General features: G+C 53.1%; 3 protein-coding genes across 4 annotated transcripts in view; 2 read left to right on the top strand and 1 right to left on the bottom strand.

The window, feature by feature from the left end:
- The window catches only part of LOC116957096 (aquaporin-4-like), a 24551-nt gene extending 5376 nt beyond the window's left edge, over positions 1 to 19175 (top strand). The window contains exons 2-6 of the mRNA XM_076055118.1: positions 654 to 1088; positions 6034 to 6264; positions 13037 to 13228; positions 16337 to 16417; positions 17325 to 19175. Of these exons, the coding sequence (XP_075911233.1) occupies positions 948 to 1088; positions 6034 to 6264; positions 13037 to 13228; positions 16337 to 16417; positions 17325 to 17570 (891 nt within the window). The 5' untranslated portion in view covers positions 654 to 947 and the 3' untranslated portion in view covers positions 17571 to 19175. The remainder of the gene's footprint in view (positions 1 to 653; positions 1089 to 6033; positions 6265 to 13036; positions 13229 to 16336; positions 16418 to 17324) is intronic.
- Positions 19176 to 28793: 9618 nt separating this feature from the next.
- LOC116957097 (aquaporin AQPAe.a-like) lies at positions 28794 to 51657 on the bottom strand. The gene is made up of 5 exons (XM_032979056.2): positions 50658 to 51657; positions 40296 to 40526; positions 37138 to 37302; positions 35383 to 35463; positions 28794 to 33063 (listed from the first exon to the last, which is right to left on the bottom strand). The coding sequence occupies exons 1-5, from the start codon at positions 50796 to 50798 to the stop codon at positions 32503 to 32505; spliced, it is 1179 nt and encodes a 392-aa protein (XP_032834947.1). The 5' UTR covers positions 50799 to 51657; the 3' UTR covers positions 28794 to 32502.
- An 18330-nt stretch (positions 51658 to 69987) lies between these two features.
- Positions 69988 to 128127, top strand: PEPD (peptidase D). 2 transcript variants are annotated; one of them, XM_032979009.2, is made up of 15 exons: positions 69990 to 70094; positions 84612 to 84855; positions 85470 to 85597; positions 86990 to 87053; positions 88673 to 88720; positions 89532 to 89593; positions 90104 to 90148; positions 90549 to 90624; positions 91336 to 91382; positions 102603 to 102671; positions 113086 to 113163; positions 117717 to 117865; positions 123022 to 123206; positions 124627 to 124818; positions 126299 to 128127. In XM_032979009.2, the coding sequence occupies exons 1-15, from the start codon at positions 70078 to 70080 to the stop codon at positions 126464 to 126466; spliced, it is 1572 nt and encodes a 523-aa protein (XP_032834900.1). In that variant the 5' UTR covers positions 69990 to 70077; the 3' UTR covers positions 126467 to 128127. The 2 variants fall into 2 exon arrangements, with proteins under 2 accessions (XP_075911132.1, XP_032834900.1); XM_076055017.1 differs by lacking the exons at positions 123022 to 123206; positions 124627 to 124818; positions 126299 to 128127 and adding an exon at positions 120891 to 122421 and having other exon boundaries at positions 69988 to 70094.
- The last annotated feature ends 14598 nt before the right edge of the window (positions 128128 to 142725 follow it).

The raw sequence follows: 142725 nt of genomic DNA, 5'->3' as shown, positions 1-142725 counted from the left end.
AAAATGAAGAACCCAATGAGAAAAAAATGAGAAAAAATGAGAAAAAATGGAGAAAAATGAGAAATATGAGAAAAATGAGAAAAATGAGACAAAAAACATGAGAAAAAAAAAGAAAAAAATGATCTCCTCCCCCCACCCCATCTCCCCACATCTCCCCCACATCTCCCCCCCATCTCCCCCATCCTCCCCCCATCTCCCCCCCATCTCCCCCCCATCTCCCCCACATCCCCCTCCCCCCCATCTCCCCCCCCATCTCCCCCACATCTACCCCACATCTACCCCCCATCTCCCCCACATCTCCCCCCATCTCCCCCCCGATCTCCCCCCATCTCCCCCACATCTCCCCCCATCTCCCCCACATCTCCCCCACATCTCCCCACATCTCCCCCACATCTCCCCCATCTCCCCCACATCTCCCCCATCTCCCCACATCTCCCCCACATCTCCCCCACATCTCCCCCATCTCCCCCACATCTCCCCCACATCTCCCCCATCTCCCCCACATCTCCCCACATCTCCCCCATCTCCCCACATCTCCCCCCCCATCTTCCCCCCATCTCCCCCACATCTCCCCCATCTCCCCCACATCTCCCCCACATCTCCCACATCTCCCCCCATCTCCCCCACATCTCCCCCCCATCTCTCCCCAGCAGCAGCATCGGCTGCTTGCGTCGTCTCAACTACCTCTGCTGCAACAACAACAACAACATCAACAACAACAACATCAACAACAACAACAACATCAACAACAACATCAACAACAACAACAGCTGCTGCTACCGCTGCCTCGCGACTGCTGCGGCTGCCGCTGCTTCTCTGTGCGGATCAGCAGCAGAGCCACCACCACCACCACCATCATCACCACCACCATCATCAGCATCACCACCACCACCACTATCAGCAGCAGCATCATCATCAGCAGGAGGGGTCACGGGGTCAGGGTGGCGATGGTCGCCTGCAGGGGACTCTGGACGCAGCGATTCTGGAGGTCGCTGCTCGCCGAGCTCCTGGGCAGCGCCGTCCTCGTGATGCTGGGAGCCGGAGCCACGCTCACGTGGAGCGCACAGCAGCCTCCATCGCCCGTGCAGGTGTGGCACGTGTAGTGGTGGTGGTGCTGGTGGTGGTAGGTGTAGTAGTGGTGGTAGGTGTAGTAGTGGTGGTGGTAGGTGTAGTGGTGGTAGGTGTAGTAGTGGTGGTGGTAGGTGTAGTAGTGGTGGTGGTAGGTGTAGTGGTGGTGGTAGGTGTAGTAGTGGTGGTGGTAGGTGTAGTAGTGGTGGTAGGTGTAGTGGTAGGTGTAGTGGTAGGTGTAGTGGTGGTGCTGGTGGTGGTGGTAGGTGTAGTGGTGGTGGTGGTAGGTGTAGTGGTGGTAGGTGTAGTAGTGGTGGTAGGTGTAGTAGTGGTGGTGGTAGGTGTAGTAGTGGTGGTGGTAGGTGTAGTAGTGGTGGTGGTAGGTGTAGTAGTGGTGGTGGTGGTGGGTGTAGTAGTGGTGGTGGTAGGTGTAGTAGTGGTGGTGGTTGTGCTGGTGGTAGGTGTAGGTGTAGTGGTGGTAGGTGTAGTAGTGGTGGTGGTAGGTGTAGTGGTGGTGGTGGTGGTAGGTGTCGTGGTGGTGGTAGGTGTCGTGGTGGTGGTGGTAGGTGTCGTGGTGGTGGTGGTAGGTGTAGTAGTAGTGGTAGGTGTAGTGGTGGTGGTAGGTGTCGTGGTGGTGGTGGTAGGTGTCGTGGTGGTAGGTGTAGTGGTGGTGGTTGTAGGTGGCGTGGTGGTAGGTGTAGTAGTGGTAGGTGTCGTGGTTCTGGTAGATGTCGTGGTGGTGGTGGTAGGTGTAGTAGTGGTGGTGGTGGTGCTGGTGGTAGGTGTAGTGGTGATAGGTGTAGTAGTGGTGGTAGGTGTAGTAGTGGTGGTGGTGGTAGGTGTCGTGGTGGTGGTAGGTGTAGTGGTGGTAGGTGTAGTGGTGGTGTAGGTGTAGTGGTGGTGGTGCTGGTGGTAGGTGTAGTGGTGGTGGTGGTAGGTGTAGTGGTGGTAGGTGTAGTGGGGGTGGTGCTGGTTGTATGTGTAGTGGTGGTGGTGGTAGGTGTAGTGGTGGTAGGTGTAGTGGTGGTGGTGCTGGTGGTAGGTGTAGTGGTGGTGGTGGTAGGTGTAGTGGTGGTAGGTGTAGTGGGGGTGGTAGGTGTAGTGGTGGTGGTGGTGGTAGGTGTCGTGGTGGTAAGTGTCGTGGTGGTGGTGGTGCTGGTGGTGGGTGTCGTGGTGGTAGGTGTCGTGGTGGTGGTGGTAGGTGTCGTGCTGGTGGTGGCAGGTGTAGTTGTGGTGGTGGTAGGTGTAGTGGTGGTGGTAGGTGTCGTTGTGGTGGTGGTAGGTGTAGTAGTAGGTGTAGTGGTGGTAGGTGTCGTGGTGGTGGGTGTAGTGGTGGTAGGTGTCGTGGTGGTAGATGTAGTGGTGGTGGTTATAGGTGGCGTGGTGGTAGGTGTAGTGGTGGTCGGTGTCGTGATCCTGCAAAACAACCCCCTACCTCCTTGTGGTGCCGGACGGGCAACTCTGTCGTGGACAGTGCTGTGGGGGGAAGGCCAATTCCGAGTGGCCTTTCCCCTCATGGCGTTTGTGACCACCACAGTAGCTAAACAGGGGCTCTGGATGGGTGCGAGGGGCTGATAACCCCTCCACCTTCAATTAATTACCACTAAACCACGTCTAAAATATCTAATTAATAAGCTTGTGCCAGAGGACCCGGGGGGACAGGCGTCTATGACGTCTCCTGGCCAAACCCCAATTGGCGGAGCCAGGAGATTTAATCTCTACCCTCGGGGCTCCTCCAGAAATAACGAAAAGCCACTTCGCATGGCCACGTGGAATGTTCGGATGCTCACTGCGGAGGAGAGGCTGCCACTGCTCTGTCGGGAGCTGGACCGGTAACGCCTGGATCTCTGTGGCATTCAGGAGGTCCGGTGGACCGGCTCTGACCCGTGCCACTATGAGGAGTGGACAGTCCTCTACTCTGAACAAAAGAATGAAGGGGGCGTGGGAGCGTGGCTACTTTGTGGCTACTTTGGGCTCGCCTTCCCATCAACCGGAGGCACGGAGTGGTGGTCGTGTTTACTTATGCCCCTACCGAAGACGAACATCCGTGGTGGGATGCAGGCAAAGCCGATGAGTCAGATGCCTTCTATGACCTCCTGCCACAGGTGCTGGCTAAAGTGGCCCCTCGGGATAGTCATCTTGTTGGGTGACTTTATGCCCGAGTTGATCATCATTATAGCACCTGGTCTGGAGTGAATGGAAGGCATGGGTCAGATCAGCTCAATAACAAGGCCAGGAGGCTGCTAGATTTTTGTGCAGCCCATGGGCTTGTAATTACCAACACGCTGTTCCGGCATCAGCGCATCCACACAACATCATGGATGCATGCCGGGTCCAAGCAAGAACATCTGCTGGACTACATAGTGACGGATGTACCGTGGAGCTGATCTGCCCTCTAACCATCGACTTGTCATCTGTAAAATGCGCCTGCCATTCTTCCACTCCGGTGGTGGGTGTACACCCAGGACCCCATTCAAACCTAAGGTGGCCTGGTCTCAGCTAGCTGATGAAAGTTGCAGGCGATAATTTCATCATCGCTTGCGGCTGGGGTTGGCATCGTCCCCCACTCCTCCTGATGTCGAGGGTAAGTGGGCGAGGTTTAGGACTGTGACTCATGCAGCTGCAATGGCAGCTTTGGGTACGCGGTCCAGACCTCCCAAGAGACCCTGGCTGACAGAGGAGGTGTTCAGGATGGTTGAGAAAAAGTGACAGGCCCACTGTCATCGGCTACAGAATCCCACGTCAGAGAATGAGGAGGCTTACCGCAGCCTTCGCTCGGAGGTTCGGAGAGCCGTGAGGCGCTGCAAGGATGGGTGGTGGTCGCGGGTTGCTGAGGAGATGGAGTCTGCCTCAGTGGCCCGCGATCCCAAATCCCTATTTAACTCCATCAAAAAAGTAACCTGCAGCGCTACACCTCTTACCATCTTTAGGGGACAAAACGGTGATCCAATCTCCGCCCCCCAGGAACAGGTTTGCAGATTTGCTGAGCATTTCTGTGAAGTACTGGGGGAAGGGAAATCCCCCGACATGGAAAACATTGTGGGACAAAGTGAGGATGACCCTGCTGAGGCTGCGGTGCTTCAAATATTGGAGGAGGAAGTCACCCCCTGTGAGTGGCTGGCTGAGGTGCCATCTGTTGAGGAAGTACTGAAGGCGATCCAGAGTCTGAGACCAAGAAAGGCACCGGTCAGAGATGATCTCCAAAGCGAAATGCTGAGGGAGGGAGGCGTTTGTGCACAGACTGCCCTACATGACATCATAACAGCAGTCTGGACCACTGGACGGGTTCTGTACCATCGGACATTCCACCCCCACAACTACTAATTGGTGAAAGGGCAGTTGTGGAGAGAGTGGACAGTTTCCCATACCTGGGCAGTGTGCTCATGACCGGCTCCGCTAGAGCAGAGGTGTAGGGAATTCCAACAAGACCTACATCTCAGCTTTAAAAACCTGGTCAAGGCCTATCAGTAAGCTCTGGGTTGTTCTTTGTGCTTTCGGAGTACCTGACCTTCTGCTCACGATCATTAAGGACCTTCATGATGGTGAGCGGGCCCAGGTAAATCTACGTGGCCAGGAGTCAGAGCCATTCCCTGTTCACCTTGGGGTGCGACAGGGATGTCCTCTGGCTCCCACATTATTTAACATCTATTTTGACCACATAGTTCGTGAAGCCTTCAATAGTTGTACCAGATGAATTTCCATCTGGTACAGATATAATGGGAGACTGATCGATGCCCGGGTGCGGTCAAGGGATGGCTCCTTATTGCTCAACCATGTTATGTATGCCGATGATCTGGTAATAGCTGCTCATTCAGAGGAGGAGTTGGAGGCACTGCTGCTGAACCTGGAGCGTGCCACCAAGAGGTGGGGACTTACCATCAGCCCCACTAATACTAAGCACCTGCCTGAGTATTTTGTACTATAAGACACTCCACTCCCACAACTCCCAATTGGTGATGGGGTAGTTGTGGAGAGAGTGGAGAGTTTCCCATACCTGGGCAGTGTGCTCATAACCAGCTCCGGTTTAACAGCAAAGGTCTCACTCCGAATCAGTCGAGCGGCAATATCTTTTCATCGGTTGCGTAACGCTGTGTGAAAGCTACCTGGTCTTCTCGGCCACGGTCATTCCCTTCTTTCTTTACGCTTGCGAAACGTGGACCCCCCTAATGGACATCTTCGCCGGTTAGAAACATCTAGGCTGGCCTGTCTACGATCCATCCTGGGTTTAACCAGACTGGATTTTGTGAGGAGCTCACAAATCCTTGAAAGATCTGGGCAAGGTCCCATCGGTGAGCTCCTCCGGCAGGCAAGGCTGCATTGGCTGGGTCATGTAGCCCGCATGCCCAGCCACCGCATGCCGAAACAGCTTCTGTTCGGCCTGATCGAGGGGGCTAAACGGGCGCGGCACGGGCTAGAGAAGAGATGGAGCGACGTGGTACAGGAGGACGTGGAGCTGAGTGGACTTGCCGATGACTGGTACCAGCGGTGTCAAGGTCGGCCTCTGTGGAGGAGGCTCGTGAAGGACGCTACTGGGCAGTTGGAGGTAGTCGCCCTCCAACAACAACGGAGGGCGGAGGAGCGATGCTCACAACAACGAGCGGAGCGCCGGGTGGCTAAAGCACAGCAGGTTGGCACAGTAGGGGGCACAGGTGGTGCATCAGCCAGTCATCTCAGTCAGTCGACCCGTGGCACCTGCTGGGTCTGCCCCGTGACCTCCTGCCGGCGGGCGTTCGACGCTTCACGTGGCGTCAGGGTGCACATAGCCTGGCACAAGCGTCGTGGTGACGTCGCCGCCATTCACGGGCTAATGGCGGTTGCTGCTGCTGCTGTTGTTGTTGTTGTGTACGTACCCTGATGTGTGTGTGTGTGTACCCGTGTGTGACTCAGTGATGGGTGCAGTGACTCAGTGCAGGACCCACCACTCTGTCCCCGACGTGTCCCTCACCCCCCCTCACCCCCTCCCAGGTGTCGCTGTGCTTCGGCCTGGCCGTGGCCGCCATGGCCCAGTGCCTGGGAGGCGTCAGCGGTGCCAACCTCAACCCGGCGGTGACGGCCGCCCTGCTGGTGACTCGCCGCATGCCGCTCAGCCGCGGCGTCGCCTTCGTGGCCGCCCAGAGCCTCGGGGCCACGCTGGGGGCCGCGCTGCTGCTGCTGGTCACGCCGGGGGACGTCGCGGGGGCCCTGGGGGCCACACTCGTGAGTGGGGGGTGGGGGTCGGGGGGGTAGAGCCAGATAGTGAACCAGATAGTCAACCAGATAGTGAACCAGATAGTCAGCCAGATAGTGAACCAGATAGTCAGCCAGATAGTGAACCAGATAGTGAACCAGATAGTCCATCAGATAGTCAGCCAGATAGTCAGCCAGATACTCCACCAGATAGTCCACCAGATACCCCACCAGATAGCAAAACAGATAATCCATCAAATAGTGAACCAGATAGTGAACCAGATAGTGAGCCAGATAGTGAACCAGATAGTCCACCAGATAGTCAGCCAGATATTCAGCCAGATATTCAGCCAGATAGTGAACCAGATAGTCAGCCAGATAGTCCACCAGATAGTCAACCAGATGGTCAGCCAGATAGTCAGCCAGATAGTTTGCCAGATAGTCCACCAGATAGTCTGCCAGATAGTGAACCAGATAGTCAACCAGATAGTCAGCCAGATAGTCAGCCAGATAGTCAACCAGATAGTCCGCCAGATAGTGAACCAGATAGTCCACCAGATAGTCCACCAGATAGTCCACCAGATAGTCCACCAGATAGTCAGCCAGATAGTCAACCAGATAGTCAGCCAGACAGTCAGCCAGATAGTGAACCAGATAGTGAACCAGAAAGTGAACCAGATAGTCATCCAGATAGTCAGCCAGATAGTCAGCCAGATAGTCGGCCAGATAGTCAACCAGATAGTCAGCCAGATAGTCAGCCAGATAGTCGGCCAGATAGTCAACCAGATAGTGAACCAGATAGTGAACCAGATAGTGAACCAGATACTCCACCACATACTCAACCAGATAGTCAACCAGATACTCCACCAGATGACCATGGGAGGACCGGACACTCCACCAGACACTTGACCAGGTGGACACTTGACCAGATACTCAGCCAGGTGATGGTGGACCACCAGGTGAGTGGCAGGCTTCAGCTGGTGCCTGGCAGTCAGTCAGTAGTCACCCTGTCAGTCAGTAGTCACCCTGTCAGTCAGTAGTCACCCTGTGAGTCAGTAGTCACCCTGTCAGTCAGTCAGTAGTCACCCTGTGAGTGAGTCAGTAGTCACCCTGTGAGTCAGTAGTCACCCTGTCAGTCAGTAGTCACCCCGTGAGTCAGTCAGTAGTCACCCTGTGAGTCAGTAGTCACCCTGTCAGTCAGTAGTCACCCCGTGAGTCAGTCAGTAGTTACCCTGTGAGTCAGTAGTCACACTGTGAGTCAGTCAGTAGTCACCCTGTGAGTCAGTAGTCACCCTGTCAGTCAGTAGTCACCCCGTGAGTCAGTCAGTAGTCACCCTGTGAGTAGTCACCCTGTGAGTCAGTAGTCACAGTGTCAGTCAGTCAGTAGTCACCCTGTGAGTCAGTAGTCACCCTGTCAGTCAGTCAGCAGTCACCCTGTCAGTCAGTAGTCACCCTGTCAGTCAGTAGTCACCCTGTCAGTCAGTAGTCACAGTGTCAGTCAGTCAGTAGTCACCCTGTGAGTCAGTCAGTGAGTCACCCTGTCAGTCAGTAGTCACCCTGTGAGTCAGTCAGTCAGTAGTTACCCTGTGAGTCAGTCAGTAGTCACAGTGTCAGTCAGTCAGTAGTCACCCTGTGAGTCAGTCAGTGAGTCACCCTGTCAGTCAGTAGTCACCCTGTGAGTCAGTCAGTAGTCACAGTGTCAGTCAGTCAGTAGTCACCCTGTGAGTCAGTCAGTAGTCACCCTGTGAGTCAGTCAGTAGTCACCCTGTGAGTCAGTAGTCACCCTGTGAGTCAGTCAGTAGTCACCCTGTCAGTCAGTAGTTACCCTGTGAGTCAGTAGTCACCCTGTGAGTCAGTCAGTAGTCACCCTGTCAGTCAGTAGTCACCCTGTGAGTCAGTCAGTAGTCACCCTGTGAGTCAGTCAGTAGTCACCCTGTGAGTCAGTAGTCACCCTGTCAGTCAGTCAGTAGTCACCCTGTGAGTCAGTAGTCACCCTGTGAGTCAGTAGTCACCCTGTCAGTCAGTAGTCACCCTGTCAGTCAGTCAGTAGTCACCCTGTCAGTCAGTAGTCACCCTGTCAGTCAGTCAGTAGTCACCCTGTCAGTCAGTAGTCACCCTGTGAGTCAGTAGTCACCCTGTCAGTCAGTAGTCACCCTGTCAGTCAGTCAGTAGTCACCCTGTCAGTCAGTAGTCACCCTGTCAGTCAGTCAGTAGTCACCCTGTCAGTCAGTAGTCACCCTGTCAGTCAGTAGTCACCCTGTCAGTCAGTTAGTAGTCACCCTGTGAGTCAGTCAGTAGTCACAGTGTCAGTCAGTAGTCACCCTGTCAGTCAGTAGTCACCCTGTCAGTCAGTCAGTAGTCACCCTGTGAGTGAGTCAGTAGTCACCCTGTGAGTCAGTAGTCACCCTGTGAGTCAGTCAGTCAGTAGTCACCCTGTGAGTGAGTCAGTAGTCACCCTGTGAGTCAGTAGTCACCCTGTGAGTCAGTCAGTAGTCACCCTGTGAGTCAGTCAGTAGTCACCCTGTGAGTCAGTCAGTAGTCACCCTGTCAGTCAGTAGTCACCCTGTGAGTCAGTCAGTAGTCACCCTGTCAGTCAGTCAGTAGTCACCCTGTCAGTCAGTCAGTAGTCACCCTGTCAGTCAGTCAGTAGTCACCCTGTGAGTCAGTAGTCACCCTGTCAGTCAGTAGTCACCCTGTCAGTCAGTCAGTAGTCACCCTGTCAGTCAGTAGTCACCCTCTGAGTCAGTCAGTAGTCACCCTGGCAGTCAGTAGTCACCCTGTCAGTCAGTCAGTAGTCACCCTGTCAGTCAGTAGTCATCCTGTCAGTCAGTCAGTAGTCACCCTGTCAGTCAGTAGTCACCCTGTGAGTCAGTAGTCACCCTGTCAGTCAGTAGTCACCCTGTGAGTCAGTAGTCACCCTGTGAGTCAGTCAGTAGTCACCCTGTCAGTCAGTCAGTAGTCACCCTGTCAGTCAGTAGTCACCCTGTGAGTCAGTAGTCACCCTGTAAGTGAGTCAGTCAGTAGTCACCCTGTGAGTCAGTCAGTAGTCACCCTGTCAGTCAGTAGTCACCCTGTCAGTCAGTCAGTAGTCACCCTGTCAGTCAGTAGTCACCCTGTCAGTCAGTAGTCACCCTGTCAGTCAGTAGTCACCCTGTGAGTCAGTAGTCACCCTGTCAGTCAGTCAGTAGTCACCCTGTCAGTCAGTAGTCACCCTGTCAGTCAGTCAGTAGTCACCCTGTGAGTCAGTAGTCACCCTGTCAGTCAGTAGTCACCCTGTCAGTCAGTAGTCACCCTGTCAGTCAGTCAGTAGTCACCCTGTCAGTCAGTAGTCACCCTGTCAGTCAGTCAGTAGTCACCCTGTCAGTCAGTAGTCACCCTGTGAGTCAGTAGTCACCCTGTGAGTCAGTCAGTAGTCACCCTGGCAGTCAGTAGTCACCCTGTCAGTCAGTCAGTAGTCACCCTGTCAGTCAGTAGTCACCCTGTCAGTCAGTCAGTAGTCACCCTGTCAGTCAGTAGTCACCCTGTGAGTCAGTAGTCACCCTGTCAGTCAGTAGTCACCCTGTCAGTCAGTCAGTAGTCACCCTGTGAGTCAGTAGTCACCCTGTGAGTGAGTCAGTAGTCACCCTGTCAGTCAGTCAGTAGTCACCCTGTGAGTCAGTAGTCACCCTGTCAGTCAGTCAGTAGTCACCCTGTCAGTCAGTAGTCACCCTGTCAGTCAGTAGTCACCCTGGCAGTCAGTAGTCACCCTGTCAGTCAGTAGTCACCCTGTCAGTCAGTAGTCACCCTGTCAGTCAGTAGTCACCCTGTGAGTCAGTAGTCACCCTGTCAGTCAGTAGTCACCCTGTGAGTCAGTAGTCACCCTGTCAGTCAGTCAGTAGTCACCCTGTGAGTCAGTAGTCACCCTGTCAGTCAGTAGTCACCCTGTGAGTCAGTAGTCGCCCTGTCAGTCAGTAGTCACCCTGTGAGTCAGTAGTCACCCTGTCAGTCAGTAGTCACCCTGTGAGTCAGTAGTCACCCTGTCAGTCAGTAGTCACCCTGTGAGTCAGTCAGTAGTCACCCTGTCAGTCAGTCAGTAGTCACCCTGTGAGTCAGTAGTCACCGTATCAGTCAGTAGTCACCCTGTCAGTCAGTCAGTAGTCACCCTGTCAGTCAGTAGTCACCCTGTGAGTCAGTTAGTAGTCACCCTGTGAGTCAGTCAGTAGTCACCCTGTGAGTCAGTCAGTAGTCACCCTGTGAGTGAGTCAGTGAGTGAGTCACGTGGCGTTCTGGCTCCAGGTGAGTACCAGGCTCCAGGTGAGCCACGCTGTGGTGGTGGAGGCGGTAGTCACCCTCCAGCTCGTCCTCACCGTAGTCACCCTGTGAGTCAGTAGTCACCCTGTGAGTCAGTAGTCACCCTGTGAGTGAGTCAGTGAGTCACCCTGTGAGTCAGTGAGTCACCCTGTGAGTGAGTCACGTGGCGTTCTGGCTCTAGGTGAGTACCAGGCTCCAGGTCAGCCACGCTGTGGTGGTGGAGGCGGTAGTCACCCTCCAGCTCGTCCTCACCGTAGTCACCCTGTGAGTGAGTCAGTGAGTCACCCTGTGAGTGAGTCACGTGGCGTTCTGGCTCCAGGTGAGCACCAGGCTCCAGGTCAGCCACGCTGTGGTGGTGGAGGCGGTAGTCACCCTCCAGCTCGTCCTCACCGTAGTCACCCTGTGAGTCAGTAGTCACCCTGTGAGTCAGTAGTCACCCTGTGAGTCAGTAGTCACCCTGTGAGTCAGTAGTCACCCTGTGAGTGAGTGAGTGAGTCACGTGGCGTGCCTGCTGGCTCCAGGTGAGTACCAGGCTCCAGGTGAGCCACGCTGTGGTGGTGGAGGCGGTAGTCACCCTCCAGCTCGTCCTCACCGTAGTCACCCTGTGAGTGAGTCAGTGAGTCACCCTGTGAGTCAGTCAGTGAGTCACCCTGTGAGTGAGTCACGTGGCGTTCTGGCTCTAGGTGAGTACCAGGCTCCAGGTCAGCCACGCTGTGGTGGTGGAGGCGGTAGTCACCCTCCAGCTCGTCCTCACCGTAGTCACCCTGTGAGTCAGTAGTCACCCTGTGAGTGAGTCAGTGAGTGAGTCACGTGGCGTGCTGGCTCTAGGTGAGTACCAGGCTGCAGGTGAGCCACGCTGTGGTGGTGGAGGCGGTAGTCACCCTCCAGCTCGTCCTCACCGTAGTCACCCTGTGAGTCACCCTGTGAGTGAGTCAGTGAGTCACCCTGTGAGTGAGTGAGTCACGTGGCGTGCCTGCTGGCTCTAGGTGAGTACCAGGCTCCAGGTGAGCCACGCTGTGGTGGTGGAGGCGGTAGTCACCCTCCAGCTCGTCCTCACCGTAGTCACCCTGTGAGTCAGTAGTCACCCTGTGAGTCAGTCAGTGAGTGAGTCACGTGGCGTTCTGGCTCTAGGTGAGTACCAGGCTCCAGGTGAGCCACGCTGTGGTGGTGGAGGCGGTAGTCACCCTCCAGCTCGTCCTCACCGTAGTCACCCTGTGAGTCAGTCAGTGAGTCACCCTGTGAGTCAGTGAGTCACCCTGTGAGTGAGTCAGTGAGTCACCCTGTGAGTGAGTCACGTGGCGTTCTGGCTCCAGGTGAGCACCAGGCTCCAGGTGAGCCACGCTGTGGTGGTGGAGGTGGTAGTCACCCTCCAGCTCGTCCTCACCGTAGTCACCCTGTGAGTGAGTCAGTAGTCACCCTGTGAGTGAGTGAGTCACCCTGTGAGTGAGTCATGTGGCGTGCTGGCTCTAGGTGAGCACCAGGCTCCAGGTGAGCCACGCTGTGGTGGTGGAGGCGGTAGTCACCCTCCAGCTCGTCCTCACCGTAGTCACCCTGTGAGTCAGTAGTCACCCTGTGGGTGAGTGAGTGAGTCACGTGGCGTTCTGGCTCTAGGTGAGCACCAGGCTCCAGGTGAGCCACGCTGTGGTGGTGGAGGCGGTAGTCACCCTCCAGCTCGTCCTTACCGTAGTCACCCTGTGAGTCAGTAGTCACCCTGTGAGTCAGTCAGTGAGTCACGTGGCGTTCTGGCTCCAGGTGAGCACCAGGCTCCAGGTGAGCCACGCTGTGGTGGTGGAGGCGGTAGTCACCCTCCAGCTCGTCCTCACCGTAGTCACCCTGTGAGTCAGTAGTCACCCTGTGAGTGAGTCACGTGGCGTGCCTGCTGGCTCCAGGTGAGCACCAGGCTCCAGGTGAGCCACGCTGTGGTGGTGGAGGCGGTAGTCACCCTCCAGCTCGTCCTCACCGTAGTCACCCTGTGAGTCAGTAGTCACCCTGTGAGTCAGTAGTCACCCTGTGGGTGAGTGAGTGAGTCACGTGGCGTTCTGGCTCTAGGTGAGCACCAGGCTCCAGGTGAGCCACGCTGTGGTGGTGGAGGCGGTAGTCACCCTCCAGCTCGTCCTCACCGTAGTCACCCTGTGAGTCAGTAGTCACCCTGTGAGTCAGTCAGTGAGTCACCCTGTGAGTGAGTCACGTGGCGTTCTGGCTCCAGGTGAGCACCAGGCTCCAGGTGAGCCACGCTGTGGTGGTGGAGGCGGTAGTCACCCTCCAGCTCGTCCTCACCGTAGTCACCCTGTGAGTCAGTAGTCACCCTGTGAGTCAGTAGTCACCCTGTGAGTGAGTCAGTGAGTCACCCTGTGAGTGAGTCACGTGGCGTTCTGGCTCTAGGTGAGCACCAGGCTCCAGGTGAGCCACGCTGTGGTGGTGGAGGCGGTAGTCACCCTCCAGCTCGTCCTCACCGTAGTCACCCTGTGAGTCAGTAGTCACCCTGTGAGTGAGTCAGTGAGTCACCCTGTGAGTGAGTCACGTGGCGTTCTGGCTCCAGGTGAGCACCAGGCTCCAGGTCAGCCACGCTGTGGTGGTGGAGGCGGTAGTCACCCTCCAGCTCGTCCTCACCGTGTGCGCCACCATCGACGATCGTCGCTCCGACCTCGCTGGCTCCGGCTCCCTCGCCATCGGCCTGTCGGTGGCGCTGGGTCACCTCTTTGCGGTGAGGGTGCCTCGGGGTCACCTCGTCAGCCTCGTCATCGACACCACCACCCACCGTCACCATCAACACCATCGTCACCACCACTGTCACCATAACCACCATCGTCACCATCAGGATCTTCATCATCACCATCAGTATCTTCATCATCACCATCACCACCATCAACACCATCGTCACCATCAGGATCTTCATCATCACCACCATCGTCATCGTCATCATCACCACCATCGTCACCATCGCCACCACCATCACCATCACCACCATCGTCATCATCATCACCATCATCACCATCGTCCGTCACCATCGCCACTACCATCACCACCACCATCGTCACCATCGTCACCACCATCACCACCACCACCATCATCACCATCATCACCACCATCATCAACAGCGTCGTCACCATCACCACCATCATCACCATCGTCACCATCATCATCATTACCATCACCATCGTCACCATCGTCACCACCATCATCACCATCATCACCACCATCACCACCATCACCACCACCACCATCATCACCATCATCACCATCGTCACCACCATCATCAACAGCGTCGTCACCATCACCACCATCATCACCATCGTCACCATCATCATCATCATTACCATCACCATCGTCACCATCGTCACCACCATCATCACCACCATCGTCACCATCACCACCATCACCACCATCACCATCATCATCACCATCACCACCATCGTCACCATCACCACCATCACCACCATCGTCACCATCACCACCATCGTGGTACGTGATGATGATGATGTTGGCAATGTTGATGGTGTTTGGTACGTGATGATGATGATGTTGGCAATGTTGATGGTGTTGATGATGATGATGCTGCTGCTGATGATGATGTTGGTGTTGATGATGATGTTGATGATGATGGTGATGTTGATGATCATTATGATGATGTTGGTGTTGATGATGTTGATGATGATGTTGATGATGATGTTGATGTTGTTGTTGATGTTGTTGATAGTGATGTTGCTGATGATGTTGTTGTTGATGTTGTTGATGTTAAATTTCGATTTAAAGCTTTCGTGACTGCAATGATTCATCTTCTTTGGTTCTTTTGGTAAAGTCACGTAGAATGAGAATAAAATAATAAATTGATAAAATAAAATAACACAATAATATTCTCACGACGTTTCGGCCACAACACAAGCGGCCTTCATCAGGTGAAGGGACGAGACTGTCTGGTAGGACAGCGCTGGAGTGAAAGCGCTGTCCTACCAGACAGTCTCGTCCCTTCACCTGATGAAGGCCGCTTGTGTTGTGGCCGAAACGTCGTGAGAATATTATTGTGTTATTTTATTTTATAAATTTATTATTGTATTCTCATTCTACGTGACTTTACCGAAAGAACCAAAGAAGTTGTTGATGTTGTTGTTGATGTTGTTGTTGATGTTGTTGCTGATGATGTTGTTGATGATGTTGTTGATGTTGTTGATGATCTTGTTGATGACGTTGTTGATGTTACTGATGTTGATGTTGTTGATGGTGATGTTGATTATGTTGTTGTTGATGTTGTTGATGATGTCGTTGATGTTGTTGATGATCTTGTTGATGACGTTGTTGATGTTGCTGATGTTGATGTTGTTGATGGTGATGTTGCTGATGTTATTGATTTAGTTGATGATGTTGTTGATGTAGCTGACGATGTTGTTGGTGTTGTTGTTGATGTTGTTGCTGATGATGTTGTTGATGATGTTGTTGATGTCGTTGATGATCTTGTTGATGATCTTGTTGATGTTTCAGATGTTGTTGTTGATGTTGGTGTTGATGATGTTGTTGATGTTGCTGATGTTGATGTTGTTGATGTTGTTGATGACGTTGTTGATGTTGATGTTGTAGATGTTGTTGATGTTGTTTTTGCTGATGTTGTTGATGATGTTGTTGATGTTGTTGATGTTGATGTAGCTGATGATGTTGATGTTGTTGTTGATGTTGTTGATATTGTTGTTGATGTTGTTGATGTTGTTGTAGATGTTGTTGATATAGCTGATGATGATGTTGATGTTGTTGATGTAGTTGAAGATGTTGATGTTGTTGTTGATGATGTTGTTGTTGTTGTTGATGTTGTTGATGTTTATTATGAGACCTCCTTTGCCAGTAACAAGATATAGGAATAGGTTTTACCCTTTTAACTGGCACAAAAACTGACACCTTTATTCAAGGCATCATGTTTGCAATAACCACAACACAAGCAGTCAAAATGCAAAAAAAAAAGACAACTCTGATAATAATATGCACTGTCCTTGAATTTGATTGGTCCACACACGAGACAGCTTTTCTTAGAGCCCTTTAGTCTCCATTGGTGATGGACCAGAAGACGCCAAAAGGCGTACAACTCAAAAACAGCGCACTATCAGAGTATTGAGGGCTCGGGGTGAGCATGCACTATCATCATCACCACCAGCATGTACATGCTCACCCCGAGCCCTCAATACTCTGACAGTGCGCTGTTTTTGAGTTGTACGCCTTTTGGCGTCTTCTGGTCCATCACCAATGGAGACTAGGCTCTAAGAAAAGCTGTCTCGGGTGTGGACCAATCAAATTCAAGGACAGTGCATATTATTATCAGAGTTGTCTCTTTTGTTTGCATTTTGACTGCTTGTGTTGTGGTTATTGCAAACACGATGCCTTGAATAAAGGTGTCAGTTTCTGTGCCAGTTAAAAGGGTAAAACCTATTCCTAGATGTTGATGTTGTTGTTGATATTGTTGTTGATGTTGTTGATGTAGCTGATGTTGTTGTTGAAGTTGTTGTTGATGTTGTTGTTGATGTTGTTGATGTTGTTGTTGATATTGTTGTTGATGTTGTTCATGTTGTTGTTGATTTTGTTGTTGATGTAGGTGATGATGATGTTGATGTTGTTGATGTAGTTGAAGATGTTGATGTTGTTGTTGATGATGTTGTTGTTGATGTTGTTGTTGATGTTGTTGTTGATGATGTTGTTGATGATGTTGTTGATGATGACGTTGTTGATGTTGTTGATGTAGCTGATGTTGTTGATGTTGTTGTTGATGTTGTTGATGTTGTTGATGTTGATGATGTTGTTGTTGATGTTGTTGTTGATGTTGTTGTTGATGTAGCTGCCCTACACCGGCTCCAGCATGAACCCAGCACGCTCCCTCGGCTCTGCTGTGGTGTCTGGGCTGTGGGCTAACCACTGGGTAGAGTGAAACACCACCATTACCACCTCCACCATCACCTCCACCATCACCTCCACCATCACCACCAACATCACCACTATCATCATCACAATCATCATTACTACCATCAACATCACCACCATCACCACCATCACCACCAACATCATCATTATCAACATCACCTCCACCATCAAAATCACCACCATCACCACTATCATCATCACCACCATCACCAAAATTACTACCATCAACATCACCACCATCATCACCATCATCACCAACATCACCACTATCACGATCATCATCACCATCACCACCAACATCATCATTATCAACATCACCACCACCATCACCAACATCACCACCATCACCATCATCACCACCATCACCACCATCACCAGCATCACCATCAACATCACCTCCACCATCAAAATCACCACCATCACCACTATCATCATCTCCACTATCATTACTACCATCAACATCACCACCATCATCACCAACATCACCACCATCACCACCATCATCATCTCCAACATCACCACCATCACCAGCATCACCATCAACCTCACCACCACCATCACTATCACCACCACCACCATCACCACCATCAGCATCATCACCACCATCAACATCACCACCATCACCATCATCACGACTATCACCACCATCAACATCACCACCATCACCACCATCAACATCACTTTCCCTCCAACGATGTCTGATGTAATAAGGAGGCTACCCGGGTTTGTTTTGGATGCTCTCCCTTTAGCTTGTAACCTGTGTGATGGGCGTGTTTGTGGTGTGTGCACAAACCACACACACACACCACACACACACACACCACACACATACACCACACACACCACACACACTACACACACACCAAACACACACACCACACATACACACCAAACACACCACACAGGTCTACTGGCTGGGTCCCATGCTCGGTGGAGTTATCGGAGCTGCGACTTACGAATATCTCCTGTACCCAACTCGTAAAGTCAAACATCAACATCATCATCAGCAGCAGCAGCAGCAGCTTCATCAGCAGCATCCTCATCAGCAGGATGAGGAGCAGACCAACGCTGCTGATGTAGCGTTGGCCGATGTAGTCTACGATTCATCAGCGGCAGAAGCAACGGTGAAGATGCCCAGCCCCGATCAGTAGAGAAGACTCACTCACTCATTCATACACTCACTCACTCATTCACTCACTCACTCATTCATCCACTCATTCATGCATACACTCACTCACTCACTCATCCACTCAATCACTCACTCATCCACTCACTCACTCATCCACTCAATCACTCACTCATCCACTCACTCACTCATCCACTCACTCACTCATTCATCCACTCACTCACTCATCCACTCACTCACTCATTCATCCACTCTCTCACCCACTCACTCATCCACTCACCCACTCACTCACCCGCTCATTCATTCACTCGTTCATCCACTCACTCACTCATCCACTCACTCACTCACTCATCCACTCACAAACTCACCCATCCACTCACTCACTCATCCACTCACATTCTCACTCATCCACTCACTCACTCATCCACTCACTCACGCATCCACTCACTCATTCATCCACTCTCTCACTCACTCATCCACTCACTCACTCATCCACTCACTCACTCGTTCACTCACTCGCTCGCTCACTCACCCTCCTACTCACTCATTCACTCACTCACTCATCCACTCACTCACTCATTCATCCACTCTCTCACCCACTCACTCATCCACTTACTCACCCACTCACTCACCCACTCATTCATTCACTCGTTCATCCACTCACTCGTTCATCCACTCACTCGCTCATCCACTCACTCGCTCACTCATTTACTCGCTCACTCACTCATCCACTCACTCACTCATCCACTCACTCATCCACTCACTCACTCATCCACTCACTCATCCACTCACTCACTCACTCATCCACTCACTCGCTCAATCACTCATTCATCCACTCACCAATTCACCCATCCACTCACTCACTCATCTACTCACATTCTCACTCACTCGTTCACTCACTCGCTCGCTCACTCACCCTCCTACTCACTCATTCACTCCCCGTGTAATCCACCAGTAATCCAAAGTGTAATCCCCGTGTAATCCCGGAGTAATCCACGTGTAATCCACCAGTACTGCAATATGTAAGCTCCGTGTAATCTGCGTGTAATCCCCGAGTAATCCCCCAGTCATCGACTTGTAATCCCCGACTAATCTCCAAGTAATCCACGTGTATTTCCAAGTAACCACCGAGTAATCCCCGACTAATCTGCAAGTAATCCTCGACTAAGCACGAAGTAATCCACGTGTAATCCCCGAGTAATCCTCGAGTAATCCCCGACTAATCACCAAGTAATCCACGTGTAATTCCCAAGTAATCCCCGAGTAATCCACGTGTAATTCGCGTGTAATCCCTGACTAATCACCAAGTAATCCACGTGTAATCCCCGAGTAATCCCCGAGTAATCCCCAGTCATCTACGTGTAATCCCCGAATAATCACCAAGTAATCCACGTGTAATCCCCGAGTAATCCCCCCAGTCATCTGTCTGTAATCCCCGACTGCAGGGATTCATATTCTTGGTTCTTTCGGTAAAGTCACCACGTAGAAGGGAAACAATACATTAATAAAAATATAAAACAATAAAATTATTGTAAAACAATAAAATTATTATTCTTGGTTCTTTCGGTAAAGTCACCACCACGTGCAAGGGAAACAATAAAATAATAAAAATATAAAACAATAAAATTATTATTCTTGGTTCTTTCGGTAATGTCACCACGTGGAAGGGAAACAATAAAATAATAAAAATATAAAGCAATAAAATTATTATTCTTGGTTCTTTCGGTAAAGTCACCACGTAGAAGGGAAACAGTAAAATAATAAAAATATAAAACAATAAAAATTATTGTAAAACAATAAAATTATTATTCTTGGTTCTTTCGGTAAAGTCACCACCACGTGCAAGGGAAACAATAAAATAATAAAAATATAAAACAATAAAATTATTATTCTTGGTTCTTTCGGTAAAGTCACCACGTAGGAGGGAAACAATAAAATAATAAAAATATAAAACAATGAAAATTATTGTAAAACAATAAAATTATTATTCTTGGTTCTTTCGGTAAAGTCACCACGTAGGAGGGAAACAATAAAATAATAAAAATATAAAACAATGAAAATTATTGTAAAACAATAAAAATATTATTCTTGGTTCTTTCGGTAAAGTCACCACGTGCAAGGGAAACGATAAAATAATAAAAAAATATATATAAAACAATAAAATTCTCACGACGTTTTCGACTGCAGCAACACCAATCAGCAATCATCATCAGCTGTGAAAACCACAGCAAGATAAAAACATTTTTTTTAAAAAAAAGTGGCGTTTTTATTTTTAACGTCAGCACCGCGGAGAGCGATTTGACAGTTCGTTCAGATGGACGAGTCCATCTACGTTCGGAAACGAGGAGGAGGGGGGTGGGAGAGACCATTACCGCTCGCCAAAAGCTCCTGTGGCACGGCCCGTGGCCTCTATTTCAAATTAGAATCACTGAGGGTCTTCGTCTACGTGAATAAAGCGCTCTTGTCCAGCGTGTACCTGTTTACAAACCTCGTTCACGTGCGTGCAGCGCCCCCAGTAATTACCCGGGCGATTTGTATGGGGTACAGGGTTGAAAGTTCGGGTCAAGGTAGGCGCGTTGTTGCTTTTTTGAACTTTGATCGTTCCTTGCCCGAGGATCTGGAGCCCGCGCGATGTTCACTGAGGGGGCCTTAGTGGCGGAGTCTCGCGACGTGCCCCCCCCCCACCCACGTGCCCCCCACGTGCCCCCCCCCCCACGTGCCGTTCGCCACCCGTGAGGACACCCACGGAGGGCTCGACTCAGGCTGACGCAGGTGGAGTTGGTGGGCTCGCTGACTGAGGGCCGCTCGCTCAGTCGCCCGCTCGCTCAGTCGCCCACCCGCTCACTTAATCAATCAATAAATGACTCACCCATTCACTCGCCAACCCATTCACCCACACACCCGCATACTCACCCACCCATTCACCCACTCACACACTTACTCACCCACCTACTCACTCACCCACTCACCCGCATACCCACATACTCACCCATTCAACCACTCACTCACCCACTCACTCACACACTCACTCACACACTCACTCACCCACACACTCACTCACCCACTCACTCACTCACTCACCCACCCACTTACCCACCCATTACACCCACTCACCCACACACCCACTCACTCACACACTCACTCACTCACTCACCCACACACTCACCCACACACTCACCCACACACTCACTCACACACTCACTCACCCACACACTCACTCACTCACCCACACACTCACTCACTCACTCACCAACCTACCCACTCACTCATTCACTCACTCACTCACACACCCAGACACTCACTCACCCCCACACTCACTCACTCACCCACTCACTCACTCACACACTCACTCACCCACCCACCCACTCAATCACCCACCCACTCACCCACACACTCACTCACTCACTCACCCACACACCCACACACTCATCCACACACTCACTCACTCACCCACACACTCACTCACCCACACACCCACACACTCACCCACACACTCACTCACTCACCCATACACTCACTCACCCACACACCCACACACTCACTTACCCACACACCCACTCACTCACCCACCCACACACCCACTCACCCACACACACACCCACTCACTCACCTACACACTCACTCACCCACACACCCACACACTCACACACTCACTCACACACCCACACACTCACTCGCCCACTCACTCACCCACTCACTCACCCACCCACCCACACACTCACTCACCCACTCATTCACCCACCCACACACTCACTCATTCACCCACCCACTCACTCACCCACCCACTAATCCACCCATTCACCTACTCACCCATGCACTCACCCACACACTCACTCACTCACCCACTCACTCACCCACCCACCAATCCACCCATTCACCTACTCACTCACCCACATACCCACCCACTCACTCACCCACCCACTCACTCACCCACCCACCAATCCACCCATTCACCTACTCACCCACGCACTCACCCACACACTCACCCACATACCCACCCACTCACTCACCCACCCACTCACTCACCCACCCACCAATCCACCCATTCACCTATTCACTCACCCACATACCCACCCACTCACTCACCCACCCACTCACTCACCCACCCACTAATCCACCCATTCACCTACTCACCCACGCACTCACCCACACACTCACTCACCCACATACCCACCCACTCACTCACCCACCCACTCACTCACCCACCCACCAATCCACCCATTCACCTACTCACTCACCCACATACCCACCCACTCACTCACCCACCCACTAATCCATCCATTCACCTACTCACTCACCCACATACCCACTCACTCACTCACTCACCCACCCACTCACTCACCCACCCACCAATCCACCCATTCACCTACTCACCCACGCACTCACCCACACACTCACTCACTCACCCACATACCCACCCACTCACTCACCCACCCACTCACTCACCCACCCACCAATCCACCCATTCACCTACTCACTCACCCACATACCCACCCACTCACTCACCCACCCACCAATCCACCCATTCACCTACTCACTCACCCACATACCCACCCACTCACTCACCCACCCACTAATCCACCCATTCACCTACTCACCCACGCACTCACCCACACACTCACTCACTCACCCACTCACTCACTCACCCACCCACTAATCCACCCATTCTCCTACTCACTCACCCACATACCCACTCACTCACTCACCCACCCACTCACTCACCCACCCACCAATCCACCCATTCACCTACTCACCCACGCACTCACCCACACACTCACTCACTCACCCACATACCCACCCACTCACTCCCCCACCCACTCACTCACCCACCCACCAATCCACCCATTCACCTACTCACCCACGCACTCACCCACACACTCACTCACCCACCCACTAATCCACCCATTCACCTACTCACCCACGCACTCACCCACACACTCACTCACTCACCCACATACCCACCCACTCACTCACCCACCCACTCACTCACCCACCCACTAATCCACCCATTCACCTACTCACTCACCCACATACCCACCCACTCACTCACCCACCCACTAATCCACCCATTCACCTACTCACCCACGCACTCACCCACTCACTCACTCACTCACCCACTCACTCACTCACCCACCCACTAATCCATCCATTCACCTACTCACTCACCCACATACCCACTCACTCACTCACCCACCCACTCACTCACCCACCCACCAATCCACCCATTCACCTACTCACCCACGCACTCACCCACACACTCACTCACTCACCCACATACCCACCCACTCACTCACCCACCCACTCACTCACCCACCCACCAATCCACCCATTCACCTACTCACTCACCCACATACCCACCCACTCACTCACCCACCCACTCACTCACCCACCCACCAATCCACCCATTCACCTACTCACCCACGCACTCACCCACACACTCACTCACTCACCCACATACCCACCCACTCACTCACCCACCCACTCACTCACCCACCCACCAATCCACCCATTCACCTATTCACTCACCCACATACCCACCCACTCACTCACCCACCCACTCACTCACCCACCCACTAATCCACCCATTCACCTACTCACCCACGCACTCACCCACACACTCACTCACTCACCCACATACCCACCCACTCACTCACCCACCCACTCACTCACCCACCCACCAATCCACCCATTCACCTACTCACTCACCCACATACCCACCCACTCACTCACCCACCCACTAATCCATCCATTCACCTACTCACTCACCCACATACCCACTCACTCACTCACCCACCCACTCACTCACCCACCCACCAATCCACCCATTCACCTACTCACCCACGCACTCACCCACACACTCACTCACTCACCCACATACCCACCCACTCACTCACCCACCCACTCACTCACCCACCCACCAATCCACCCATTCACCTACTCACTCACCCACATACCCACCCACTCACTCACCCACCCACCAATCCACTCATTCACCTACTCACTCACCCACATACCCACCCACTCACTCACCCACCCACTAATCCACCCATTCACCTACTCACCCACGCACTCACCCACACACTCACTCACTCACTCACCCACTCACTCACCCACCCACTAATCCACCCATTCTCCTACTCACTCACCCACATACCCACTCACTCACTCACCCACCCACTCACTCACCCACCCACCAATCCACCCATTCACCTACTCACCCACGCACTCACCCACACACTCACTCACTCACCCACATACCCACCCACTCACTCACCCACCCACTCACTCACCCACCCACTAATCCACCCATTCACCTACTCACCCACGCACTCACCCACACACTCACTCACTCACCCACATACCCACCCACTCACTCACCCACCCACTCACTCACCCACCCACCAATCCACCCATTCACCTATTCACTCACCCACATACCCACCCACTCACTCACCCACCCACTCACTCACCCACCCACCAATCCACCCATTCACCTACTCACCCACGCACTCACCCACACACTCACTCACTCACCCACATACTCACCCACTCACTCACCCACCCACTCACTCACCCACCCACCAATCCACCCATTCACCTACTCACTCACCCACATACCCACCCACTCACTCACCCACCCACTAATCCACCCATTCACCTACTCACCCACGCACTCACCCACACACTCACTCACTCACCCACTCACTCACTCACCCACCCACTAATCCATCCATTCACCTACTCACTCACCCACATACCCACTCACTCACTCACCCACCCACTCACTCACCCACCCACCAATCCACCCATTCACCTACTCACCCACGCACTCACCCACACACTCACTCACTCACCCACATACCCACCCACTCACTCACCCACCCACTCACTCACCCACCCACCAATCCACCCATTCACCTACTCACTCACCCACATACCCACCCACTCACTCACCCACCCACTCACTCACCCACCCACCATTCCACCCATTCACCTACTCACTCACCCACATACCCACCCACTCACTCACCCACCCACTAATCCACCCATTCACCTACTCACCCACGCACTCACCCACACACTCACTCACTCACCCACTCACTCACTCACCCACCCACTAATCCACCCATTCTCCTACTCACTCACCCACATACCCAGTCACTCACTCACCCACCCACTCACTCACCCACCCACCAATCCACCCATTCACCTACTCACCCACGCCCTCACCCACACACTCACTCACTCACCCACATACCCACCCACTCACTCACCCACCCACTCACTCACCCACCCACTAATCCACCCATTCACCTACTCACTCACCCACATACCCACCCACTCACTCACCCACCCACTCACTCACCCACCCACCAATCCACCCATTCACCTACTCACCCACGCACTCACCCACACACTCACTCACTCACTCACCCACTCACTCACTCACCCACCCACCAATCCACCCATTCACCTACTCACTCACCCACATACCCACCCACTCACTCACCCACTCACTCACCCACCCACCAATCCACCCATTCACCTACTGACCCACGCACTCACAAACGTCTTGTAAGCAGGTGGCGGGTGTGGGAGTCACCCACACTTTACCCCACCACGACTACCACACACCCACTCACCCACTCACTCACCCACCCACTCACTCACCCACCCACTCACTCACCCACCCACCAATCCACCCATTCACCTACTCACTCACCCACATACCCACCCACTCACTCACCCACCCACTCACTCACCCACCCACTAATCCACCCATTCACCTACTCACCCACGCACTCACCCACACACTCACTCACTCACCCACTCACTCACTCACCCACCCACCAATCCACCCATTCACCTACTCACTCACCCACATACCCACCCACTCACCCACTCACTCACCCACCCACCCACCAATCCACCCATTCACCTACTCACCCACGCACTCACAAACGTCTTGTAAGCAGGTGGCGGGTGTGGGAGTCACCCACACTTTACCCCACCACGACTACCACACACCCACTCACCCACTCACTCACCCACCCACTCACTCACCCACCCACTCACTCACCACCCCACTAATCCACCCATTCACCTACTCACTCACCCACTCACTCACCCACTCACACTTTACCCCACCACGACTACCACACACCTCACTAAAACCAAGTGATAAGAGTTCATATACAACGTGTACTCTTCAGACTCGTGTTTCATCATGTTTATTAAACACTCGATTTTGTATTTTTAACAATGACATTTTATATTTCATACATATATAAAAAGGAGTCTTTAAAAGTCTTTCAAAGTCTCCGTCTCGTGCACCGTTCTTTGATTTAAGTTGGCCAAGAAAAAGGAGAATGTGGCCCAAAAGTCAGGACACATAGGGTTAGTATATTAATAATAACTAATCACTTAAGGTTAGTATATTAACATTCACTAAGAATATAGGGTTAGTATATTAATAATAACTAATCACTTAAGGTTAGTATATTAACATTCACTAAGAATATAGGGTTAGTATATTAATAATAACTAATCACTTAAGGTTAGTATATTAACATTCACTAAGAATATAGGGTTAGTATATGAATAATAACAAATCACTTAAGGTTAGTATAATAACATTCACTAAGAATATATAGGGTTAGTATATTAATAATAACTAATCACTTAAGGTTAGTATATTAATAATAACAAATCACTTAAGGTTAGTATATTAATAATAACTAATCACTTAAGGTTAGTATATTAATAATAACTAATCACTTAGGGTTAGTATATTAATAATAACTAATCACTTAAGGTTAGTATATTAATAATAACTAATCACTTAAGGTTAGTATATGAACAATAACTAATCACTTAGGGTTAGTACATTAATAATAACTAATCACTTAGGGTTAGTATATGAATAATAACTAATCACTTAGGGTTAGTATATTAATAATAACTAATCACTTATGGTTAGTATAATAACATTCACTAATAATTTAGGGTTAGTATATTAATAATAACTAATCATTTAGGGTTAGTATATTAATAATAACTAATCATTTAGGGTTAGTATATTAATAATAACTAATCACTTAAGGTTAGTATATTAATAATAACTAATCACTTAGGGTTAGTATATTAATAATAACTAATCACTTAGGGTTAGTATATTAATAATAACTAATCACTTAGGGTTAGTATATTAATAACTAATCACTTAGGGTTAGTATATTAATAATAACTAATCACTTAGGGTTAGTATATTAATAATAACTAATCACTTAGGGTTAGTATATTAATAATAACTAATCACTTAGGGTTAGTATAATAACATTCACTAAGAATATAGGGTTAGTATATTAATAATAACTAATCATTTAGGGTTAGTATATTAATAATAACTAATCACTTAGGGTTAGTATATGAATAATAACTAATCACATAGGGTTAGTATATTAATAAAAACGAATCATTTAGGGTTAGTATATTAATAATAACTAATCATTTAGGGTTAGTATATTAATAATAACGAATCATTTAGGGTTAGTATAATAACATTCACTAAGAATGTAGGGTTAGTATATTAATAATAACTAATCACTTAGGGTTAGTATAATAACATTCACTAAGAATATAGGGTTAGTATATGAATAACTAATCACTTAGGGTTAGTATAATAACATTCACTAAGAATATAGGGTTAGTATATGAATAATAACTAATCACTTAGGGTTAGTATAATAACATTCACTAAGAATATAGGGTTAGTATATTAATAATAACTAATCACTTAGGGTTAGTATAATAACATTCACTAAGAATATAGGGTTAGTATATTAATAATAACTAATCACTTAGGGTTAGTATATTAATAATAACTAATCACTTAGGGTTAGTATAATAACATTCACTAAGAATGTAGGGTTAGTATAGTCATAATAACTAATCACTTAGGGTTAGTATAATAACATTCACTAATAATTTTAGGGTTAGTATATTAATAATAACTAATCACTTAGGGTTAGTATATGAATAATAACTAATCACTTAGGGTTAGTATAATAACATTCACTAAGAATATAGGGTTAGTATATTAATAACTAATCACTTAGGGTTAGTATAATAACATTCACTAAGAATATAGGGTTAGTATATTAATAATAACTAATCACTTAGGGTTAGTATATTAATAATAACTAATCACTTAGGATTAGTATAATAACATTCACTAAGAATATAGGGTTAGTATATTAATAATAACTAATCACTTAGGGTTAGTATATTAATAATAACTAATCACTTAGGATTAGTATAATAACATTCACTAAGAATATAGGGTTAGTATATTAATAATAACTAATCACTTATGGTGAGTATATTAATAATAACTAATCACTTAGGATTAGTATAATAACATTCACTAAGAATATAGGGTTAGTATATTAATAATAACTAATCACTTAGGGTTAGTATATTAATAATAACTAATCACTTAGGGTTAGTACAATAACATTCACTAAGATTATAGGGTTAGTATATTAATAACTAATCACTTACGGTTAGTATAATAACATTCACTAAGAATATAGGGTTAGTATATTAATAATAACTAATCACTTAGGGTTAGTATATTAATAATAACTAATCACTTAGGGTTAATATATTAATAATAACTAATCATTTAGGGTTAGTATATGAATAATAACTAATCACTTAGGGTTAGTATAATAACATTCACTAAGCATGTAGGGTTAGTATGTTAATAATAACTAATCACTTAGGGTTAGTATATTAATAATAACTAATCACTTAGGGTTAGTATATGAATAATAACTAATCACTTAGGGTTAGTATATTAATAATAACTAATCACTTAGGGTTAGTATATTAATAATAACTAATAATTTAGGGTTAGTATAATAACATTCACTAAGAATGTAGGGTTAGTATATTAATAATAACTAATCACTTAGGGTTAGTATAATAACATTCACTAAGAATGTAGGGTTAGTATATTAATAATAACGAATCACTTAGGGTTAGTATAATAACATTCACTAAAAATGTAGGGTTAGTATATTAATAATAACTAATCATTTAGGGTTAGTATATGAATAATAACTAATCATTTAGGGTTAGTATAATAACATTCACTAAGAATTTAGGGTTAGTATATTAATAACTAATCACTTACGGTTAGTATATGAATAATAACTAATCACTTAGGGTTAGTATATTAATAATAACTAATCACTTAGGGTTAGTATATTAATAACTAATCACTTACGGTTAGTATAATAACATTCACTAAGAATATAGGGTTAGTATGTTAATAACTAATCACTTAGGGTTAGTATAATAACATTCACTAAGAATGTAGGGTTAGTATATTAATAATAACTAATCACTTAGGGTTAGTATAATAACATTCACTAATAATTTTAGGGTTAGTATATTAATAATAACTAATCATTTAGGGTCAGTATATTAATAATAACAAATCACTTAGGGTTAGTATAATAACATTCACTTATAATGTAGGGTTAGAATATTAATCATAACTAATCACGTATTGTTAGTATAATAACATTAAATAATCAAGTAGGGTTACTATATTGATATTTGCAAATCACATATAGTTAGTATATTGATGTTTGCAAATCACAGAGTTAGTATATTGATATTTGCAAATCACATAGGGTTAGTATATTGATATTTGCAAATCACATAGGGTTAGTATATTGATATTAGCTAATCACATAGAGTTATTATATTCATATTTTCAAATCACATAGAGTTAGGATATTGATATTAGCAAATCACAGAGTTAGTATATTGATATTTGCAAATCACATAGGGTTAGTATATTGATATTTGCAAATCACATAGAGTTAGTATATTGATATTTGCAAATCACATAGAATTAGTATATTGATATTAGCTACTCACATAGAGTTAGTATATTGATATGTGCAAATCACATAGGGTTAGGATATTGATATTAGCAAATCACAGAGTTAGCATATTGATATTTGCAAATCACATAGAGTTAGTATATTGATATTTGCAAATCACATAGAATTAGTATATTGATATTAGCTAATCACATAGAGTTAGTATATTGATATGTGCAAATCACATAGGGTTAGGATATTGATATTAGCAAATCACAGAGTTAGCATATTGATATTTGCAAATCACATAGGGTTAGTATATTGATATTTGCAAATCACATAGGGTTAGTATATTAATATTTGCAAATCACATAGGGTTAGTATATTGATATTTGCAAATCACAGAGTTAGTATATTGATATGTGCAAATCACATAGGGTTAGGATATTGATATTAGCAAATCACAGAGTTAGCATATTGATATTTGCAAATCACATAGCGTTAGTATATTGATATTTACAAATCACATAGGGTTAGTATATTGATATTTGCAAATCACATAGGGTTAGTATATTGATATTAGCAAATCACATAGGATTATTATATTGATATTTGCAAATCACATAGGATTATTATATTGATATTAACTAATAACGTCGGGTTATTATATTTAACAACTCACACAGAGGGTTATTATATTTAAGAACTCACACAGAGGGTTATGAGATTTACGCTAACAAATCGCATAAGCTTATTGTATCGAAGTGTAACACGAAGTTTAGCAAATGTTCAAACGGACGATGAAAACTTCTGCACAAAGCCACCAACACCACCACCATACCAGGTCCCTCATTTGAGGCTGAGTCGACCTAGAGGAGGTGGCCCAGGTAATCGATATAAAGCGGTCTTGGCCGTGAGCGGGGATCGAACTCGGGTTTGTGTGGTGAGTCTATGGGTCTCTGTGTGGTGAGTCTGTGGGTCTCTGTGTGGTGAGTCTGTGGGTCTCTGTGTGGTGAGTCTGTGGGTCTCTGTGTGGTGAGTCTGTGGGTCTCTGTGTGGTGAGTCTATGGGTCTCTGTGTGGTGAGTCTGTGGGTCTCTGTGTGGTGAGTCTGTGGGTCTCTGTGTGGTGAGTCTGTGGGTCTCTGTGTGGTGAGTCTATGGGTCTCTGTGTGGTGAGTCTGTGGGTCTCTGTGTGGTGAGTCTGTGTGTCTCTATGTGGTGAGTCTATGGGTCTCTGTTTGGTGAGTCTATGGGTCTCTACGTGATGAGTCTATGGGTCTCTGTGTGATGAGTCTACGGGTCTCTGTGTGTGATGAGTCTATGGCTCTCTGCCGTGTGATGAGTCTATGGGTCTCTGCTGTGTGATGAGTCTATGGCTCTTTGCTGTGTGATGAGTCTATGGCTCTTTGCTGTGTGATGAGTCTATGGCGCTATGCTGTGTGATGAGTATATGGCTTTTTGCTGTGTGATGAGTCTACGGCTCTCTGTGGGATGAGTCTATGGCTCTCTGCTGTATGATGAGTCTATGGGTCTCTGCTGTGTGATGAGTCTATGGATCTCTGCTGTGTGATGAGTCTATGGGTCTCTGCTGTGTGATGAGTCTATGGGTCTCTGTTGTGATGAGTCTATGGGTCTCTGCTATGTGATGAGTCTATGGGTCTCTGCTCTGTGATGAGTCTATGGGTCTCTGCTGTGTGATGAGTCTATGGGTCTCTGCTGTATGATGAGTCTATGGGTCTCTGCTGTATGATGAGTCTATGGGTCTCTGCTGTGTGATGAGTCTATGGGTCTCTGCTATGTGATGAGTCTATGGGTCTCTGCTCTGTGATGAGTCTATGGGTCTCTGCTGTGTGATGAGTCTATGGGTCTCTGCTCTGTGATGAGTCTATGGGTCTCTGCTGTGTGATGAGTCTATGGGTCTCTGCTGTGTGATGAGTCTATGGGTCTCTGTTGTGATGAGTCTATGGGTCTCTGCTGTGTGATGAGTCTATGGGTCTCTGCTGTGTGATGAGTCTATGGGTCTCTGCTGTGTGATGAGTCTATGGCTCTCTGCTGTGTGATGAGTCTATGGGTCTCTGCTGTGTGATGAGTCCATGGGCCTCTGCTGTGTGATGAGTCTATGGCTCTCTGCTGTGTGATGAGTCTACGGCTCTCTGTGGGATGTCTATGGCTCTCTGCTGTGTGATGAGTCTATGGGTCTCTGCTGTGTGATGAGTCTATGGGTCTCTGCTGTGTGATGAGTCTATGGGTCTCTGCTGTGTGATGAGTCTATGGCTCTCTGCTGTGTGATGAGTCTATGGCTCACTGCTGTATGATGAGTCTATGGGTCTCTGCTGTGTGATGAGTCTATGGGTCTCTGCTGTGATGAGTCTATGGGTCTCTGCTGTGTGATAAGTCTATGGGTCTCTGCTGTGTGATGAGTCTATGGGTCTCTGCTGTGTGATAAGTCTATGGGTCTCTGCTGTGTGATAAGTCTATGGGTCTCTGCTGTGTGATGAGTCTATGGGTCTCTGCTGTGTGATGAATCTATGGGTATCTGCTGTGTGATGAGTCTATGGGTCTCTGCTGTGTGATAAGTCTATGGGTCTCTGCTGTGTGATGAGTCTATGGGTCTCTGCTGTGTGATGAGTCTATGGGTCTCTGCTGTGTGATGAGTCTATGGGTCTCTGCTGTGTGATGAGTCTATGGGTCTCTGCTGTGTGATGAATCTATGGGTATCTGCTGTGTGATGAGTCTATGGGTCTCTGCTGTGTGATAAGTCTATGGGTCTCTGCTGTGTGATGAGTCTATGGGTCTCTGCTGTGTGATGAGTCTATGGGTCTCTGCTGTGTGATGAGTCTATGGGTCTCTATGAGTCTATGGCTCTCTGTGGGATGAGTTAAACGTTGCCCATCGAAGGCCAATTAACAAGCTCAGACAGGCGAAACAAACAAACAAACAACAACAACAACTTTCCATAGCCCTCAGAGCAAATCCGTTTCTCTCACGGGCGCAGCATCCTGAGGCCTAGTAGGCCGAGGCTCGGAAGGCTTCGGCCCACTCCTCTCCGGGCCTAGTCACGCCGACATCAGCAGACCCCCCTCGTCTTTGGCCGACTCTTCCGTCGTCATCGTCGTCAATGGCAGCTGCTGACGATGTTGTTGATGGTGGTGCTGAGGAGGCTTCTCCGGATCGTAGCCTGGGCCCACGCCTAGGCCGCCTCCTGGGCCTAGGCCGCCTCCTGGGCCTAATCCGTCTCCTGGGCCTAGTCCGCTTCCTGGGCCTAGGCCACGTCCTGGGCCTAGTCCGCCTCCTGGGCCTAGGCCTCCGTCGTCGTCGTAGTCTCCGCCGCCGCCGCCCACCAACACGACGCAGTCCGAGTCCTCGGCCGCCGCTTTGCCGCCCGTGGACGCCGCCCGCGGGCGCTTGGCGAGGGGCCAATGGACGTTGGCCGCGGGGCTGCGGGTGGCGGCGTTGTCGTGGCCGTCACGGCTGGTGGCGGCGGCGGCGGCGGGGGGGTGGAAGGCCGCCTCGAGGCCTCCCTTGAGGCGGCGCTTCGCCTCTCGGTCCGGGTAGAGGAGGCAGTGGTAGAGGGGCCCACCCAGGCAGCCTCCCAGCAGTGGGCCCAGCCAGTAGACCTGCGGCATACGGTGAGACGCACTGATGGCGGTGGTCGTGGTGATGGTGATGGCGGTGGTGGTCGTGGTGATGATGATGGTGGTGATAGTGGTGGTGATGGTGATAGTGGTGGTGGTGATGATCATGGTGGTGATATTGGTGGTGGTGATTATGGTGGTTGTGATGATGATGATGGTGGTGATAGTGGTGGTGATGATGGTGGTGGTGATAGTGGTGGTGATGATGATGCTGGTGGTGATGATGATGATGGTGGTGATAGTGGTGGTGATGATGGTGGTGATAGTGGTGGTGGTGGTGATGATGGTGGTGATGGTGGTGATCGTGGTGGTGATGATGGTGGTGGTGATAGTGGTGGTGATGATGGTGGTGGTGATAGTGGTGGTGGTGGTGATGATGATGGTAATCGTGGTGGTGGTGATGATGATGGTGGCGGTGGTGATGATGGTGGTGATGATGGTGGTAGTGATAGTGGTGGTGGTGATGATGGTGGTGGTGATAGTGGTGGTGGTGGTGGTGATGATGGTGGTGGTGGCAAGGCCGATGAGTCAGACGCCTTCGATGACCTGTCCACAGGTGCTCACTAAAGTGGCCCCTCGGGATAGAGTCATCTTGTTGAGTAACTTCAATGCCTGAGTTGGTCATGATGCTGGCACCTGGTCTGGAGTGATTGGAAGGCATGGGCCAGATCAGCTCAATAACAACGGTAGGAGGCTGCTGAGATTTCTGTGCAGCCCATGGGCTTGTAATTACCAACCACGCTGTTCCGGCATCGGCGCATCCACACAACACCGTGGATGCATGCCGGGTCCAAGCAAGAACATCTGCTGGACTACATAGTGATGGACCGGCGGATGCAAGCCCATGTCCTTGACACCAGGACGTACCGTGGAGCTGATCTGCCCACTGACCATCGACTTGTCATCTGTAAGATGCGCCTGCCATTCTTCCACTCCGGTGGTGGGTGTCCATCTAGGACCTCGTTCAAACCCACGGTGGCCTGGTCTCAGCTAGCTAAGGATAGTTTCAAGTGCGAGGCAGCAACAACGGAGGACAGAGGAGTGAAGCTCACAACAACGAGCGGAGCGGCGGGCGGGTAAAGTGCAGCTGGTGGTGAATCTACCGGTCATCTCAGCCGACCCATGGCACCTGCTGGGTCTGTCCCGAGACCTCCTGCACCTAGCCTGGCACAGTAGGGGGGTTACAGCTGGTGGTGCATCTACCGGTCATCTCAGTCGGCCAACCCATGGCACCTGCTGGGTCTGTTCCGAGACCTCCTGCACCTAGCCTGGCACAGTAGGGGGGGTACAGCTGGTGGTGCATCTACCGGTCATCTCAGTCAACCCATGGCACTTGCTGGGTCTGCCCCGTACCTCCTGCACCTAGCCTGGCACAGAGGGGTTACAGCTGGTGGTGCATCTACCGGTCATCTCAGTCAGCCGACCCATGGCACCTGCTGGGTCTGTCCCGAGACCTCCTGCACCTAGCCTGGCACAGTAGGGGGGGTTACAGCTGGTGGTGCATCTACCGGTCATCTCAGTCAACCCATGGCACCTGCTGGGTCTGTCCCGAGACCTCCTGCACCTAGCCTGGCACAGTAGGGGGGTACAGCTGGTGGTGCATCTACCACTCATCTCAGTCAGCCGACCCATGGCACCCGCTGGGTCTGTCCCGTGGCTTCCTGTCAGCAAGGAGTCTTCGACACGTGCACCTAGCCTGGCACCGGCGCCGTGGTGATGTCACCATCGCTTAGTGGCGAATGGCGGCGTGTTGGTGTTGGTGGTGATGATGGTGGTGGTGATGGTGATGATGGTAATGTTGGTGATGGTGGTGATGATGATAGTGGTGATGGTGGTGATTTTGATGGTGGAGGTGATGTTGATAATGATGATGTTGGTGGTGATGGTGGTGATGGGGGTGGTGGTGGTGGTGGTGATGGTGGTGATGGTGATGGTGGTGATGGTGATGGTGATAATGGTGATGTTGGTGGTGATGGTGATGGTGGTGATGGTGATGGTAGTGATGGTGATGTTGATGTTGGTGGTGGTGATGTTGGTGGTGATGGTGGTGATGATGATGTTGGTGATGTTGATATTGGTGGTGGTGATGTTGGTGGTGATGGTCGTGATGGTGATGTTGGTGGTGATGGTGGTGATGGTGATGTTGGTGGTGATGGTGGTGATGGTGGTGATGGTGATAGTGGTGATGGTGGTGATAGTGGTGATGGTGGGCATGGTGGTGATGATGGTGATGGTGGTGATGATGGAGATGGTGATGTTGATGTTGGTGGTGATGGTGGTGATGGTGGTGTTTCACTCTACCCAGTGGTTAGCCCACAGCCCAGACACCACAGCAGAGCCGAGGGAGCGTGCTGGGTTCATGCTGGAGCCGGTGTAGGGCAGCTACATCATCAACAACATCAACAACAACATCAACAACATCAACAACAACATCAACAACATCATCAACATCAACAACATCAACAACATCATCAACAACAACATCAACAACAACATCAACAACATCAGCTACATCAACATCAACAACAATATCAACAACAACATCATCAACAACAACATCAACAACATCAACAACATTAGCTACATCAACAACAACATCAACAACAACATCATCAACAACATCAACAACAGCATCAACTACATCAACAACATCAACATCATCAGCAACATCAGCAACATCATCAACATCAACAACATCATCAACTACATCAACAACATCAACAACATCATCAGCAACATCATCAACATCATCAACAACATCATCATCAGCTACATCAACAACATCAACAACAACATCAACAACATCAACAACATCTACATCATCATCAGCTACATCAACAACATCAACAACAACATCAACAACATCAACAACATCAGCTACATCAACATCAACAACATCAACAACGTCATCAACAACATCATCAACATCATCAACAACAACGATATCAACAACATGAACAACATCAACAGCATCAACAACATCAACAACATCAACATCATCAGCTACATCAACAACATCAACAACAACATCAACAACATCAACAACAACATCATCATCAGCTACATCAACAACGTCATCGACAAGATCATCAACAACATCAGCAACAGCAACATCAACATCACCATCAACATCAACAACAACATCAACAAGATCAACATCATCATCAGCTACATCAACAACATCAACAACAACATCATCAACAACATCATCAACACCACCATCAACAAAAACATCAACAACAACATCGTCAGCAACATCAACAACGTCATCAACAAGGTCAACAACTTCAACAACATCATCAGCAACATCATCACCAACATCAACAGCAACATCATCAACATCATAGTGACGACGATGGCTATGATGGTGATGATGATGATGATGACGATGGTGGTGATGATGATGATAATGATGACGATGGTGGTGATGATGAAGATCCTGATGGTGACGATGGTGGTGATGGTGACAATGGTGGTGATAATGGTGGTGGTGATGATGATGATGGTGGTGGCGATGATGACGCTGACGATGGTGGTGATGATGAAGATCCTGATGGTGACGATGGTGTTGATGGTGACGATGCTGGTGATGGTGACGATGGTGATGGTGGTGATGATGGTGGTGATGGTGATGGTGGTGATAGTGATGATGGTGACGATGGTGACGATGGTGATGATGATGATGACGATGGTGGTGATGATGAAGATCCTGATGGTGACGATGGTGATGGTGACGGTGGTGGTTATGGTGCCAATGGTGGTGATAATGGTGATGATGATGACGATGGTGGTGATGATGAAGATCCTGATGGTGACGATGGTGTTGATGGTGACGATGGTGGTGATGATGGTGGTGGTGATGATGATGGTGGCGATGGTGATGGTGACGATGGTGGTGATGATGGTGGTGATGATGGTGACGGTAATGACGGTGATGATGATGATGATGACGATGGTGGCGATGAGGAAGATCCTGATGGTGACGATGGTGATGATGATGATGACGACGACGACGGCGATGACGACGCTGACGAGGTGACCCCGAGGCACCCTCACCGCAAAGAGGTGACCCAGCGCCACCGACAGGCCGATGGCGAGGGAGCCGGAGCCAGCGAGGTCGGAGCGACGATCGTCGATGGTGGCGCACACGGTGAGGACGAGCTGGAGGGTGACTACCGCCTCCACCACCACAGCGTGGCTCACCTGGAGCCTGGTACTCACCTAGAGCCAGAACGCCACGTGACTCACTGACTCACTCACAGGGTGACTACTGACTCACAGGGTGACTACGGTGAGGACGAGCTGGAGGGTGACTACCGCCTCCACCACCACAGCGTGGCTGACCTGGAGCCTGGTGCTCACCTAGAGCCAGAACGCCACGTGACTCACTCACTGACTGACTCACAGGGTGACTACTGACTCACAGGGTGACTACTGACTCACAGGGTGACTACGGTGAGGACGAGCTGGAGGGTGACTACCGCCTCCACCACCACAGCGTGGCTCACCTGGAGCCTGGTGCTCATCTGGAGCCAGCACGCCACGTGACTGACTCACTGACTCACTCACAGGGTGACTACTGACTCACAGGGTGACTACTGACTGACTCACAGGGTGACTACTGACTGACACACAGGGTGACTACTGACTCACAGGGTGACTACTGACTCACTCACAGGGTGACTACTGACTGACTGACTCACAGGGTGACTACTGACTCACAGGGTGACTACTGACTGACTCACAGGGTGACTACTGACTCACAGGGTGACTACTGACTGACTGACAGGGTGACTACTGACTGACTCACAGGGTGACTACTGACTCACAGGGTGACTACTGACTGACAGGGTGACTACTGACTGACTGACAGGGTGACTACTGACTGACAGAGTGACTACTGACTGACAGGGTGACTACTGACTGACTCACAGGGTGACTACTGACTGACTGACAGGGTGACTACTGACTGACAGAGTGACTACTGACTGACAGGGTGACTACTGACTGACTCACAGGGTGACTACTGACTGACTGACAGGGTGAATACTGACTGACAGAGTGACTACTGACTGACTCACAGGGTGACTACTGACTGACTCACGGGGTGACTACTGTCTGACTCACAGTGTGACTACTGACTCACAGGGTGACTACTGACTGACAGAGTGACTACTGACTGACTCACAGGGTGACTACTGACTGACTCACAGTGTGACTACTGACTCACAGGGTAACTACTGACTGACTGACTCACAGGGTGACTACTGACTGACAGGGTGACTCACTGACTGACTCACAGGGTGACTACTGACTGACTGACACTGTGACTACTGACTGACAGGGTGACTACTGACTGACAGGGTGACTACTGACTGACAGGGTGACTGCTGACTGACTGACAGGGTGACTACTGACTCACAGGGTGACTACTGACTGACTGACACTGTGACTACTGACTCACAGGGTGACTACTCACAGGGTGACTACTGACTGACTCACGGGGTGACTACTGACTGACAGGGTGACTACTGACTCACAGGGTGACTACTGACTCACTCACAGGGTGACTACTGACTGACTGACAGGGTGACTACTGACTCACAGGGTGACTACTGACTCACAGGGTGACTACTGACTGACTGACAGGGTGACTACTGACTCACAGGGTGACTACTGACTGACAGGGTGACTACTGACTGACAGGGTGACTACTGACTGACTGACAGGGTGATTACTGACTGACAGGGTGACTACTGACTGACAGGGTGACTACTGACTGACTGACAGGGTGATTACTGACTGACAGGGTGACTACTGACTGACAGGGTGATTACTGACTGACAGGGTGACTACTGACTGACAGGGTGACTACTGACTCACAGGGTGACTACTGACTGACAGGGTGACTACTGACTGACAGGGTGACTACTGACTGACTGACAGGGTGATTACTGACTGACAGGGTGACTACTGACTGACTGACACTGTGACTACTGACTCACAGGGTGACTACTCACAGGGTGACTACTGACTGACAGGGTGACTACTGACTCACAGGGTGACTACTGACTCACAGGGTGACTACTGACTCACAGGGTGACTACTGACTGACAGGGTGACTACTGACTGACTGACAGGGTGACTACTGACTCACAGGGTGACTACTGACTGACTGACAGGCACCAGCTGGAGGCTGCCACTCACCTGGTGGTCCACCATCACCTGGCTGAGTATCTGGTCGAGTGTCCACCTGGTCAAGTGTCTGGTGGAGTGTCCGGTCCTCCCATGGTCATCTGGTGGAGTATCTGGTTGACTATCTGGTTGAGTATGTGGTGGAGTATCTGGTTCACTATCTGGTTCACTATCTGGTTCACTATCTGGTTGACTATCTGGCCGACTATCTGGCTGACTATCTGGCTGACTATCTGGATGACTATCTGGTTCACTTTCTGGTTCACTATCTGGTTCACTATCTGGCTGACTGTCTGGCTGACTATCTGGTTGACTATCTGGCTGACTATCTGGTGGACTATCTGGTGGACTATCTGGTGGACTATCTGGTTCACTATCTGGCGGACTATCTGGTTGACTATCTGGCTGACTATCTGGCTGACTATCTGGTTGACTATCTGGTTCACTATCTGGCAGACTATCTGGTGGACTATCTGGCAAACTATCTGGCTGACTATCTGGCTGACCATCTGGTTGACTATGTGGTGGACTATCTGGCTGACTATCTGGTTCACTATCTGGCTGAATATCTGGCTGAATATCTGGCTGACTATCTGGTGGACTATCTGGTGGACTCTCTGGCTGAATATCTGGTTCACTATCTGGTTCACTATCTGGTTCACTATCTGGCTGACTATTTGGTGGACTATCTGGTTCACTATCTGGCGGACTATCTGGTGGACTATCTGGCAAACTATCTGGCTGACTATCTGGCTGACCATCTGGTTGACTATCTGGTGGACTATCTGGCTGACTATCTGGTTCACTATCTGGCTGAATATCTGGCTGAATATCTGGCTGACTATCTGGTGGACTATCTGGTGGACTCTCTGGCTGAATATCTGGTTCACTATCTGGTTCACTATCTGGTTCACTATCTGGCTGACTATCTGGTTGACTATCTGGTTCATTATCTGGCTGACTATCTGGTTCACTATCTGGTTCACTATCTGGCTCTACCCCCCCCCCGCCCCACTCACGAGTGTGGCCCCCAGGGCCCCCGCGACGTCCCCCGGCGTGACCAGCAGCAGCAGCGCGGCCCCCAGCGTGGCCCCGAGGCTCTGGGCGGCCACGAAGGCGACGCCGCGGCTGAGCGGCATGCGGCGAGTCACCAGCAGGGCGGCCGTCACCGCCGGGTTGAGGTTGGCACCGCTGACGCCTCCCAGGCACTGGGCCATGGCGGCCACGGCCAGGCCGAAGCACAGCGACACCTGGGGGGGGGTGAGGGGGGGTGAGGGGGGGTGAGGGGGGGTGAGGGACACGTCGGGGACAGAGTGGTGGGTCCTGCACTGAGTCACTGCACCCATCACTGAGTCACACACGGGTACACGCACACACACACATCAGGGTACGTACACAACAACAACAACAGCAGCAGCAGCAACCGCCATTAGCCCGTGAATGGCGGCGACGTCACCACGACGCTTGTGCCAGGCTATGTGCACCTTGAGGCCATCACGTGAAGCGTCGAACGCCCGCCGGCAGGAGGTCACGGGGCAGACCCAGGTGCCACGGGTCGACTGACTGAGATGACTGGCTGATGCACCACCTGTGCCCCCTACTGTGCCCAACCTGCTGTGCTTTAGCCACCCGGCGCTCCGCTCGTTGTTGTGAGCGTCGCTCCTCCGCCCTCTGTTGTTGTTGGAGGGCGACTGCCTCCAACTGCCCAGTAGCAGCGTCCTTCACGAGCCTCCTCCACAGAGGCCGATCTTGACACCGCTGGTACCAGTCATCGGCAAGTCCACTCAGCTCCACGTCCTCCTGTACCACGTCACTCCATCTCTTCTCTAGCCCGTGCCGCGCCCGTTTAGCCCCCTCGATCCGGCCGAACAAAAGCTGTTTCGGCATGCGGTGGCTGGGCATGCGGGCTACATGACCCAGCCAACGCAGCCTTGCCTGCTGGAGGGGCTCACCGATGGGACTTTCTCTACATCTTTCAAGGATTTGTGAGCTCCCCACACAATCCAGCCTGGTTAAATGCAGGATAGATCGTAGGCAGGCCAGCCTAAATGTTTCTAACCGGAGAAGATGCTCCATTAGGGGGGTCCACGTTTCCAAGCGTAGAGAAGGGAGGAAATGACCGTGGCCGAGAAGACCTGAAGCTTAGTGCGGAGCGACAGACCAGGTAGCTTCCACACAGCGTTACGCAACTGATGAAAAGATATTGCCGCTCGACTGATTCGGAGTGAGACCTCTGCTGTAGCGGAGCCGGTCATGAGCACACTGCCCAGGTATGGGAAACTCTCCACTCTCTCCACAACTGCCCCATCACCAATTGGGAGTTGTGGGAGTGGAGTGTCCGATGGTACAAAATACCCAGGCAGGTCCTTAGTATTAGTGGGGCTGATGCTAAGGCCCCATCTCTTGGTGGCACGCTCCAGGTTCAGCAGCAGCGCCTCCAACTCCTCCTCTGAATGAGCAGCAATTACCAGACCATCGGCATACATAACGTGGTTGAGCAATAGGGAGCCATCCCTTGACCGCACCCGGGCATCGACCATTGTATCTGTACCAGATGGAAATCCACCTGGTACAACTATTGAAGTCTTCACGAACTACGTGGTCAAAATAGATGTTAAATAATGTGGGAGCCAGAGGACATCCCTGTCGCACCTCAAGGTGAACAGGGAATGGCTCTGACTCTCGGCCACGTAGTTTTACCCAGGCCCGCTCACCATCATGAAGGTCCTTAATGATCGTGAGCAGAGGGTCAGGGACTCCGAAAGCACAAAGAACAACGCAGAGCCCAGGCCTACTGATAGGCCTTGACCAGGTCAATAAAGCAGAGATGTAGGTCTTGTTGGAATTCCTTACACCTCTGCTGTAGCGGAGCCGGTCAGGAGCACACTGCCCAGGTATGGGAAACTCTCCACTCTCTCCACAACTGCCCTATCACCAATTAGTAGTTGTGGGGGTGGAGTGTCTGATGGTACAGTACCCGTCCAGTGGTCCAACTGTTATTATGATGTCATGTAGGGCAGTCTGTGCACAAACGCCTCCATCCCTCAGCATTTCGCTTTGGAGATCATCTCTGACCGGTGCCTTTCCTGGTCTCAGACTCCAGATCGCCTTCAGTACTTCCTCAACAGATGGCACCTCAGCCAGCCACTCACAGGGGGTGACTTCCTCCTCCAATATTTGAGGCACCGCAGCCTCAGCAGGGTCATCCCCACTTTGTCCCACGATGTTTTCCATGTCGAGGGATTTCCCTTCCCCCAGAACTTCACAGAAATGCTCAGCAAATCTGCAAACCTGTTCCTGGTGATCGGAGATTGGATCACCATTTTTTACCCTAATGATGGTAAGAGGTATAGCGCTGCAGGTTACTTTTTTGATGGAGTTAAATAGGGATTTGTGATCGCGGGCCACTGAGGCAGACTCCATCTCCTCAGCAACCCGCGACCACCACCCATCCTTGCAGCGCCTCACGGCTCTCCGAACCTCCGAGCGAAGGCTGCGGTAAGCCTCCTCATTCTCTGAATGGGATGCTGTAGATGATTAGAGTGGGCCTGTCGCTTTTTCTCAACCATCCTGAACACCTCCTCTGTCAGCCAGGGTCTCTGGGGAGGTCTGGACCGCATACCCAAAGCTGCCATTGCAGCTGCATGAGTCACAGTCCTAAACCTCGCCCATTTACCCTCGACATCAGGATGAGTGGGGGACGATGCTAACCCCAGCCGCAGGTGATGATGAAATTCTCGCTTGCAACTTTCACCAGATAACTGAGACCAGGCCACCTTAGGTTTGAAAGGGGTCCTGGGTGTACACCCACCACCGGAGTGGAAGAATGGCAAGTGCATCTTACAGATGACAAGTCGATGGTCAGAGGGTACGTCCTGGTGTCAAGGACATGGGCTCGCATCCGCTGGTCCGTCACTATGTAGTCCAGCAGATGTTCTTGCTTGGACCCAGCATGCATCCATGATGTTGTGTGGATGCGCCAATGCCGGAACAGCGTGTTGGTAATTACAAGCTCATGGGCTGCACAAAAATCTAGCATCCTCCTACCGTTGTTATTGAGCTGATCTGGCCCATGCCTTCCAATCACTCCAGACCACGTGCCAACATCATGACCAACTCGGGCATTGAAGTCACCCAACAAGATGACTATCCCGAGGGGCCACTTTAGCCAGCACCTGTGACAGGAGGTCATAGAAGGCATCTGACTCATCGGCTTTGCCTGCATCCCTCCACGGATGTTCGTCTTCGGTAGGGGCATAAGTAACCACGACCACCACTCCTCGCCTCCGGATGATGGGAAGGCGAGCCCAAAGTAGCCTCGTGCTTACAGCTTCCCACACCTCACCGCCACGCTCCCACGCCCCCTTCATTATTTTATTAGTAGAGGACTGTCCACCCCTCATGGTGGCAGGAGTCAGAGCCAGTCCACCGGACCTCCTGAATGCCACAGAGATCCAGGCGGTACCGGTCCAGCTCCCGACAGAAGAGTGGCAGCCTCTCCTCCGCAGTGAGCCTCTGAACATTCCACGTGGCCATCCGTAGTGGCTTTTCGTTGTTTCTGGAGGAACCCCGAGGGTAGAGATTCAATCTCTTGGCTCCGTCAATTGGGGTTTAGCCAGGAGACGTCATAGACGCCTGTCCCCCCGGGGCCTCCGGCACAAGCTTATTAATTAGATATTTTAGACGGGGTTTAGTGGTAATTTATTGAAGGTGGAGGGGTTACCAGCCCCTCGCACCCATCCAGAGCCCCTGTTTAGCCACTGTGGTGGTCACAGACGCCATGAGGGGAAAGGCCACTCGGAATTGGCCTTCCCCCCACAGCACTGTCCACGACAGAGTTGCCCGTCCGTAACCAGAAAGAGGTAGGGGGTTGTTTTGCAGGATCACGACACCGACCACCACTACACCTACCACCATGACACCTACCACCACGACACCTACCAACACCACTACACCTACCACCACGGCACCTACCACCACCACTACACCTACCACCACGACACCTACCACCACCACCACGACACCTACCACCACCACCACGACACCTACCACCACCACTACCCCTACCACCACCACTACACCCACCACCACGACACCTACCACCACCACCACTACACCTACCACCACTACACCACCAGCACCACCACCACCACTACACCTACCACCACCACGACACCTACCACCACTACACCTACCACCACTACTACACCTACCACCACTACTACACCTACCACTACTACACCTACCACCACTACTACACCTCCCACCACCACTACTACACCTACCACCACCACTACTACACCTACCACCACTACTACACCTACCACCACTATTACACCTACCACCACTACTACACCTACCACCACTACTACACCTACCACCACCACTACTACACCTGCCACCACCACCACCACTACTACACCTACCACCACTACCACCAGCACGCCACCTGCCACCACCACCACCACTACACCTACCACCACCACCACTACACCTACCACCACCACGACACCTACCACCACCACTACACCTGCCACCACCACGACACCTACCACCACTACACCTACCACCAGCACCACCACCTCCACCACTACTACACCTACCACCACCACTACTACACCTACCACCACTACACCTACCACCACTACACCTACCACCACCACTACTACACCTACCACCACCACTACACCTACCACCACCACTACTACACCTACCACCACCACCACCACTACACCTACCACCACCACCAGCACCACTACAACACCTACCACCACCACTACACCTACCACCACCACCACTACACCTACCACCACTACACCTACCACCAGCACCAGCACCACCACCACTACACCTACCACCACCACCACCACTACTACACCTACCACCACCACCACTACTACACCTACCACCACCACCACCACCACTACACCTACCACCACTACACCTACCACCACCAACACTACTACACCTACCACCACTACACCTACCACCAGCACCACCACTACAAGACCTACCAGCACCAGCACCACCACCACCACTACTACACCTACCACCACCACCACCACTACACCTACCACCACCACCACCACTACACCTACCACCACCACCACTACACCTACCACCACCACTACACCTACCACCACCACTACACCTACCACCACCACCACTACACCTACCACCACTACTACACCTACCACTACCACCACCACTACACCTACAACCACCACCACTACACCTACAACCACCACCACTACACCTACCACCACCACCAGCACCACTACAACACCTACCACCACCACTACACCTACCACCACCACCACCACTACACCTACCACCACTACACCTACCACCAGCACCAGCACCACCACCACTACACCTACCACCACCACCACCACTACTACACCTACCACCACCACTACTACACCTACCACCACCACCACCACCACTACACCTACCACCACTACACCTACCACCACCAACACTACTACACCTACCACCACTACACCTACCACCAGCACCACCACTACAAGACCTACCAGCACCAGCACCACCACCACCACTACTACACCTACCACCACCACCACCACTACACCTACCACCACCACCACCACTACACCTACCACCACCACCACTACACCTACCACCACCACTACACCTACCACCACCACTACACCTACCACCACCACCACTACACCTACCACCACTACTACACCTACCACTACCACCACCACTACACCTACAACCACCACCACTACACCTACAACCACCACCACTACACCTACCACCACGACACCTACCACCACTACACCCACCACCACGACACCTACCACCACCACCACTACACCTACCACTACTACTACACCTACCACCACCACAACGACACCTACCACCACCACTACATTTACCACCACCACAACTACACCTGCCACCACTACACCTACCACCACCAACACTACTACACCTACCACCACTACACCTACCACCAGCACCACTACTACAAGACCTACCAGCACCACCACCACCACTACTACACCTACCACCACCACCACTACACCTACCACCACCACCACCACTACACCTACCACCACCACTACACCTACCACCACCACCACTACACCTACCACCACCACTACACCTACCACCACTACACCTACCACCACTACTACACCTACCACTACCACCACCACTACACCTACAACCACCACCACTACACCTACAACCACCACCACTACACCTACCACCACGACACCTACCACCACTACACCCACCACCACGACACCTACCACCACCACCACTACACCTACCACTACTACTACACCTACCACCACCACAACGACACCTACCACCACCACTACATTTACCACCACCACAACTACACCTGCCACCACCACCACGACACCTACCACCACCACCACCACCACGACACCTACCACCACGACACCTACCACCACCACCACTACACCTAACACCACCACTACACCTACCACCACCACTACACCTACCACCACTACACCTACCACCACCACCACTACACCTACCACCAGCACCACCACCACTACACCTACCACCACCACTACACCTACCACCACTACACCTACCACCACCACTACACCTACCACCAGAACCACCACCACTACACCTACCACCACCACGACACCTACCACCACCACCACTACTACACCTACCACCACTACTACACCTACCACCACTACACCTACCACCACCACTACTACATCTACCACCACTACTACACCTACCACCACCACCACTACACCTACCACCACTACACCTACCACCACCAACACTACTACACCTACCACCACTACACCTACCACCAGCACCACCACTACTACACCTACCACCACCACTACACCTACCACCACCACTACACCTACCATCAGCACCACCACTACAAGACCTACCAGCACCAGCACCACCACCACCACTACTACACCTACCACCACCACTACACCTACCACCACCACCACCACTACACCTACCACCACCACCACTACTACACCTACCACCACCACCACCACTACACCTACCACCAGCACCACCACTACTACACCTACCACCACCACCACCACTACACCTACCACCACCACCACCAGCACCACTACTACACCTACCACCACCACCACCACTACTACACCTACCACAACCACCACCACTACTACACCTACCACCACCACCACCACTACTACACCTACCACCACCACTACTACACCCACCACCACCACCACTACTACACCTACCACCACTACTACACCTACCACCACTACTACACCTACCACCACTACTACACCTACCACCACTACACCTACCACCACCACTACTACGCCTACCACCACCACCACTACACCTACCACCACCACCAGCACCACTACAACACCTACCACCACCACTACACCTACCACCACCACCACCACTACACCTACCACCACTACACCTACCACCAGCACCAGCACCACCACCACTACACCTACCACCACCACCACCACTACTACACCTACCACCACCACCACTACTACACCTACCACCACCACCACCACCACCACTACACCTACCACCACTACACCTACCACCACCAACACTACTACACCTACCACCACTACACCTACCACCAGCACCACCACTACAAGACCTACCAGCACCAGCACCACCACTACTACACCTACCACCACCACCACCACTACACCTACCACCACCACCACCACTACACCTACCACCACCACCACCACTACACCTACCACCACCACCACTACACCTACCACCACCACTACACCTACCACCACCACTACACCTACCACCACCACCACTACACCTACCACCACTACTACACCTACCACTACCACCACCACTACACCTACAACCACCACCACTACACCTACAACCACCACCACTACACCTACCACCACGACACCTACCACCACTACACCCACCACCACGACACCTACCACCACCACCACTACACCTACCACTACTACTACTACACCTACCACCACCACAACGACACCTACCACCACCACTACATTTACCACCACCACAACTACACCTGCCACCACCACCACGACACCTACCACCACCACCACCACGACACCTACCACCACGACACCTACTACCACCACCACCACCACTACACCTACCACCACCACTACACCTACCACCAACACTACACCTACCACCACTACACCTACCACCACCACCACTACACCTACCACCAGCACCACCACCACTACACCTACCACCACCACTACACCTACCACCACTACACCTACCACCACCACTACACCTACCACCAGAACCACCACCACTACACCTACCACCACCACGACACCTACCACCACCACCACTACTACACCTACCACCACTACTACACCTACCACCACTACACCTACCACCACCACTACTACACCTACCACCACTACTACACCTACCACCACCACCACCACTACACCTACCACCACTACACCTACCACCAACACTACTACACCTACCACCACTACACCTACCACCAGCACCACCACTACTACACCTACCACCACCACTACACCTACCACCACCACTACACCTACCATCAGCACCACCACTACAAGACCTACCAGCACCAGCACCACCACCACCACTACTACACCTACCACCACCACTACACCTACCACCACCACCACCACTACACCTACCACCACCACCACTACTACACCTACCACCACCACCACCACTACACCTACCACCAGCACCACCACTACTACACCTACCACCACCACCACCACTACACCTACCACCACCACCAGCACCACTACTACACCTACCACCACCACTACTACACCTACCACAACCACCACCACTACTACACCTACCACCACCACCACCACTACTACACCTACCACCACCACTACTACACCCACCACCACCACCACTACTACACCTACCACCACTACTACACCTACCACCACTACTACACCTACCACCACTACTACACCTACCACCACTACACCTACCACCACCACTACTACGCCTACCACCACCACTACTACACCTACCACCACTACTACACCTACCACCACTACTACACCTACCACCACTACACCTACCACCACTACTACACCTACCACCACCACTACTACACCTGCCAACACCACCACCACTACTACATCTACCACCACCACCACTACAACTACATCACCACCACCACTACTACACCTACCACCACCACTACACCTACCACCACTACACCTACCACCACCACTACTACACCTACCACCAGCACCACCACTACTAGACCTACCAGCACCAGCACCACCACCACTACACCTACCACCACCACCACTACACCTACCACCACTACTACACCTACCACCACCACCACTACTACCACCACCACTACTACACCTACCACCACCACCACCACTACACCTACCACCACCACCATCACTACACCTACCACCAGCACCACCACTACTACACCTACCACCACCACCACTACACCTACCACCACCACCAGCACCACTACTACACCTACCACCACCACCACCACTACTACACCTACCACAACCACCACCACTACTACACCTACCACCACCACCACCACTACTACACCTACCACCACCACCACCACTACACCTACCACCACCACCAGCACCACTACTACACCTACCACCACCACCACCACTACACCTACCACCAGCACCACTACTACACCTACCAGCACCACCACCACTACACCTACCACCACTACTACACCCACCAGCACCACCACTACTACACCTACCACCAGCACCACCACCACTACACCTACCACCACCACCACTACTACACCCACCATCACCACCACCGCTACACCTACCACCACCACCACTACTACACCCACCACCACCACCACTACTACACCTACCACCACCACCACTACTACACCCACCACCACCACCACCACTACACCTACCACCACCACTACTACACCCACCACTACTACACCCACCACTACTACACCTACCACCACTACCACTACTACCACCACTACTACACCTACCACCACCACTACAACTACACCACCACCACCACTACTACACCTACCACCACCACCACCACCACTACTACTCCTACCACCACCACTAATACACCTACCACCACCACTACTACACCTACCACCACCACTACTACACCTACCACCACTACACGTGCCACCACCACCACTACACCTACCACCACCACTACACCTACCACCACTACTACCACTACCACCACCACTACTACTACACCTACCACTACCACCACCACCACTACTACACCTACCACTACACCTACCACCACCACTACTACACCTACCACCACCACCACCACTACTACACCTACCACCACCACCACCACTACACGTGCCACACCTGCACGGGCGATGGAGGCTGCTGTGCGCTCCACGTGAGCGTGGCTCCGGCTCCCAGCATCACGAGGACGGCGCTGCCCAGGAGCTCGGCGAGCAGCGACCTCCAGAATCGCTGCGTCCAGAGTCCCCTGCAGGCGACCATCGCCACCCTGACCCCCGTGACCCCTCCTGCTGATGATGATGCTGATAGTGGTGGTAGTGGTGATGATGATGGTGGTGGTGGTGGTGATGATGGTGGTGGTGGTGATGCTGATAGTGGTGGTGGTGATGATGATGGTGATGATGGTGGTGGTGGTGATGCTGATAGTGGTGGTGGTGATGATGATGGTGATGATGATGGTGATGCTGATGATGGTGATGATGGTGGTGGTGGTGGCTCTGCTGCTGATCCGCACAGAGAAGCAGCGGCAGCCGCAGCAGTCGCGAGGCAGCGGTAGAAGCAGCTGTTGATGTTGTTGTTGATGTTGTTGTTGATATTGTTGTTGTTGATGTTGTTGATGTTGATGTTGTTGTTGATGTTGTTGGAGGGCGAGGGGAGGGGTTTGGGGGGGGGGTGAGCAGAGGTGGAGTCACTCAGTCACTGACTCAGTCACTCAGTCAGTCAGTCACTCACTCACTCAGTCACTCACTCAGTCACTCATTCACTCACTCAGTCACTCACTCAGTCACTCATTCACTCACTCAGTCACTCACTCATTCAGTCACTCAGTCACTCAGTCACTCACTGAGTCACACACTCAGTCACTCACTGACTCAGTCACTCACTGACTCAGTCACTCACTCAGTCACTCACTGACCCACTCACTCACCCAGTCACCCACTCACTTACCCACTCACTCACTCAATCGCTCAACCACTCGTTCACCCACACACTCACACACTCACCGACACACCCACAAACTCACCCACTCACTCACCCACTCACTCACTTACTCACTCACCCACACACTCAGTCACCCACCCACACACTCACTCACCCACCCACACACACACTCACCCACCCACACAGTCACCCACCCACTCAATCACTCACTCACCGACCCACTCCGTCACTCACTCACTCAGTCACTCACTCACTCACCCACTCACACACCCACTCACACAGCCACTCACTCACTCACCCACTCACTCACCCACTCAATCAGTCACTCACTCACTCAGCCACTCACTCAGTCATTCACTCACTCAGCCACTCACTCACCCACTCACACACCCACTCACTCACCCACTCACTCAGTCACTCACTCAGCGACTCACTCAGTCATTCACTCACTCAGCCACTCACTCACCCACTCACTCACACACTCACTCACTCACCCACTCAGTCACTCACTCAGTCATTCACTCACTCATCCACTCACTCACTCACCCACTCACACACCCACTCACTCACCCACTCACTCACCCACTCAGTCACTCACTCACTCAGTCATTCACTCACTCAGCCACTCACTCACCCACTCACCCACTCACTCACCCACTCAGTCACTCACTCAATCATTCACTCACTCAGCCACTCACTCACTCACCCACTCACCTAGCCAGGCAGCTCGAGTGTGGCTGGTGAGTGGCTGATGCTGATGATGCTGATGATGTGGAGAGAGACGAAGTCTCAGGAATAGCTCTGCCTGCCACGCCACTCATAACCACTCCACGTCGCCCTCACTCGGCTACCCGAGCTGCAAGCCAATCCCGCTCGTGTGTTTATACACGGAGATATATATACACACACCTACACACAGACATATATACACACCTATACACACACATACACACACCTACACACACACACACACCTACACACACCTACACACACACCTACACACACCTACACACACACACCTACACACAGACATATATACACACACCTACACACACATATACACACACACACCTACACACACATATACACACACACACCTACACACACCTACACACAGACACACACCTACACACACCTACACACACCTACACACACACCTACACACATACACACACACATACACCTACACACAGACATATACACACACACCTACACACATATACACAACAACAACAAACGCCATTCGCCACTAAGTGGCGGTGATGTCACCACGACGCTTGTGCCAGGCTATGTGCACCCTGAGGCCACGTCACTATGTAGTCCAGCAGATGTTCTTGCTTGGACCCGGCATGCATCCATGATGTGTGGATGCGCCGATGCCGGAACAGCGTGTTGGTAATTACAAGCCCATGGGCTGCACAAAAATCTAGCAGCCTCCTACCGTTGTTATTGAGCTGATCTGGCCCATGCCCTCCAATCACTCCAGACCAGGTGCCAGCATCATGACCAACTTGGGCATTGAAGTCACCCAACATGATGTCTCTATCCCAAGGTGCCACTTTAGACAGCACCTGTGACAGGAGGTCATAGAAGGCATCTTACTCATCGGCTTTGCCTGCATCCCTCCACGGATGTTCGTCTTCGGTGGGAGCATAAGTAACCACGACCACCACTCCTCGCCTCCGGTTGATGGGAAGGCGAGCCCAAAGTAGCCTGGGGCTTACAACTTCCCACACCTCACCGCCACGCTCCCACGCCCCCTTCATTCTAATGTTCAAAAGAAGAGCCACACCCTGTTGTTTGGCAGTCTGCTGCCTCAAGTAGAGGACTGTCCACCCCTCATGGTGGCAGGAGCCAGAACCGGTCCACCGGACCTCCTGAATGCCACAGAGATCCAGGTGGTACCGGTCCAGCTCCCGACAGGAGTGGCAGCCTCTCCTCCGCAGTGAGCATTCGAACATTCCACGTGGCCATCCGTAGTGGCTTTTCGTTGTTTCTGGAGGAGCCCCGAGGGTAGATATTCAATCTCCTGGCTCGGCCAATTGGGGTTTGGCCAGGAGACGTCATAGACGCCTGGCCCCCCGGGGCCTCCGGCACAAGCTTATTAGTTACACATTTCAGTTTAACTCGTGGTTTAGTGGTAATGAATTGAAGGTGGAGGGGTTACCAGCCCCTCGCACTCGTCCAATCAAAATTGGACCTCCCCCCACAGCACTGTCCACGACAGAGTTGCCACACATACACCTACACAACAACAACAACCGCTATTCGCCACTAAGTGGCGGTGACGTCACCACGACGCTTGTGCCAGGCCATGTGCACCTTGGGGCCACGTGAAGTGTCGAACGCCTGCTGGCAGGAGGTCACGGGGCAGACCCAGGTGCCACGGGTCGACTGACTGAGATGACTGGCTGATGCACCACCTGTGCCCCCTACTGTGCCAACCTGCTGTGCTTTAGCCACCCGGCACTCCGCTCGTTGTGAGCGTCGCTCCTCCGCCCTCCGTTGTTGTTAGAGGGCGACTGCCTCCAACTGCCCAGTAGCGTCCTTCACGAGCCTCCTCCACAGAGGCCGATCTTGACACCGCTGGTACCAGTCATCGGCAAGTCCACTCAGCTCCACGTCCTCCTGTACCACATCACTCCATTTCTTCTCTAGCCCGTGCCGCGCCCGTTTAGCCCCCTCGATCCGGCCGAACAAAAGTTGTTTTGGCATGCGGTGGCTGGGCATGCGGGCTACATGACCCAGCCAACGCAGCCTTGCCTGCCGGAGGAGCTCACCGATGGGACCTTGCCCAGATCTTTCAAGGATTTGTGAGCTCACACAATCCAGCCTGGTTAAACCCAGGATGGATCGTAGGCAGGCCAGCCTGAATGTTTCCAACCGGCGAAGATGCTCCATTAAGGGGGTCCACGTTTCGCAAGCGTACAGAAGGGAGGGAATGACCGTGGCCGAGAAGACCTGAAGCTTAGTGCGGAGCGACAGACCAGATTGCTTCCATACAGCGTTATGCAACCGATGAAAAGATATTGCCGCTCGACTGATTCGGAGTGAGACCTCTGCTGTTAAACTGGAGCCAGTCATAAGCACACTGCCCAGTTATGGGAAACTCTCCACTCTATCCACAACTGCCCCATCACCGATTGGGAGTTGTGGGGGTGGAGTGTCCGATGGTACAAAATACCCAGGCAGATGCTTAGTTTTGGTGGGGCTGATGGTAAGGCCCCATCTCTTAGTGGCACGCTCCAGTCTCAGCAGCAACGTCTCCAACTCCTCCTCTGAATGAGCAGCTATTACCAAATCATCGGCATACATAACGTGGTTGAGCAATAGGGAGCCATCCCTTGACCACACCCGGGCATCGATCAGCCTCCCATTATATCTGTACCATATGGAGATTCCCCCGGTACAGCTATTGAAGGCTTCCCGAACTACGTGGTCAAAATAGATGTTAAATAATGTGGGAGCCAGAGGACATTTTTGTCGCACACCAAGGTGTACAGGGAATGGCTCTGACTCCCGACAACATAGTTTTACCCGGGCCCGCTCACCATCATGAAGGTCCTTAATGATCGTGAGCAGGGGGTCAGGGACTCCAAAAGCACGAAGAACAACCCAGAGCCCAGGCCTACTGAAGGTATCATAGGCCTTGACCAGGTCATTAAAGCAGAGATGTAGATCTTGCTGGAATTCCCTACACCTCTGCTGTAGCAGACGGACAGAAAATACGCCTACACACAGATACACACACATACACACAACAACAACCGCCATTCGCCACTAAGTGGCGGTGACGTCACCACGACGCCAGTGCCAGGACATGTGCACCTTGAGGCCACGTGGAGTGTCGAACGCCCGCTGGCAGGAGGTCACGGGGCAGACCCAGGTGCCATGGGTCGACTGACTGAGATGACTGGCTGATGCACCACCTGTGCCCCCTACTGTGCCAACCTGCTGTGCTTTAGCCACCCGGCGCTCCGCTCGTTGTTGTGAGCGTCGCTCCTCCGCCCTCCGTTGTTGTTGGAGGGCGGCTACCTCCAACTGCCCAGTAGCGTCCTTCACGATCCTCCACGTATACACACACACACACCCACACACACCTACACACAGATACACACACCTACACACAGATGCACACACACACCTACACACAGATACACACCTACACACACACCTACACACACACACCTGCACACACACACACACCTACACACACACACCTACACACACAGACACACAGACACCTACACACACACCTACACAATACACACACACCTACACACACAGATACACACACCTACACACAGACACACACACACACCTACACACAAACACACACACACACCTACACACACACCTACACACACCTACACACAGACACACACACCTAAACACACACATCTACACACACAGACACACACCTACACACACCTACACACACCTACACACACAGACACACACCTACACACACCTACACACAGACACACACCTACACACACCTACACACACAGACACACACACACACCTACACACAAACACACACACACCTACACACACCTACACACACACCTACACACAGACACACACCTAAACACACACATCTACACACACAGACACACCTACACACACACCTACACACACCTACACACACTACACACACACACCTACACACACAGACACACACCTACACACACCTACACACACAGACACACACCTACACACACAGACACACACCTACACACACCTACAAAGATTCCGCGTGTAGCCTTAACAGGCTGTTGGGCAGAAAGTGCTGTTAGCGAGCGCCTGTGAATGCCACAACAGAGTGTGGGTGGAGTGTGGGTGGTGGAGTGTGGGTGGAGTGTGGGTGGAGTGTGGGTGGTGGAGTGTGGGTGGAGTGTGGGTGGAGTGTGGGTGGAGTGGGTGGTGGAGTGTGGGTGGAGTGTGGGTGGAGTGGGGGTGGAGTGGGTGGTGGAGTGTGGGTGGAGTGGGTGGTGGAGTGTGGGTGGAGTGGGTGGTGGAGTGTGGGTGGAGTGGGGGTGGAGTGGGGGTGGAGTGTGGGTGGAGTGGGGGTGGAGTGTGGGTGGAGTGGGGGTGGAGTGGGGGTGGAGTGTGCGTGGAGTGTGGGTGGAGTGTGGGTGGAGTGGGTGGTGGAGTTTGGGTGGAGTGGGTGGTGGAGTTTGGGTGGAGTGGGTGGTGGAGTGTGGGTGGAGTGGGGGGTGGAGTGGGGGTGGAGTGTGGTGGAGTGGGTGGTGGAGTGTGGGTGGAGTGTGGGTGGAGTGGGGGTGGAGTGGGTGGTGGAGTGTGGGTGGAGTGGGTGGTGGAGTGGGGGGTGGAGTGTGGGTGGAGTGGGGGTGGAGTGGGGTGGAGTGGGGGTGGAGTGGGTGGTGGAGTGTGGGTGGAGTGGGGGGTGGAGTGTGGGTGAGTGTGGGTGGAGTGGGGGTGGAGTGGGGGTGGAGTGTGGGTGTAGTGGTTGGTGGAATGTGGGTGGAGTGGGTGGTGGAGTGTGGGTGAAGTGTGGGTGGAGTGGGTGGTGGAGTGTGGGTGGAGTGAGGGTGGAGTGGGGGTGGAGTGGGGTGGAGTGGGAGTGGGGAGTGGGGGTGGGAGTGGTGGGGGTGGTGGGGGGGTGGAGTGTGGGTGGAGTGTGGGTGGAGTGGGTGGTGGAGTGTGGGTGGAGTGGGTGGTGGAGTGTGGGTGGAGTGTGGGTGGAGTGGGTGGTGGAGTGTGGGTGGAGTGTGGGTGGAGTGTGGTTGGAGTGGGGGTGAGTGTGGGTGGAGTGTGGGTGGAGTGGGAGTGGAGTGTGGGTGGAGTGTGGGTGGAGTGTCCAACCCCACGCGCGCCCGGCCGCCTTTGTCTCCCCCGGTTGTCAATGTTCGCACACTGTACCACTGTACCACTGTTCTAAATTTAAGGCTGAGTCGCCCTAACGGAGGGCCAGGCACAGGGCCAACTCGCCAGCGATGTTGGCTGCGACTGGGAATGTGGACCAGGCTAACCGCTGCACCACCGCTCCCCCGATCACACAATCTACGCTACCCGCTACACTATACACTACACTATACTACACTATACTACACTATACTACACTATACACTACACTATACTACACTATACACTACACTATACACTACACTAAACTACACTATACTACACTATGCTACACTATACTACACTATACAATACACTATACTACACTATACACCACAGTATACACTATACTACACTATACTACACTATACACTGCACTATACTACACTATACTACACAATACTACACTATACACTACACTATACACTGCACGCTACAGACTACACTATACACTGCACTATACACTACACTACAAACTACACTACACACTACACTATACACTACACTATACACTATACTACACTATACTACACAATACTACACTATACACTACACTATACACTGCACGCTACACACTACACTATACACTACACTACACACTACACTACACACTACACGCTACACAACAAACGATGACGAAGATCCCCCATGTAGCCTTATCGTGGTGGTGGTGGTGATGGTGGTGATGGTGGTGGTGATGGTGGTGATGGTGGTGGTGGTGATGGTGGTGATGGTGGTGGTGATGGTGGTGATGGTGGTGATGGTGGTGGTGATGGTGGTGGTGATGATGGTGGTGGTGATGGTGGTGGTGATGATGGTGGTGGTGATGGTGGTGGTCATGGTGGTGGTGGTGATGATGGTGGTGGAGGTGATGGTGGTGGAGGTGATGGTGGTGGAGCTGGTGATGGTGGAGATGGTGGTGGTGGTGGTGATGGTGGTGGAGCTGATGGTGGTGGTGGAGATGGAGGTGATGGTGGTGGTGATGATGGAGGTGGTGGTGATGGTGGTGGAGCTGATGGTGGTGATGGAGATGGAGGTGGTGGTGATGGTGGTGGAGATGGAGGTGGTGATGGTGGTGGAGATGAAGGTGGTGGAGATGGAGGTGATGGTGGAGATGGTGGTGATGGTGGAGGTGATGGTGGTGGTGATGATGGAGGTGGTGATGGTGGTGATGGTGGTGATGGAGGTGATAGTGGTGGTGATGATGGAGGTGGTGGAGGTGGTGGTGGTAGTGGGAGTGATGGTGATGGTGATGATGGAGGTGATGTTGGTGGTGGAGGAGGTGGTGGTCGTGATGGAGGAGGTGGTGATGGTGATGGAGGTAAAGATGGAGGTGATGGTGGTAGCGGGAGTGATGGTGGTGGTGATGGTGGTGATGGTGGTAGTGGGAGTGATGGTGATGGTGGTGGTGGTAGTGGGAGTGATAGTGGTGGTGATGGAAGAGGTGGTGATGGTGGTGATGGTGGTGGTGATGGTGGTGGTGATGGAAGAGGTGGTGATGGTGGTGATGGTAGAGGTGGTGATGGTGGTAGTGGGAGTGATGGTGGTGGTGGTGGTGATGGAAGAGGTGGTGATGGTGGTGATGGTGGTGGTGGTGGTAGTGGGAGTGATGGTGGAGGTGATGGAAGAGGTGGTGATGGTGGTGATGGTAGAGGTGGTGATGGTGGTAGTGGGAGTGATGGTGATGGTGGTGGTGATGGTGGTAGTGGGAGTGATGGTGATGGTGGTGATGGTGGTGGTAGAGGTGGTGATGGTGGTGGTAGTGGGAGTGATGGTAGAGGTGGTGATGGTGGTGATGGTGGTGGTAGTGGGAGTGATGGTGGTGGTAGAGGTGGTGATGGTGGTGGTAGAGGTGGTGATGGTGGTGATAGAGGTGGTGGTGGTAGAGGTGGTGATGGTGGTGGTAGTGGGAGTGATGGTGGTGGTAGAGGTGGTGATGGTGGTGGTAGTGGGAGTGATGGTGGTGGTAGAGGTGGTGATGGTGGTGGTGATGGTGAAGGTGATGGTGGTGATGGTGGTGGTAGAGGTGGTGATGGTGGTGATGGTGGTGGTGGTAGTGATGGTGGAGGTGATGGTAGAGGTGGTGATGGTGGTGATTGCATCAAGAGTGACTTGCAGCACCCCACCTATCACCAGACCCAGGGCTCGAACCCAGGCCCTCAGTGTGTCTGACATGGCCATTATGAACCCCTCTGTGTGTGTGTCTGTGTGTGTCTGTGTGTGTGTCTGTGCCTGTCTGTGTGTCTGTCTGTGTCTCCGTGTGTGTCTGTGTGTGTGTCTGTGTGTGTGTCTGTGTGCGTGTGTGTCTATGTCTCTGTGTGTGTCTGTGTGCGTGTGTCTGTCTGTGTGTGTATCTGTGTGTGTGTCTGTGTGTGTGTCTCTGTGTGTGTCTCTGTGTGTGTCTGTGTGTGTGTGTCTCTGTGTATGTGTGTGTCTCTGTGTGTGTATGTGTCTCTGTGAGTGAGTGTGTCTCTGTGTGTGTGTGTCTCTGTGTGTGTGTGTCTGTGTGTGTGTCTCTGTGTGTGTCTCTGTGCGTGTATGTGTCTCTGTGTGTGTGTGTCTCTGTGTGTGTGTCTCTGTGTGTGTGTCTCTGTGTGTGTCTCTGTGTGTGTCTCTTTGTGTGTCTCTGTGTGTGTCTGTGTGTGTCTGTGTGTGTGTCCCTCTCCGTATGTGTGTTTGGATGCAGGTCAACTTCGCCACCGATTATAATATTTCAAGACAAGAACAAGCTTCAGTTTCCAGATTCCAGCCACCGCATCCCAGGCGACCTTTTGAACTCCGCATTCCCAGGGAGAAATCGCGTCATTCTATACGGGGGAGATGTTAACTACCTCGTCTGGTATGCAGGAGGACGTGGGTTCGATCACGACCCCGTGGGATGTGAACAATCTAGTCTGGGTTCGATCCCGACCACTGAAAACGCATGGCTGCTGTATATTTGGAGTCTGCGTGTCTCTCTCTCTCTCTCTCATCATCACGGTGGCTACGGGCCATTATGAACCCCCTGAGAGAGAGAGAGACACCCAGACCCAGGGCTTGAACACAGGCTCTCAGTGTCTCCGACACGGCCATCGTGAACCCCCTGAGAGAGAGAGACACCCAGACCCAGGGCTTGAACCCAGACTCTCAGTGTCTCTGACACGGCCATCGTGAACCCCCTGAGAGAGAGAGACACCCAGACCCAGGGCTTGAACCCAGGCTCTCAGTGTCTCTGACACGGCCATCGTGAACCCCCTGAGAGAGACACCCCCAGACCCAGGGCTTGAACCCAGGCTCTCAGTGTCTCTGACACGGCCACTGTGAACCCCCTGAGAGAGAGAGACACCCAGACCCAGGGCTTGAACCCAGGCTCTAAGTGTCTCTGACACGGCCATCGTGAACCCCCTGAGAGAGACACCCAGACCCAGGGCTTGAACCCAGGCTCTCAGTGTCTCCGACACGGCCACCGTGAACCCCCTGAGAGAGAGAGAGAGACACCGAGACCCAGGGCTTGAACCCAGGCTCTCAGTGTCTCCGACACGGCCATTATGAACCCACCAACAGACACCTGATCATGCTTCATCTTTGTATAAATATCCCCAATGCCCATACCGATTGTGGCGAAATGTCATCTGCCGATATTCATTTCCCCGTGCCTGTGGGTCACGCACAGGACTCGGTATGTCTCTGTGTATGTATGTGTGTGTATCTGTATGTATGTGTGTGTATGTATGTGTGTGTATCTGTATGTATGTGTGTGTGTATGTATGTGTATGTGTGTCTGTATGTGTGTGTATGTGTGTGTGTCTGTATGTATGTGTATGTATGTGTGTATGTGCGTGTGTATGTGTGTGTGTATGTGTCTGTATGTATGTGTGTGTATGTGTGTATGTGTGTGTGTGTCTGTATGTATGTGCGTGTGTATGTGTCTGTGTGTGTGTATGTGTGTGTCTGTGTGTATGTGTGTGTATGTGTGTGTATCTGTATGTGTGTGTGTGTGCATGTGTCTGTAAGTGTGTGTGTCTGTATGTTGTGGGGAGTGGTGGTGTAGCGGTTACCACGCTGCGCTATGAACCTGGCGACCGGTCCAGGGCCTCCCCTAGGTTGACTCAGCCTGAAATGAGTACCTGGTGCGATGTGTAGTAAACATCGCCACTGGGGAGACAAAGGCGGTCGGGGGTGGTGCTGGCCACCCACCCTCTCGTGTACCGTTCTGGCCTTCATAGGTGCTCGCTAACAGCACTTGCCCCTACAGTCTGTTAAGGCTATATGGGGACTCTTTGTATTGTGTATGTGTGTCTGTATGTGTGTCTGTATGTGTGTGTGAGGCTGTACGTGTGTGTGTCTGTATGTGTGTGTCTGTATGTGTGGCAAAACAACCCCCTACCTACTCGCTGTGCCGGACGGGCAACTCTGTCGTGGACAGTGCTGTGGGGGGAGGTCCAATTCCGATTGGCTCCTCCTCTTATGGAGTCTGTGACCACCACAGGGGCTAAACGGGGGCTCTGGACGGGTGCGAGGGGCTGGTAACCCCTCCACCTTAAATTAATTACCACTAAACCACGCCTAAAATATCTAACTAATAAGCTTGTGCCGGAGGCCCCGGGGGGACAGGCGTCTATGACGTCTCCTGGCCAAACCCCATTTGGCGGACCAGGAGATTGAATCTCTACCCTCGGGGCTCCTCCAGAAATAACGAAAAGCCACTTCGTTTTGCCACGTGGAATGTTCGAACGCTCACTGCGGAGGAGAGGCTGCTACTCCTCTGTCGGGAGCTGGACCGGTGCCGCCTGGATCACTGTGGTATTCAGGAGGTCCGGTGGACCGGCTCTGGCTCCTATTACCATGAGGGGTGAACAGGAGACTGCCAAACAACAGGGAGTGGCTCTTCTGAACAAAATAATTAAGGGGATGTGTGAACGTGGCGGTGAGGTGTGGGAAGCTGTAAGCCCAGACTACTTTGGGCTCGCCTTCCCATCAATCGGAGGCGAGGAGTGGTGGTCGTGGTTACTTATGCCCCCACCGAAGATGAACATCCGTGGAGGTATGCAGGCAAGGTCGGTGAGTCAGATGTCTTCAATGACGTGTCCACAGGTGCTAGCTAAAGTGGCCCCTCGGGATAGAGTCATCTTGTTGGGTGACTTTAATGCCCGAGTTGGTAATGATGCTGGCACCTGGTCTGGAGTGATTGGAAGGCATGGGCCAGATCAGCTCAATAACAACGGTAGGAGGCTGCTAGATTTTTGTGCAGCCCATGGGCTTGTAATTACCAACACGCTGTTCCGGCATAGGCGCATCCACACAACATCATGGATGCATGCCGGTTCCAAGCAAGAACATCTGCTGGACTACATAGTGACAGAACAGTGGATGGTGGCCCATGTCCTTGAGACCAGGACCTACCGTGGAGCTGATCTCCCCACTGACCATCGACTTGTCATCTGTAAGATGCACCTGCCATTCTTCCACTCCGGTGGTGGGTGTACACCCAGGACCCCATTCAAACCCATAATGGCCTAGTCTCAGCGAGCTGATGAAAGGTGGAAGCAAGAATTTCTTCATCGCTTGCGACTGGGGTTGGCATCGTCCCCCACTCCTCCTGATGTCGAGGGGAAATTGGCGAGGTTTAGGACTGTGGCTCATGCAGCTGCAATGGCTTCTTTTGGTATGTGGTCCAGATCTCCCCAGAGACCGTGGCTGACAGAGGAGGTGTTCAGGATGGTTGAGAAAAATTGACAAGCCCACTCTCATCGTCTACAGCATCCCACGTCAGAGAATGAGGAGGCTTACCGCAGCCTTCGCTCGGAAAATCCCTCAGCCTGGAAAACATCGTGTGACATGTGGGGATGACCCTGCTGAGGCGGCGATGCCCCCTGTCAATGGCTGGTTGAGGTGCCATCTGTTGAGGAAGTACTGAAGGCGATCCAGAGCCTGAGACCAGTAAAGGCACTGGACAGAGATGATCTCCCAAGCAAAATGCTGAGCGAGGGTGGCGTTTGTGCACAGACTGCCATACATGACATCATAATAACAGTCTGGACCACTGGACGGGTTCCGCAGGATTGGAAGGATGCCCTGGTGGCCCCTCTCTTTAAGAAGGGGGACCGCACAGACTGTAACAACTACAGGGGGCATCTCACTCCTCAGTGTGCCGGGAAAGGTCCTGCAACGATTATTCAACATCGCCTTGCCAGGCACGCTGAGGAGAGGCTTGCGGAGCCCCAATGTGGTTTCAGGAAAGGGCGGTCCTGAACAGATGCCATATCTTCGCTGGTAAGAAACATTTAGGCTGGCCTGCCTACGATCCATCCTGGGTTTAACCAGGCTGGATTGAGTGAGGAGCTCACAAATTCTCGAAAGATCTGGGCCAACACCACCAACAACACGACCAACACCACTACCTCCACCAACACCACCACCAACACCAATACCACCACGTCCATCATCACCACCAGCAACACCACCAACACCACCACCACCAACACCACCATCATCACCACCACCAACACCACCAACACCACCACCAACACCACCATCAACACCACCACCAACACCAACACCACCAACACCACCACCAACACCACCACCAACACCACCAACACCACAACCTCCATCATCACCACCACCACCAACACCACCAACACCAACATCACCATCAACACCACCAACACCACCACCAACACTACCATCACCAACACCACCACCACCAACACCACCACCAACACCACCAACACCACCACCAACACCACCAACACCACCACCACCATCACCTCCACCACCACCTCCACCACCTCCACCACCACCACCACAACCACCACCACCACCACCACATTCCTGCACAAACACATCCCCATGCCCGTCTCCATCGCGATGTTCTTGGTCAAGAGCGCGGAGATTTCTCTTCCACCCCCCCTACCGACCACCCAAACATCCATCCCCAACCTCTCCGCATTGCCCCTCAAGCAGCATCAATCACTTACCACCACCCCGCCCCCCTAGCCGCCCACCCCCCCCCCCCACACACTTTTACAGCTCTTTAAATAGCTCCCACACCCCCATCATCCCAGACACTCGCTCCTTCCTCAGCGCGGGATGTTTAGAGAGGTCGCTGGGAGGTCAGCAAGGGCGGGCACGGCGAGGTGGTGCCAACAGCACCAACACCACTACTACCATCACCACCACAATCACCACCATCACCATCACCACCACCACCATCAGCACCATCATCACCACCATCACCAGCATTACCACCATCACCATCATTACCACCACCAACACCACCATCATCACCACCATCATCACCACCATCACCAGCATTACCACCATCATCATCACCACCATCACCACCACAATCACTACCATCACCACCACCACCACCATCACCACCATCAACACGACCATCACCAGCATTACCACCATCACCACCAACACCATCATTACCACCACCACCACCAACACCACCATCATCACCACCATCATCACCACCATCACCAGCATTACCACCATCAACATCACCACCATCACCATCATTACCACCACCATCCTCATCACCACCACCATCATCATCATCACCACCATCATCATCACCACCACCAGCATTACCACCACCATCACCACCACTACCACCACCATCACCATCACCACCATCACCTCCATCACTACTACCACCACCATCATCACCACCACCATCATCATCACCACCACCATCACCACCACCACCTCCACCATCAACACCATCACCACCACCAGCATTACCACCATCATCATCACCACCACCTCCACCATCACCACCATCACCACCATCATAATCATCAGCACCATCACCATCAAAACCACCACCACCACTACCATCACCATCACCACCATAACTACTACCACCACCATCATCACCATCACCACCACCAGCATTACCACCATCATCATCACCATCACCACTACCACCACCACTATCACCACCACCATCATCACCACCACTATCACCACCATCACCACCACCATCACCACCACCACCACTACCATCACCACCATCACCATCACTACTACCACCACCATCATCACCACCACCATCATCATCACCACCATCACACCACCACCTCCACCATCACCACCATCACCACCATCATAATCATTACTACCACCACCACCATCGCCATCACCACCACCACTACCATCACCATCACCACCATCACTACTACCACCACCATCATCACCATCACCACCACCAGCATTACCACCATCATCATCACCATCACCACCACCATCACCACCATCATCATCACCACCACCAGCATTACCACCATCATCATCACCGTCACCACCACCATCATCATCACCACCATCACCACCATCATCATCATCACCACCACCAGCATTACCACCACCATCACCACCACTACCACCACCATCACCATCACCACCATCACCTCCATCACTACTACCACCACCATCATCACCACCACCATCATCATCACCACCATCACCTCCATCACTACTACCACCACCATCATCACCACCACCACCATCATCATCACCACCATCACCACCACCTCCACCATCACCACCATCACCACCACCAGCATTACCACCATCATCATCACCATCACCACCACCACCACCTCCACCATCACCACCATCACCACCATCATAATCATCACTACCACCACCATCACCATCACCACCACTACCATCACCATCACCACCATCACTACTACCACCACCATCATCACCATCACCACCACCAGCATTACCACCATCATCATCATCATCACGATCACCACCACCACCACCACTATCACCACCACCATCATCACCACCACTATCACCACCATCACCACCTTCATCACCACCACCACCACTACCATCACCATCACCACCATCACTACTACCACCACCATCATCACCACCACCATCATCATCACCACCATCACCACCACCACCAACTCCACCATCACCACCATCACCACCATCATAATCATCACTACCACCACCACAATCACCATCACCACCACCACTACCATCACCACCATCACCATCACTACTACCACCACCATCATCACCATCATCACCACCAGCATTACCACCATCATCATCATCACCATCACCACCACCACTATCACCACCACCATCATCACCACCACTATCATCACCATCACCACCACCATCACCACCATCACCACCACCATCACCACCAGCACTATCACCACCATCATCACCATCACCACCATCACCACCATCATCATCACCACCATCATCATCACCATCACCACCACCACCACCACCATCACAACCACCACCATCATCATCACCACCACTACTACCACCATTACCACCACCACCATCATCATTACCATCACCACCACCATCATCATCACCATCACCACCACCACCATCATCACCATCACCACTACCATCACCATTTCCACCACCACCATCACCACCACCATCATCATCACCACCACCATCATCACCACCACCACCATCATCATCATCACCACTATCATAATAACCACCACCACCATCACCACCATCATCACCACCACCACCACCACCTCCACCACCATCACCACCACCATCACCATCACCACCACCATCACCACCACCACCTCCACCACCATCACCAGCACCATCACCAGCACCATCATCATCATCATCACCACCATCATAATCACCACCACCATCACCACCATCACCACCACCATCATCATCACCACCACCACCATCATCACCACCATCATAATCACCACCATCATCATCACCATCACCACCACCACTATCACCACCATCATCACCACCACTATCACCACCATCACCATCATCACCATCACCACCACCATCACCACCACCAACAGCACTATCACCACCATCATCACCATCACCACCATCACCCGCATTACCACCACCATCATCACCACCACCATCATCACCACCATCACCACCATCACCACCACCATCACCACCACCATCATCATCACCATCACCACCACCACCATCACCACTACCATCATCATCACCACAACCACCACCACCATTACCACCACCACCATCATCATTACCATCACCACCACCATCATCATCACCATCACCACCACCATCATCACCATCACCACTACCATCACCATTACCACCACCACCATCACCACCACCATCATCATCACCACCACCATCATCACCACCACCACCATCATCATCATCATCACCACTATCATAATAACCACCACCACCATCACCACCATCATCACCACCACCACCACCTCCACCACCATCACCACCACCATCACCATCACCACCACCATCACCACCACCACCTCCACCACCACCATCACCACCACCATCACCAGCACCATCATCATCATCATCATCACCACCATCATAATCACCACCACCATCACCACCACCACCACCACCATCATCATCATCACCACCACCACCACCATCATCGTCACCACCATCATAAGCATCACCACCACCACCATCACCACCACCACCTCCACCACCATCACCACCACCATCATCAACACCACCACCACCATCATCCCCATCATCCCATCATCACCATCATAATCATCACCACCATCATCATCACCACCATCATCATCACCACCACCACCACCATCATCATCACCACCACCATCATCATCATCACCACCATCATAATCATCACCACCACCACCATCACCACCATCATCATCATCACCACCACTATCATAATCATTACCATCACCACCATCATCACCACCATCATCATCATCACCACCACCATCATCATCATCACCACCACCATCATCACCACCATCACCACCATCATAATCATCACCACCACCATCATCATAATCATCACCACCACCACCACCATCACAACCACCACCATCATCATCACCATCATAATCATCACCACCACCACCATCACCACCATCACCACCACCATCATCACCACCATCATAATCATCACCACCATCATCATCACCACCGTCATCATTAACACCACTACCACCAACAACATTATCACCACTACAACCATTATCATCATCACCACCGCCACCACCACCATCACAGCAACAACCCCGATCAGAGCAGTGAAGGAGACACCCAGACCCGGGGCTCGAACCCGGCTTCTTAAAGGTGGCCGGCTCATCAATGCACGAAGGGCAGCTGTCACTGGGGGTGCCCCTAGGACATAGACCCCACACAGCAGTCACCATCACCCCCTACTACAGACTCACACACAGAGACAGCTGCCACTGGGGGTGCCCCTAGGCCATAGACCCCACACAGAAGTCACCATCACCCCCTACTACAGACTCACACACAGAGACAGCTGCCACTGGGGGTGCCCCTAGGCCATAGACCCCACAGCAGTCACCATCACTCCCTACTACAGACTCACACACAGAGACAGCTGCCACTGGGGGTGCCCCCTAGGCCATAGACCTCACAGCAGTCACCATCACCCCCTACTACAGACTCACACACAGAGACAGCTGCCACTGGGGGTGCCCCCTAGGCCATAGACCTCACAGCAGCAGTCACCATCACCCGCTACTACAGACTCACACACAGAGACAGCTGTCACTGGAGGTACCCCCTAGGCCATAGACCTCACAGCAGTCACCATCACCACCTACTACAGACTCACACACAGAGACAGCTGCCACTGGGGGTACCACTAGGCCATAGACCTCACACAGCAGTCACCATCACCCCTACTACAGACTCACACACAGAGACATCTGCCACTGGGAGTGCCCCTAGGCCATAGACCCAACAGCTGTCACCTTCACCCCATACTACAGACACACACACAGGGACAGCTGTCACTGGGGGTGCCCCTAGTCCATAGACCCCACAACAGTCACCATCACCCCCTACTACAGACTCACACACAGAGACAGCTGCTACTGGGGGTACCCCTAGGCCATATACCTCACACAGCAGTCACCATCACCCCCTTCTACAGACTCACGCACAGGGACAGCTGTCACTGGGGGTGCCCCTAGGCCATAGACCTCACACAGCAGTCACCATCCCCCCTACTACAGACTCACACACAGAGACAGCTGCCACTGGGGGTGCCCCTTTGCCATAGACCTCACAGCAGTCACCATCACCCCCTACTACAGACTCACACACAGGGACAGCTGCCACTGGGGGTGCCCCCTAGGTCATAGACCCCCACAGTCGTTCTCGAGACGCCATCGCGGACACAGTTTGTGATATGGATCCTAGCAGTCACGAAAGCTTGAAATCTAGAACAGTTTGTGATCCTAAATGTTTATTGGGTGAAATATGATGATTTTAAAAACAACAACAACCACGTGACCAGCCCCTCCCCTCCCCCCCGCTGTCACGTGGCTTCCCCCCCTCCGCAACCCCCTCCCCTCTCCCCTAGTCACGTGATCAGCCCCTCCCCCCACGTTCCTCCACTTGCACGTGACCCCCCCACAACCTCCTAAACACGTGATCAGCCCCTCCCCTCCCCCGCTGTCACGTGAGATTCCCCCTGCAACCCCCCTCCCCTCAATTCCCCCACTGTCACGTGATCGTCCACCCCCACAACCCCTCCCTCCAGACACGTGATCAGCCCCTCCCCTCCGTTTCCCCGCTGTCACGTGATCACCCACCCCCCCCCCGGCGACTCCCCCTCGCCACCGCAGCAACATGTTCAGGCCCCTCCCCTCTGTTCCCCCGCTGTCACGTGACTACCCCCACACAGCCCCGCCCCCCGCACCAGCACTCACGTGACCTTCAGCCCAAGATGTCGTCTCGCGCCGAGTGAGTCTCTGTCCGTCCACAACGTCACATTTTGTTTGCGAAGATTTACAACAACAAAAAATATTATTTTCAAATAAAATAAAACAAAACGTGAGGGGAAGTTAACCTCGCCTAAGCGCCGCGCATAAGCGTAGCAATGTTTTAATCGTAAATTTCGAAAATAAATGCAACGTCCACCGGGGTCCAGCTTTTAATTAGCAGGCTTGCGATGGCGACGCTGTGTCAAAATAAGGGTAATCGCCTCGAGGGCCGATCTAAGCGTGAAGACGCCGGCGGGCGCTGCCGACAACCCCGCCGGCGTCTCGGCGGGACTACGCACTACGGAATGGGCGCAGGGAGGCCGCGATTCGGCCGCGTGCGAGCGAAGTTACCGGCGCTCGAAGCGGTCACCACCACCACCACCCACCCCTCTCTCTCTCTCTCTCGCCTCATCCGCCCGCACTCTGCCCTGAGTTTACTCTGAGAGCAAAATGTTGTGGTTCTGAGAGCAAATGCACTACACTATACTATACACAATACACTACACTACTATACACTACACTATACACTACACTACTACACACTACCATACACTACACTACCATACACTACACTACTATACACTACACTACTATACACTACACTATACACTACACCACTATACACTAAACTACTATACACTACACTATACACTACACTACTCTACACTACTATACACTACACTATACACTACACTACTATACACTACTATACACTACACTATACACTACTATACACTATACTATACACTACACTATACACTACACTATACACTACACACTACACTGTACACTACACTATACACTACACTACTATACACAATACACTACACAGTACACTACACTGTACACTACACTATACACTACTCTACGCTACACTATACACTACACTATACACTACACAATACACTACACTATACACTACAGTATACACTACACTACTATACACTACACTGTACACTACTATACACTACACTACAGTTCACTATACACGACACTACACTACTATATACAATACGCTACACTATACACTACACTATACACTACACTATACACTACACGAGACACACTTGTGCTGTACTAAGTAACGAATTGGCCACGTTCTGTTTACGGGACAAACCACCTCACTGGTTAGCCCTGTCGGGTGGTGGGGGGATTAATGACTCAGCATCTGCACGCATTCCCGCCACAATGACAAAATAAAACACCTAGGAGAAGATGAGAAGTCGCAATATTCGGGGGCTCTTGACCTTGCTGTTTTTTTAAAGTTTACTTTGTCTTTTTTTACTTCAACATTATCCGGCTGTGACCACCTCTCTCCCGGCGCCACGGTGGCTGGGAGGTGTTGACTACCTCGCCCGGTATGCAGGAGGTCGTGGGTTCGATTCCGTGACCCTCACGATGTCTTCTGCTGCTGCTGCGGCTGCTGTATATTAGGAGTTTGCGTCTCTCCCCGTCATGATCACGGTGGTTAGGAGATGTTGAATGCCTCGCCTCGTGTGCAGGAGGTCGTGGGTTCGATCCTCTGACCCAGATGAAGCCTGCTTCCGCTGTATTATGTGGAGTCTGCGTCTCTCTCATCACCGTCTCGGTGGCTATGAGACGTTAGCTACCTCGCCTGGTACACAGGAGGTCATAAGTTCGATCCCGATCCCTGGCGATGCCCAGCTGTTTATTTCGGGTCTGCGTATTTCTCTCTCCCTGTGGTCGCGTTAACTTTTTTCCCAGTTTCCTCTGGGTTTTCGCTCTGGTATTTGGCTACTGCAAAAGAATTCCACAACAAACTATGGGTCTCCGTGTGAGTCTATGGGTCTCTGCTGTGTGAGTCTATGGGTCTCTGCTGTGTGAGTCTATGGGTCTCTGCTGTGTGATGAGTCTATGGGTCTGTGTGTGTCTATAGATCTCTGCTGTGTGATGAGTCTATGGGTCTCTCTGTGAGTCTATGGGTCTCTGTGCGAGTCTATGGGTCTCTGTGCGAGTCTATGGGTCTCTGTGTGAGTCTATGGGTCTCTGTGTGAGTCTATGGGTCTCTGTGTGAGTCTATGGGTCTCTGCGTGAGTCTATGGGTCTCTGCGTGAGTCTATGGGTCTCTGCGTGATGAGTCTATGGGTCTCTGTGTGAGTCTATGGGTCTCTGTGTGAGTCTATGGGTCTCTGTGTGAGTCTATGGGTCTCTGCGTGAGTCTATGGGTCTCTGCGTGATGAGTCTATGGGTCTCTGCTGTGTGATGAGTCTATGGGTCTCTGCTGTGTGATGAGTCTATGGCTCTCTGTAAGAGTAGTCTATGGGTCTCTGTGTGATGAGTCTATGGGTCTCTTTGTGATTAGTCTATGGGTCTCTGCTGTGTGATGAGTCTATGGCTCTAAGAGTAGTCTATGGGTCTCTGTATGATGAATCTGGGTCTGTGTGATGAGTCTATGGGTATCTGTAAGAATAGTCTATGGTTCTCTGTAAGAGTAGTCTATGGGTATCTGTATGATGAGTCTATGGGTCTCTATAAGAGTAGTCTTATCGGTCTCTGTGATGAGTCTGCGGGTCTTTGTGTGATGAGTCTATGGTTCTCTGTGTGATGAGTCTGTGGGTCTGTGTGGGTCTATGGGTCTCTGTGTGGTGAGTCTATGGGTCTCTGTGTGGTGAGTCTATGGGTCTCTGTGTGGTGAGTCTATGGGTCTCTGTGTGAGTCTATGGGTCTCTGTGTGGTGAGTCTATGGGTCTCTGTGTGGTGAGTCTATGGGTATCTGTAATAATAGCCTATGGGTCTCTGTAAGAGCAGTCTTATCGGTCTCTGCATGAGTAGTCTGTGGGTCTGCGTGAGGACGTGTGTGTGAATTTATTTCGCACCACCGTACATCAATCGGAGGTGCGGGGGAAGGACAACAAGCAAAACGCAAAAGGCAGATTCTGAAATCCCTACAAGATAATATTTGGGTTCAGCTTTAAGATGTAATTTTTTTCCTGCAGACAGCAAAATCAATGATGAACCGTCGACTCAAAGTCCACCGAACGTGGCCGTGTCGGAGATGCTGAGACAGCATTGTGGAGAATCCTGGGTTCAAGGTTCAATCCCTGGGTCTGGGTGTCACAGGGTTTATAAAGCCCCTGAGAGAGAGAGACATACCCAGGGCTTGAAGCCAGGATCTCAGCGTCCCTCCCTGAGAGAGAGAGGACACCCAGACTCAGGGCTTGAACCCAGGATCTCAACCTCCCCCCTGAGAGAGAGAGACACCCAGACTCAGGGCTTGAACCCAGGATCTCAGTATCCCCCCTGAGAGAGAGAGAGACACCCAGACTCAGGGCTTCAACCCAGGATGTCAGCATCCCCCCCGAGAGAGAGAGACACCCAGACTCAGGGCTTGAACCCAGGATCTCAGCGTCCCCCCTGAGAGAGAGAGAGAGACACCCAGACTCAGGGCTTGAACCCAGGATCTCAGCGTCCCCCCCTCAGAGAGAGAGACACCCAGACTCAGGGCTTGAACCCAGCATCTCAACCTCCCCCCTGAGAGAGAGAGACACCCAGACTCAGGGCTTGAACCCAGGATCTCAGTGTCCCCCCTGAGAGAGAGACACCCAGACTCAGGGCTTGAACCCAGGATCTCACCGTCCCCCCTTCGAGAGAGAGAGACACCCAGACTCAGGGCTTGAACCCAGGATCTCAGCGCCACCCCCTGAGAGAGAGAGAGAGACACCCAGACTCAAGGCTTGAACCCAGGATCTCAGCGTCCCCCCTTAGAGAGAGAGAGAGAGACGCCCAGACTCAGGACTTGAACCCAGGATCTCAGTGTCCCCCCTCAGAGAGAGAGACACCCACACTCATGGCTTGAACCCAGGATCTCAACCTCCCCCCTGAGAGAGAGAGAGACCCAGACTCATGGCTTGAACCCAGGATCTCAACCTCCCCCCTGAGAGAGAGAGACACCCAGACTCAGGGCTTGAACCCAGCATCTCAGTGTCCCCCCCTCAGAGAGAGAGAGAGAGACACCCAGACTCAGGGCTTGAACCCAGGATCTCAAAGTCCCCCCCTTAGAGAGAGAGAGACACCCAGACTCAGGGCTTGAACCCAGGATCTCAGTGTCCCCCAGAGAGAGAGACACCCAGACTCAGGGCTTGAACCCAGGATCTCAACCTCCCCCCTGAGAGAGAGAGAGACACCCAGACTCATGGCTTGAACCCAGGATCTCAGCGTACCCCCCTGAGAGAGAGACACCCAGACTCAGGGCTTGAACCCAGGATCTCAGTGTCCCCCCCTCAGAGAGAGAGAGACACCCAGACTCAGGGCTTGAACCCAGGATCTCAAAGTCCCCCTCTTAGAGAGAGAGAGACACCCAGACTCAGGGCTTGAACCCAGCATCTCAGCGTCCCCCCTGAGAGAGAGAGACACCCAGACTCAGGGCTTGAATCCAGGATCTCAGCGTCCCCCCTGAGAGAGAGAGAGAGACACCCAGACTCAGGGTCTCTGTGTGAGTCTATGGGTCTCTGTGTGAGTCTATGGGTCTCTGCGTGAGTCTATGGGTCTCTGCGTGATGAGTCTATGGGTCTCTGCTGTGTGATGAGTCTATGGGTCTCTGCTGTGTGATGAGTCTATGGCTCTCTGTAAGAGTAGTCTATGGGTCTCTGTGTGATGAGTCTATGGGTCTCTTTGTGATTAGTCTATGGGTCTCTGCTGTGTGATGAGTCTATGGCTCTAAGAGTAGTCTATGGGTCTCTGTATGATGAATCTGGGTCTGTGTGATGAGTCTATGGGTATCTGTAAGAATAGTCTATGGTTCTCTGTAAGAGTAGTCTATGGGTATCTGTATGATGAGTCTATGGGTCTCTATAAGAGTAGTCTTATCGGTCTCTGTGATGAGTCTGCGGGTCTTTGTGTGATGAGTCTATGGTTCTCTGTGTGATGAGTCTGTGGGTCTGTGTGGGTCTATGGGTCTCTGTGTGGTGAGTCTATGGGTCTCTGTGTGGTGAGTCTATGGGTCTCTGTGTGGTGAGTCTATGGGTCTCTGTGTGAGTCTATGGGTCTCTGTGTGGTGAGTCTATGGGTCTCTGTGTGGTGAGTCTATGGGTATCTGTAATAATAGCCTATGGGTCTCTGTAAGAGCAGTCTTATCGGTCTCTGCATGAGTAGTCTGTGGGTCTGCGTGAGGACGTGTGTGTGAATTTATTTCGCACCACCGTACATCAATCGGAGGTGCGGGGGAAGGACAACAAGCAAAACGCAAAAGGCAGATTCTGAAATCCCTACAAGATAATATTTGGGTTCAGCTTTAAGATGTAATTTTTTTCCTGCAGACAGCAAAATCAATGATGAACCGTCGACTCAAAGTCCACCGAACGTGGCCGTGTCGGAGATGCTGAGACAGCATTGTGGAGAATCCTGGGTTCAAGGTTCAATCCCTGGGTCTGGGTGTCACAGGGTTTATAAAGCCCCTGAGAGAGAGAGACATACCCAGGGCTTGAAGCCAGGATCTCAGCGTCCCTCCCTGAGAGAGAGAGGACACCCAGACTCAGGGCTTGAACCCAGGATCTCAACCTCCCCCCTGAGAGAGAGAGACACCCAGACTCAGGGCTTGAACCCAGGATCTCAGTATCCCCCCTGAGAGAGAGAGAGACACCCAGACTCAGGGCTTCAACCCAGGATGTCAGCATCCCCCCCGAGAGAGAGAGACACCCAGACTCAGGGCTTGAACCCAGGATCTCAGCGTCCCCCCTGAGAGAGAGAGAGAGACACCCAGACTCAGGGCTTGAACCCAGGATCTCAGCGTCCCCCCCTCAGAGAGAGAGACACCCAGACTCAGGGCTTGAACCCAGCATCTCAACCTCCCCCCTGAGAGAGAGAGACACCCAGACTCAGGGCTTGAACCCAGGATCTCAGTGTCCCCCCTGAGAGAGAGACACCCAGACTCAGGGCTTGAACCCAGGATCTCACCGTCCCCCCTTCGAGAGAGAGAGACACCCAGACTCAGGGCTTGAACCCAGGATCTCAGCGCCACCCCCTGAGAGAGAGAGAGAGACACCCAGACTCAAGGCTTGAACCCAGGATCTCAGCGTCCCCCCTTAGAGAGAGAGAGAGAGACGCCCAGACTCAGGACTTGAACCCAGGATCTCAGTGTCCCCCCTCAGAGAGAGAGACACCCACACTCATGGCTTGAACCCAGGATCTCAACCTCCCCCCTGAGAGAGAGAGAGACCCAGACTCATGGCTTGAACCCAGGATCTCAACCTCCCCCCTGAGAGAGAGAGACACCCAGACTCAGGGCTTGAACCCAGCATCTCAGTGTCCCCCCCTCAGAGAGAGAGAGAGAGACACCCAGACTCAGGGCTTGAACCCAGGATCTCAAAGTCCCCCCCTTAGAGAGAGAGAGACACCCAGACTCAGGGCTTGAACCCAGGATCTCAGTGTCCCCCAGAGAGAGAGACACCCAGACTCAGGGCTTGAACCCAGGATCTCAACCTCCCCCCTGAGAGAGAGAGAGACACCCAGACTCATGGCTTGAACCCAGGATCTCAGCGTACCCCCCTGAGAGAGAGACACCCAGACTCAGGGCTTGAACCCAGGATCTCAGTGTCCCCCCCTCAGAGAGAGAGAGACACCCAGACTCAGGGCTTGAACCCAGGATCTCAAAGTCCCCCTCTTAGAGAGAGAGAGACACCCAGACTCAGGGCTTGAACCCAGCATCTCAGCGTCCCCCCTGAGAGAGAGAGACACCCAGACTCAGGGCTTGAATCCAGGATCTCAGCGTCCCCCCTGAGAGAGAGAGAGAGACACCCAGACTCAGGGCTTGAACCCAGGATCTCAGCATCCCCTCTGAGAGAGAGAGACACCCAGACTCAGGGCTTGAACCCAGGATCTCAGCATCTCCCCTGAGAGAGAGAGAGACACGCACACCCAGGGCTTGAACCCAGCATCTCAGCGTACCCCCTGAGAGAGAGACACCCAGACTCAGGGCTTGAACCCAGGGTCTCAGCGTACCCCCTGAGAGAGAGACACCCAGACTCAGGGCTTGAATCCAGGATCTCAGCGTCTCCCCTGAGAGAGAGAGACACCCAGACTCAGGGCTTGAACCCATGATCTCAACCTCCCCCCTGAGAGAGAGAGACACACAGACTCAGGGCTTGAACCCAGGATCTCAGCGTCCCCCCTGAGAGAGAGACACCCAGACTCAGGGCTTGAACCCAGGATCTCAGCATCTCCCCTGAGAGAGAGAGACACACACAGACTCAGGGCTTGAACCCAGGATCTCCGCGTCCCCCCCCTGAGAGAGAGACACCCAGACTCAGGGCTTGAACCCAGGATCTCAGCGTCCCCCCTGAGAGAGAGAGAGATAGACACCCAGACTCAGGGCTTGAACCCAGCATCTCAGCGTCCCCCCTGAGAGAGAGAGAGAGACACCCAGACTCAGGGCTTGAATCCAGGATCTCAGCGTCCCCCCTGAGAGAGAGACACCCAGACTCAGGGCTTGAACCCAGGATCTCAGCGTCCCCTCTAAGAGAGAGAGAGCGAGACACCCAGACTCAGGGCTTGAACCCAGGATCTCAGCATCTCCCCTGAGAGAGAGACACGCACACCCAGGGCTTGAACCCAGCATCTCAGCTTACCCCCTGAGAGAGAGACACCCAGACTCAGGGCTTGAACCCAGGGTCTCAGCGTACCCCCTGAGAGAGAGAGAGACACCCAGACTCAGGGCTTGAATCCAGGATCTCAGCATCTCCCCTGAGAGAGAGAGACACCCAGACTCAGGGCTTGAACCCAGGATCTCAACCTCCCCCCTGAGAGAGAGAGAGAGACACCCAGACTCAGGGCTTGAACCCAGGATCTCAGCATCTCCCCTGAGAGAGAGAGAGACACACACACAGACTCAGGGCTTGAACCCAGGATCTCAGCGTCCCCCCCCCTGAGAGAGAGAGAGACACCCAGACTCAGGGCTTGAATCCAGGATCTCAGCGTCCCCCCTGAGAGAGAGAGAGAGACACCCAGACTCAGGGCTTGAACCCAGGATCTCAGCATCCCCTCTGAGAGAGAGAGACACCCAGACTCAGGGCTTGAACCCAGGATCTCAGCATCTCCCCTGAGAGAGAGAGAGACACGCACACCCAGGGCTTGAACCCAGCATCTCAGCGTACCCCCTGAGAGAGAGACACCCAGACTCAGGGCTTGAACCCAGGGTCTCAGCGTACCCCCTGAGAGAGAGACACCCAGACTCAGGGCTTGAATCCAGGATCTCAGCGTCTCCCCTGAGAGAGAGAGACACCCAGACTCAGGGCTTGAACCCATGATCTCAACCTCCCCCCTGAGAGAGAGAGACACACAGACTCAGGGCTTGAACCCAGGATCTCAGCATCCCCCCTGAGAGAGAGAGAGAGACACCCAGACTCAGGGCTTGAACCCAGGATCTCAGCATCTCCCCTGAGAGAGAGAGACACACACAGACTCAGGGCTTGAACCCAGGATCTCCGCGTCCCCCCCCTGAGAGAGAGACACCCAGACTCAGGGCTTGAACCCAGGATCTCAGCGTCCCCCCTGAGAGAGAGAGAGATAGACACCCAGACTCAGGGCTTGAACCCAGCATCTCAGCGTCCCCCCTGAGAGAGAGAGAGAGACACCCAGACTCAGGGCTTGAATCCAGGATCTCAGCGTCCCCCCTGAGAGAGAGAGAGCGAGACACCCAGACTCAGGGCTTGAACCCAGGATCTCAGCATCTCCCCTGAGAGAGAGACACGCACACCCAGGGCTTGAACCCAGCATCTCAGCTTACCCCCTGAGAGAGAGACACCCAGACTCAGGGCTTGAACCCAGGGTCTCAGCGTACCCCCTGAGAGAGAGAGAGACACCCAGACTCAGGGCTTGAATCCAGAATCTCAGCATCTCCCCTGAGAGAGAGAGACACCCAGACTCAGGGCTTGAACCCAGGATCTCAACCTCCCCCCTGAGAGAGAGAGAGAGACACCCAGACTCAGGGCTTGAACCCAGGATCTCAGCATCTCCCCTGAGAGAGAGAGAGACACACACACAGACTCAGGGCTTGAACCCAGGATCTCAGCGTCCCCCCCCCTGAGAGAGAGAGACACCCAGACTCAGGGCTTGAACCCAGGATCTCAGCGTCCCCCCTGAGAGAGAGAGAGAGACACCCAGACTCAGGGCTTGAACCCAGCATCTCGGCGTCCCCCCTGAGAGAGAGAGACACCCAGACTCAGGGCTTGAACCCAGGATATCAGCGTCCTCCCTGAGAGATACCCAGACTCAGGGCTTTAACCCAGGATCTCAGCGTCCCCCCCCTGAGAGAGAAACACCCAGACTCAGGGCTTGAACCCAGGATCTCAGCGTTCCCCCCTGAGAGAGAGACACCCAGACTCAGGGCTTGAACCCAGGATCTCAGCGTCCCCCCTGAGAGAGAGAGAGATAGACACCCAGACTCAGGGCTTGAACCCAGCATCTCAGCGTCCCCCCTGAGAGAGAGAGAGAGACACCCAGACTCAGGGCTTGAATCCAGGATCTCAGCGTCCCCCCTGAGAGAGAGACACCCAGACTCAGGGCTTGAACCCAGGATCTCAGCGTCCCCTCTAAGAGAGAGAGAGCGAGACACCCAGACTCAGGGCTTGAACCCAGGATCTCAGCATCTCCCCTGAGAGAGAGACACGCACACCCAGGGCTTGAACCCAGCATCTCAGCTTACCCCCTGAGAGAGAGACACCCAGACTCAGGGCTTGAACCCAGGGTCTCAGCGTACCCCCTGAGAGAGAGAGAGACACCCAGACTCAGGGCTTGAATCCAGGATCTCAGCATCTCCCCTGAGAGAGAGAGACACCCAGACTCAGGGCTTGAACCCAGGATCTCAACCTCCCCCCTGAGAGAGAGAGAGAGACACCCAGACTCAGGGCTTGAACCCAGGATCTCAGCATCTCCCCTGAGAGAGAGAGAGACACACACACAGACTCAGGGCTTGAACCCAGGATCTCAGCGTCCCCCCCCCTGAGAGAGAGAGAGACACCCAGACTCAGGGCTTGAATCCAGGATCTCAGCGTCCCCCCTGAGAGAGAGAGAGAGACACCCAGACTCAGGGCTTGAACCCAGGATCTCAGCATCCCCTCTGAGAGAGAGAGACACCCAGACTCAGGGCTTGAACCCAGGATCTCAGCATCTCCCCTGAGAGAGAGAGAGACACGCACACCCAGGGCTTGAACCCAGCATCTCAGCGTACCCCCTGAGAGAGAGACACCCAGACTCAGGGCTTGAACCCAGGGTCTCAGCGTACCCCCTGAGAGAGAGACACCCAGACTCAGGGCTTGAATCCAGGATCTCAGCGTCTCCCCTGAGAGAGAGAGACACCCAGACTCAGGGCTTGAACCCATGATCTCAACCTCCCCCCTGAGAGAGAGAGACACACAGACTCAGGGCTTGAACCCAGGATCTCAGCATCCCCCCTGAGAGAGAGAGAGAGACACCCAGACTCAGGGCTTGAACCCAGGATCTCAGCATCTCCCCTGAGAGAGAGAGACACACACAGACTCAGGGCTTGAACCCAGGATCTCCGCGTCCCCCCCCTGAGAGAGAGACACCCAGACTCAGGGCTTGAACCCAGGATCTCAGCATCCCCCCTGAGAGAGAGAGAGATAGACACCCAGACTCAGGGCTTGAACCCAGCATCTCAGCGTCCCCCCTGAGAGAGAGAGAGAGACACCCAGACTCAGGGCTTGAATCCAGGATCTCAGCGTCCCCCCTGAGAGAGAGACACCCAGACTCAGGGCTTGAACCCAGGATCTCAGCGTCCCCTCTAAGAGAGAGAGAGCGAGACACCCAGACTCAGGGCTTGAACCCAGGATCTCAGCATCTCCCCTGAGAGAGAGACACGCACACCCAGGGCTTGAACCCAGCATCTCAGCTTACCCCCTGAGAGAGAGACACTCAGACTCAGGGCTTGAACCCAGGGTCTCAGCGTACCCCCTGAGAGAGAGAGAGACACCCAGACTCAGGGCTTGAATCCAGGATCTCAGCATCTCCCCTGAGAGAGAGAGACACCCAGACTCAGGGCTTGAACCCAGGATCTCAACCTCCCCCCTGAGAGAGAGAGAGAGACACCCAGACTCAGGGCTTGAACCCAGGATCTCAGCATCTCCCCTGAGAGAGAGAGAGACACACACACAGACTCAGGGCTTGAACCCAGGATCTCAGCGTCCCCCCCCCTGAGAGAGAGAGACACCCAGACTCAGGGCTTGAACCCAGGATCTCAGCGTCCCCCCTGAGAGAGAGAGAGAGACACCCAGACTCAGGGCTTGAACCCAGCATCTCGGCGTCCCCCCTGAGAGAGAGAGACACCCAGACTCAGGGCTTGAACCCAGGATATCAGCGTCCTCCCTGAGAGATACCCAGACTCAGGGCTTTAACCCAGGATCTCAGCGTCCCCCCCCTGAGAGAGAAACACCCAGACTCAGGGCTTGAACCCAGGATCTCAGCGTTCCCCCCTGAGAGAGAAACACCCAGACTCAGGGCTTGAACCCAGGATCTCAGTGTCCCCCCTGAGAGAGAGAGACACCCAGACTCAGGGCTTGAACCCAGAATAACGACCCCTTCACTCGTTAGTGCCGAACGGTAACGCTGTAGTGAGCAGTGCCATGGGGGGAGGGCCAATTTCGATTGGCTATTCCCCCTCATGGCGTTTGTAGCCACCAGCGGCCAAAGGGGGTGCTCTGGATGGGTGCGAGTGGCTGGTAACCCATCCACCTTCAATTAATTACCACGAAACCACGAAAAAAGATCCAGCTAAGCTTGTGCACGTGTCTGCTGCTGTCCCCCCAGGAACCAGACGCCTGTCCCCGGGGGGACAGACATTATTGATGTCTGCAGGCCAAACCTCTCTTGGCGGAGCCAGGAGATTTGATCTTTACCCTTGGGAGTTCCTCCAGAAACAGCAAAAGGCCACTGAGGGTGCCCACGTGGAATGTTTGAACGCTCACTGCGGAGGAGAGGCTGCCACTCCTCTGTCGGCAGCTGGACCGGTACTGCCTGGATCACTGTGGTATTCAGGAGGTCCGGTGGTCCGGCTCTGGTTCTTATCACTGCCAAACAACAGGGAGTGGCTATTCTGAACAAAAAAATGAAGGGGGTGTGGGAGCGTGGCGGTGAGGTGTGGGAAGCTGTAAGCCCCAAACTACTTTGGGCTCGCCTTCCTATCAACCGGAGGCAAGGAGTGGTGGTCGTGGTTACTTATGGCCCCACCGAAGATGAACGTCCGTGGAGGGATGCAGGCAAAGCCGATGAGTCAGATGCCTTCTATGAACTCCTGTCACAGGTGCTGGCTAAAGTGGCCCCTTGGGATAGAGTCATTTTGTTGGATGACTTCCATGCCCGAGTTGGTCATGATGCTGGCACCTGGTCTGGAGTGATTGGAAGGCATGGGCCAGATCAGCTCAATAACAACGGTAGGAGGCTGCTAGATTTTTGTGCAGCCCATGGGCTTGTAATTACCAACACGGTGTTCCGGCATCGGCGCATCCACACAACATCATGGATGCATGCCGTGTCCAAGCAAGAACATCTGATGGACTATATAGTGACGGAACAGCGGATGCGAGCCCACGTCCTTGACACCAGGACCTACCGTGGAGCTGATCTGCCCACTGACCATCGACTTGTCATCTGTAAGATGCGCCTGCCATTCTTCTACTCCGGTGGTGGGTGTACACCTGCTCAACCATGTTATGTATGCCGATGATCTGGTAATTGCTGCTCATTCAGAGGAGGAGTTGGAGGTGCTGCTGCTGAACCTGGAGCTTGCCACTAAGAGGTTGGTCCTTGCCATCAGCCCCACCAAAACTAAGCACCTGCCTGGGTATTTTGTACCATCGGACACTCCACCCCCACAACTCCCAATTGGTGATGAGGCAGTTGTGGAGAGAGTGGAGAGTTTATCATACCTGGGCAGTGTACTCATGACCGGCTCCAGTTTAACAGCATAGTCTCACTCCAAAACAGTCGAGCGGCATTATCTTTTCATCAGTTGCGTAATGTGTGTAAGCTACCTGGTCTCTCGCTCCGCACGAAGCTTCAGGTCTTCTCGGCCACAGTCATTCCCTCCCTTCTCTACGCTTGCGATATGTGGACCGCTCTAATAGAACATCTTTGCCAGTTAGAAACCAGCGAAGATGTTGAAAGATCTGGGCAAGGTCCCATCGGTGAGCTCCTCCGGCAGGCAAGGCTGCATTGGCTGGGTCATGTAGCCCGCATGCCCAGCCACCGTATGCCTAAACAGCTTTTGTTCGGCCGGACGAGGGGGCTAAACGGGCGCGGCACGGGCTAGAGAAGAGATGGAGTGATGTGGTACAGGAGGACGTGGAGCTGAGTGGACTTGCCGATGACTGGTACCAGCGGTGTCAAGATCGGCCTCTGTGGAGGAGGCTCGTGAAGGATGCTACTGGGCAGTTGGAGGCAGTCGCCCTCCAACAACAACGGAGGGCGGAGGAGCGACGCTCACAACAACGAGCGGAGCGCCGGGTGGCTAAAGCACAGCAAGTTGGCACAGTAGGGGGCACAGGTGGTGCATCAGCCACTCATCTCAGTCAGTCGACCCGTGGCACCTGCTGGGTCTGCCCCATGATCTCAGGCCCGCGGGCGTTCAACACTTCACCTGGCCTCAAGGTGCACGTGGTCTGGCACAAGCGTCGTGGTGACGTCACCGCCACTTAGTGGCGAATGGCGGTTGTTGTTGTGTGTCTGTACCTGTGTGTGTGCGTGTGCCCGTGTGTACCCGTGTGTGCCCGCGTGTGTGTGTATGCGTGTACCCGTGTGTGTGTGTACCCGTGTGCGTGTGTACCTGTGTGTGTGTGCGTGTACCCGTGTGTGTGTGTGCGCGTGTGTGTGTGTGTGCGTGCGTGTGTGTGTGTGTGCGTGTGTACCCGTGTGTGTGTATGCGTGTGTACCCGTGTGTGTGTATGCGTGTACCCGTGTGTGTGTGTGCCCGTGTGTGTGTGTGTGTTTGTGTACCCGTGTGTGTGTATGCGTGTACCCGTGTGTGTGTGTGCGTGTGTACCCGTGTGTGTGTATGTGTGTACCCGTGTGTGTGTGTGTACCCGTGTGCGTGTACCCGTGTGTGTGTGTGTGTATGTGTGTACCCGTGTGTGCGCGTGTACCCATGTGTGTGTGTGCGTGTGTGTATGTGTGTACCCATGTGTGTGTGTGTGTGTACCCGTGTGTGTGTGTGTTTGTGTGTGTGCGTGTGTACCCGTGTGCGTGTGTACCCGTGTGTACCCATGTGTGTGTGTGTGTATGTGTGTACCCGTGTGTGTGTGTGTACCCGTGTGCGTGTACCCGTGTGTGTGTGTATGTGTGTACCCGTGTGTGTATGTGTGTACCCATGTGTGTGTGTGTGTGTACCCGCGTGTGTGTGTGTGCGTGTGTACCCGTGTGCGTGTACCCATGTGTGTGTATGTGTGTGTCCGTGTGTGTGTGTGTGTATGTGTGTGTCCGTGTGTGTGTGTGTGTATGTGTGTGTCCGTGTGTGTGTGTGTTTGTGCGCCAGGCCAACTTTCCGTGTGGGTGATCACACCCACCCCGTGCCCATGGCGCTGTTTTCCGACAACCGGCGCCGCCTGTGCGAGCGCCTCCGTGCCCGCGCCGCCGCCACGGCCGGCGATGCCGGTGGTGCCGGTGGTGCCGGTGGTGCCGGTGGTGCCGGTGGTGCCGGTGGCGGCGCCTGGGTGGTGCTGCAGGGTGGCGAGCAGACTCAGCGCTACTGCACCGACACCGACGTGCTGTTCAGGCAGGTGAGTCACCCGCCTGGTCACCCAGCTAGTCACCCAGCTAGTCACCCAGCTAGTCACCCAGCTAGTCACCCAACTAGTCACCCAGCTAGTCACCCAGCTAGTCACCCAGCTAGTCACTCACCTGGTCACCCACCTGGTCACCCACCTGGTCACTCACCTGGTCACCCACCTGGTCACTCACCTGGTCACCCACCTGGTCACCCACCTGGTCACCCACCTGGTCACCCACCTGGTCACTCACCTGGTCACCCAGCTGGTCACCCACCTGGTCACCCACCTGGTCACCCACCTGGTCACTCACCTGGTCACCTGCCTGGTCACCCACCTGGTCACTCACCTGGTCACCCACCTGGTCACCCACCTGGTCACCCACCTGGTCACTCACCTGGTCACCCACCTGATCACTCACCTGGTCACCCACCTGGTCACTCAGCTAGTCACCCAGCTAGTCACCCACCTGGTCACCCACTACCACCACCATCATCACCACTACCACCATCATAATCATCGCCACCACCACCACGATCATCAGCATCACCACCACCATCATCACCACCTCCACCACCACCATCATCACCCTCCTACTGCCCTTCTCACCCCCCCCCTCCCCCCAGGAGTCGTTCTTCCACTGGCTCTTCGGGGTGCAGGAGGCCGACTGCTTCGGCGCGCTGAGCGTGGACTCGGGACGCTCGCTGCTCTTCGTGCCCAAGCTGCCCGAGGTGTACGCCACCTGGATGGGCGCGTGAGTCGCTCACCAGCTCGCTCACCCGCTCGCTCACCAGCTCACTCGCTCACCCACTCGCTCACCAGCTCGCTTTCCAGCTCGCTCACTAGCTCACTCACCAGCTCGCCCCCTCGTTCACCCGCTCACCCGCTCGCTCACCAGCTCACTCGCTCGCTCACCCACTCGCTCACCCACTCGCTTGCCAGCTCGCCCCCTCGCTCACCCGCTCACCAGCTCGCTCACTCGCTCACCCGCTCACTCACCCGCTCGCTCACCAGCTCGCTCACCAGCTCACTCGCTCACCCACTCATTCGCTCACCCACTCACCCACTCACTCGCTCACCCACCCACTCACCCACCCACCCACCCACTCACCCACCCACCCACCCACCCACTCACCCACCCACCCACCCACCCACCCACCCACTCACCCACCCACCCACCCACCCACCCACTCACCCACCCACCCACTCACTCACCCACCCACTCACCCACCCACCCACCCACTACCCACCCACTAATCCACCCACCCACTCACCCACTCACTCACCCACCCACCCACTCACCCACCCACCCACGCACTCACCCACCCACTCACCCACCCACCCACCCACTCACCCATTCACTCATTCACTCACTCACTCACCCACCCACTCACTCACTCACTCACCCACCCACCCACTCACCACTCACCCACCCACCTACCCACCCACCCACCCACTCACTCACCCACCCACTCACCCACCCACTCACCCACCCACCCACTAACCCACCCACCCACCCACTCACCCACCCACCCACTAACCCACCCACCCACTAATTCACTCACCCACCCACTCACCCACCCACTCACTCACTCACCCACTCACCCACCCACCCACTCACTCACTCACTCACCCACCCACCCACTCACCCACCCACTCACCCACCCACCCACTCACCCACTCACCCACCCACCCACCCACTCACCCACCCACCCACTCACCCACTCACCCACCCACCCACTCACCCACCCACCCACCCACTCACCCACCCACACACCCACCCAACCACTCACCCACCCAACCACCCACCCACTCACTCACCCACCCACCCACCCACTCACCCACCCACACACTCACCCACCCACACACTCACCCACCCACACACCCACCGACCCACCCACTCACCCACCCACCCACTCACCCACCCACCCACCCACTCACTCACCCACCCACCGACCCACCCACCCACTCACCCACCCACCCACCCACCCACTCACCCACCCACCCACCCACACACCCACCCACCCACCCACACACCCACCCACCCACCTACTCACTCACTCACTCACCCACCCACCCACTCACCCACCCACCCACCCACTCACCCACCCACTAACCCACCCACACACCCCACGTGTCTCCCCAGGATCCACCCCCCACAGCACTTTGTGACGAAGTACGGCGTGGACGAGGTTCACTTCACCTGCGACGTGAGCGCCATGGCCCTCCCCTAGGTCCACTCAGCCTACACCGCCCTGCTGGTGGTGGGGTTGGTGGTGGTGGTGGCGGTGATGGTGGGGGTGGTGGAGGTGGTGGTGGTGGTGGTGGAGGTGGTGGTGGTGGAGGTGGTGGTGGTGGTGGTGGTAGAGGTGAAGGTGGTTGTGGGGGTGGTGGAGGTGGTGGTGGTGGTGGTGGAGGTGGTGGTGGAGGTGGTGATAGAGGTGATGGTGGTGGTGGAGGTGGTGGTGGTGGAGGAGGTGGTGGAGGAGGTGGTGGTGGTGGTCGAGGTGGTGGTGGTGGTGGAGGAGGTGGTGGAGGAGGTGGTGGTGGTGGGGGTGGTGGTGGTGGTGGTGGCGGTGATGGTGGTGGCGGTGATGGTGGTGGCGGTGATGGTTGCGGTGATGGTGGCGGTGATGGTGGTGGTGGCGGTGATGGTGGCGGTGGTGATGGTGGCGGTGGTGGTGGCGGTGGTGGTGGTGGCGGTGATGGTGGCGGTGATGGTAGTGGCGGTGATGGTGGCGGTGATGGTGGTGGCGGTGATGGTTGCGGTGATGGTGGCGGTGGTGGTGGTGGCGGTGATGGTGGCGCTGATGGTGGTGGCGGTGATGGTAGTGGCGGTGATGGTGGTGGTTGTAGCGGTGGTGGTGATGGTGGCGGTATATGTCTTTATTTGTATGTATCTTTGTGCATGTATCTCTGTGTATCTCTGTGTGTGTATCTCTGTGTGTGTATCTCTGTGTGTGTATCTCTGTGTGTCTCTCTCTGTGTCTCTCTCTGTGTGTCTCTCACTGTGTGTCTCTCTCTGTGTGTCTCTCTCTGTGTGTCTCTCTGTGTGTGTATCTCTGTATGTGTCTCTCTCTGTGTGTCTCTCTGTGTGTGTATCTCTGTATGTGTCTCTCTCTGTGTGTCTGTGTGTGTGTGTATCTGTCTCTCTGTGTGTATCTCTCTCTGCGCGTATCTCTGTGTGTGTATTTGTCTCTGTGTCTCTCTGTGTGTGTATCTGTCTGTGTCTCTGTGTGTATCTCTGTGTGTATCTCTGTGTGTATCTGTCTCTTTGTGTGTCTCTCTCTCTGTGTGTGTCTCTGTGTGTTTCTCTCTGTATGCGTCTCTCTCTGTGTGTCTCTCTGTGTGTGTATCTCTGTATGTGTCTCTCTCTGTGTGTCTCTCTGTGTGTGTATCTTTGTATGTGTCTCTCTCTGTGTGTCTCTGTGTGTGTATCTGTCTCTCTGTGTGTATCTCTCTCTGCGCGTATCTCTGTGTGTGTATTTGTCTCTGTGTCTCTCTGTGTGTGTATCTGTCTGTGTCTCTGTGTGTATCTCTGTGTGTATCTCTGTGTGTATCTGTCTCTTTGTGTGTGTATCTCTCTGTGTGTCTCACTCTCTGTGTGTATCTCTCTGTGTGTGTATCTCTGTGTGTCTCTGTGTGTGTGTATCTGTCTCTCTGTGTGTGTCTCTCTGTGTGTGTATCTCTCTCTGTGTATCTCTCTCTGTGTCTCTCTGTGTGTATCTCTCTCTGTGTGTCTCTCTGTGTCTCTCTCTGTGTGTATCTCTCTGTGTGTGTATCTCTGTGTGTCTCTCTCTCTCTGTGTATCTCCGTGTGTGCTGTGTAGATTGCTCAAGTGTTGGAGGGGAAGTCTCCGAGCGTGCTGCTCACGTTGGTGAGTACCAACACGGGGACCCTCGTGGGTGGGTGGGTAGGTGGTTGAGTGGGTGGGTAGGTGGTTGAGTGGGTGGGTGGGTATGTGGGTGGGTAGGTGGTTTTGGTGGGTCGATGGGTAGGTGGGTAGGTGGGTAGATAGATAGGTGGGTGGGTGCGTAGGTGGGTGGGTGGCTAGGTAGATGGGTGGGTAAGTGGGTGGGTGGTTGAGTGGGTGGGTGGTTTAGTGGGTGGTTGGGTGGTTGAGTGGGTGGGTGGTTGGGTGGGTGGCTGGGTGAGTGAGTGGGTGGCTGGGTGAGTGAGTGGGTGGGTGGCTGGGTGGGTGGGTGGTTGGGTGAGTGGGTGAGTAGGTGGGTGGATGGGTGGGTGAGTGGGTGGATGGATGGGTGAGTGAGAAGGTGGGTGGATGGGTGGGTGAGTAGGTGGGTGGATGGGTGGGTGAGTGGGTGGGTGGATGGGTGGGTGAGTGGGTGGGTGGATGGGTGGGTGAGTATGTGGGTGGATGGGTGGTTGAGTAGGTGGGTGGATGGGTGGGTGAGTAGGTGGGTGGATGGGTGGGTGAGTAGGTGGGTGGATGGGTGGGTGAGTAGGTGGGTGGATGGGTGGGTGAGTAGGTGGGTGGATGGGTGGTTGAGTAAGTGGGTGGGTGAGTGGGTGGGTGAGTAGGTGGGTGAGTAGGTGGGTGAGTAAGTGGGTGAGTGGGTCAGTGCTGGGGACTGCTTGCTGCTAAAGATGTTGATGCTGCTGATGATGAGGATGCTGATGATGGTGATGCAAATGCTGATGATGCTGATGGTGGTGATCTATTTCAGAGGGGCGTCAACACGGACAGCGGCCACACCTCCCGTGAAGCGGCCTTCGAAGGGATCAGCCGGTGAGATGATCCCCCACGGTCTAGAGTACCTGGGTTCAACTCTAGACACTGACCCTGAGACCCGGTCTCTACTCTACACACTGAGACCCTGAGACCTGGTCTCTACTCTAGACACTGAGACCCTGAGACCCGGTCTCTACTCTAGACACTGAGACCCGGTCTCTACTCTAGACACTGAGACCCTGAGACCTGGTCTCTACTCTAGAACCTGAAACCCGGTCTCTACTCTAGACACCGAGACACTGAGACCCGGTCTCTACTCTAGACACTGAGACCCAGTCTCTACTCTAGACACTGAGACCTGGTCTCTACTCTAGACACTGACCCTGAGACCCGGTCTCTACTCTAGACCCTGAACCTGAGACCCGGTCTCTACTCTAGACCCTGACCCTGAGACCCGGTCTCTACTCTAGACCCTGACACTGAGACCCGGTCTCTACTCTAGACACTGACCCTGAGACCTGGGTCTCAACTGTTGACTTTCTGTGTTCTCTGTGCGGTGTTTTTCAGGTTCACGGTGAACAACACGATACTTCACCCTGAGATCAGTGAATGGTGAGTTCACCTGGACCAGCATAATGGCCGTGTCAGAGACACCGAGAGCCGGGGTTCAATCCCTGGGTCTATAGGCACTGCTGCTACTACTCACAGCACTTGCCCCTCAGCCCTGCTAGAGGCTACACGGGGACCATTGTCTGTGTTTCTATAGGGCACTGCTGCTGCTACTAACAGTACTTGCCCCTACAGCCCTGCTAGAGGCTACACGGGGGACCTTTGTCTGTGTGTCTATAGGGCACTGCTGCCTCTACTAACAGCACTTGCCCCTACAGCTCTGCTAGAGGCTACACGGGGGACCTTTGTCTGTGTGTCTATAGGCACTGCTGCTACTCACAGCACTTGCCCCTACAGCCCTGTTAGAGGCTACACGGGGGACCTTTGTCTGTGTCGTTCCCAGCCGCGTTTTTAAGAGCCACATGGAGCTGGAGCTCCTGCGCTACACCAACCGTGTCTCCAGCGAGGCTCACAAGGAGGTGGGGTGGAGCTCACCCACCCAATCACTCACCCACCCACTCACGCATCCACCCACTCACCCACCCACTTACGCACCCACCCACCCACTCACCCACCCACCCACCCACTCAATCACTTACTCAGTCACTGAACCATTCGCTCAACCACCCACCCACTCTCCCACCCACCCAGTCACCCACCCACCCACTCACCCACCCATTCACGCATCCACCCACTCACCCACCCACTTACGCACCCACCCACTCACCCACCCACCCACCCACTCAATCACTTACTCAGTCACTGAACCATTCGCTCAACCACCCACCCACTCTCCCACTCACCCACTCACCCACGCACTAACTCACTCACCCACTCACCCACTCACTCACCCACTCACTCACCCACTCACTCACTCACCCACTCACCCACGCACTAACTCACTCGCCCACTCACCCACTCTCTCACTCACCCACCCACCCACTAACTCATCCACCCACCCACTCACTCACCCACCCACTCACTCACCCACCCACTCACTCACTCACTCACCCACTCACTCACCCACTCACTCACTCACTCACCCACTCACCCACGCACTAATTCACTCGCCCACTCAGTCACCCACTCACCCACTCACTCACTCTCTCACTCACCCACTCACTCACCCACCCACTCACTAACTCATCCACCCACCGACCCACCCACTCACTCTCTGTCTCTGTGCGCAGGTCATGAAGAAGATCCGACCTGGCATGATGGAGTTTGAGATGGAGAGGTGAGCATTTGGTGGGGGGGAGCGGGGAGTTGGGGGGGGCGGTGGGGGGGGGGGGTGGCTGGGGTGAGCGGATCACACCAAGATGGAAAACCAATGACAACACGGAAGACTCATCACACAGCAGAGACCCACAGACTCATCACACAGCAGAGAGCCATAGACTCATCACACAGCAGAGAGCCATAGACTCATCACACAGCAGAGAGCCATAGACTCATCACACAGCAGAGAGCCATAGACTCATCACACAGCAGAGAGCCATAGACTAATCACACAGCAGAGACCCATAGACTCATCACACACAGAGACCCAGAGACTCATCACACAGCAGAGACCCATAGACCCATCACACAGCAGAGACCCATAGACTCATCACACAGCAGAGACCCATAGACTCATCACACAGCAGAGACCCATAGACTCATCACACAGCAGAGACCCAGAGACTCATCACACAGCAGAGACCCATAGACTCATCACACAGCAGAGAGCCATAGACTCATCACACAGCAGAGACCCATAGACTCATCACACAGCAGAGAGCCATAGACTCATCACACAGCAGAGATCCGTAGACTCATCACACAGCAGAGACCCACAGACTCATCACACGGAGACCCATAGACTCATCACACAGCACAGACCCGTAGACTCATCACACAGACGCTTAGACTCACACCCAAACCCATGGACTCACACAGAGATCCACAGAGACACATAGAGACCCTTAGAGACAAGGTCTCAGAGCCGATGGGTTTGGTGATGGCGTTGCGAGCTTCGTGCGCCACCTACGGATTCCTGCACTTCCTTCCCTTGATTGTGCGTGTGTGTGTGAATGTGTGTGTGTGTGTGAATGTGCGTGCGCGTGCGTGTGTGCGTTAATGTGTGAGAGAGTGTGAGTGTGGAGTGCGTCCGTGAGAGCGAGCGAGTGTGTGTGTGTGATTGTGTGTGTGATTGTGCGTGCGTGAGCGTGCGTGCGTGTGTGTGTGAGAGAGTGTGAGTGTGGAGTGCGTCCGAGAGAGCGAGCGAGTGTGGGTGTGTGTGATTGTGTGTGTGTGTGATTGTGTGTGTGTGTGTGCGTGCGCGTGCGTGCTTGTGTTAATGTGTGAGAGAGTGTGGATTGTGTCCGTGAGAGTGAGCGAGCGAGTGTGTGTGTGTGTGATTTTGCATGCATGCGTGTGTGTGTGATCGTGTGTGTGTGTGTGAATGCGCGTGCGTGTGCATGCGTGAATGCGTGAGAGAGTGTGGAGTGCGTCCGTGAGAGTGAGCGAGCGAGTGTGTGTGTGTAATTGTGCGTGCGTGTGTGTGTGATTGTGTGTGTGTGTGAATGCGCGTGCGTGTGCATGCGTGAATGCGTGAGAGAGTGTGGAGTGCGTCCGTGAGAGTGAGCGAGCGAGTGTGTGTGTGTGTGATTGTGCATGCGTGAGAGCGTAAGTGTGAGTGTGGAGTGGGTCCGTGAGAGCGAGCGAGTGTCTGGTGTGAATGCGCGTGCGTGTGTGTGTCAATGTGCGTGTGTGTGTGATTGTGTGTGTGCCAATGCGGTTTCAGGAAAGGGCGGTTCTGCACAGATGCCATATTTTCTGTCCGTCTGCTACAGCAGAGGTGTAGGGAATTCCAGCAAGACCTACATCTCTGTTTTATTGACCTGGTCAAGGCCTGTGATACCATCAGTAGGCCTGGGCTCTAGATTGTTCTTTGTGCTTTTGGAGTCCCTGACCCTCTGCTCACGATCATTAAGGACCTTCATGATGGTGAGCGGGCCTGGGTAAAACTACGTGGCCGGGAGTCAGAGCCATTCCTTGTACACCTTGGGGTGCGACAGGGATGTCTCTGGCTCCCACATTATTTAACATCTATTTTGACCACGTAGTTCGTGAAGCCTTCAGTAGCTGTACTGGGGGAATTTCCATTTCGTACAGGTATAATGGGAAGCTGATCGATGCCCGGGTGCAGTCAAGGGATCACTCCCTATTGCTCAACCACGTTATTTATGCCGATCTGGTAATTGCTGCTCATTCAGAGGAGGAGTTGGAGACGCTGCTGCTGAACTTAGGATCAGCCCCACCAAAACTAAGCACCTGCCTGGGTATTTTGTACCATCGGACACTCCATTTCCACAACTCTCAATCGGTGATGGGGCAGTTGTGGAGAGAGTGGAGAGTTTCCCATACCTGGGCAGTGTGCTTATGACTGGCTCCAGTTTAACAGCAGAGGTCTCACTCCGAATCAGTCGAGCGGCAATATCTTTTCATCAGTTGCGTAACGCTGTGTGGAAGCTACCTGGTCTATCGCTCCGCACGAAGCTTCAGGTCTTCTCGGCCACGGTCATTCCCTCCCTTCTCTACGCTTGTGAAATGTGGACCCCCCCTAATGGAACATCTTCGCCAGAAACATTTAGGCTCGCCTGCCTACGATCCATCCTGGGTTTAACCAGGCTGGATTGTGTGAGGAGCTCACAAATCCTTGAAAGATCTGGACAGAGTCCCATCGGTGAGTTCCTCCGGCAGGCAAAGCTGCGCTGGCTGGTCCATTTAGCCCGCATGCCCATCCGGATCGAGGGGGTGAAACGGGCGTGGCACGGGCTAGAGAAGAGATGGAGTGATGTGGTACAGGAGGACGTGGAGCTGAGTGGACTTGCCGATGACTGGTACCAGCAGTGTCAAGATCGGCCTCAGTGGAGGAGGCTCGTGAAGGACGCTACTGGGCAGTTGGAGGCAGTCGCCCTCCAACAACAACGGAGGGCGGAGGAGCGACGCTCACAACAACGAGCGGAGCACCGGGTGGCTAAAGCACAGCAGGTTGGCACAGTAGGGGGCACAGGTGGTGCATCAACCAATCATCTCAGTCAGTCGACCCGTGGCACCTGGGTCTGCCCTGTGACCTGCCAGCGGGCGTTCGACACTTCACGTGGCCTCAAGGTGCACATAGCCTGGCACAAGCGTCGTGGTGACGTCACCGCCACTTAGTGGCGAATGGCGGTTATTGTTGTGTGTGTCTGTGCGAGTGTGTGTGGGGAGCGGTAGTGCAGCGGTTAGCGCTACGCTGCGCTACGAACCCGGTGGCCCGGGTTCAATTCCCGCTCATGGCCAACACCACCAGTGACGATTATCTGAACCGGTCCTGGGGCCTCCTCTAGGTCGACTTAGCCTCAAATGGGTAGCTGGTGTAGCGGTGTGTAGTAAACATCGCCACTGGGGAGACAAAGGCGGCCGGGCGTGGTGCTGGCCACCCACCCCCTCGTGTCCCGTGCCGCTCTTCATAGGTGCTGCTGCTCGCTAACTGCACTTGCCCCAACAGTCTGTCACAGGCTACACGGGGGATCTTTGTCTTGTTGTGTGCCACAGCGTCGGCCCTCGGAGGCGTGTCTGCTACTCGCTGCTAACATTACTTGCCCCTACAGCCCTCTTAGAGGCTACACGGGGGACCTTTGTCTTTGTTCGTGCGTCCGTGAGTTTCCGGTAATTAGGAGGTCAAATCACATGAAAGTTTCATTAATTATTTTTGTAAGTAAACAAAAAAGTTAAATAATTATATATTCATACCTGAGTCGTAGCTGGGTCGGCTGAGTTCACAGCGTTACTGTGTGAGTCTATGGGTCTCTGTGTGGTGAGTCTATGGGTCTCATTGTGATGAGTCTGAGTATCTGTGTGATGAGTCTATGGGTCTCTGTGTGGTGAGTCTCTGGGTCTCTGTGTGGTGAGTCTATGGGTCTCTTTGTGGTGAGTCTATGGGTCTCTGTGTGGTGAGTCTATGGGTCTCTGTGTGGTGAGTCTATGGGTCTCTGTGTGGTGAGTCTATGGGTCTCTGTGTGGTGAGTCTATGGGTCTCTGTGTGGTGAGTCTATGGGTCTCTGTGTGGTGAGTCTATGGGTCTCATTGTGATGAGTCTATGAGTATCTGTGTGATGATTCTATGGGTCTCTGTGTGGTGAGTCTCTGGGTCTCTGTGTGGTGAGTCTATGGGCCTCTGTGTGATGAGTCTATGGATCTCTGTGTGATGAGTCTATGGGTCTCTGCTGTGTGGTGAGTCTATGGGTCTCTGTGTGGTGAGTCTATGGGTCTTTGCTGTGTTGAGTGTGTGGGTCTCTCTGTGATGAGTCTATGGGTCTCTGTGTGGTGAGTCTATGGGTCTCTGTGTGGTGAGTCTATGGGTCTCTGTGTGACGAGTCTATGGGTCTCATTGTGATGAGTCTATGAGTATCTGCGTGATGAGTCTATGGGTCTCTGTGTGGTGAGTCAATGGGTCTCTGTGTGGTGAGTCTATGGGTCTCTGTGTGGTGAGTCTATGGGTCTCTGTGTGGTGAGTCTGTGGGTCTCTATATGGTGAGTCTATGGGTCTCGGTGTGATGAATCTACGGCGCTCTCACGCGCGTCTGTTCTTCTCACAACAACAACAACAAACACATTGGTGCGTCTCCATGGCCACCGGCGTTGTTGTTTGTGTGTTTAACCCCGCGAGCTTTTTGCCCCCGGACCATTGTGCAAAATAAGAGCCCGTCCACTTATTGCCTTTCCTTACTCATCGCTCACCCACTCAGTCTCCCATCGCCACAGTGCCACCCATCCACCCCCCTCCCCCCCCGCTCCCTCCCCCCAACGTTGTTCCCCGCGGAAGCGGATATCGCAGAGCTACCTCTGAGAGCCACCGGCGCCATCGCCCCCCCCCCCCCCTCCCCGGGTTCTCTGAGTGGCGCCGCGTTTCACGCGCGACGGAACCCCGCGGAAGCGGATATCGTAGGGCTACTTCTGAGGGAGAGCCGCTGTTGCAGAATCGCTGACACAGCCGCATTGCGAAACCCCCCCCCTCCCATCCCTACAGGCTCTCACGCCCTCCGGCACAGTCACCCAGACGCAGGGCTTGAACCCAGGCTCTCACGGCCTCCGGCACAGTCACCGTGAAGCCCCTGAGAGAGACACCCAGACCCAGGGCTTGAACCCAGGCTCTCAGTGTCTCTGACACGGCCATTATGAACCCCCTGAGAGAGAGAGACACCCAGACCCAGGGCTTGAACCCAGCCAGGCTCTCAGTGTCTCCGACACGGCCATCGTGAACCCCCTGAGAGAGAGAGACACCCAGACCCAGGGCTTGAACCCAGGCTCTCAGCGTCTCTGACACAGCCATCGTGAACCCCCTGAGAGAGAGAGAGACACCCAGACCCAGGGCTTGAACCCAGGCTCTCAGTGTTTCTGACACGGCCATCGTGAACCCCCTGAGAGAGAGACGCCCAGACCCAGGGCTTGAACCCAGGCTCTCACTGTCTCTGACACAGCCATCGTGAACCCCCTGAGAGAGACACCCAGACCCAGGGCTTGAACCCAGGTTCTCAGTGTCTCTGACACCGCCATTATGAACCCCCTGAGAGCGAGACACCCAGACCCAGGGCTTGAACCTAGGCTCTCAGTGTCTCTGACACGGCCATCGTGAACCCCCTGAGAGAGAGACACCCAGACCCAGGGCTTGAACCCAGGATCTCTGTGTCCATGACACGGCCATCGTGAAACCCCTGAGAGAGACACCCAGACCCAGGGCTTGAACCCAGGGTCTCAGTGTCTCTGACACGGCCATCGTGAACTCCCTGAGAGAGAGAGAGAGAGACATCCAGACCCAGGGCTTGAACCCAGGCTCTCAGCGTCTCTTGACACGGCCATTATGACCCCCCTGAGAGAGAGACACTCAAACCGAGGGCTTGAACTCAGGCTCTCTGTTTCCATGACACGGCCATCGTGAACTCCCTGAGAGAGAGACACCCAGACCCAGGGCTTGAACCCAGGCTCTCAGTGTCTCTGACATTGCCATTTTTAACCCTCTGAGAGAGACACCCAGACCCAGGGCTTGAACCCAGGCTCTCAGTGTCTCTAACACAGCCATCGTGAACCCCCTGAGAGAGAGACACCCAGACCCAGGGCTTGAACCCAGGCTCTCAGTGTCTCTAACACAGCCATCGTGAACCCCCTGAGAGAGAGAGAAACACCCAGACCCAGGGCTTGAACCCAGGCTCTCACGGTCTCCGGCACAGTCACCGTGAACCCCCTGAGAGAGAGAGACACCCAGACCCAGGGCTTGAACCCAGGCTCTCAGTGTCTCTGACACGGCCATCGTGAACCCCCTAAGAGAGAGAGAGACACCCAGACCCAGGGCTTAAACCCAGACTCTCAGTGTCTCTGACACGGCCATCGTGAACCCCCTGAGAGAGAGAGAGAGAGACACCCAGACCCAGGGCTTGAACCCAGGCTCCCAGTGTCTCTGAGACGGCCATCGTGAACACCCTGAGAGAGAGAGACACCCAGACCCAGGGCTTGAACCCAGGCTCTCACTGTCTCTGACACAGCCATCGTGAACCCCCTGAGAGAGACACCCAGACCCAGGGCTTGAACCCAGGCTCTCAGTGTCTCTGACACGGCCATTATGAACCCCCGAGACACCCAGACCCAGGGCTTGAACCCAGGCTCTCAGTGTCTCTGACACGGCCATCGTGAACCCCCTGAGAGAGAGAGAGACACCCAGACCCAGGGCTTGAACCCAGGCTCTCAGTAGCTCTGACACGGCCATCGTGAACCCCCTGAGAGAGACACCCAGACCCAGGGCTTGAACCCAGGCTCTCAGCGTCTCTGACATGGCCATCGTGAACCCCCTGAGAGAGAGAGACACCCAGACCCAGGGCTTGAACCCAGGCCCTCAGTGTCTCTGACACGGCCATTATGAACGCCCTGAGACACCCAGACCCAGGGCTTGAACCCAGGCTCTTAGTGTCTCCGACACGGCCATCGTGAACCCCCTGAGAGAGAGAGAGACACCCAGACCCAGGGCTTGAACCCAGGCTCTCAGTGTCTCTGACATGGCCGCTATGAACCCCCTGAGGGAGAGAGACACCCAGACCCAGGGCTTGAACCCAGGCTCTCAGTGTCTCTGACACAGCCATTATGAACCCCCTGAGACACCCAGACCCAGGGCTTGGACCCAGGCTCTCAGTGTCTCTGACACGGCCATTATGAACCCCCTGAGACACCCAGACCCAGGCCTTGAACCCAGGCTCTCAGTGTCTCCGACACGGCCATCGTGAACCCCCTGAGAGAGAGAGACACCCAAACCCAGGGCTTGAACCCAGGCTGTCAGTGCCTCCGACACGGCCGCTATGAACCCCCTGAGAGAGAGAGAGAGACACCCAGACCCAGGGCTTGAACCCAGGCTCTCAGTGTCTCTGACACGGCAATTATGAACCCCCTGAGAGAGAGAGACACCCAGACGCAGGGCTTGAACCCAGGCTCTCAGCGTCTCTGACACGGCCATCGTGAACCCCCTGAGAGAGAGAGACACCCAGACCCAGGGCTTGAACCCAGGCTCTCAGTGTCTCTGACACGGCCATTATGAACCCCCTCAGACACCCAGACCCAGGGCTTTGAACCCAGGCTCTCAGTGTCTCTGACACGGCCGCTATGAACCCCCTGAGAGAGAGAGAGAGACACCTAGACCCAGGGCTTGAACCCAGGCTCTCAGTGTCTCTGACACGGCCATCATGAACCCCCTGAGAGAGAGAGACACCCAGACCCAGGGATTGAACCCAGGTTCTCATTGTCTCTGACACGGCCATCATGAACCCCCTGAGAGAGAGAGAGAGACACCCAGACGCAGGGCTTGAACCCAGGCTCTCAGCGTCTCTGACACGACCATAGTGAACCCCCTGAGAGAGAGAGACACCCAGACCCAGGGCTTGAACCCAGGCTCTCAGTGTCTCTGACACGGCCATTATGAACCCCCTCAGACACCCAGACCTAGGGCTTGAACCCAGGCTCTCAGTGTCTCTGACACGGCCATTATGAACCCCCTCAGACACCCAGACCCAGGGCTTTGAACCCAGGCTCTCAGTGTCTCCGACACGGTCATCGTGAACCCCCTGAGAGAGAGAGAGACACCCAGACCCAGGGCTTGAACCCAGGCTCTCAGTTTCTCCGACACGGCCCTCGTGAACCCCCTGAGAGAGAGAGAGAGAGACCTAGACCCAGGGCTTGAACTCAGGCTCTCAGTGTCTCTGACACGGCCGCGATGAACCCCCTGAGAGAGACACCCAGACCCAGGGCTTGAACCCAGGCTCTCAGCGTCTCTGACACGGCCATCGTGAACCCCCTGAGAGAGAGAGACACCCAGACCCAGGGCTTGAACCCAGGCTCTCAGTGTCTCTGACACGGCCATTATGAACCCCTTGAGACACCCAGACCCAGGATTGGAACCCAGGCTCTCAGTGTCTCTGACACGGCCATTATGAACCCCCTGAGACACCCAGACCCAGGGCTTGAACCCAGGCTCTCAGTGTCTCCGACACGGCCGCTATGAACCCCCTGAGGGAGAGAGACACCCAGACCCAGGGCTTGAACCCAGGCTCTCAGTGTCTCTGACACGGCCATTATGAACCCCCTGAGACACCCAGACCCAGGGCTTGAACCCAGGCTCTCAGTGTCTCCGACACGGCCATCGTGAACCCCCTGAGAGAGAGAGAGAAAGAGACACCTAGACCCAGGGCTTGAACCCAGGCTCTCAGTGTATCTGACACGGCCATCGTGAACCCCCTGAGATGGAGAGGCACCCAGACCCAGGGCTTGAACCCAGGCTCTCAGCATCTCTGACACGGCCATCGTGAACCCCCTGAGAGAGACACCCAGACCCAGGGCTTGAACCCAGACTCTCATTGTCTCTGACACGGCTATCGTGAACCCCCTGAGAGAGAGAGAGACACCTAGACCCAGGGCTTGAACCCAGGCTCTCAGTGTCTCTGACACAACCATCGTGAACCCCCTGAGAGAGAGAGGGAGACACCCAGACCCAGGGCTTGAACCCAGGCTCTCAGTGTCTCTAACACGGCCATCGTGAATCCCCTGAGAGAGAGACACCCAGACCCAGGGCTTGAACCCAGACTTTCAGCATCTCTGACACGGCCATTCTGATTCCCTGAGAGAGACACCCAGACCCAGGGCTTGAACCCAGACTCTCAGTGTCTCTGACACGGCCATCGTGAACCCCCTGAGATGGAGAGACACCCAGACCCAGGGCTTGAACCCAGGCTCTCAGCATCTCTGACACGGCCATCGTGAACCCCCTGAGAGAGACACCCAGACCCAGGGCTTGAACCCAGGCTCTCAGCATCTCTGACACGGCCATTGTGAACCCCTGAGAGAGAGACACCCAGACCCAGGGCTTGAACCCATACTCTCAGTGTCTCTAACACGGCCATTATGAACCCCCTGAGAGAGAGACACCCAGACCCAGAGCTTGAACTCAGACTTTCAGCATCTCTGACACGGCCATTCTGATTCCCTGAGAGATACACCCAGACCCAGGGCTTGAACCCAGACTCTCAGTGTCTCTGACACGGCCATCGTGAACCCCCTGAGATGGAGAGACACCCAGACCCAGGGCTTGAACCCAGGCTCTCAGCATCTCTGACACGGCCATCGTGAACCCCCTGAGAGAGACACCCAGACCCAGGGCTTGAACCCAGGCTCTCAGCATCTCTGACACGGCCATTGTGAACCCCTGAGAGAGACACCCAGACCCAGGGCTTGAACCCAGACTCTCATTGTCTCTGACACGGCTATCGTGAACCCCCTGAGAGAGAGAGAGAGACCCAGACCCAGGGCTTGAACCCAGGCTCTCAGCGTCTCTGACACGGCCATCGTGAACCCCCTGAGAGAGAGACACCCAGACCCAGGGCTTGAACCCATACTCTCAGTGTCTCTAACACGGCCATTATGAACCCCCTGAGAGAGAGACACCCAGACCCAGAGCTTGAACTCAGACTTTCAGCATCTCTGACACGGCCATTCTGATTCCCTGAGAGAGACACCCAGACCCAGGGCTTGAACCCAGACTCTCAGTGTCTCTGACACGGCCATCGTGAACCCCCTGAGAGAGAGAGAGAGACACCCAGACCCAGGGCTTGAACTCAGGTACTCAGTGTCTCCGACACGGCCGCTATGAACCCGGTCAAGGCCACTCTGAGTAACTGAATCTTTCCTGAGCTCTGTGACCTCTGTTCCTAATTTTATCGGCAGGGCAAGGGGGTCCGGAAGTCTCCCCCCTACCCCCTCCACCCCCCTCCCACCCTCCCTCCTTCCCGCCTCACTCAGAGACCCAGAGACTCACACAGAGACCCAGAGACTCACACAGAGACCCAGAGAATCACAGAGAGACCCATAGACTCATCACACAGCAGAGACCCATAGACTCACACAGAGACCCATAGACTCATCACACAGCAGAGACCCATAGACTTACATAGAGACCCATAGACTTACATAGAGACCCAGAGACTGACACAGAGACCCAGAGACTCACACAGACCCAGAGACTTACATAGAGACCCATAGACTCACACAGATACCCAGAGACTCACACAGAGACCCAGAGACTTACATAGAGACCCATAGACTCACACAGATACCCAGAGACTCACACAGACCCAGAGACTCACACAGAGACCCACAGACTCACACAGAGACCCATAGACTCATCACACAGCAGAGACCCATAGACTTACATAGAGACCCATAGACTTACATAGAGACCCAGAGACTGACACAGAGACCCAGAGACTCACACAGAGACCCAGATACTTACATAAAGACCCATAGACTCACACAGATACCCAGAGACTCACACAGAGACCCAGAGACTTACATAAAGACCCATAGACTCACACAGATAACCAGAGACTCACACAGAGACCCAGAGACTCACACAGAGACCCACAGACTCACATAGAGACCCATAGACTCACACAGAGACCCATAGACTCACACAGAGACCCGTAGACTCATCACACAGCAGAGACCCATAGACTCATCCGACAGAGACCCATAGACTCATCAGACAGAGACCCATAGACGCATCATACAGAGATCCATAGACTCATCACACAGAGACCCACAGACTCATCACACAGAGACCCATAGACTCGTCACACAGAGACCCATAGTCTCATCACACAGAGAGCCATAGACTCACCACACAGAGACCCATCGACTCATCACACAGAGACCCACCGACTCATCACACAGAGACCCATCGACTCATCACACAGAGACCCATAGACTCATTGATTGTTGCATTTATGATTGTTGCATCGATGATTGTTGAGGGTTGCTACGTTGTCGCTGTGTTGATGGTTGTTGCTTGGAGTTGATGGTTGTCATGTTGATGTCTTTGGTGGCGATGGTGGCGGTGGTTGCAGCCTCTTCCAGCACTACTGCTACAGCCGTGGAGGGATGCGTCACGTCTCCTACACCTGCATCTGTGGGAGGTATGCACCATCACCACCATTACCACCATCACCACCATCACCACCATCACCACCATTACCACCATTACCACCACCACCATTACCACCATCACCACCATTACCACCATCACCACCATCACCACCATTACCACCATCACCACCACCACCATTACCACCATTACCACCATTACTGCCATCACCACCATCACCACCATTACCACCATCACCACCATCACCACCATTACCACCATCACTACCACCACTACCGCCATCATCATCACCACCATTATAACCACCACCGCCACCACCATCACTGCCATGGTCATCACGTATCTCTATGTATCTCTGTGGGTCTCTGTGTATCTCTGTGGGTCTCTATGTGTCTCTGTGTATATATGTGGGTATCTATGTATCTCTGTGGGTCTCTGTATCTCTGTGTATATCTGTGTATCTCTCTGGGTCTCTATGTATCTCTCTGGGTCTCTATGTATCTCTGTGGGTCTCTGTGTATCTCTGTGGGTCTCTGTGTATCTCTGTGGGTCTCTGTGGGTCTCTATGGGTCTCTGTGTATCTCTATGTATCTCTGTGGGTCTCTGTGTATCTCTGTGGGTCTCTGTGGGTCTCTGTGGATCTCTATGTATCTCTCTGGGTCTTTATGTATCTCTGTGGGTCTCTATCTCTATGGGTCTCTATGTATCTCTGTGGGTCTCTGTGTATCTCTGTGGGTCTCTATGTATCTCTATGGGTCTCTATATATCTCTGTGGGTCTCTATGTATCGTTGAGTCTCTATGTATCTCTATATATCTCTATGGGTCTCTGTGTATCTCTGTGGGTCTCTATCTCTGTGGGTCTCTATGTATCTCTGTGGGTCTCTGTGGATCTCTATGTATCTCTCTGGGTCTTTATGTATCTCTGTAGGTCTCTGTGTATCTCTGTATCTCTATGTATCTATGTGTATCTCTGTGGGTCTCTGTAGGTTTCTGTGTATCTCTGTGGGTCTCTGTGTATCTCTGTGGGTCTCTATGTATCTCTGTGGGTCTCTGTGGGTGTCTGTGTATCTCTGTGGGTCTCTATGTATCTCTGTGGGTCTCTGTGTGTCTCTGTGGGTCTCTGTGTATCTCTGTGGGTCTCTGTGTATCTCTGTGGGTCTCTATCTCTATGGGTCTCTGTGTATCTCTGTGGGTCTCTGTGTATCTCTGTGAGTCTCTGCGATTTGCCCAGGTCGCTGCCGAACACATAGCTACCACACATCCGCCTAGCCGGGCAGCCTTGCCACCACTGCTACCGGGTAAAATAAGAATTAAAGCATTTGACGTCAAAAGAAAAAAATGTATTTTCAAAATAGTTTCAGGACCAGCAGTGCAGCCTCTCCGAGGAGGCCCTCGGGGGATATTTGTGCGTTCGTGCCGTGGAGGTAGCTATTGTTTGTGGCGGTAGTAGTAATAATAATAATAATCACGGACATAATCTACGGGAATCTGCTAATCCGGCTCCAGGGGATGGCTGTTGGTGCACTCCCTGTGCCTGAGAATCCAGCACTGTGTTTGCAGCAGCAGCAGCAGTAGTGTTAGTAGTAGCAGCAGTAGCAGCAGTAGTAGCAGTGGTAGTAGTAGCTAGTTAGCAGTGGTGGTAGCAGTAGCAGTGATAGTAGTAGCAGTAGTAGCAGTGGTAGTAGCAGCAGTAGTAGCAGTGGTAGTAGCAGCAGTAACAGCACTAGTAGCAGTGGTAGTAGTAGCTAGTTGGAAGTAGCAGCAGTGGTGGTAGTAGTAGCAGTGGTAGTAGTAGCAGTAGTAGTAGCAGCAGTAACAGCAGTAATACTAGTGGTAGTAGTAGCTAGTTAGCAGTAGCAGCTAGTTAGCAGTAGCAGCAGTGGTGGTAGTAGTAGCAGTGGTAGTAGTAGTAGCAGTGGTAGTAGTAGCTAGTTAGCAGTAGCAGCAGTGGTGGTAGCAGTAGCAGTGGTAGTAGCAGTGGTAGTAGCAGTAGTAACAGCAGTAGTAGCAGTGGTAGTAGTAGTAGCAGTGGTAGTAGTAGTAGCAGTGGTAGTAGTAGCTAGTTAGCAGTAGCAGCAGTTGTGGTAGCAGTAGCAGTGGTAGTAGTAGTAGCAGTGGTAGTAGCAGTAGCAGTGGTAGTAGCAGTGGTAGTAGTAGTAGCAGTGGTAGTAGCAGCAGTAGTGTTAGTAGTAGCAGTAGTAACAGCAGTAGTAGCAGTGGTAGTAGTTGTAGCAGTGGTAGTAGTAGTAGCAGTGGTAGTAGCAGCAGTAGTAGTAGCAGTGGTAGTAGTAGCTAGTTAGCAGTAGCAGCAGTGGTGGTAGCAGTAGCAGCGGTAGCAGTAGTAGCAGTGGTAGTAGCAGCAGTAGTAACAGCAGTAGTAAGAGCAGTAGTAGCAGCAGTAGTAGCAGCAGTAGTAGTAGCAGCAGTAACAGCAGTAGTAACATCAGTAGTAAGAGCAGTAGTAGCAGCAGTAGTAGTAGCAGCAGTAACAGCAGTAGTAGCAGTGGTAGTAGTAGCTAGTTAGCAGGAGTATCAGCAGCAGTAGTAGTGGTAGTAACAGCAGTAGTAACAGTGGTAGTAGTAGCTAGTTAGTAGTAGCAGTGGTGGTAGCAGTAGGAATGGTAGTAGTAGCAGTGGTAGTAACAGCAGTAGTAGTAGCAGCAGTAACAGCAGTAGTAACAGTGGTCGTAGTAGCTAGTTAGCCGTAGTAGCAGTGGTGGTAGCAATAGGAGTGGTGGTAGTAACAGCAGCAGTAGTAGCTGCAGTAGCAGTAGTAGTAGCAGCAGTAGTAGCAGCAGTAGTAGTAGTAGCAGCAGTAGTAGCAGCAGTAGTAGTAGCAGCAGCAGTAGTAGCAGCAGCAGTAGTAGTAGCAGCAGTAGTAGCAGCAGCAGTAGTAGTAGTAACAGCAGTAGTAGTAGCAGCAGTAGTAGTAGCAGCAGCAGTAGTAGTAATAACAGCAGTAGTAGTAGCAGCAGCAGTAGTAGTAGTAACAGCAGTAGTAGTAGTAGTAACAGCAGTAGTAGTAGTAGTAACAGCAGTAGTAGTAGTAACAGCAGCAGTAGTAGTAGTAACAGCAGTAGTAGTAGTAACAGCAGCAGTAGTAGTAGTAACAGCAGTAGTAGTAGTAACAGCAGCAGTAGTAGTAACAGCAGTAGTAGTAGCAGCAATAGTTGCATCAGTAGTAGCAGCAGTAGTAGTAGTAACAGCAGTAGTAGTAGCAGCAGTAGTAGTAGTTGCAGCAGTAGTAGCAGTAGTAGTAGTCGTGATGGTGTGAGGGGTGATGGGGGTGATGGTGTGAGGGGTGATGGTGTGATGGGTGATGGTGTGAGGGGTGATGGTGTGATGGTGATGATGGTGATGATGATGATGGTGATGATGGTGGTGTGTTGATGGTGATGATGATGGTGTGATGATGGTGTGATGATGGTGATGGTGTGAGGGGTGATGGTGTGACGGTGATGATGATGGTGATGATGGTGATGATGGTGATGATGGTGGTGTGTTGATGGTGATGATGATGGTGTGTTGATGGTGATGGTGTGATGATGGTGATGGTGTGAGGGGTGATGGTGATGATGGTGATGATGGTGATGATGATGGTGATGATGGTGATGATGATGGTGATGATGGTGGTGTGTTGATGGTGATGATGATGGTGTGTTGATGGTGATGGTGTGATGATGGTGATGGTGTGAGGGGTGATGGTGTGATGGTGATGATGGTGATGATGGTGATGATGATGGTGATGATGGTGGTGTGTTGATGGTGATGATGATGGTGTGTTGATGGTGATGGTGTGATGATGGTGATGGTGTGAGGGGTGATGGTGTGATGGTGATGATGGTGATGATGATGTTGATGATGGTGGTGTGTTGATGGTGATGATGATGGTGTGATGATGATGGTGATGATGATGGTGATGATGATGGTGTGATGATGGTGATGGTGTGAGGGGTGATGGGGGTCACCCCGATCTGACGTCACGTGGGAGTTTTGAGCGATGTGCCCCCCCCCCATGCTCTGATTGATCTTCGTTTGGAAGTTCCACGTTGGCTTGGTGACGCCTCACACATCCAGCCTGCTACACGTGGCACACACTCGTGGGGGCGATGGTGATGATGGTGGTGATGGTGGTGATGATGGTGTGATGGTGATGATGGTGGTGATGATGGTGTGATGGTGGTGATGATGATGATGGTGGTGATGATGGTGTGATGGTGATGGTGGTGGTGATGGTGATGATGGTGATGATGATGATGGTGATGATGATGGTGTGATGGTGATGGTGGTGGTGATGGTGGTGGTGATGATGATGATGGTGTGATGATGATGATGGTGTGATGGTGATGGTGTGATGGTGATGATGATGGTGATGATGGTGTAATGGTGATGATGGTGATGATGATGGTGATGATGATGATGGTGATGATGATGATGGTGTGATGGTGATGGTGGTGGTGATGGTGATGGTGGTGGTGATGATGATGATGATGGTGTGATGATGATGATGGTGTGATGGTGATGGTGTGATGGTGATGATGATGGTGATGATGGTGTAATGGTGATGATGATGGTGATGATGATGATGTGATGGTGATAGTGATGATGGTGATGATGGTGATGGTGTGATGGTGTGATGGTGATGGTGGTGGTGATGGTGATGATGGTGGTGATGATGGTGGTGATGGTGGTGATGGTGTGATGGTGATGATGATGGTGGTGATGATGGTGTGATGGTGATGGTGGTGGTGATGGTGATGATGGTGGTGATGATGATGGTGATGGTGTGATGGTGATGATGATGGTGGTGATGATGGTGTGATGGTGATGATGATGGTGGTGATGATGGTGTGATGGTGGTGATGATGATGGTGATGATGATGATGGTGTGATGATGATGATGGTGATGGTGGTGGTGATGGTGATGATGATGATGGTGATGATGATGATGGTGTGATGGTGATGGTGGTGGTGATGATGATGATGATGGTGTGATGATGATGATGGTGATGATGGTGTAATGGTGATGATGGTGATGATGATGGTGTGATGGTGATAGTGATGATGGTGATGGTGTGATGGTGTGATGGTGATGATGGTGGTGGTGATGATGATGGTGATGATGATGGTGATGATGGTGATGATGGTAGTGATGATGATGGTGTGATGGTGATGATGGTGGTGATGATGATGTGATGGTGATGATGTTGATGATGATGGTGATGATGGTGATGATGTTGGTGATGATGATGATATGATGGTGATGATGGTGTCATGATGGTGTGATGATAATGGTGGTGGTGATGGTGATGATGGTGGTGATGATGGTGGTGATGGTGGTGATGGTGTGATGGTGATGATGATGGTGGTGATGATGGTGTGATGGTGATGGTGGTGGTGATGGTGATGATGGTGGTGATGATGATGGTGATGGTGTGATGGTGATGATGATGGTGGTGATGATGGTGTGATGGTGATGATGATGGTGGTGATGATGGTGTGATGGTGGTGATGATGATGGTGATGATGATGATGGTGTGATGATGATGATGGTGATGGTGGTGGTGATGGTGATGATGATGATGGTGATGATGATGATGGTGTGATGGTGATGGTGGTGGTGATGATGATGATGGTGTGATGATGATGATGGTGATGATGGTGTAATGGTGATGATGGTGATGATGATGGTGTGATGGTGATAGTGATGATGGTGATGGTGTGATGGTGTGATGGTGATGATGGTGGTGGTGATGATGATGGTGATGATGATGGTGATGATGGTGATGATGGTAGTGATGATGATGGTGTGATGGTGATGATGGTGGTGATGATGATGTGATGGTGATGATGTTGATGATGATGGTGATGATGGTGATGATGTTGGTGATGATATGATGGTGATGATGGTGTCATGATGGTGTGATGATAATGGTGTGATGGTGTGATGATGTCATGATGGTGTTATGATGGTGATGGTATTATGATAATGGTGTGATGGTGATGATATTGATGATGATGATGATGGTGTGATGGTGATGATGATGGTGATGATGATGGTATGATGATGGTGATGATGATGGTATGATGGTGATGACGATGGTGGTGATGATGATGATGGTGGTGATGATGTGATGGTGATGATGGTGATGATGGTGTGATGATAATGATGTGATGGTGGTGATGATGGTGATGATGGTGATGGTGTGATGGTGGTGGTGATGGTGTGATGGTGATGATGGTGATGATGGTGATGATGGTGGTGATGGTGATGGTGTGATGGTGATGATGATGGTGGTGATGTTGGTGGTGATGGTGGTGATGGTGGTGGTGATGGTGATGATGGTGGTGATGGTGATGATGGTGATGGTGGTGATGGTGATGATGGTGATGATGGTGGTGATGGTGGTGGTGGTGATGGTGATGATGGTGGTGGTGATGTGTTGATGGTGTGATGGTGGTGATGATGGTGTGATGGTGATGGTGGTCTGATGGTGTGATGGTGATGGTGGTCTGATGGTGTGATGGTGATGGTGGTCTGATGGTGTGATGATGGTGATGATGGTGATGATGGTGGTGTGATGATGATGGTGATGATGGTGGTGTGATGGTGATGATGGTGATGATGATGGTGGTGTGATGATGATGGTGGTGATGATGGTGTGATGGTGATGATGGTGTGATGGTGATGATGGTGTGATGATGATGGTGATGATGATGTGTTGATGGTGATGATGGTGTGATGGTGTTGACGTGGTCACGTGTCTCTTGCGACCATCCCACATAGTGGGCCGACACTGCCACCTGCTGGCAGAGAATCACAAACTCACAAACTCACTCAGAGACTCACTCATAGACTCACTCATAGACTCACTCACTTACTCATAGACTCACTCATAGACTCACTCACTCATAGACTCACTCATAGACTCACTCACTCAGAGACTCACTCATAGACTCACTCACTCATAGACTCACTCACAGACTCACTCACTCATAGACTCACTCATAGACTCACTCACTCATAGACTCATTCACTCATAGACTCACTCACTCATAGACTCACTCACTCACAGACTCACTCATAGACTCACTCATAGACTCACTCACTCATAGACTCACTCACTCATAGACTCACTCACTCATAGACTCACTCACTCACAGACTCACTCATAGACTCACTCATAGACTCATTCACTCACTCATAGACTCACTCATAGACTCACTCACTCATAGACTCACTCATAGACTCACTCACTCATAGACTCACTCACTCATAGACTCACTCATAGACTCACTCATAGACTATGTGTCTCTGTGTGTCTCTGTCTCTGTGTGTCTCACTGTGTGTGTCTCTCTCTGTGTGTGTGTCTCTCTGTGTCTCTCTCTCTCTGTGTGTCTCTCTGTGTGTGTCTCTCTGTGTGTGTCTCTCTGTGTGTCTCTCTCTGTGATGATGATGGTGATGATGATGGTGTGATGATGGTGATGGTGTGAGGGGTGATGGGGGTCACCCCGATCTGACGTCACGTGGGAGTTTTGAGCGATGTGCCCCCCCCCCATGCTCTGATTGATCTTCGTTTGGAAGTTCCACGTTGGCTTGGTGACGCCTCACACATCCAGCCTGCTACACGTGGCACACACTCGTGGGGGCGATGGTGATGATGGTGGTGATGGTGGTGATGATGGTGTGATGGTGATGATGGTGGTGATGATGGTGTGATGGTGGTGATGATGATGATGGTGGTGATGATGGTGTGATGGTGATGGTGGTGGTGATGGTGATGATGGTGATGATGATGATGGTGATGATGATGGTGTGATGGTGATGGTGGTGGTGATGGTGGTGGTGATGATGATGATGGTGTGATGATGATGATGGTGTGATGGTGATGGTGTGATGGTGATGATGATGGTGATGATGATGGTGATGATGGTGTAATGGTGATGATGGTGATGATGATGGTGATGATGATGATGGTGATGATGATGATGGTGTGATGGTGATGGTGGTGGTGATGGTGATGGTGGTGGTGATGATGATGATGATGGTGTGATGGTGATGATGATGGTGGTGATGATGGTGTGATGGTGGTGATGATGATGGTGATGATGATGATGGTGTGATGATGATGATGGTGATGGTGGTGGTGATGGTGATGATGATGATGGTGATGATGATGATGGTGTGATGGTGATGGTGGTGGTGATGATGATGATGGTGTGATGATGATGATGGTGATGATGGTGTAATGGTGATGATGGTGATGATGATGGTGTGATGGTGATAGTGATGATGGTGATGGTGTGATGGTGTGATGGTGATGATGGTGGTGGTGATGATGATGGTGATGATGATGGTGATGATGGTGATGATGGTAGTGATGATGATGGTGTGATGGTGATGATGGTGGTGATGATGATGTGATGGTGATGATGTTGATGATGATGGTGATGATGGTGATGATGTTGGTGATGATGATGATATGATGGTGATGATGGTGTCATGATGGTGTGATGATAATGGTGTGATGGTGTGATGATGTCATGATGGTGTTATGATGGTGATGGTATTATGATAATGGTGTGATGGTGATGATATTGATGATGATGATGATGGTGTGATGGTGATGATGATGGTGATGATGATGGTATGATGATGGTGATGATGATGGTATGATGGTGATGACGATGGTGGTGATGATGATGATGGTGGTGATGATGTGATGGTGATGATGGTGATGATGGTGTGATGATAATGATGTGATGGTGGTGATGATGGTGATGATGGTGATGGTGTGATGGTGGTGGTGATGGTGTGATGGTGATGATGGTGATGATGGTGATGATGGTGGTGATGGTGATGGTGTGATGGTGATGATGATGGTGGTGATGTTGGTGGTGATGGTGGTGATGGTGATGGTGATGATGGTGGTGATGGTGATGATGGTGATGGTGGTGATGGTGATGATGGTGATGATGGTGGTGATGGTGGTGGTGGTGATGGTGATGATGGTGGTGGTGATGTGTTGATGGTGTGATGGTGGTGATGATGGTGTGATGGTGATGGTGGTCTGATGGTGTGATGGTGATGGTGGTCTGATGGTGTGATGGTGATGGTGGTCTGATGGTGTGATGATGGTGATGATGGTGATGATGGTGGTGTGATGATGATGGTGATGATGGTGGTGTGATGGTGATGATGGTGATGATGATGGTGGTGTGATGATGATGGTGGTGATGATGGTGTGATGGTGATGATGGTGTGATGGTGATGATGGTGTGATGATGATGGTGATGATGATGTGTTGATGGTGATGATGGTGTGATGGTGTTGACGTGGTCACGTGTCTCTTGCGACCATCCCACATAGTGGGCCGACACTGCCACCTGCTGGCAGAGAATCACAAACTCACAAACTCACTCAGAGACTCACTCATAGACTCACTCATAGACTCACTCACTTACTCATAGACTCACTCATAGACTCACTCACTCATAGACTCACTCATAGACTCACTCACTCAGAGACTCACTCATAGACTCACTCACTCATAGACTCACTCACAGACTCACTCACTCATAGACTCACTCATAGACTCACTCACTCATAGACTCATTCACTCATAGACTCACTCACTCATAGACTCACTCACTCACAGACTCACTCATAGACTCACTCATAGACTCACTCACTCATAGACTCACTCACTCATAGACTCACTCACTCATAGACTCACTCACTCACAGACTCACTCATAGACTCACTCATAGACTCATTCACTCACTCATAGACTCACTCATAGACTCACTCACTCATAGACTCACTCATAGACTCACTCACTCATAGACTCACTCACTCATAGACTCACTCATAGACTCACTCATAGACTATGTGTCTCTGTGTGTCTCTGTCTCTGTGTGTCTCACTGTGTCTCTGTCTCTGTGTGTGTCTGTGTCTCTGTGTATCTCTGTGTGTCTCTGTCTGTCTCTGTGTGTCTCTGTGTCTCTGTCTGTCTCTGTGTCTCTGTGTCTGTCTCTGTGTGTCTCTCTGTGTGTCTCTGTGTGTGTCTGTGTCTCTGTGTGTGTCTGTGTCTCTGTGTGTGTCTGTGTGTCTCTGTGTCTCTGTCTGTCTCTGTCTCTGTGTCTCTGTCTCTGTGTGTCTCTCTGTGTGTCTCTGTGTGTGTCTGTGTTTCTCTGTGTGTGTCTGTGTGTCTGTGTCTCTGTGTGTGTCTGTGTGTCTGTGTGTGTCTGTGTCTCTGTGTCTCTGTGTGTGTCTGTGTCTCTGTGTGTGTCTCTGTGTGTGTCTGTGTCTCTGTGTGTGTCTGTGTGTCTCTGTGTGTCTCTGTGTCTCTGTGTGTGTCTGTGTGTCTCTGTGTGTGTCTGTGTCTCTGTGTGTGTGTCTGTGTCTCTGTGTGTGTCTGTGTCTCTGTGTGTGTCCACACAGCGGCCACAACTCCTCCATCCTGCACTACGGCCACGCGGGCGCTCCCAACGACCGCAAGATTCAAGACGGAGACATGTGGTGAGTGGTGAGTGGTGGTGAGTGGTGGTGAGTGGTGAGTGGTGGTGAGTGGTGGTGAGTGGTGGTGAGTGGTGAGTGGTGGTGAGTGGTGGTGAGTGGTGGTGAGTGGTGGTGAGTGGTGAGTGGTGGTGAGTGGTGGTGAGTTGTGGTGAGTGGTGAGTGGTGGTGAGTGGTGGTGAGTGGTGAGTGGTGGTGAGTGGTGGTGAGTGGTGGTGAGTGGTGGTGAGTGGTGAGTGGTGGTGAGTGGTGGTGAGTGGTGGTGAGTGGTGAGTGGTGGTGAGTGGTGGTGAGTGGTGGTGAGTGGTGAGGAGTGGTGGTGAGTGGTGGTGGGTGGTGAGTGGTGGTGAGTGGTGGTGAGTGGTTGTGAGTGGTGAGTGGTGGTGAGTGGTGGTGAGTGGTGGTGAGTGGTGAGGAGTGGTGAGTGGTGGTGAGTGGTGAGTGGTGGTGAGTGGTGAGTGGTGGTGAGTGGTGAGTGGTGGTGAGTGGTGGTGAGTAGTGAGTGGTGGTGAGTGGTGGTGAGTGGTGAGGAGTGGTGAGGAGTGGTGAGGAGTGGTGGTGAGTGGTGAGTGGTGGTGAGTGGTGAGTGGTGGTGAGTGGTGGTGAGTGGTGGTGAGTGGTGAGTGGTGGTGAGTGGTGATGAGTGGTGGTGAGTGGTGGTGAGTGGTGGTGGTGGTGAGTGGTGGTGAGTGGTGAGTGGTGGTGAGTGGTGGTGAGTGGTGGTGGTGGTGAGTGGTGGTGGTGAGTGGTGGTGAGTGGTGGTGAGTGGTGGTGAGTGGTGAGTGGTGGTGAGTGGTGAGTGGTGGTGAGTGGTGGTGAGTGGTGGTGAGTGGTGAGTGGTGGTGAGTGGTGGTGAGTGGTGAGTGGTGGTGAGTGGTGAGTGGTGGTGGTGGTGGTGAGTGGTGGTGAGTGGTGAGGAGTGGTGGTGAGTGGTGAGTGGTGGTGAGTGGTGGTGAGTGGTGAGGAGTGGTGAGTGGTGAGGAGTGGTGAGTGGTGGTGAGTGGTGGTGATTGGTTAGTGGTGGTGAGTGATGGTGAGTGGTGGTGAGTGGTGGTAAGTGGTGGTGAGTGGTGAGTGGTGGTGAGTGGTGGTGAGTGGTGAGTGGTGGTGAGTGGTGAGTGGTGGTGAGTGGTGGTGAGTGGTGAGTGGTGGTGAGTGGTGGTGAGTGGTGAGGAGTGGTGGTGAGTGGTGAGTGGTGGTGAGTGGTGGTGAGTGGTGGTGATTGGTGGTGAGTGGTGGTGAGTGGTGGTGAGTGGTGAGTGGTGGTGAGTGGTGGTGAGTGGTGAGGAGTGGTGAGGAGTGGTGAGTGGTGGTGAGTGGTGGTGAGTGGTGGTGAGTGGTGAGGAGTGGTGAGGAGTGGTGAGGAGTGGTGAGTGGTGGTGAGTGGTGGTGAGTGGTGGTGAGTGGTGAGTGGTGGTGAGTGGTGGTGAGTGGTGGTAAGTGGTGAGTGGTGGTGAGTGGTGGTGAGTGGTGGTGAGTGGTGAGTGGTGGTGAGTGGTGGTGAGTGGTGGTGGTGGTGAGTGGTGGTGAGTGGTGGTGGGTGGTGAGGAGTGGTGGTGAGTGGTGAGTGGTGGTGAGTGGTGGTGAGTGGTGGTGAGTAGTGAGTGGTGGTGAGTGGTGGTGAGTGGTGAGTGGTGGTGTGTGGTGGTGAGTGGTGGTGAGTGGTGAGTGGTGGTGAGTGGTGAGTGGTGGTGAGTGGTGGTGGTGGTGAGTGGTGGTGAGTGGTGGTGAGTGGTGGTGAGTGGTGAGTGGTGGTGAGTGGTGGTGAGTGGTGAGTGGTGGTGAGTGGTGGTGAGTGGTGGTGGTGGTGAGTGGTGGTGAGTGGTGGTGAGTGGTGGTGGTGGTGAGTGGTGGTGAGTGGTGGTGGTGAGTGGTGGTGAGTGGTGGTGAGTGGTGGTGAGTTGTGGTGAGTGGTGGTGAGTGGTGGTGAGTGGTGGTGGTGGTGAGTGGTGGTGAGTGGTGAGTGGTGGTGAGTGGTGGTGAGTGGTGAGTGGTGGTGAGTGGTGGTGAGTGGTGGTGAGTGTGGTGAGTGGTGGTGAGTGTGGTGAGTGGTGGTGAGTGGTGAGTGGTGGTGAGTGGTGAGTGGTGGTGAGGAGTGGTGAGTGGTGGTGAGTGGTGGTGAGTGGTGAGTGGTGGTGAGTGGTGAGTGGTGGTGAGTGGTGGTGAGTGGTGGTGAGTGGTGGTGAGTGGTGAGGAGTGGTGGTGAGTGGTGAGTGGTGGTGAGTGGTGGTGAGTGGTGGTGAGTAGTGAGTGGTGGTGAGTGGTGGTGAGTGGTGAGTGGTGGTGAGTGGTGGTGAGTGGTGGTGAGTGGTGAGTGGTGGTGAGTGGTGGTGGTGGTGAGTGGTGGTGAGTGGTGGTGAGTGGTGGTGAGTGGTGAGTGGTGGTGAGTGGTGGTGAGTGGTGGTGGTGGTGAGTGGTGGTGAGTGGTAGTGGTGGTGAGTGGTGGTGAGTGGTGGTGGTGGTGAGTGGTGGTGAGTGGTGGTGAGTGGTGGTGAGTGGTGGTGGTGAGTGGTGGTGAGTGGTGGTGAGTTGTGGTGAGTGGTGGTGAGTGGTGGTGAGTGGTGGTGGTGGTGAGTGGTGGTGAGTGGTGGTGAGTGGTGAGTGGTGGTGAGTGGTGGTGAGTGGTGAGTGGTGGTGAGTGGTGGTGAGTGGTGGTGAGTGTGGTGAGTGGTGGTGAGTGTGGTGAGTGGTGGTGAGTGGTGAGTGGTGGTGAGGAGTGGTGAGTGGTGGTGAGTGGTGGTGAGTGGTGAATGGTGGTGAGTGGTGAGTGGTGGTGAGTGGTGGTGAGTGGTGGTGAGTGGTGGTGAGTGGTGGTGAGTAGTGAGTGGTGGTGAGTGGTGGTGAGTGGTGAGTGGTGGTGAGTGGTGGTGAGGGGTGGTGGGTGAGTGAGTGTGTGGGTGAGTGAGTGAGCGAGTGAGTGAGTGGGTGAGTGAGCGAGCGAGTGAGTGAGTGATTGGGTGAGTAAGTGGGTGAGTGAGTGTGTGGGTGAGTGAATGAGTGAGTGGGTGAGCGAGTGAGTGAGTGAGTGAGCGAGTGAGTGAGTGGGCGAGTGAGTGGGTGGGTGAGTGCGTGAGTGGGTGAGTGAGTGGGTGAGTGAGTGAGCGAGTGAGTGAGCGAGTGAGTGAGTGAGTGAGCGAGTTAGTGAGTGTGTGGGTGAGTGGGTGAGTGAGTGGGTGAGTGAGTGTGTGGGTGAGTGAATGAGTGAGTGGGTGAGCGAGTGCGTGAGTGGGTGAGTGAGTGAGTGGGTGAGTGAGTGAGTGAGTGGGTGAGTGAGTGAGCGAGTGAGCGAGTGAGTGAGTGGGTGAGTGAGTGAGCGAGTGAGTGAGTGGGTGAGTGAGTGAGCGAGTGAGTGAGTGGGTGAGTGAGTGAGCGAGTGAGTGAGTAGATGAGTGAGTGAGCGAGTGAGTGAGTGGGTGAGTGAGTGAGCGAGTGAGTGAGTGGGTGAGTGAGTGAGCGAGCGAGTGATTGGGTGAGTAAGTGGGTGAGTGAGTGTGTGGGTGAGTGAATGAGTGAGTGGGTGAGCGAGTGAGTGAGTGAGTGAGCGAGTGAGTGAGTGGGCGAGTGAGTGGGTGGGTGAGTGCGTGAGTGGGTGAGTGAGTGGGTGAGTGAGTGAGTGAGTGAGCGAGTGAGTGAGTGAGTGAGCGAGTGAGTGAGTGTGTGGGTGAGTGGGTGAGTGAGTGGGTGAGTGAGTGTGTGGGTGAGTGAATGAGTGAGTGGGTGAGCGAGTGCGTGAGTGGGTGAGTGAGTGAGTGGGTGAGTGAGTGAGTGAGTGGGTGAGTGAGTGAGCGAGTGAGCGAGTGAGTGAGTGGGTGAGTGAGTGAGCGAGTGAGTGAGTGGGTGAGTGAGTGAGCGAGTGAGTGAGTGGGTGAGTGAGTGAGCGAGTGAGTGAGTAGATGAGTGAGTGAGCGAGTGAGTGTGTGGTGAGTGAGTGAGTGAGCGAGTGTGTGAGTGAGTGAGCGAGTGAGTGAGTGTGTGGGTGAGTGAGTGAGTGAGCGAGTGGGTGAGTGAGTGAGCGAGTGAGTGAGTAGGTGAGTGAGTGAGCGAGTGATTGGGTGACCACTGTCTTCTCTCCCCGCCCTCGCGTTGTGCTCCCACTACCACCTCCACCACCAACACCACCACTACCAACACAACCCCCGCCACCACCACCACCACCTCCACCACCACCATCACCACCACCACCTCCACCACCACCAACACCACCACTACCAACACAACCCCCGCCACCACCACCACCTCCACCACCACCACCACCACCACCACCCCCACCACCACCACCCCCACCACCACCACCTCCACCACCACTACTAACACAACCCCCGCCACCACCACCACCACCTCCACCACCACCATCACCACCACCACCAACACCACCACTACCAACACAACCCCCGCCACCACCACCACCTCCACCACCACCACCACCACCACCCCCACTACCACCACCACCACCACCCCCACCACCACCACCACCACCACCCCCACCACCACCACCACCTCCACCACCACCACCACCACCACCCCCACCACCACCACCACCACCACCCCCACCTCAGCCTGTTCGACATGGGTGGTGAGTACTGCTGCTATGCGTCTGACATCACGTGCTCCTTCCCGGCCAGCGGTCGCTTCAGCGCCGACCAGCGCAGCATCTACAACGCCGTACTGGCGGCGTCACGAGCCGTCATCGCGGCCGCGAGGCCTGGTGGGTGCTGATCGTGGTGATCGTGGTGATCGTGGTGATCGTGGTGGTGGAGGTGGTGGTGGTGGGGGTGGTGGTGGTGGGGTGGTGGTGGTGATCGTGGTGGGTGGTGGTGGTGATCGTGGTGGGTGGTGATCATGGTGGTGGTGGTGTGGTGATGGTGATCGTGGTGGTGGTGGTGGTGATCGTGGTGGGTGGTGGTGGTGCTGGTGGTGGTGGTGATCTTGGTGGTGATCGTGGTGGTGATCGTGGTGGTGGTGGTGATCGTGGTGGGTGGTGGTGGTGATCGTGGTGGGTGGTGGTAGTGGTGATCGTGGTGGTGTGGTGGTGGTGATCGTGGTGGTAGTGGTGATCGTGGTGGTGTGGTGGTGGTGATCGTGGTGGTGGTGGTGATCGTGGTGGTGGTGGTGGTGATCGTGGTGGTGGTGGTGGGGGTGGTGGTGATCGTGGTGGTGGTGGTGGGGGTTCTGCGAGGGGACTGGTTACCCCTCCACCTTCAATTAACTACAACCAAACTACGATTGAAAATTTTAATTAAGTTTGTGTCGGAGGCCCCGGGGGGGCCAGGCGTCTATGACGTCCCCTGGCCAAACCCCAATTGGCGGAGCCAGGAGATTGAATCTCTACCCTCGGGGCTCCTCCAGAAACAACGAAAAGCCACTACGGGTGGCCACGTGGAATGTTCGGACGATCACTGCGGAGGAGAGGCTGCCACTCCTTTGTCGGGAGCTGGACCGGTACCGCCTGGATCTCTGTGGTATTCAGGAGGTCCGGTGGACCGGCTCTGGCTCCTGCCACCATGAGGGGTGGACAGTCCTCTACTCGGGGCAGGAGACTGCCAAACAACAGGGAATGGCTGTCCGAATCAGTCGATGACTGGTACCAGCAGTGTCAAGATCGGCCTCTGTGGAGGAGGCTCGTGAAGGACGCTGCTACTGGGCAGTTGGAGGCAGTCGCCCTCCAACAACAATGGAGGGCGGAGGAGCGACGCTCACAACAACGAGCGGAGCGCCGGGTGGCTAAAGCACAGGTTGGCACAGTAGGGGGCACAGGTGGTGCATCAGCCAGTCATCTCAGTCAGTCGACCCGTGGCACCTGGGTCTGCCCCGTGACCTCCTGCCAGTGGGCGTTCGACACTTCACGTGGCCTCAGGGTACACATAGCCTGGCACAAGCGTCGTGGTGACGTCACCGCCACTTAGTGGCGAATGGCGGTTGTTGTTGTTATTGTTGTGTCTGTGTGTGTGTCTGTGTGTGTGTCTGTGTGTGTGTCTTTGTGTGTGTCTCTGTGTGTGTCTCTCTGTGTGTGTCTCTGTGTGTGTGTATTTCTGTGTCTCGCTATGTGTCTCTGTGTGTGTCTCTGTGTCTCTCTGTGTGTGTCTGTGTGTCTCTGTGTGTGTCTGTGTGTGCGTCTGTGTGTGTGTCTCTGTGTGTGTCTCTGTGTGTGTCTCTGTGTGTGTCTCTGTGTGTGTCTCTGTGTGTCTCTGTGACTCTCTGTGTCTCTACGTAGGGGTCTCGTGGGTGGATCTCCACCGCCTGGCCGAGCGAGTCCAACTCACGACGCTGCTGTGTCTGTGTGTCTCTGTGTGTCTCTGTGTGTGTCTCTGTGTGTGTCTGTGTGTGTCTGTGTGTGTCTGTGTGTGTGTGTCTGTGTGTGTCTCTGTGTGTGTCTCTGTGTGTGTGTGTGTGTCTGTGTGTGTGTCTTTTCTGTCTGTGTGTGTCTCTGTGACTCTCTGTGTGTGTGTGACTCTCTGTGTGTGTCTATGCAGGGGTCTCGTGGGTGGATCTCCACCACCTGGCCGAGCGAGTCCAACTTACAGCGCTGCTGTGTCTGTGTGTCTCTGTGTCTCTGTGTGTGTGTGTCTCTGTCTGTGTGTCTCTGTGACTCTCTGTGTGTGTGTCTGTGTGTGTCTGTGTGACTCTCTGTGTGTGTCTCTGTGTGTCTCTACGTAGGGGTCTCGTGGGTGGATCTCCACCGGCTGGCCGAGCGAGTCCAACTTACAGCGCTGCTGTGTCTGTGTGTCTGTGTGTGTCTCTGTCTGTGTGTCTCTGTGACTCTGTGTGTGTGTCTGTGTGACTCTCTGTGTGCCTCTACGTAGGGGTCTCGTGGGTGGATCTCCACCGCCTGGCCGAGCGAGTCCAACTCACGGCGCTGTGTGACTCCCTGTCTCTGTGTCTGTGTGTCTCTGTATGTGTTTGTGTGTGTCTCTGTGTGTGTGTGTCTCTGTGTGTGTCTGTGTGTGTGTGTCTGTGTGTGTGTCTCTGTGTGTGTGTGTCTGTGTGTGTGTGTCTCTGTGACTCTGTGTGTGTCTATGCAGGGTTCTCGTGGGTGGATCTCCACCGCCTGGCCGAGCGAGTCCAACTCACGGCGTTGCTGTGTCTGTGTGTGTGTGTCTCTGTGTGTGTGTGTCTGTGTGTGTCTGTGTGTGTGTCTCTGTGACTCTGTGTGTGTGTGTCTCTGTGACTCTCTGTGTGTCTATGCAGGGGTCTCGTGGGTGGATCTCCACCGCCTGGCCGAGCGAGTCCAACTCACGGCGCTGCCTGACTCCCTGTCTCTGTGTCTGTGTGTCTCTGTGTGTGTCTCTGTGTGTGTGTCTCTGTGTCTGTGTGTCTCTGTGTGTGTCTGTGTGTGTCTGTGTGTGTGTGTGTCTGTGTGTGTGTCTGTGTGTGTGTCTCTGTGTGTGTCTCTGTGACTCTATGTGTGTGTCTCTGTGACTCTGTGTGTGTGTCTCTGTGACTCTGTGTGTGTCTACGTAGGGGTCTCGTGGGTGGATCTCCACCGCCTGGCCGAGCGAGTCCAACTGACGGCGCTGCTGTGTCTGTGTGTCTCTGTCTCTGTGTGTGTGTGTCTGTGTGTGTCTGTGTGTGTGTCTCTGTGTGTCTCTGTGTGTGTGTCTGTGTGTCTGTGTGTTTGTCTGTGTGTGTGTCTCTGTGTGTGTGTCTGTGTGTGTGTCTGTGTGTGTGTCTCTGTGTGTGTGTCTCTGTGACTCTGTGTGTGTGTCTCTGTGACTCTGTGTGTGTCTATGCAGGGGTCTCGTGGGTGGATCTCCACCGCCTGGCTGAACGAGTCCAACTCACGGCGCTGCCTGACTCCCTGTCTCTGTGTCTCTCTGTGTGTGTCTCTGTGTGTGTCTCTGTGTCTCTGTGTGTGTTTTGTGTGTGTCTCTGTGTGTGTCTCTGTGACTCTCTGTGTGTGTGTCTCTGTGTGCGTCTGTGTGTGTGTCTGTGTGTGTCTCTGTGTCTCTGTGTGTGTGTGTGTCTGTATGTGTGTGACTCTCTGTGTGTCTATGCAGGGGTCTCGTGGGTGGATCTCCACCGGCTGGCCGAGCGAGTCCAACTCACGGCGCTGCATGACTCCCTGTCTCTGTGTCTGTGTGTCTGTGTGTGTGTTTGTGTCTCTGTGTGTGTTTGTGTGTCTCTGTGTTTGTGTGTCTCTGTGTCTGTGTGTCTCTGTGTGTGTCTGTGTGTGTGTCTGTGTGTCTCTGTGTGTGTCTGTGTGTGTGTCTGTGTGTGTCTGTGTGTGTGTCTGTGTGTCTCTGTGTGTGTCTCTGTGACTCTCTGTGTGTGTCTCTGTGTGTGTCTGTGTGTGTCTGTGTGTGTGTCTGTGTGTGTGTCTGTGTGTGTCTCTGTGTGTGTGTGTGTGTCTGTATGTGTGTGACTCTCTGTGTGTCTATGCAGGGGTCTCGTGGGTGGATCTCCACCGCCTGGCCGAGTGAGTCCAGCTCACGGCGCTGCATGACTCCCTGTCTCTGTGTCTGTGTGTCTCTGTGTGTGTTTGTGTGTGTGTCTGTGTGTGTGTCTCTGTGTCTGTGTGTCTCTGTGTGTGTCTGTCTGTGTGTCTCTGTGTGTGTGTGTCTGTGTCTCTGTGTGTGTGTCTCTGTGACTCTGTGTGTGTCTCTGTGTGTGTGTGTGTCTCTGTGACTCTCTGTGTATCTCTACGTAGGGGTCTCGTGGGTGGATCTCCACCGGCTGGCCGAGCGAGTCCAACTGACAGCGCTGCGTGACTCCCTGTCTCTGTGTCTGTGTGTCTATGTGTGTGTTTGTGTGTCTCTGTGTTTGTGTGTCTCTGTGTCTGTGTGTCTCTGTGTGTGTCTGTGTGTGTGTGTCTGTGTGTGTGTGTGTCTGTGTGTGTGTCTGTGTGTGTGTGTGTGTCTACGTAGGGGTCTCGTGGGTGGATCTCCACCGGCTGGCCGAGCGAGTCCAACACACGGCGCTGCTGTGTCTGTGTGTCTCTGTCTCTGTGTCTCTGTGTGTGTGTCTGTGTGTCTCTGTGTGTGTCTCTGTGACTCTCTGTGTGTGTCTCTGTGTGTGTCTGTGTGTGTGTCTGTGTGTCTCTGTGTGTGTCTGTGTGTGTGTCTGTGTGTGTGTCTGTGTGTGTCTGTGTGTGTGTCTGTGTGTCTCTGTGTGTGTCTCTGTGACTCTCTGTGTGTGTCTCTGTGTGTGTCTGTGTGTCTCTGTGTGTCTCTGTGACTCTCTGTGTGTGTCTCTGTGTGTGTCTGTGTGTGTCTGTGTGTGTGTCTGTGTGTGTCTGTGTGTGTCTCTGTGTGTGTGTGTGTGTCTCTGTGACTCTCTGTGTGTGTCTATGCAGGGGTCTCGTGGGTGGATCTCCACCGCCTGGCCGAGCGAGTCCAGCTGACGGCGCTGCTGTGTCTGTGTGTGTCTGTGTGTGTGTCTCTGTGTCTGTGTGTCTCTGTGTGTGTCTGTCTGTGTGTCTCTGTGTGTGTGTGTCTGTGTCTCTGTCTGTGTGTCTCTGTGACTCTGTGTGTGTCTCTGTGTGTGTGTGTGTCTCTGTGACTCTCTGTGTATCTCTACGTAGGGGTCTCGTGGGTGGATCTCCACCGGCTGGCCGAACGAGTCCAGCTGACGGCGCTGCTGTGTCTGTGTGTGTCTGTGTGTGTGTCTCTGTGTCTGTGTGTCTCTGTGTGTGTCTGTCTGTGTGTCTCTGTGTGTGTGTGTCTGTGTCTCTGTGTGTGTCTCTGTGTGTGTGTGTGTCTCTGTGACTCTCTGTGTATCTCTACGTAGGGGTCTCGTGGGTGGATCTCCACCGCCTGGCCGAGCGAGTCCAACTGATGGCGCTGCTGTGTCTGTGTGTGTGTCTCTGTGTGTGTGTGTCTGTGTGTCTGTGTGTGTGTCTCTGTGACTCTGTGTGTGTCTATGCAGGGGTCTCGTGGGTGGATCTCCACCGCCTGGCCGAGCGAGTCCAGCTGACGGCGCTGCGTGACGCCGGGCTGCTGCAAGGCGACGTGGAGGCCATGGAGGCCGCCGGGCTGTGCGCCACCTTCATGCCGCACGGCCTGGGACACCTCCTGGGCTGTGACGTGCACGACGTGGGGGGGTACCCAGAGGTGGGTGGGGCTATCACCGTCATCACCACCATCGTCATCACCACCACCGTCATCACCACCATCATCATCATCACCACCATCGTCATCACCGTCATCACCACCATCATCACCACCGTCGTCATCACCACCGTCGTCATCACCACCGTCATCACCACCGTCATCACCACCATCGTCATCACCGTCATCACCACCGTCATCACCACCATCGTCATCACCACCATCGTCATCACCACCGTCATCACCACCGTCATCACCACCATCGTCATCACCATCGTCGTCACCACCACCGTCATCACCATCGTCATCACCACCACCATCATCACCACCATCATCACCACCGTCATCACCACCATCGTCATCACCACCGTCATCACCACCGTCATCACCACCATCGTCATCACCACCGTCATCACCACCGTCATCACCACCATCGTCATCACCACCACTGTCATCATCACCACCGTCGTCACCACCACCGTCATCACCACCACCGTCATCACCACCACCGTCATCACCACCATCGTCACCCCCGTCATCGTCATCACCACCGTCATCACCACCATCGTCATCACCATCGTCATCACCACCGTCATCACCACCATCGTCATCACCACCGTCATCATCACCACCATCATCACCACCGTCATCACCACCATCGTCATCACCACCATCATCACCACCATCGTCATCACCATCGTCATCACCACCGTCATCACCACCATCGTCATCACCACCGTCATCATCACCACCATCATCACCACCATCATCACCACCATCGTCATCACCACCGTCATCACCACCACCGTCATCACCACCACCGTCATCACCACCACCACCACCATCACCACCATCAGCACCAACAACCATGTTCGCCACTAAGTGACGGTGCCGTTACCACGGCGCCTGTTTTGTGTGTCTACGTGTGTGTCTGTGTCTACGTGTGTGTCTGTGTGTACGTGTGTGTGTCTGTGTCTGTGTGTGTGTCTACGTGTGTGTATGTGTGTACGTGTGTACGTGTGTGTGTGTGTACGTGTGTGTGTCTGTGTCTACGTGTGTGTGTGTACGTGTGTGTGTACGTGTGTGTGTCTGTGTCTACGTGTGTGTGTGTACGTGTGTGTGTACGTGTGTGTGTCTGTGTCTACGTGTGTGTGTGTGTACGTGTGTGTGTGTGTACGCGTGTGTGTGTGTGTCTGTCTACGTGTGTGTGTGTCTACGTGTGTCTAAGTGTGTGTGTGTGTGTACGTGTGTGTGTGTATACGTGTGTGTGTGTGTCTGTGTGTGTGTGTGTCTGTGTGTGTGTGTGTCTGTGTGTGTGTGTCTGTGTGTGTGTGTCTGTGTGTGTCTGTGTGTGTGTATGTCTGTGTGTGTGTGTGTGTCTGTGTGTCTGTGTCTGTGTGTGTGTCTGTGTGTGTCTACGCAGGGAGTGGAGCGACCCAGCGGTGAAGGGGTGCGCTCCCTGCGCACGGCTCGCGCCCTGTCCCAGGGCATGGTGCTCACCGTGGAGCCCGGCCTCTACTTCATCCCACACCTGCTGCAGCAGGCACGCCAAGACCCTCGCCTCGCCCCCTTCCTCGTGCACGACGAACTCCGCAGATTCCACCACTTCGGGGGGGTGAGGTGGGGGGGAGGGGCTGGGGGGGGGGGGAGGGGCTGGGGGGGGTGGGGGGAGGGGGTAGGGGGAGGGGTTGGGGGCTGTGTGTGGGTCATCATCACCTCATCGTTGCCATCGTTACACTCCTCCATACCACCAACACCATCACCACCATCATCACCACCACCATCATCACCACCACCATCATCATCATCATCACCATCACCACCACCACCATCATCATCACCACCACCTTCATCATCACCACCACCATCGCCACCACCATCATCACCATCATCATCACCATCATCATCACCACCATCATCACCACCACCACCATCATCATCATCATCACCACCACCTTCATCATCATCACCACCACCATCATCATCACCACCATCTTCATCATCACCACCACCATCATCATCACCACCATCTTCATCATCACCACCATCTTCATCATCACCACCATCATCACCACCACCACCATCACCACCACCACCATCATCACCATCATCATCACCATCATCACCATCATCATCACCATCATCATCATCACCATCATCATCATCACCATCATCATCACCACCACCATCACCACCATCATCATCATCACCATCATCTTCATCATCACCACCATCATCATTATCACCAACACCATCATCACCACCACCATCATCACCATCATCATCATCACCAACACCATCATCATCATCACCACCATCATCATCACCATCATCACCACTCACCATCACCACCATCATCATCACCATCATCACCACCATCATCATCACCATCATCATCACCACCACCATCATCACCATCATCACCACCATCACCACCACCATCATCACCACCACCATCATCACCACCACCATCACCACCACCATCATCACCACCATCACCACCATCATCATCACCATCATCACCATCATCATCAAATGCTCAGGAAATCTGCAAACCTGTTCCTGGGGGTCGGAGATTGGATCACCGTTTTTTCCCCCTAATGATGGTAATAGGTGTGGCGCTGCAGGTTACTTTTTTGATGGAGTTAAATCATCATCACCACCACCATAATCATCATCACCACCACCATCATCACCACCACCATCATCATCACCACCATCATCATCACCACCACCATCACCACCATCACCACCACCATCATCATCACCACTACCACCACCATCACCACCATCATCACCACCACCATCATCACCACCACCATCATCACCACCATCACCACCATCACCACCACCACCATCACCACCATCATCACCATCACCACCACCATCATCACCACCATCACCACCATCATCACCACCACCACCATCATCACCACCATCACCACCACCATCATCACCACCATCACCACCACAATCATTACCACCACCATCATCAGCACCACCACCCTTCACTCCCCACTCTCCCCCCCTCCACCAATCTCCCCCCACTCTCCCCCCCACTCCCCCCCCCCACCAATCTCCCCCCACCGCCCCAGGTGCGTATCGAGGACAACGTTGTGGTGACGGCTGACGGCGTGGAGGTCCTCACCTGTGTCCCACGCTCTGTGGAAGACATCGAGGCGCTGATGGCGCTGGGACGAGACCAGGAGGCCGAGGGGGGGAGGGACGTGGCCCAGGCTAAGGGGGGTGAGGGGGCACATTAGTGTTGGTGGTGGTGGTGGTTGTGGTGGTGGTGGTAGTGGTTGTGGTGGTGGTGGTGGTTGTGGTGGTGGTGGTAGTAGTGGTGGTAGTGGTGGTGGTGGTGGTGAGTGGTGGTGGTTGTGGTGGTGGTGGTGGTGCTGATGGTTGTGGTGGTGGTTGTGGTGGTGGTGGTAGTAGTGGTGGTAGTGGTGGTGGTGGTGGTGAGTGGTGGTGGTTGTGGTGGTGGTGGTGGTGCTGATGGTTGTGGTGGTGGTTGTGGTGGTGGTGGTAGTAGTGGTGGTAGTGGTGGTGGTTGTGGTGGTGGTTGTGGTGGTGGTGGTGGTTGTGGTGGTGGTTGTGGTGGTGGTGGTGGTTGTGGTGGTTGTGGTGGTGGTGGTTGTGGTGGTGGTGGTGGTAGTGGTGGTGGTGGTGGTTGTGGTGCTGATGGTTGTGGTGGTGGTTGTGGTGGTAGTAGTGGTGGTAGTGGTGTGGTGGTGGTTGTGGTCGTGGTGGTGGTGGTGGTAGTGGTGGTAGTGGTGGTGGTGGTAGTGGTGGTAGTGGTGGTGGTAGTGGTGGTGGTGGTGGTTGTGGTGGTGGTGGTTGTGGTGGTGGTGGTTGTGGTGGTTGTGGTGGTGGTGGTGGTTGTGGTGGTTGTGGTGGTGAGTGGTGGTAGTGGTGGTGGTGGTTGTGGTGCTGATGGTTGTGGTGGTGATGATGATGATGGTGATTGTGATGATGGTGATTGTGATGATGATGATGGTGATGATGATGGTGGGGGTGATGATGATGATGATGGTTGTGGTGGTGGTTGTGGTGGTTGTGGTGGTGGTTGTGGTGGTGGTGGTTGTGGTGGTGGTTGTGGTGGTTGTAGTGGTGGTGGTGGTGGTTGTGGTGGTGGTTGTGGTGAGTGGTGGTGGTTGTGATGGTTGTGGTGGTGATGATGATGATGGTGATTGTGATGATGATGGTGATTGTGATGATGATTGTGATGATGATGATGGTGATGATGGTGGTGGTGGTGGGGGTGATGATGATGATGGTGGTGGTGGTTGTGGTGGTGGTGGTGGTGGTTGTGGTGGTTGTGGTGAGTGGTGGTGGTTGTGGTGGTGATGGTGGTTGTGGTGAGTGGTGGTGGTGGTGGTGGTGATGATGACGATGGTGGTGGTGACGATGATGATGGTGGTGGTGGTTGTTGTGGTGGTGGTGTTTGTGGTGATGATGGTGGTTGTTGTGGTGGTGGTGTTTGTGGTGATGATAATGGTGATGATGGTGATTGTGATGATGATGATGGTGGTGATGGTGGTGGTGGTGATAGTGATGATGGTGGTGATGGTGATGATGGTGGTGAAGGTGATGATGGTGGTGATGGTGATGATGGTGGTGATGGTGATGATGGTGGTGGTGATGGTGATGATGGTATTGATGATGATGATGGTGGTATTGGTGGTGATGGTGGTGATGGTGGTAATGGTGATGATGATGATGGTGGTATCCACGACTTGCATTCACAACAGCGTTGATTGATATCAGCCGATGACGATTTCATGATAATCGATAGCAAGACCGTAATCACAATGTGATGATGATGATGGTGGTGATGGTGATATTGATTTGGTGCGAGATCGATGGATTTTATATTCTTTACGATTGAGAAAATTGTTCAATAAATCAATCAATTTGCAAATAGTGAGTGTCTCTGTATTGAGTGAGTGGTGTGGTAGCCACTGGGGAGACAAAGGCGGCCGGGCGTGGTGCTGGCCACCCACCCCCTCGTGTTCCACAGTTCCGCGAGCCTTCATAGGGGCTGCTACTCACAGCACTTGCCCCTACAGCCCTGCTAGAGGCTACACGGGGGACCTTTGTCTGTGTGCCCCTCCCCTCTCACCCCACGAGCCCCTCCCCTTACCCCCCCAGCCCCTCCCCTCACCATGAACTCGCTTCGCCTCTCACCCCTCTCTTGCCCCTCCCCTTACCACCCCAAGCCCCTCCCTCACCCCTCTCAGCCCCTCCCCTTACCCCCCAAGCCCCTCCCCCACCCCTCTCAGCCCCTCCCCTTACCCCCCCCCCAAGCCCCTCCCCCGCTTCCCTCAGCCCCTCCCCCCAGAACCCCCCCCCAGCCCCTCCCCTCAATTAACCCGCGTCGCCTACTGCTGATTTGTCGGTGAGGCAAAGACAAAGCTCCCCCAAATAGCCTCGCACATACAGGGGCAAGTGCTGAGTATCACCACAGAGACAAAGCTCCCCCAGGTAGCCTCGCACAGACCACAGGGGCAAGTGCTGAGTATCACCACAAAGACAAAGCTCCCCCAGGTAGCCTCGCACAGACCACAGGGGCAAGTGCTGAGTAGGAACACAAAGACAAAGCTCCCCCAGGTAGTCTCGCACAGACTCTAGGGGGCAAGTGCTGAGTATCACAACAAAGACAAAGCTCCCCCAGGTAGCGTTGCACAGACTCTAGGGGCAAGTGCTTAGTAGCACCACAAAGACAAAGCTCCCCCAGGAAGCCTCGCACAGCCCACAGGGGCAAGTGCTGAGTAGCACAAAAGAGACAAAGCTCCCCCAGGTAGCCTCGCACAGACCACAGGGGCAAGTGCTGAGTATCACCACAGAGACAAAGCTCCCCCAGGTAGCCTCGCACAGACTTTAGGGTCAAGTGCTGAGTATCACCACAGAGACAAAGCTCCCCCAGGTAGCCTCTCACAGACCACAGGGGGCAAGTGCTGAGTATCACCACAGAGACAAAGCTCCCCCAGGTAGCCTCGCTCAGACAACAGGGGCAAGTGCTAAGTAGCGCCACAAAGACAAAGCTCCCCGAGGTAGCCTCGCCCCAACCACTGGGGCAAGTGCTGAATAGCACTACAGAGACAAAGCTCCCCCAGGTAGCCTCGCACAGACAACAGGGGCAAGTTTTGAGTGGCAACACAGAGACAAAGCTCCCCCAGGGAGTGTCGCACAGACTCTAGGGGGCAAGTGCTGAGTAGCCCCACAAAGACAAAGCTCCCCCAGGTAGCCTCGCACAGACCACAGTGGAAGATGTTGACTACCTCGCCGGGTATACAGGAGGTCGTGGGTTCTATCACTGGGAGATGTTGACTACCTCGCCTGGTATACAGGAGGTCGTGGGTTCTATCCCTGGGAGATGTTGACTACCTCGCCTGGTCTAGAGGAGGTCGTGGGTTCTATCCCTGGGAGATGTTGACTACCTCGCCTGGTGTACAGGAGGTCGTGGGTTCTACCCCTGGGAGATGTTGACTACCTCGTCTGGTCTACAGGAGGTCGTGGGTTCTATCCCTGGGAGATGATGACTACCTCGCCTGGTCTACAGGAGGTCGTGAGTTCTATCCCTGGGAGATGTTGACTACCTCGCCTGGTCTACAGGAGGTCGTGGGTTCTACCCCTGGGAGATGTTGACTACCTCGCCTGGTGTACAGGAGGTCGTGGGTTCTATCCCTGGGAGATGTTGACTACCTCGCCTGGTCTACAGGAGGTCGTGGGTTCTATCCCTGGGAGATGTTGACTACCTCGCCTGGTGTACAGGAGGTCGTGGGTTCTATCCCTGGGAGATGTTGACTACCTCGCCTGGTGTACAGGAGGTCGTGGGTTCTATCCCTGGGAGATGTTGACTACCTTGCCTGGTCTACAGGAGGTCGTGGGTTCTATCCCTGGGAGATGTTGACTACCTCGCCTGGTCTACAGGAGGTCGTGGGTTCTATCCCTGGGAGATGTTGACTACCTCGCCTGGTCTAAAGGAGGTCGTGGGTTCTATCCCTGGGAGATGTTGACTACCTCGCCTGGTCTACAGGAGGTCGTGGGTTCTTTCCCTGGGAGATGTTGACTACCTCGCCTGGTCTACAGGAGGTCGTGGCTTCTATCCCTGGGAGATGTTGACTACCTCGCCTGGTGTACAGGAGGTCGTGGGTTCTATCCCTGGGAGATGTTGACTACCTCGCCTGGTCTACAGGAGGTCGTGGGTTCTTTCCCTGGGAGATGTTGACTACCTCGCCTGGTGTACAGGAGGTCGTGGGTTCTACCCCTGGGAGATGTTGACTACCTCGTCTGGTCTACAGGTGGTCGTGGGTTCTATCCCTGGGAGATGATGACTACCTCGCCTGGTCTACAGGAGGTCGTGAGTTCTATCCCTGGGAGATGTTGACTACCTCGCCTGATCTACAGGAGGTCGTGGGTTCTACACCTGGGAGATGTTGACTACCTCGCCTGGTGTACAGGAGGTCGTGGGTTCTATCCCTGGGAGATGTTGACTACCTCGCCTGGTCTACAGGAGGTCGTGGGTTCTATCCCTGGGAGATGTTGACTACCTCGCCTGGTGTACAGGAGGTCGTGGGTTCTATCCCTGGGAGATGTTGACTACCTCGCCTGGTCTACAGTAGATCGTGGGTTCTATCCCTGGAAGATGTTGACTACTTCGCCTGGTCTACAGGAGGTCGTGGGTTCTATCCCTGGGAGATGTTGACTACCTCGCCTGGTCTACAGGAGGTCGTGGGTTCTATCCCTGGGAGATGTTGACTACCTCGCCTGGTATACAGGAGGTCGTGGGTTCTATCCCTGGGAGATGTTGACTACCTCGCCTGGTCTACAGGAGGTCGTGGCTTCTATCCCTGGGAGATGTTGACTACCTCGCCTGGTCTACAGGAGGTCGTGGGTTCTATCCCTGGGAGATGTTGACTACCTCGCCTGGCATGCAGGAGGTCGTGGGTTCTACCCCTGGGAGATGTTGACTACCTCGCCTGGTCTACAGGAGGTCGTGGGTTCTATCCCTGGGAGATGTTGACTACCTCGCCTGGTGTACAGGAGGTCGTGGGTTCTATCCCTGGGAGATGTTGACTACCTCGCCTGGTCTACAGGAGGTCGTGGGTTCTATCCCTGGGAGATGTTGACTACCTCGCCTGGTCTGCAGGAGGTCGTGGGTTCTACCCCTGGGAGATGTTGACTACCTCACCTGGTATACAGGAGGTCGTGGGTTCTATCCCTGGGAGATGTTGACTACCTCGCCTGGTGTACAGGAGGTCGTGGGTTCTACCCCTGGGAGATGTTGACTACCTCACCTGGTGTACAGGAAGTCGTGGGTTCTATCCCTGGGAGATGTTGACCACCTCACCTGGTCTACAGGAGGTCGTGGGTTATATCCCTGGGAGATGTTGACTACCTCGCCTGGTATACAGGAGGTCGTGGGTTCTATCGCTGGGAGATGTTGACTACCTCGCCTGGTCTACAAGAGGTCGTGGGTTCTATCCCTGGGAAATGTTGACTAACTCACCTGGTGTACAGGAGGTCATGGGTTCTATCCCTGGGAGATGTTGACCACCTCGCCTGGTCTACAGGAGGTCGTGGGTTCTATCCCTGGGAGATGTTGACTACCTCGCCAGGTCTACAGGAGGTCGTGGGTTCTATCCCTGGGAGATGTTGACTACCTCGCCTGCACTACAGGAGGTCGTGGGTTTTATCCCTGGTGAGATGTTGACTACCTCGCCTGGTATACAGGAGGTCGTGGGTACGATCCCTGGGAAATGTTGACTACCTCGCCTGGTATACAGGAGGGCGTGGGTTCTATCCCTGGGAGATGTTGACTACCTCGCCTGGTTTACAGGAGGTCGTGGGTTCTATCCCTGGGAGATGTTGACTACCTCGCCTGGTTTACAGGAGGTCGTGGGTTCTGTCCCTGGGAGATGTTGACTACCTCGACCGGTTTACAGGAGGTCATGGGTTCTACCCCTGGGAGATGTTGACTACCTCGCGTGGTATACAGGAGGTCGTGGGTTCTATCCTTGGGAGATGTTGACTACCTCGGCTGGTATACAGGAGGTCGTGGGTTCTATCCCTTGGAGATGTTGACTACCTCGCCTGGTATACAGGAGGTCGTGGATTCTATCCCTGGGAGATGTTGACTACCTCGCCTGGTCTGCAGGAGGTCGTGGGTTCTACCCTTGGGAGATGTTGACTACCTCGCCTGGTGTACAAGAGGTCGTGGGTTCTATCCCTGGGAAATGTTGACTACCTCACCTGGTGTACAGGAGGTCATGGGTTCTATCCCTGGGAGATGTTGACCACCTCGCTTGGTCTACAGGAGGTCGTGGCTTCTATCCCTGGGAGATGTTGACTACCTCGCCTGGTCTACAGGTGGTCGTGGGTTCTATCCCTGGGAGATGTTGACTACCTCGCCCGGTCTACAGGAGGTCGTGGGTTCTATCCCTGGGAGATGTTGACTACCTCGCCTGGTTTAAAAGAGGTCGTGGGTTCTATCCCTGGGAGATGTTGACTACCTCGCCTGGTTTACAGGAGGTCGAGGGTTCTATCCCTGGGAGATGTTGACTACCTCACCTGGTTTACAGGAGGTCGTGGGATCTACCCCTGGGAGATGTTGACTACCTCGCCTGGTTTACAGGAGGTCGTGCGTTCTTTCCCTGCGAGATGTTGACTACCTCGCCTGGTATACAGGTGGTCGTGGGTTCTATCCCTGGGAGATGTTGACTACCTCGCCTGGTCTACAGGAGGTCGTGGGTTCTATCCCTGGGAGATGTTGACTACCTCGCCTGGTCTACAGGAGGTCGTGGGTTCTATCCATAGGAGATGTTGACTACCTCGCCTGGTATACAGGTGGTCGTGGGTTCTATCCCTAGGAGATGTTGACTACCTCGCCTGGTCTACAGGAGGTCGTGGGTTATATCCCTGGGAGATGTTGGCTACCTCGCCAGGTTAACAGGAGGTCGTGGGTTCTATCCCTGGGAGATGTTGACTACCTCGCCTGCACTACAGGAGGTCGTGGGTTTTATCCCTGGGAGATGTTGACTACCTCGCCTGGTATACAGGTGGTCGTGGGTTTTATCCCTGGGAGATGTTGACTACCTCGCCTAGTATACAGGAGGGCGTGGGTTCTATCCCTGGGAGATGTTGACTACCTCGCCTGGTTTACAGGAGGTCGTGGGTTCTATCCCTGGGAGATGTTGACTACTTCGCCTGGTTTACAGGAGGTCGTGGGTTCTATCGCTGGGAGATGTTGACTACCTCGCCTGGTTTACAGGAGGTCGTGGGTTCTACCCCTGGGAGATGTTGACTACCTCGCCTGGTTTACAGGAGGTCGTGGGTTCTATCCCTGGGAGATGTTGACTATCTCGCCTGGTCTGCAGGAGGTCGTGGGTTCTACCCCTGGGAGATGTTGACTACCTCGCCTGGTGTACAGGTCGTGGGTTCTACCCCTGGGAGATGTTGACTGCCTCGCCTGGTATACAGGAGGTCGTGGGTTCTATCCTTGGGAGATGTTGACTACCTCGGCTGGTATACAGGAGGTCGTGGGTTCTATCCCTTGGAGATGTTGACTACCTCGCCTGGTGTACAGGTGGTCGTGGGTTCTATTCCTGGGAGATGTTGACTACCTCGCCTGGTATACAGGAGGTCGTGGATTCTATCCCTGGGAGATGTTGACTACCTCGCCTGGTCTGCAGGAGGTCGTGGGTTCTACCCCTGGGTGATGTTGACTACCTCGCCTGGTCTACAAGAGGTCGTGGGTTCTATCCCTGGGAAATGTTGACTACCTCACCTGGTGTACAGGAGGTCATGGGTTCTATCCCTGGGAGATGTTGACCACCTCGCCTGGTCTACAGGAGGTCGTGGGTTCTATCCCTGGGACATGTTGACTACCTCGCCCGGTCTACAGGTGGTCGTGGGTTCTATCCCTGGGAGATGTTGACTACCTCGCCCGGTCTACAGGAGGTCGTGGGTTCTATCCATAGGAGATGTTGACTACCTCGCCTGGTATACAGGTGGTCGTGGGTTCTATCCCTAGGAGATGTTGACTACCTCGCCTGGTCTACAGGAGGTCGTGGGTTATATCCCTGGGAGATGTTGGCTACCTCGCCAGGTCTACAGGAGGTCGTGGGTTCTATCCCTGGGAGATGTTGACTACCTCGCCTGCACTACAGGAGGTCGTGGGTTTTATCCCTGGGAGATGTTGACTACCTCGCCTGGTATACAGGTGGTCGTGGGTTTTATCCCTGGGAGATGTTGACTACCTCGCCTAGTATACAGGAGGGCGTGGGTTCTATCCCTGGGAGATGTTGACTACCTCGCCTGGTTTACAGGAGGTCGTGGGTTCTATCCCTGGGAGATGTTGACTACTTCGCCTGGTTTACAGGAGGTCGTGGGTTCTATCGCTGGGAGATGTTGACTATCTCGCCTGGTTTACAGGAGGTCGTGGGTTCTACCCCTGGGAGATGTTGACTACCTCGCCTGGTTTACAGGAGGTCGTGGGTTCTATCCCTGGGAGATGTTGACTATCTCGCCTGGTCTGCAGGAGGTCGTGGGTTCTACCCCTGGGAGATGTTGACTACCTCGCCTGGTGTACAGGAGGTCGTGGGTTCTACCCCTGGGAGATGTTGACTACCTCGCCCGGTATACAGGAGGTCGTGGGTTCTATCCTTGGGAGATGTTGACTACCTCGGCTGGTATACAGGAGGTCGTGGGTTCTATCCCTTGGAGATGTTGACTACCTCGCCTGGTGTACAGGTGGTCGTGGGTTCTATTCCTGGGAGATGTTGACTACCTCGCCTGGTATACAGGAGGTCGTGGATTCTATCCCTGGGAGATGTTGACTACCTCGCCTGGTCTGCAGGAGGTCGTGGGTTCTACCCCTGGGTGATGTTGACTACCTCGCCTGGTCTACAAGAGGTCGTGGGTTCTATCCCTGGGAAATGTTGACTACCTCACCTGGTGTACAGGAGGTCATGGGTTCTATCCCTGGGAGATGTTGACCACCTCGCCTGGTCTACAGGAGGTCGTGGGTTCTATCCCTGGGACATGTTGACTACCTCGCCCGGTCTACAGGTGGTCGTGGGTTCTATCCCTGGGAGATGTTGACTACCTCGCCCGGTCTACAGGAGGTCGCGGGTTCAATCCCTGGGAGATGTTGACTACCTCGCCTGATCTACAGGAGGTCGTGGGTTCTATCCCTGGGAGATGTTGACTACCTTGCCTGGTTTACAAGAGGTCGTGGGTTCTATCCCTGGGAGATGTTGACTACCTCGCCTGGATACAGGAGGTCGTGGGTTCTATCCCTGGGAGATGTTGACTACCTCGCCTGGTTTCCAGGAGGTCGTGGGTTCTATCCCTGGGAGATGTTGACTACCTCGCCCGGTTTACAGGAGGTCGTGGGTTCTATCCCTGGGAGATGTTCACTACCTCACCTGGTTTACAGGAGGTCGTGGGATCTACCCCTGGGAAATGTTGACTACCTCGCCTGGTTTACAGGTGGTCGTGGGTTCTATCCCTGGGAGATGTTGACTACCTCGCCTGGTCTACAGGAGGTCGTGAGTTATATCCCTGGGAGATGTTGGCTACCTCGCCAGGTCTACAGGAGGTCGTGGGTTCTATCCCTGGGAGATGTTGACTACCTCGCCAGGTCTACAGGAGGTCGTGGGTTCTATCCCTGGGAGATGTTGACTACCTCGCCTGGTATACAGGAGGTCGTGGGTTCTATCCCTGGGAGATGTTGACTACCTCGCCTGGTCTACAGGAGGTCGTGGGTTCTATCCCTGGGAGATGTTGACTACCTCGCCTGGTATACAGGAGGTCGTGGGTTCTATCCATGGGAGATGTTGACTACCTCGCCTGGTGTACAGGTGGTCGTGGGTTCTATCCCTAGGAGATGTTGACTACCTGGAGGTCGTGGGTTATATCCCTGGGAGATGTTGGCTACCTCGCCAGGTCTACAGGAGGTCGTGGGTTCTATCCCTGGGAGATGTTGACTACCTCGCCTGCACTACAGGAGGTCGTGGGTTTTATCCCTGGGAGATGTTGACTACCTCGCCTGGTATACAGGTGGTCGTGGGTTTTATCCCTGGGAGATGTTGACTACCTCGCCTGGTATACAGGAGGTCGTGGGTACGATCCCTGGGAAATGTTGACTACCTCGCCTGGTATACAGGAGGGCGTGGGTTCTATCCCTGGGAGATGTTGACTACCTCGCCTGGTTTACAAGAGGTCGTGGGTTCTATCCCTGGGAGATGTTGACTACCTCGCCTGGTTTACAGGTGGTCGTGGGTTCTATCCCTGGGAGATGTTGACTACCTCGCCTGGTCTACAGGAGGTCGTGGGTTATATCCCTGGGAGATGTTGGCTACCTCGCCAGGTCTACAGGAGGTCGTGGGTTCTATCCCTGGGAGATGTTGACTACCTCGCCTGCACTACAGGAGGTCGTGGGTTCTATCCCTGGGAGATGTTGACTACCTCGCCTGGTCTACAGGAGGTCGTGGGTTCTATCCCTGGAAGATGTTGACTACCTCTCCTGGTTTATAGGAGGTCGTGGGTTCTATCGCTGGGAGGTGTTGACTACCTCGCCTGGTTTACAGGAGGTCATGGGTTCTACCCCTGGGAGATGTTGACTACCTCGCCTGGTTTACAGGACGTCGTGGGTTCTATCCTTGGGAGATGTTGACTACCTCGACCGGTCTACAGGAGGTCGTGGGTTCTACCCCTGGGAGATGTTGACTACCTCGACCGGTCTACAGGAGGTCGTGGGTTATATCCCTGGGAGATGTTGACTACCTCGCATGGTCTGCAGGAGGTCGTGGGTTCTACCCCTGGGAAATGTTGACTACCTCGCCTGGTGTACAGGAGGTCGTGGGTTCTACCCCTGGGAGATGTTGACTACCTCGCCTGGTATACAGGAGGTCGTGGGTTCTATCCTTGGGAGATGTTGACTACCTCGCTTGGTATACAGGAGGTCGTGGGTTATACCCCTGCGAGATGTTGACTACCTCGCCTGGTATACAGGAGGTTGTGGGTTCTATTCCTGGGAGATGTTGACTACCTCGCATGGTGTACAAGAGGTCGTGGATTCTATCCCTGGGAGATGTTGACTACCTCGCCTGGTATACAGGAGGTCGTGGGTTCTATCCCTGGGAGATGTTGACTACCTCGCCAGGTATACAGGAGGTTGTGGGTTCTATCCCTGGGAGATGTTGGCTACCTCGCCCGGACTACAGGAGGTCGTGGGTTTTATCCCTGGGAGATGTTGATTACCTCGCCTGGTATACAGGTGGTCGTGGGTTTTAACCCTGGGAGATGTTGACTACCTTGCCTGGTATACAGGAGGTCGTGGGTACGATCCCTGGGAGATGTTGACTACCTCGCCTGGTATTCAGGAGGTCTTGGGTTCTATCCCTGGGAGATGTTGACCACCTCGCCCGGTCTACAGTAGGTCGTGGGTTCTATCCATGGGAGATGTTGACTACCTCGCCTGGTGTACAGGAGGTCGTGGGTTCTACCCCTGGGAGATGTTGACCACCTCGCCTGGTCTACAGGAGGTCGTGGGTTCTATCCTAGGGAGATGTTGACTACCTCGCCCGGTGTACAGGAGGTCGTGGGTTCTATCCATGGGAGATGTTGACTACCTCGCCTGGTCTGCAGGAGGTGTTGGGTGCTATTCCTGGGAGATAATGACTACCTCGCCTGATCTACAGAAGGTCGTGAGTTCTATCCCTGGGAGATGTTGACTACCTCGCCTGGCCTACAGGAGGTCGTGGGTTCTATACCTGGGAGATGTTGACTACCTCGCCAGGTGTACAGGAGGTCGTGGGTTCTATTCCTGGGAGATGTTGACTACCTCGCCTGGTATACAGGAGGTCGTGGGTTCTATTACTGGGAGATGTTCACTACGTCGCCTGGTATACAGGAGGTCGTGGGTTCTATCCCTGGGAGATGTTGACTACCTCGATTGGTGTACAGGAGGTCTTGGGTTCTATCCCTGGGAGATGTTGACTACCTCGCCTGGTCTGCAGGAGGTCGTGGGTTCTATGCCTGGGAGATGTTGACTACCTCGCCTGGTCTACAGGAGGTCGTGGGTTCTATCCCTGGGTGATGTTGACTACCTCGCCTGGTCTACAAGAGGTCGTGGGTTCTATCCCTGGGAGATGTTCACTACCTCACCTGGTGTACAGGACGTCGTGAGTTCTATCCCTGGGAGATGTTGACTACCTCGCCTGGTCTACAGGAGGTCTTGGGTTCTATCCCTGGGAGATGTTGACCACCTCGCCCGGTCTACAGTAGGTCGTGGGTGCTATTCCTGGGAGATGATGACTACCTCGCCTGATCTACAGAAGGTCGTGAGTTCTATCCCTGGGAGATGTTGACTACCTCGCCTGGCCTACAGGAGGTCGTGGGTTATATCCCTGGGTGATGTTGGCTACCTCGTCTGGTCTACAGGAGGTCGTGGTTTCTATACCTGGGAGATGTTGATTACCTCGCCTGGTGTACAGGAGGTCGTGGGTTCTATTCCTGGGAGATGTTGACTACCTCGCCTGGTATACAGGAGGTCGTGGGTTCTATTACTGGGAGATGTTCACTACGTCGCCTGGTATACAGGAGGTCGTGGGTTCTATCCCTGGCAGATGTTCACTACCTCGATTGGTGTACAGGAGGTCTTGGGTTCTATCCCTGGGAGCTGTTGACTACCTCGCCTGGTCTGCAGGAGGTCGTGGGTTCTATGCCTTGGAGATGTTGACTACCTCGCCTGGTCTACAGGAGGTCGTGGGTTCTATCCCTGGGTGATGTTGACTACCTCGCCTGGTCTACAGGAGGTCGTGGGTTCGATCCGTGGGTTCAACCCTGACGACCCCTGGCTGCTTTGACTTCGGAGTCTGCGTCTTTCTCTCTGTACGGATTTGTATCGGGGCTGGTTCCCTCCTCCATCCAGACAGAGATTCATAGACTCACCACACGGAGACCCACAGACTCACCACACAGAGACCCATAGACTCATCACACAGAGACCCAAAGACTCATCACACAGAGAGCCATAGACTCATCACACAGAGACCCATGGACTCACCACACAGACCGATAGACTCGTCACACACAGACCCATAGACTCATCGCACAGAGACCCATAGACTCACCACATAGAGACTCATACTCTCATCACACAGAGACCCATAGACTCACCACATAGAGACCCATAGACTCAATACACAGAGACCCATAGACTCACCACACAGAGACCCATAGACTCACCACACAGAGACCCATAGACTCATCACACTCAGATCCATAGACTCACCACACAGAGACCCATAGACTTACCACACAGAGACCCATAGATTCACCACACAGAGACCCATAGACTCACCACACAGAGACCCATAGACTTACCACACAGAGACCCCTAAACTCACCACACAGAGACCCATAGACTCATCACACAGAGACCCATAGACTCACCACACAGAGACCCATAGACTTACCACAAAGAGACCCATAGACTCATCACACAGAGGCCCATAGACTCATCATACAGAGAGCCATAGACTCATCACACTGAGACCCATAGACTCATCACACAGAGACCCATAGACTCATCACACAGAGACCCATAGACCCACTACACAGAGACCCATAGACTCATCACACAGAGACCCATAGACTCATCACACAGAGAGCCATAGACTCATCATACAGAGACCCATAGACTCACACAGAGACCCATAGACTCATCATACAGAGACCCATAGACTCATCACACAGAGACCCATAGACTCATCACACAGAGACCCATAGACTCACCACACAGTGACCCATAGACTCACCACATAGAGACCCATAGACTCACTACACAGAGACCCATAGACTCACCACACAGAGACCCATAGACTCACCACACAGAGACCCATAGACTCTTCACACAGAGACCCATAGACTTACCACACAGAGACCCATAGACTCACCACACAGAGACCCATAGACTCACCACACAGAGACCTATAGCCTCATCATACAGAGACCCATAGACTCATCACCCAGAGACCCATAGACTCACCACACAGAGACCCATAGACTCATCACAAAGAGACCCAAAGACTCATCACACAGAGACCCGTAGACTCATAACACAGAGACCCATAGACTCATCACACAGAGACCCATAGATTCATCACACAGAGACCCATAGACTCACCACACAGAGAACCATAGACTCATCAAACAGAGAGTCATAGACTCATCACACATAGACCCATAGACTCACCACACAGAGACCCATAAACTCATCACACAGAGACCCATAGACTCACCACACAGAGACCCATAGACTCACCACACACATCACATAGAGACCCATAGACTCATCACACAGAGACCCCTAGACTCACCATATAGAGACCCATAGACTCACCACACAGAGACCCATAGACTCACCACACAGAGACCCATAAACTCACCACACAGAGACCCATAAACTCACCATACAGAGACCCATAAACTCACCATATAGAGACCCATAGACTCACCACACAGAGACCCATAGACTCACCATATAGAGACCCTTAGACTCATCACACAGCAGAGACCCATAGACTCACCACACAGGAACCCACAGACTCACCACACAGAGACCCATAGACTCACCATATAGAGACCCATAGACTCACCATATAGAGACCCATAGACTCACCACAAAGAGCCCCACAGACTCACCACACAGAGACCCATAGACTCACCACATAGAGACCCATAGACTCACCATATAGAGACCCATAGACTCACCACACAGAGACCCATAGACTCACCACACAGAGACCCATAGACTCACCACATAGAGACCCATAGACTCACCATATAGAGACCCATAGACTCACCACACAGAGACTCATAGACTCACCACACAGAGACCCATAGACTCACCACATAGAGACCCATAGACTCACCATATAGAGACCCATAGACTCACCACACAGAGACCCACAGACTCACCACACAGAGACCCCTAGACTCACCACACAGAGACCCATAGACCCACTACACAGAGACCCATAGACTCATCACACAGAGACCCATAGACTCATCAGACAGAGAGCCATAGCCTCATCACACAGAGACCCATAGACTCATCACACAGAGACCCATAGACTCATCACACAGTGACCCATAGACCCACTACACAGAGACCCATAGACTCATGACACAGAGACCCATAGACTCATCACACAGAGAGCCATAGACTCATCATGCAGAGACCCATAGACTCACACAGAGACCCATAGACTCATCATACAGACACCCATACTCATCACAAAGTGACCCATAGACTCATCACACAGAGACCCATAGACTCATCACACAGAGACCCATAGACTCATCACACAGAGACCCATAGACTCACCACACAGAGACCCACAGACTCACCACACAAAGACCCACAGACTCACCACACAGAGACCCATAGACTCACAACACAGAGACCCACAGACTCACCACACAGAGACCCACAGACTCACCACACAGAGACCCACACACTCACCACACAGAGACCCATAGACTCACCATATAGAGACCCTCAGACTCACCACACAGAGACCCACAGACTCACCACACAGAGACCCATAGACTCACTATACAGAGACCCATAGACTCACAACACAGAGACCCATAGACTCACCATATAGAGACCCATAGACTTACCACACAGAGACCCATAGACTCATCACACAGAGACCCATAGACTCATCACACAGAGACCCATAGACTCATCACACAGAGACCCATAGACTCACCACACAGAGACCCACAGACTCATCACACAGAGACCCATAGACTCACCACACAGAGACCCATAGACTCACCACACAGAGACCCACAGACTCACAACACAGAGACCCACAGACTCACCACACAGAGACCACCAGACTCACCACACAGAGACCCACAGACTCACCACACAGAGACCCATAGACTCACCATATAGAGACCCTCAGACTCACCACACAGAGACCCACAGACTCACCACACAGAGACCCATAGACTCACTATATAGAGACCCATAGACTCACAACACAGAGACCCATAGACTCACCATATAGAGACCCATAGACTCACCACACAGAGACCCATAGGCTCACCACACAGAGACCCATAGACTCACCATATAGAGACCCATAGACTCACCACACAGAGACCCACAGACTCACCACACAGAGACCCATAGACTCACCACATAGAGACCCACAGACTCACCACACAGAGACCCACAGACTCACCACACAGAGACCCATAGACTCACCACATAGAGACCCGTAATTTGTTGTTATAACCCCGCACCTCCGATTAGCGCGGTTGATTGCTTACACTGAGTGTGAAAGGAGAAGTTTAACACACACACAGACAAAGGTCCCCCGTGTAGCCTCTAGCAGGCTGTAGGGGCAAGTGCTGTGAGTAGCAGCAGCAGTGCCCTATAGACACACAGACAAAGGTCCCCCGTGTAGCCTCTAGCAGGGCTATAGGG

The sequence above is a fragment of the Petromyzon marinus genome, chromosome 69 (genome assembly GCF_048934315.1).
Source record: "Petromyzon marinus isolate PM22_M1 ecotype Great Lakes invasive population chromosome 69, UKy_Petmar_22M1.pri1.0, whole genome shotgun sequence".
Taxonomy (NCBI): Eukaryota; Metazoa; Chordata; class Hyperoartia; order Petromyzontiformes; family Petromyzontidae; genus Petromyzon; species Petromyzon marinus.
This window is presented reverse-complemented; position numbering and strand designations above follow the sequence as displayed.

Excerpts from the sequence above, each read along its gene's own strand:
- LOC116957097 (XM_032979056.2), bottom strand. The coding sequence starts at position 50,798 with ATGGTCGCCTGCAGGGGACTCTGGACGCAGCGATTCTGGAGGTCGCTG. Across the intron at positions 40,527-50,657 it reads AGCCTCCATCGCCCGTGCAG|GTGTCGCTGTGCTTCGGCCT; the intron begins GTGTGGCACGTG and ends ACCCCCCCCCAG. Across the intron at positions 37,303-40,295 it reads GGGCCCTGGGGGCCACACTC|GTGAGTACCAGGCTCCAGGT; the intron begins GTGAGTGGGGCG and ends TTCTGGCTCTAG.
- PEPD (XM_076055017.1), top strand. Across the intron at positions 88,721-89,531 it reads CGAGCGTGCTGCTCACGTTG|AGGGGCGTCAACACGGACAG; the intron begins GTGAGTACCAAC and ends GATCTATTTCAG. Across the intron at positions 117,866-120,890 it reads CATCGCGGCCGCGAGGCCTG|GGGTCTCGTGGGTGGATCTC; the intron begins GTGGGTGCTGAT and ends GTGTCTATGCAG.